Source organism: Alosa alosa, chromosome 5, assembly GCF_017589495.1.
Source record: "Alosa alosa isolate M-15738 ecotype Scorff River chromosome 5, AALO_Geno_1.1, whole genome shotgun sequence".
Lineage (NCBI taxonomy): Eukaryota > Metazoa > Chordata > Actinopteri > Clupeiformes > Clupeidae > Alosa > Alosa alosa.
The window spans coordinates 6,103,843-6,248,021 of record NC_063193.1 but is presented as its reverse complement, the minus strand read 5'-3'; the positions used below and the strand labels follow the sequence as shown (position 1 = coordinate 6,248,021).

The 144,179-nt window shown below is 42.3% G+C and overlaps 4 protein-coding genes and 2 long non-coding RNA genes across 9 annotated transcripts in view; 3 read left to right on the top strand and 3 right to left on the bottom strand.

Annotated features, from left to right (window-relative positions):
• Positions 1–18,025: 18,025 nt before the first annotated feature.
• Positions 18,026–19,406, bottom strand: LOC125294546 (G2/M phase-specific E3 ubiquitin-protein ligase-like). The gene is made up of 4 exons (XM_048243389.1): positions 19,124–19,406; positions 18,685–18,863; positions 18,399–18,571; positions 18,026–18,281 (listed from the first exon to the last, which is right to left on the bottom strand). The coding sequence occupies exons 1-4, from the start codon at positions 19,290–19,292 to the stop codon at positions 18,026–18,028; spliced, it is 777 nt and encodes a 258-aa protein (XP_048099346.1). The 5' UTR covers positions 19,293–19,406.
• A 137-nt stretch (positions 19,407–19,543) lies between these two features.
• Positions 19,544–20,203, bottom strand: LOC125295327. The gene is made up of 3 exons (XR_007193650.1): positions 20,115–20,203; positions 19,834–20,004; positions 19,544–19,659 (listed from the first exon to the last, which is right to left on the bottom strand). It is a non-coding gene; the product is annotated as an uncharacterized LOC125295327 (long non-coding RNA).
• Positions 20,204–42,491: 22,288 nt separating this feature from the next.
• LOC125295084 lies at positions 42,492–45,228 on the top strand. 3 transcript variants are annotated; one of them, XR_007193626.1, is made up of 3 exons: positions 42,492–42,561; positions 43,262–43,347; positions 45,160–45,228. It is a non-coding gene; the product is annotated as an uncharacterized LOC125295084 (long non-coding RNA). The 3 variants fall into 3 exon arrangements; XR_007193627.1 differs by having other exon boundaries at positions 42,512–42,704; XR_007193628.1 differs by having other exon boundaries at positions 42,512–43,072.
• Positions 45,229–51,767: 6,539 nt separating this feature from the next.
• Positions 51,768–74,739, top strand: LOC125294965 (PE-PGRS family protein PE_PGRS26-like). Of its 2 annotated transcripts, XM_048244051.1 has the most exons (5): positions 51,768–52,037; positions 62,373–62,747; positions 62,814–63,541; positions 63,687–63,770; positions 72,706–74,739. In XM_048244051.1, exons 1-5 carry the CDS (start codon positions 51,986–51,988, stop codon positions 72,709–72,711), a joined length of 1,245 nt encoding a protein of 414 aa, XP_048100008.1. In that variant the 5' UTR covers positions 51,768–51,985; the 3' UTR covers positions 72,712–74,739. The 2 variants fall into 2 exon arrangements, with proteins under 2 accessions (XP_048100008.1, XP_048100007.1); XM_048244050.1 differs by having other exon boundaries at positions 51,778–52,037; positions 62,373–63,541.
• Positions 74,740–75,262: 523 nt separating this feature from the next.
• Positions 75,263–119,855, top strand: gfpt1 (glutamine--fructose-6-phosphate transaminase 1). Its single transcript, XM_048243491.1, has 19 exons — positions 75,263–75,426; positions 78,285–78,392; positions 79,111–79,218; positions 79,519–79,644; positions 81,788–81,846; positions 81,970–82,104; positions 82,213–82,274; positions 82,614–82,693; positions 82,985–83,093; positions 83,289–83,452; positions 87,527–87,622; positions 89,911–90,008; positions 90,645–90,765; positions 90,968–91,125; positions 102,574–102,688; positions 104,701–104,828; positions 107,332–107,499; positions 108,036–108,197; positions 117,273–119,855. The coding sequence occupies exons 1-19, from the start codon at positions 75,420–75,422 to the stop codon at positions 117,315–117,317; spliced, it is 2,049 nt and encodes a 682-aa protein (XP_048099448.1). The 5' UTR covers positions 75,263–75,419; the 3' UTR covers positions 117,318–119,855.
• Positions 119,856–132,195: 12,340 nt separating this feature from the next.
• Positions 132,196–144,179, bottom strand: part of antxr1a (ANTXR cell adhesion molecule 1a) — a 33,545-nt gene continuing 21,561 nt past the window's right edge. The window contains exons 14-18 of the mRNA XM_048243345.1: positions 142,660–142,701; positions 140,086–140,184; positions 139,216–139,383; positions 136,688–136,768; positions 132,196–132,708 (exon numbers count right to left, since the gene is read on the bottom strand). Coding sequence (XP_048099302.1) covers positions 132,280–132,708; positions 136,688–136,768; positions 139,216–139,383; positions 140,086–140,184; positions 142,660–142,701 — 819 coding nt within the window. The 3' untranslated portion in view covers positions 132,196–132,279. The remainder of the gene's footprint in view (positions 132,709–136,687; positions 136,769–139,215; positions 139,384–140,085; positions 140,185–142,659; positions 142,702–144,179) is intronic.

Here is a 144,179-nt window from a genome sequence, read left to right as displayed (position 1 = left end):
GCAACATTTCATACAGTTTATGAAGTTGTGCGTCTATGAGCAAAGTAGAACCATGTCTACTTTGCTCATAGACGCACAACTTCATAAACTGGGAAAAGGGTTGTTAACGTTAAACTCAAAATGTATGTGCTACATAATTCAGCATGTCTGCATACATTTTGAGTTTAACGTTAATGTATAATGTTACAAACTAGGGAAGGTTTTTTCCAAATGTTAGCTGATGTGATGCTTGTAACGTTAGCAAAGTCGCTGTTCTTAGCTTCTAGCTTAGCCTACAATGTGCATTTCTTCAGATAACTCATTACGTGATGCATGTAACATGCTCTAAATAGGCAGTGGTTTATTTAACGTAGTCACGTACTTATTATCTGTTTTATTTTCACACACACGGCCGAATTGAACCGGCTTTTGGAGCTGAATACGATGCAATAAAACTAGAGAAATGTTAAAAACGGACCACGTAGCATTTGTTTAGGGTTGTCTAGCAACAGAAATGACTACTTAATTTGTAAAGCAAAACGATCTAGCTCTACATTGCAGAAGAATTAAGGATACTGCTTCTTCATGACTTGTTTAAATGTCATTGTAATTTATTTGACGCATGCTCGCGTTTAAAAGTGTCACGCATAGGCCTAGCTGTCCCCGATGTTACAGCAACTCCTTGTGGAAACAGCAAAGAGTGCACATATCCGATGAGATTTCTAACGAGGAGCAGAAGCTCTCTGCCTCACCAGAGCCTTACTGTTTATGGTAACACTTTATTTTAATGTGCCGCTGTTACAGTGTACTTACCTAATTAGGTACAGTGGTACTTACCTAATTAGGTACAGTGGTAGCAGTATCCTTAATTCTTCTGCAATGTAGCAGCACAGCTGTTACATGTACACTGAAGACAATGAGGCCTTGACTGGAGCTAAGAATGCTTTGCATATCAAATCTATCATGACCAGATTTACCCCATCCAGCAGGTCTCAGGTCAGCTCTTTGCCTCTGATGAAAATTTAGGCAAATTGGCAAAGTTTTGTAAAAGCACTCAGTATTACAATGAATAACAACTATATGTAGGTACCCACAAATACATAATGCAAGTACAATGATAGTACCTGATAGTACATGTTGTTACACAGGTTGTACCACTGTACCTAATTAGGTAGGTACACTGTAACAGCGACACATTAAAATAAAGTGTTACCCTGTTTATTAATAAAACAATGATATAGAATATAAACATCTGGAATCTATTTATTTCATCTTAAAGTTGGCTATAAAGAGCATTAATAGCCTAGAGAAAACGATACAGTTTTCTTTTTCTGCAATGTTCCAGGAAGATAGGCTTACACCCAGAGAAAAGAAAATGTTAAAATGAGAGGAAAGAAAATGTTAAAATGAGAGCTCCTCAATTGTTTCTCCTAGACAATAATGAGATCACAGTGATATAAAAATTAGATTATTGCTTTTGTCTCCCGCTTCTCAGGTTTGTCTCTGGAGCAAAAGAGTTAAGTTATCTCAGTGTAGACTCCCTTTAATATACAAATGAGATCTCATCAATATTTTAAATAATGCTCAGTGTTGTCTAATTTATAGATCTCATATTTTACTCAGGCTGATCCACCAGAGAGCTCTCTCTGTAAACTCATGCAATTCTCATTTCAGATCTTTTTGGTAAATCTCAGATTAGGCTCCATCAGTTCTGTAAAAGAGATCTCTTCACAAGCTTGAACCGTTCTCATTCTAGTCATCTCAGTTTAGTCCTTTTTTGATTTACAAAAGAGATCTCAGCAAAGGCTTATACAATACTCAGACTTGCTTAATTTATATATCTCATATTTTACTCAGGCTTATCCATCAGAGAGCTCTCTAAGTGAATTAATGTAATGCTCATCCAGACCTATTTGTTTTATAAATTAGTCTGATCTGTAAGAGCTCTAGCTGTTGTACAACAATTCTCAAATGATTTTCATTGGCTTATTAGTTTTAATTGCACATATTTTCAAGTTCACATTTGCAAACAGTAGGCCTAACCATGTGATGTGACCACCACACATGACGATGCTCTGACTGACCTCTGAAGTTCGCCTACAAAAAGCTACCATCTATGCCCATATAGGAGATCACCTGTTAAATTCTCGCCAAGAGGGAGACGACGAAATCGAGACGCAGACGTTTTCCTAAACGCACTTTTGTCTTCAACCTTCGAGTAGATATTATAATCAATGGTACGTGAAGGCGTCACAATTTGATTTTTTGTACCCCAGAGCTAACTTTGCGACTTGTTAGCAAGTTAGAGAAACTGCTAGACTCCAGAGGTCTATGATGGTTGGACGACAAACTCGGCGCAGAAGACTCCTACCAGAAAATGCAGTCTAGATTTGGTTTCCAGTGAAACCAAAGCGAAACGGTATGTGGGTATGAAGGATTGTGCAGAACTGTGAGAAAACTCAGAGAAGGTACATTAACATTTTGGTAATTTGCTAACGTTCTTGCATATTTTTAGACTCAATATATCATTGAACAACCTGACGTAGCAGCACATAAAGTTAGCTAGCTAGTTAATGTTAGCTACTTGTAAGTTACATCACTGGCTGTGCTGCTTGTATATAAAGCTAACGTTAGAGAATTTAACGTTGCTAGCTTACTTTGCCTTATACAGCTTTAGTCTGTATGTTTTGAATGGTGTTAAGCCATGCTGTAGCCAAAATGCACAGAATTTTAAAATGTCTTTGGGATGTCAGTCAAGATGACGAAGCTAACGTTATTGCCACTGGTTTAAACTGGTTCCAGCTCAATTCCACTGAAAAGAGGCCGGCAGCTTCTTAAAAAATTGGAAGAGTACGCTAGACCATCAGATCAAATTGCTGAACAAACAGCGTACCAAAATGGTAAGTATATTTTTCCCCACAAAATGTTCTCACTTTTGTTTAACCTGCTATAAATTACAGCATATTGTAACAGGAGTGAAAGGGCATTCTTGTAACCCAGGTAAACTAGGAAGTAGCGTTGCTGCGGTCGAGGGATCGAGAAATAGGCAAGTCAGCATCTGCAGTCATGAATAACTTACCAGTCAATATTTCTTTTGCAATTAATAGAATCTGTAGCATGCAAATCAAACCAGCTATTAGCCTAACTGAAATAAAACCATGATATATCTAGGTATGGTGAAGGGTATGCAGTGTTGGGCAAGTTACTGAAAATTAGTAATTAGTTACAGTTACTAGTTACTTCTTTCAAAAGTAATTGAATTACCTTACCAAATACTGTATATCAAAAGTAATTAGTTACTAGAGAAAGTAACTTTTGAGTTACTTTTAAGTCTACTTTTAAAATGTCAGTATGAACAGTACTGAGTAAACCTAATTTTTAGACCTATTTATTGTAGTTTCAACGGGCCTTCAAATCAATAGCCTTGTGCATGAGTTCTCAAACTTTTTCCGACCACAAAACATTCTACAATGCATGAAGGCCTCCCTGACCTTGTTTTGCGCCACCCTCACCATCTAGGTGGTTTGATAGATATGTACAGTACACTGCCTACTGCTTGCCTTCTACTACTACTACTACTACTACTAGTAGTAGTATGCATGGTGGTGCACTGACACTGAATTTTGCAATATAGTAATAAGTTATTATTATCATTATTATTGCAGTCCTTCTGTAGGCTACATGGAATGAGTTCAATGGGATGTAATGTGAAACAATGTTAAATGGCCTATTTTCAAAGCCGTTATTGTCTGCTCACACACACATACAACCTTAGGTTATCCTCATCCTGCTTTGAACACAGTTGTATTATATAGCATTTTAAGCACCACCAGTTTGGGAAAAGCCTGCGCTGCACAAGTGCTGACCTACCAAAATAAGTTCAAATGCGCATCCGAGGGTTTGGGTTGTCACGCACTATGCAGAATGTTACTCTTCAGCTGATAAGGTGTTCCAGAGAGAAGTTGCATGTTCCGTCGCAGGCAAATGAATCCATAACACCATGGACGTCAATTCTGATGTAAACATACTGTGCAAATAACTCAAGTCGCTGTAGTACGTACGGTAGGCTATTTGGAGGTTTCTTTATCTGGTAAGTGAAATCCGCATTTTCCTCTCGAGTTAAACGTGTGCTTGCTTGTGCCAAGGCTATATATAGGCTACTGTATGTAGGCCTATTGGTGTTGTGGCGTGGCTATGTTGTAAGAATGAGAAATTGATATAACGAGGCTTTTGCGCAATAGGCGAAAAAGAGCAGAAATAAAATATACAACAATGCGCTTTTACTGTAGTGGAGCTTACTAGATGGAAACTAAAGGGAAAAGGCTTTTAAGATGCCCATTTAAATTGTAGCCTAATGCACTCTTGTGTGTTTTATCATATATATATACGAAATAAGGAGGAATGTGAGGAGGCTCCTATTAACTGTAAAGAATGCATCTGCAATCTAAACATGAAACACAATCGCTGGAAACACAGCTAAGGTCGGGAGACGTTAGATTAGAAGCAGAAAATGTGCATCTGTCATCTTGTCTGCAGTCATTCAAGATCAACAGAGTAACGCAAGTAACGAACCCTTTGAAATTTCAGTAATTGTAATGGCGTTACTTGATTTACAAAAAGACTTCGTTACATGCTCGTTACCACTAAAAGTAGTGGAATTACAGTAACACATTACTTTGTAACGCATTACTCCCAACACTGAGGGTATGTGATGTGGGGCTATCTATCTTTTAATTACAAAGGCCAAGGGAACTTTATCAGGATGCATAGTATCCTGAGTCCATTCAATAACTGGCCTTTAAAAATAAAAATCTGCCTGCCTCTATGGGATTTTAACATAGGGGGTTCCTTACTTGTATCCTGTATTTTAAGGAATAACATTTATTAATTTACGATACCTGGTTCATTCACAAAGAATATTGGTGTGTTTAAAGGTTGGATTTTTTCCTCATTTTTTAATTGAGGCATTAAGATCAATTTCCAACAGATGATTTATTGTATTCCTCTGGTTGTCTTAACTTATGCACAGTTGATGGTTTTATAAAGACACCCCTACACCAATAAATAGTTAATGTAGACTGTCACACAATGGTAAGTGGAACATTGGCCACAGCTTGTAACAACTTCATTTTTTACCATTCTTTGCGTAGGGATGTGTACACAAGGATGTGTAACCTTGTGTAACTTGGGAATTACAACAGAAAGGAACACGTTTCAGCTAATCAAAATCAATGACTGGAACTGTCAGTTTCAGAGCTATTATTACCACACTGATAGATTGATTTTGCTTTTTATTTGCAGCCTACGTTATGCACTGTGGAACGCTCTGCGGATGGACAGCTGTGGAATCCGCAAAGGTTAAGAAGGCTTTTGTTACGAGGGCTGGAGGTTGAAGCTGGGGTAATTTTCTCTTATTTTAAATTATTTCCAATTGTGGTGAGCATTATTGGTGGGCTTTTTATAAAGGGTAGGCCTCTATTGCACTAAAATTATTCAACCTTTAAACAGTTAACATCAAACTGTGTAGCTACGAAAGCTACAAAATCACATTGTCATAGAAATGATAGAGGCAAAATTTCCACTAGGTTTTATGAAGATATTTTACAGATGGGCTGAACATACATCAAAAGTTAAAAAAATGACATGGCCAAAATGATTAACTCACCAACAATATTTGTTGTATGGTGTATACCAGGAATCACCAAATGGCGGATCACGACCGAAGTCCGACCGTGACGTGATCCTATCCGACCCAGACCATAATAGCCTAATTTAGATTTTCACGTAAGATTTCAAAGCTGCGCTTAAATGTTTCGTTGGTTAGGATAACAGCATTTACTTCAGGAGCTTCAGGAACCATCATTTCGCTTGCTGCTACTCAGCCAGTGAAATCTGTGAATTCTGATAAAGTCGAGTCAGTGAGTAAAGTAACCTACTATGGGGAAGAGACTGATAGCCTGAAACGAGCGAGGAGAGGAGACGGGACGAGAAACAATCAGATGGATATCTAAGTTAACGATAAGTAAGTTATTTTCAAATCATCGATTGCTCAAAGAGGAGGAAGCTAGACAGCGAGAACAGAGCTTTATATAGCGATACGGGGGCAATACCACGCAAAACTGTCACGTCCGTAACGCCAACTAGGCTAAATATGGATGTGACAGTTTTGGCGCAGAATTGCCCTGGACCTCTTCTATTCTGAGACAGCCGATTTTTAAAAAGCCAATTTGAAGCACCTCTACTAGACAAAGCATATTGAGCAAGCATAGGGTAGGCTAGGCCCATTCAACAGTGAACTGAGACCACAGAATATTTTACGATTTAAGAAGGCAATATGATTGATCCACCACAATCTAGTTAAGCCGACATGCATTCACTGCCCAACAACGTGATGTTCCTGGGTTTCCAGGATTTTGGGTCAACATAAAAAAAACTAAAAAATTAACTGATTAATGGGTTCAAGGAACCAACCTTGTGTCAGCTCAAATTTTATTTTAAGTTCATGTTCTTTAAAATAGCCAAGGCGACTCAGTTTTTCTCCCCAATCACTCTTATCTTGCCTTATTTCTCCTCATTTCGAATGTTGCCTTTTAGGCTACTTATTTTATTTCACATTAAACATTAGGCCTAGGCCTACAATCTTCTTTGAATTTCCCCTTTGGGATCAATAAATCTATCTATCTATCTACAACTAGGCTCCATCCATCCATCCTAATATTATATGTACACAGTGGCGATTCTAGACATTTTTAACAAGGGTGGCACTAGTGAGGCACTGATTCAAGGGTGGCATGAGGCAAAACATCCAGATAAACAGAAACAGGCTCAAGATGTGAAATTAGCACAAATACATTAGGGAAACCAGATGCAAACACCATACTCATAAATTGAAGGACAAAAACACAAATACCTTTTACTCTCACATAAAATGTCTTTGTATTTGAATACAATTTAATACAAACATATTAAAGTTAATTATCTAAGTTGTCTGTCACTGGGCTATGCTGTTCTAAAACAAATTCCATCATGGGGACATTCAAATATAATCAATTTTATTATATTACTGTAAATGAAGATACAAAATATACTCATCCAAGACAATTCCCCCTCTATGGCCATCTATTTTGTAGCTGTTACAATAATTTGACCTGCTTTTTGTCTATTTGTTTATTTTTTTCAAGAAACTTGAGGTTGGTATGAAGGAGTGTATTGTGTATGTGAGCAATTTCATCTTCCTGAATCTCAATATTATGATCACAACAAGTCTGGGCAAATTATTAATTAAATTTTCACGTGGGTAACTTGTTGCAGGGCAACCATAACCGGTTCCATGTCTTCCGATTAGATGATTAATCATCAGTTTCTTGAGAACTTTTAAAGTTCTCAAGAAACTTGAATTTGATATGAAGGAGTGTATTGTGGATGTGTGCAAACATTGTGCACGCTGCACATGGTGCAACTTTCTTGCAGGGCAACCACATAACCGGGTTCCATGTGTTTGAATTGGATGACTTCCATGTGTTTGAATTGATGACTAAAGTTCTCAAGAAACTTATCTCCCTGAATCTCAATATTCTGATCACAACAACTCTGGGCAAATTACAAGTCAGCACCAGTGCTGCATTCATTGTTTTGCACTTTTATAATCACATCACCAAAAGTAGGTTATTGGTTTTTTACAAAATAATTTGGCACTATTTTTAAACTACAAACCTATAAAGTATTTTGATACAAAATATGATGCCATTTTTTTTTCAACTAAATAAAATAAAAATGACAACATACTATTTTGTATTTTACATACATGTATCAGACATACTGCCTATCCCTGGCTGTTGGCTGCAGCAACTCAAGATAGGTAGTACTGATTGTTTTGTGTTTATGTTAATTTTGATCCAATTTGACAGCTTTGCTATGTTGCCCACCCAAAATTTCTACCAGCCCACCCAAATATAGTAGCCTAGCCTAGGTTAGAACCAGCCCTGCCCTGCATGGAGACATATTTTACGATAATAATGGAAAAATGTTAGAAAACTTTAGGTTTGTTAACGGAATCTCCCGACCCTCATTCATCTATTTGCTTTGCAACAGCCCACATTCTGCCTTCAATCCAGCGAGACAAGTGAAATAAATGTTTTTTTTTTAAAGCTGTCATCGCCATAGGCACGATATTTAGGCTACCTCTGTTAAGCCTACACAAAGTTAAGCGATTAAGGAGTATTTCCTGATTGGGGAAACCTTTCGCTCCGCAGTTCAATTGTGCCGCAGGCCAATAAAGGCAAGTGTGTTTGCCACTTACATTTCTGACGCCTGACACTTCACACTGCTGCAAGTGCATCAAGAAAGGTCCCGCCTTACACCATGTTAATGGCCAATCGTAGACTAGATTTGGGGTGGCACCTGGGGTGGCCAATCAAATCTCAAGGGTGGCCTGTGCCACCCGGTGCCACCCTCTGGCTCACCCTCTGTATATATATTATACATACATACATATACATAGCCATAGCCTAAACATTATGATGCTCCGGACCTTTGCTTGAGGAAATTTTCCGTAACGACCTCGCTGAAGATTAATTGAATGGTGTATACTGTATTTTCTGTATTTTGTTTTTGTTCTTGACAATTGTCAGTGTCTCTTGAGTGATCAGAGCTAAATGTTTTGGGCTAATTTAGATGTAATATTGAGTCATTGTCTTTGATTTACCGGATTGACCCTAAAGCACTCCTTGTTTACAAATCACTTAAAGGACAAATCGCATGAATTGATCCATAGCTCTTGTTGGAAATCACTGTGTGCTGTTCATAGGAAAAAAAAATGTGGCACAGCCAATTCTGAGTTATGGACAGGGAAGTATAGCCCAGAGCCGTATAGAAGTACTTTTTGGTATTCCTGACATAATGCAGGGTAGCCGCAAGGGTCTTAAAAGTCTTTAAACGGTCTTAAATGTCATGTTCCTTAATTAAGGTCTGAAGAAGTCTTAAATTCCGTTGCCAAAGTCTTAATTTTTTAACGAAGGTCTTCAATTTTAATTATACTAGCCTGCAAGCAAGGTGAAATGGGGAAAAACTAGCCTGGCGGGGCCATCCTATATCATTGAAATGTATAGTCTGAATCGAGCCATTCACCTTTGCTTAATCCAAGGGGCGGGCAGAGAATTGTCTTTCAAACTGCCTAGGCATGCAATAGGCCAGCGCTACAACCATATCCGTATCCGGTCGGCAAAACGGCAAATACATCCTTCTTCGAAAGGAATGACTTAAGTGCATTGTGTTGCTCAACTTTCAAAGAAAAGCACAAGTCCAACTCCTCCAAAGTTGACGCCAACGCCGATTCAAACAACCACTCTTCGTTTGCCATAGCCACCTTCCTTGTTGTTCACTGTCACAGGACTGTCGCCATCCTGTTAAGCCCGCCTTAAGACTCTCTAACAAAATAGAGTGCTGGATTGGATGACGCCCACGGCGCCAGCCAATAGAAATCCCTATGGTTTGATACTAGACATACAGGCTGAGCAAATTAATTTGCCGCCGCTTAGGGTGCGCCTAGATTTCTAGGCTAGGAAAAAAACAACAACAATGTGAAAATTCAACAGGGGTTGATTAACGCCAGAGATCGCCTAATTTAGTGTTGCACGGTGCACCGATACTACAAAAGTGTCGCAATAGCTATTAGCAGTTGTCACAATACCTAATTTTATTAGTATCAATACTTTTAAGAATGACCGTGTTCTTGTTTGTGTGCACAAGGCATGCTTCTAGTGCCCTCCCCAAGCCTGTGGCTGTGCTCTTTTTTCTCCTCACACACATATGCAGCTGTCGCCCATAAACAGCAGACATGGCTGCTAGTTTAGTTTAAGTGATTCTGTGGTAACACATAATAATAGGCTAATATCAAGTTGATTTGCTCACTTGCACCTCTCAACTTTGTGTTGCTACCTAGGCTATGAGATGTACGTAGGTCTACTATTGGGTTTAATGTCATTTAGAAATAGGTCATTTAAAAATTTGCAAATGACTTTTTTACATCTGGAGAGTAATTATGCAGATTAAAAAAAATACTATATTAACTGTACACTTTATATGAATTGAGGTATGTAAAACATATGTAAGCCATAATTTTCCGTGTGTGTGGAAAGAGTCAAGCAGAAAGGATCATTGGTTGAACATGATATTCAATATTACTGATGATGTCAAGGTGGTCTGGGCCCCCAAATCAAATAAATGTTTTAAGAATTATCGAAGAAGTATCGAAATCGTAATTCTTGATGTGGTATCGGTATCGAAACAATAATTTTGGTATCGTGGCAACTACACTAGTCTAATTTTGGGTTTTCGCACCAGCAGCAATGAATCAACATAATCAGTCGAAAGGAGAGGACAGCACATCATGGGGAAGTGTTGTTTTAGTTGTCATTACGGATTTGATCTGGTGTACAACCGCATAATGGGTGTGATGTAGGTGTGATGTAGGTCTTAATTTTCATGTAAGTGGTCTTAAAAGGTCTTAAAAAAAGTCTTATTTGGGGTGGTCAAACCTGGGGAAACCCTGTAATGGAAATTTGCCATATTGAGTCAGCTTTACTTTCTTGTCCATAACTTGTCTAGGTTATGACACATTTTATTGTTCTTTGTCCTTTGGACAGTGCCTGGTGAGCTCGAACAACAAGGCTTTGAATCAGTTTACACCAGATTTGCCCTTCAATGAGACTGTGTGACTGATCACAGGAGAAATGTTCCTGTTGAAACCCACTATCAGAACTAAACAAGGCAACGCTGCATTTAGTTGGTATGCGTTCTGACTATGGAGCCAGCTCCCAGATGACAAAAAAAATTGCCCAAATTACTTTTTTGATATCAGGACTCTGAACTAAACTATTTTCAGATGCCCTTTTTTTTTTTTACACTGAATAGGCTTAGTCCAACCAAAACAAGGTTTTGCCTAGTGGTAAGCTGGATAGGGGTTTATCCTAGCCTGACAATACAGTTTACTCACTAGATGAGGTGAGGGAATTCAACAAACTTGTTTAAGCTTGACAAATATGTCAATACAATCTGTTTTTCAATTGGGCAACATATAGCAAATGTGAGTGGTAGCGATCACATCCCCCATTCTGTGTTTAAGTGATTAATAAGGTGTGTCTGATCTTTGTGCTGTATCAAAATTCCCACAGTTATGAAAGCAGACAGTCAAACAAATGTCTCTAACAATGTTCTATTTTCTGCTCTTCTCTCCCTCCTCCCTTTGGTTGGTTCCACCACCAGGATAAAAGACGCAGATTGACCAGCCCACGCTTTCATCCACCATTGTACACAGTATGGCACGCTTTGGCACAAGTTCAGTTTGTTTATGTTATTGTTTATTAGTTCATTTCTCCATGTTGTATGATTTATAGATAGACTTAAATTGTCATTGTGCAGTTGGTCCGTACAATGCAATTTGCTTGTACAGCTTTTAAAAATAATACTCACATACACACTCTCACACACAAAAAAATAAAACATAAGAATACACATTATAAAAAGAACATATCAAGGCATTAACATGCTTCCATTGCTTGAAGTCCATTTTAAAGTGCAACTGTGCAAGCTCCCATTGCTTAAAGTCCATTTTTAAAGGACAACTGTTTTGCTTTGTTTTATAAAATAAAAGTTTGAAATGCTATGGAGTGCCCTATTTTTTGACCCTCAAACTGATATCTCAATTGTAACTCCTACTTCTCAACAGTTTCTCATTGCAATGTCTCCTCATTTGCTCTATTATTTCTCCTAAGGAGAAACAAGTTGTAAATGAGACTACACTCAAACATATAAGAGATCTCCTGTATTTCTCCTGCTTCTCAAACTAATATCTCTTATGTGACTCCATCTGCTCTATTATTTCTCCTAAGGAGAAACAAGTTGTAAATGAGACTACACTCAAACATATAAGAGATCTCCTGTATTTCTCCTGCTTCTCAAACTAATATCTCTTATGTGACTCCTACTTGTCTTATTGCTATGTGTCTCATCTTTTGCTTGTTTTATTTCTCCTAAGGCAAAATTAGGAGAAATGATTGTGACAAAAGTAATACTTAAATGATCCTTAAAAGAGAATCACCATTTTGCCTCCTTAGCAACAGAAGGGATACAAATGAGTAGCAAAAGTTTCCTCTGGCCATTTATAGGCTGTCCCTGTTTGATCACAGGTCCAAGAAAACGAGTGGATATAACGTCAATGCATTCTAGTTATGTTTCATGTACTTTATTTCATGTTGAGTTTTGCTTCCCAGCATGCATTCATTTAGTATTTTTGGCTATTATTAGTTTTTAATATTTTGAAACAATATGGTTTGAACAATTTATCTTAAGCTAGCCTAGGCCTACTCTGATGATGTTTTGAACAATATGCTACGGGATATGCCCATTAAAACGTCGTATTAGTTTATTAAGAAAATGACACCGTATATGTGAAAGCAGCACATCCTAGCCCGGTATAAATGTCCATGTCTACTCATCATTAGTGTAATGCATTCGGAGGACGTGATTTCATACATGCGGGAAAATATGAGGTGAGTGAAGTTGATTGTGTAGTTGTAGAATAAGTCCTTAATGCGTGTTCATGTTCCATCTACCTCTCTCCTAGCAATGCTGAGACTTACAGGATGTAATACCATACCAAATTGCGCTACATGTTTTTTTTTTTTACCATTGCGGAAATATAAACGTCGCACGCATAACGTCGCGGTGACCATTACAGGACGTCCTCTCAAAGTCTCGTGGACGTCTTTTAGACTTCCCGAACAGACGTCCGCGGGACGTAAAGGGAACCCTACACAATGTCGAGGAGGTAACGTTCGCCAGGGGACCTTTAGGGGACGTCGCCAGGACTTTATTTTGTTTACTGGGCAGAGATAAGGCGCCAGATAGTCATAGGGGTGCCTAGGAAGCAAATAGCAAGTGCAAATAGCAAGTCACAAGCTCATACGGCAAGTGTGTGCAACCTAACATCAACAGCATGGATAATGTCTGAAAAAAAGATAAACATCTTTCAACAACACCAAAAATCGGCCCTGGCATATTTGGCCCAAGCGGCCCTCAAATTGGTCGGGCACACCTAATTAAATACAGAATCTTTGCATTACCCTTGAATATGTATATTTTCAACTGTCATGGAGCACTGAAAGTGATGTAGGCCGCACATGATCTCCATATTCAAGTAGGCTATACAAGCAATTATTAAAGAAGAGTTTCTGCTTGAATTCAAAGTATCATTTCAAATTATTCAATAGGCTACATTTAAACTATACAATGCTCAATTGACAGCAGCACCAAAACAATACTGAAGCCTATGTGTAAAGGGTAAAAGGCTTAGCCGACAATTGAAAAATAAAAAGATACCCGCACACTGTTTCTATAAGCTCCCAGAGTGGTTTATTAACACAACGTTTCGACCAGGTCTTCGTCAGGTATCAAGAAGATGAGCGGGTGGGTGGAGATATATATAGACAAAGTAGTGGGTAATGCCCCATGTCCACCAATCAGTCTTGTAAGCAAATGGCCTATATGGCCTACATCAGCACACCAAGTGTTACAGTTGCATCAATTCAATCCTTTGTATATGTCTTTATACATCAGACTGAAAAACACACCCAATCCCTCACATCTGTACAAGTGCCACACATTACAAGAAAAAAAAGGAGAAAAAAAGAAACATAAGAAAAAAAGGGAAAAGTTGATATTTCCAAGTCTCCAATGTCTTGTGGCAGACGAAAGGAGAGTAATTGTGCAGTATGGTCAATCTCGCACACTGTAAAGAAACAAATGACAGATTTTTAGAAAATAGTTCTTTTTTACTACATTGGACGTTTCCAGTCTTTACACCAATATCCCACACAATGGTGGTTTAGAAGCGGTGGAGTCAAAAGTCTCCTGCTAGCACACCTAGTGTTGAATGTGTCACTGACCTGACCAGGATTGTACTTACTAGGGGTGTAAAGATTAACCGACACGATATCCGCTTTAACGTGTAAGATACGTATCGATACGCGAAGCCCCAGATCGAAAAAAAAAAAAAAACTGAAATGAACCGGTCGTTATATCGATTTACTTGTTATGAATCGGTGTACAACCTTTTCTGCTCGCTCAGACTCATTTACGTTCCAAGCAGCGCGTTCATCCCACTTCCGGTTTTGAAACTATAGACCCTTTCAACAATAAAAACAAAAACAATGCTTGAACGTTCTATTTGGGCCCCAATCTACTTCCTCTGCATTAAGATAACATATGGAATGTTAAAAAGGAAGTCTTGTGGGGCCAACTATGATGCTGATAATGGAACTCTCTTGAAAGGGTCCATATGTGGCACGGAATTGTGGGTAATGCAGTTCGTTTTTGGTTACATTCATTGCCCAAAGTTGTCAAATGACCTCATTACCCATACATCTATTGCAACTTAACCATGTGACAACTTGCACTCGGTCGGCTTTTGTTTTTCGAAATCCAGCGCGAAATTAAGCACTTATAGCATTCCTAAACAGCAACGACAGTCTGTAGAGTAGCCTTACCTTTGATGAAGGGATTTCCTTAATGTTAAATAATAATTTGGCCCTTGCTGCTAAAACGATGCATAAATTATTAGCCAATGATTTTGTTCATATTCACTCAGACTTGTGGCATTTTAGGTTTCTGCATTAGGTCTACTGTTGGAACAAAATAAGCCCAGAGAGTTCATGGATTTGTAGGCCTATTTTATTCTTGTAGGGTAGGCTAGGCCTATATGAGAAAAGGCCAAGAGTGTCTTAAGCACTGTTTTATTTTATTTCAGTATAATTGTCTTACCTCAACAAGGCTACAGCTCCATGAAAACAATCAGATATAATTCTATAAAATCTGTAAAGTCTATAAAAATGTATTTTTATGTTGTATTTGGCTGCTGTGCTTGACTGAAATGTAGACTATTCTTTTTTCATTTCAATACAGTATATGAAACAAACCTCAGTTTAGATAATCATATTCACACATTTTGTTGCCTAATTGACAACCATGACCATGATAATTGATAATATAAAATGAATGTGCACCTTGAGCAAATTATAAAAAATCTTTCAGAATGCTTTCCATTCTTGAACTGCATCGAATCGCATCGAATCGTACTGAATCGTTTTTTATAAACATGTATCTTTTCTTGTATCGAATCGTGCCCATGTATCTAGATGCGAATCATATAGTCTTTTACATGAGAGATTCACACCCCTAGTACTTACCAACAATTACTTTCTTTTTAAGGACTACTTTTTACAAACAAAGGGTACTGCTATGGGCAGTACAATGGCTCCCAATTACGCCAATCAATACATGGGTTTGTTTGAGAATAATTTTGTCCTTAATCCAGAAGTAAATACATATTTTACTTAATATCCTTCTGGTTTATTGATGACATTTTTTCATCTGGATAGGCACGATAGAGGCTCTGAAACAATTTCACCAGTATCTGAACTCGGTCAGTGAACACCTTAATTTCATTTTAGAATTTAGTCCAGACAAAATCAGCTTTCTGGATGTTATGGTCATCAAACAAGGAAAAACTCTACAGACAGATTTATACAGGAAACCCACTGATAGGAATACTATATTACGTGGGGATAGTTTCCATCCCACTCATCTCATTAAAAGTCTCCCCATCAGTCAATTCCATCGGGTCAGAAGAATCTGCAGTTCTGAGACCAGTTACAAAAAACAAGCTACTGATCTAACTGACAGATTCATAGAGAGGGGTTACAAACAGGAATGGGTTGAAGCTGCTGTTGACCGGTTCAGCGCCATCTCTCAGGATGAGGCTTTACATCCTAAAGCTAGAAGCAAAAACACTAACTCCCCCTTCTGTGTAACCAAATACTCACCGATCGGGTCTGAGCTTAAGAAAATTATCCGTAAACATTGGCACATAGTCGAATCTGACCCAAGACTGGGAAATGTCTTCAAGGAGCCACCTAAGCTGGTTTTCAGACGCCCTCGCAACATAAGGGATCAGGTAGTGAGATCATATACACCTGGGGACAAACGCACTGGTACAATAAACATTCCAGACGGTAACTACAGATGTGGTAGTTGCGCACAGTGCAGCTACACCACCAGATGTAAGACATACACACACCCTCACAGTGGTAAAACCATTAAGGTCCGTGGGGCCATAACCTGCAACACCACGTTTGTTGTATATTTGATCAAATGCCCTTGTGGTCTTGCTTATGTTGGGAAGACGTAGAGCTTTGGCGCTTTGACGCGCATTAGTGAACACCGGAGTAATATCAGGTGTGGGGATGTGAGGAACCCTGTAGCGGCACATTTTAAAGAAGCTGGGCACAATATCAGCACCCTTCGCTATATGGGCATTGAAAAAGTGGAACGGCCACCTAGGGGTGGGGACCATGAACGTCTGCTTTTATAGCGTGAAACATATTATATACATGCCCTCAATACCATGGATCCATTTGGACTGAACGAGGAGTTTGATATAAAACCCTTTTTATAAATGTTTTTTTAAACGTTTATAATTATTTTCTAAAAATCTGTCATTTGTTTCTTTACAGTGTGTGAGATTGACCATACTGCACAATTACTCTCCTTTCGTCTGCCACAAGACATTGGAGACTTGGAAATATCAACTTTTCCCTTTTTTTCTTGTTTCTTTTTTTCAGTCTGATGTATAAAGACATATACAAAGGATTGAATTGATGCAACTGTAACACTTGGTGTGCTGATGTAGGCCATATAGGCCATTTGCTTACAAGACTGATTGGTGTACATGGGGCATTACCCACTACTTTGTCTATATATATCTCCACCCACCCGCTCATCTTCTTGATACCTGACGAAGACCTCTGGTCGAAACATTGTGTTAATAAACCACTCTGGGAGCTTATAGAAACGGTGTGCGGGTATCTTTTTATTTTTCAATTAAAGACTTAAATTACCCAGATTGTTGTAGATATTAATGTAATTTATACCAGTTATCACTGTAGGACAACTGAAACAACACGAAATAAACAGGGCTGGAAATATTTTATTCCTGTAGGCTATACTACCTACCTACATTGCTGGTACATTTTGGAACAGTATAGCTACATGAACTAATTATCTTTAGTGTCTTCCAGTTCCAGTAGCCTATCGTATAGGTTATATATAGCTAGTTGGCTTGTGCATGACTTTACATTTACATTTCCGTCAGTCTACAGTCTTTTAGCCTATGGGTTATCATGATAAATAACCCTTCCAAGATAGAAACCTTATCTACTTTGAGAGACCAACCACCACTCATGCCATCGATGTTGAATTTTGGGTGTCTGACGGAAACTGATCAATCTGACCAACAATTAACGTCGATTTGACACTCTTTTGCTGTCTGGGTTTGCAAATCATTAATTTAGAAAATGTAAGTTGCGCTATTTGTTATTGTAATCACAGCACGGCCTTACTATGTTATCATTACCATATCATTACATTATCGCAATTAATAAGTCATCATAATCATCATCGTCAGCATTGCATGTCACACATAGCCTACCTGCTCCACCAGTGAGTGAGTTCTTATCATGTAGCCTCAATAGGCTCGCACTCTCCACCACCTGCTCACTGTCCCTCTGCTCTGTATGCATGCTTACATCCTCGTTCAAACTCAACGAACTTCAACATGTTACTGACATATGCTAGCCTACTTGCAATATTGTATTTTTGAAGCTTCTACATTGGTGTTAATTTTGCACAATTGTCACTACCGCACCCGTCCGCAATTTTAGTGTAGGCAACTTCGATTAACTTTTGATGCGCTCACAGAATCCTGGCTCTGAGCCAAAATGGGAGGGGTGGGGCCTGACGTGAGCTGTTATTGGATCAGTCCAGTGTCAATAGAAATGTAACCAATGGGCCGCTGATTGTCCTTCCTTTGGGCCGATCGTTGGCCAAAATAATATTTATATAGCCTATTCTATAGGCCCAAAAGGTGCGTCGGCCCACCGGGAAAATGCCCGGTATGCCAGGTGGCCAGTCCGCCCATGGATAGATAAATACTTTATTGATCCCCAAGGGGATCCCCAATTTTCAAGGGTTTACCTTCAATGTCAATTAGCAAATCTCTCCAATAGCATATGTTTTGAGTTTCTAACTCTCCTGCCCAGGTGCCTGGTGGCGAGTATTGGATTTTAAACAGTGTTGATAGGTCAGCAGCCTTCAAAAGACTTGGGTTTTCTACAAACATGTTATAGAATAGATCCGTGTGTTCTCTCATTGCCTCCAGAAGACCAAGGGTGTTGAGGCCAACTTCAAATCTGCACACAAACGCACACACACACACACACACACTTAATGAGCCTTCACAGAAATTCACAGGGGGAAGGAAAAGGAATAACTCTATCTAATAACGACAAGTTAACACAGATACTCACTGTTGCAATGCAACATGTAGTCTGCCCTCAACGAAGTAGTCAACGGCAGCCTGAACCAGGGCATCTCTCTGTCTAAGTGTGGAGATGCTTCTGCATGCTCCCACAATAGCGAGACAGTCCTCTGCCTCTTCTACTGCTGCTTTTGCCTCTTGGACAGTTCTTGCGTCTTTGATCTAAGATAGTTAGCAATGTCATATTAAATAAGGAAAATATTGCCTATGTGCACTAAACATGGTACCAGCAAGTACTTGCTAATTGCCAATTGGTATACTTCAATAGAACTCACCTTCAAAAGCTTCTCCTTGAACGACACGTCGCTCACTTCCTCCAGTGTCGCAGGGGGGGTACGTGTACGACAAAGTTGCCCATACAGTCTGTCAGAGAAAAAACCTGGTGCCACGCCTCCATGAATAACACACACAGAAATCATCCGTGCTATCTGTTGGTATGTTTTTTTTTTCAGGGCTGAAAATAGAAAATACCAAGCTGTAAAGTCCACTATGCATCCACTAACTACCATGACCATGTGAAGTGAAGTCCATTATTGTGCTTACTGATAGTGTTGCCACATTTTTTATATTTATTACTGAGGAATATTTTACAGAACTGCTACTAGTTCTGCATGCTATGCTGGAACACCACTGCTAATTGATAAAAGATGGTCAAAAAGGTGTCCATATAGCACAGGCTTATTTGGAAGTTTTAATAGTGAACATAGCAATTACCAAGAGTGTCGAGGGTGAGACGCTTTTCTGTTTCAGGTCCCTCAAATATGCAGGACTGGTGAATTGACTTTATAAGAATAAGTAGGTATTCTCTGGTGGGTCCACCACCATCCACTGCACCTTCAGCGTTGTCCTCCCCATCCACAAAAATGACATCAAGCCTGGCCATTGGGTTGAAACGTCGGCGTCTGAAAGCTTGTAGTGAACTTTTCAAAAGGTGGACATTTCCTGTATAGTCCTTACAGATATTGATTTGGTTACTCGTTGGGGCAGAACTAAAGACTTTCTCCCGAAGCGAGTTCAGGACGGTGTGGAGACAAAAACAAACACAAAAAAAACAACAACTAAAAAAGACATACAGAATACATTAGGCTTAAAGGCACAAGAAAAAAACAAGTAGTGTAAAGCATATTAATACTCCCACCACACAATATGAAAACATGCCTCTCTTGAAGTAAGGACCCATCATGGCCAAGTGAAGACACAAGTTGTGGGGAACAGGGGACAGGTGGTGGTGTGAAATCCAATGGTACAAACTGCAATCAGAATCAGAATTGTAACAGTCAGTTTTATCAATAAGTTTAATATTTGTGTTGGCATCTTGAGGTTACTCACATGTTAACAAACATTCACATTACACACAGATGAACTCAAGTTACTGACTCCCGAGTTGGCAGCAATATACTGAATGTCTGAACCTCATGTCTCACCTCAGGGTCATCTGAATGAATCCAGTGCACATACAATGTGCATAATCCTGTGATGCCATTCTCCATTAGGGTTCCATCCATAATGCTTTTCAGTCTGTTCAGCGACAAGGCGTCTTGTACATAAAAGTATTCAGAGGCGTCCTCATCCCCTCCAACAAAGTCAAACAAAACCTAAAAAATGACATGAAAAGAAATTAAGCCAAGTACCGTTTAAACCAGGGACATACTGCATTACATTCACAGCCTGTATCACAGTGACGATAAAATAGTCAGAACTTAACCTGGATGAATCAGATAGCTGGAATCGTCTTGTTCTTATACATCCACTTGGGTACTTAAATCTCAAGGGCACACCAAAACCAGCCTCAGGTTTTTGTGCCATCCTTGTCTGCCTCTCATATATGGCCTGGATGGAAAAAAAATTCCCCATTACAGTGGGCAACGCTTTCAAATGACCACTTCAGTTGCGCATTACGAGGCGTGAAGCTGCGTGAAGCTTTAGTACCACTTTCAGCCACTGTGCGTCGCTCTGCCACTGTACATCGCTCTGCCTGCCGCCCCACTCAAAAAGCAGGAGACTTGCCGAGAGTAATCCCAGCCTACGAACTCATTAACAAAATAAATCATGCATAATTAAAATATACCTCGATTTAGGCTACTTGGGTATGTCTTAAGGCTTGACTACACGGTGGTAACGAAAATCGAAATTTGCTGTCTACATTATTGTCAGTGTTGGGGGTAACGCAGCTCCGCAAATCAAAACAGTGGTGTGATAATTGAGCCAGTAGAGAAATAACTGTTCAGAATTAATCTGTAGCCTTGGGTAGGCTTCTGCAGAAAACAATGTTGTTGCCGATTTAATACTGGCGACGTTTTTAACAGGCTACGCAATAGAGGCTTAGACAACTATGACTCACGTTTTGGTTTCGTAAATTAATTTGCCCTACTTCTTGACATTTTTATTTTTCTGTACAATAAACAAATACATCTGCTTTATGCCGCAGAATTACATTCATATTTGGCTGACTTCTGCAGACGCGCAAAAACACACTGCCAGGCCATCCTTAAAAATATTTTAGTTTGCCGTAACCCGACCGACCCTGTCAATTTAGAACCGACCCAAATATTTATTTTTTTCCCCTTTTAGTCTGACCAACCGGTTGTAAACTTGCATTAAGACCGACCGATTTTTTTTTTACTCTAAACAACCAATACAAATAAAATACTATTTATTTTAGTAGGCCTAAGTATTGTGAATATAAATTGCCTACATACAAACGTAGGCTCTCTTAAATAAAACCCTGTGGCGCCATCTCTACACCATTGGTTTACGCATGTCACACTATTGCCTATACGCTTTGTTTCATTCACACAAACATCTCGACTCAACGCTTATTACTTGGCACGAAGCTCTGGAAGAACTGTGCCCAGAGTACACAAAGCACATTTAATAATGTTACAAAGATACTACATCAATCCGTATGTTTCATTAGGCTACTAGGCTATTTGTTTTGCCTTACTCTTGATTCATTTAGGCTAAGCCTTTTTATTCAGTTATTCATCATCTTCTGTCCTTGTGTAGCGACGACGCTCAGACCTGTCACCTGCCACTCATCGTGAGGTGTTTGGAATCATTCCCGCGTTACAATCATCAGCCAATCAAGGTGGTCACTTCAGTCAAGCTCGTGCATGAGTAATAACGTCATCCATAGCAACGAAGACTCACTCTTAGACTGTTAGTCAAAGATTCTAGAGCACTCAGCTCCAGAATCTGTTCAGGAGTTGTCATTTTCCCTTACTAAGAATAGCCTAGGTCTGAAAGGCTTTGTGAATAATTTAATAAGAGAAACTCCTATAGCTAAAATCTTTTATTGCTATTTAGGAGTAGCCTACTCCTAGTGGTAAGATAAAAGGCTTTGTGAATATGGCCCCTGGTGTCTAACCCAATGCATAGTATATATACTTTTTTTTGATCCCGTGAGGGAAATTTGGTCTCTGCATTTAACCCAATCAGTGAATTAGTGAAACACAAACAGCACACAGTGAACACACAGTGAGGTGAAGCACACACTAATCCCGGCGCAGTGAGCTGCCTGCTACAATGGCGGCGCTCGGGGAGCAGTGAGGGGTTAGGTGCCTTGCTCAAGGGCACTTCAGCCGCGGCCCACTGGTCGGGGCTTGAACCGGCAACCCTCCGGTTACAAGTCCAGAGTGCTAACCAGTGGGCCCGGCATAGCCCATTTACACAAAAATAATGGTCGAATATTAGGCTACTGATGATCATTGTTATTTATGCATGTCTCCAACTTTGGGCTTCAGGTTTCACAGTATGTGTAAATTGTCCAATATGAACAGGCCAAATACAAAATAAATGTTACAAATATCGCCTAGATATCTGTAAATATTAATCAACTGACTAAGAGTTTGTCAAAGTAGCCTTAATGATGACAAAATGCTAAGCATGCATGTAGACTATTTGAGTTTCTTAAAGCTGAACTGTGCTTTAATTGTTCAATACATGATTTTATAACAGGCCACATAGAAAATAAATGTTAAATATAGCCTAGATATCTGTAAATATTAATCAGCTGACTAAGAGTTTGTCAAAGTAGCCTTAATGATGACAAAATGCTAAGCATGCATGTAGACTATTTGAGTTTCTTAAAGCTGAACTGTGCTTTAATTGTTCAATACATGATTTTATAACAGGCCACATAGAAAATAAATGTTAAATATAGCCTAGATATCTGTAAATATTAATCAGCTGACTAAGAGTTTGTCAAAGTAGCCTTAATGATGACAAAATGCTAAGCATGCATGTAGACTATTTGAGTTTCTTAAAGCTGAACTGTGCTTTAATTGTTCAATACATGATTTTATAACAGGCCACATAGAAAATAAATGTTAAATATAGCCTAGATATCTGTAAATATTAATCAGCTGACTAAGAGTTTGTCAAAGTAGCCTTAATGATGACAAAATGCTAAGCATGCATGTAGACTATTTGAGTTTCTTAAAGCTGAACTGTGCTTTAATTGTTCAATACATGATTTTATAACAGGCCACATAGAAAATAAATGTTAAATATAGCCTAGATATCTGTAAATATTAATCAACTGACTAAGAGTTTGTCAAAGTAGCCTTAATGATGACAAAATGCTAAGCATGCATGTAGACTATTTGAGTTTCTTAAAGCTGAACTGTGCTTTAATTGTTCAATACATGATTTTATAACAGGCCACATAGAAAATAAATGTTAGATATAGCCTAGATATCTGTAAATATTAATCAGCAACAGGCCAAATACAAAATAAATGTTACAAATATCGCCTAGATATCTGTAAATATTAATCAGCTGACTAAGAGTTTGTCAAAGTAGCCTTAATGATGACAAAATGCTAAGCATGCATGTAGACTATTTGAGTTTCTTAAAGCTGAACTGTGCTTTAATTGTTCAATACATGATTTTATAACAGGCCACATAGAAAATAAATGTTAAATATAGCCTAGATATCTGTAAATATTAAAATCAGGTCTATGATTAACAGTTCTATGTAATATGTCATGTTTGCTATTAGATACGGGTTTTAAGGTGAAAAGTAAGGCATTTGTAGGAGAAACTGGGTGGAGGGGGGTGTATTCATTGTGCCCACCCCAAAGTTCTATTTGCCCCCCCAATCTGAGCAGCCTAGATCCGGGCCTGGGCCCAGTTCCCCGAAAGCATCTTAAGCCTAAGAGCGTCGTAAAGTCCCTCTTACGAACGTCTTAAGATTTGCCGACTGTTTCCCGAAACCATCGTAGCTTAAGAGCGTCGTGAAAACACTTCAGAGATCTGAGTGCTCAAGAGTACTTCGTTACCGGCTAAGAGCGTCTTAACAGTACTTCTCACTGAGGTCACCAACAGGACATACAGAGGAATTACAACTTAGAATATATAATTCAACTTACGTTCCCATTCTTTATTGTGTTTACCTGTGATGAATCAGATTTTAGCGTGCAAAATAGCCTACATTTAATGGTCATAATAATGTGATGAAAAGCGGACAAAAATGCAATCAAGTTATTAAACGAGACGTTGCCAGAATAGTTTGACATTATCTTTGCTAAGTGAAGGCTATATTTAGGCCGATGAGGTAAAAAGCAGAGAAAGCAACATGTGGTTTAGTCTGTAGCCTACTGCATCAAAATCTAAGCCTACACATTTCCTCTCTTTCTTACTTGACTTCTTTCTTATCTTCAAACGTGTTCTTGACACCGCGAAAAATTATTGCATGGTGCAATAATCTAATCTTAAAATAATTACAAATTTTTATGTCTCTGTGTGGTATATAACCTACTTGGGATGCTTACATGCAGATGTCAAAGTGTTTCTATTTTCGTATTGATGTGAATTAATGTGTAGATCCGAAGTTTAAATGGTAGGCCTATAGCTGTGACGTGCAGTCACCTGACATCACCTTCAAATCAGAGGATATTTCAGAACTATTAACAGATTTATAAAATGACCATGTAGGCTATTTTGCACGCTAAAATCTGATTCATCACAGGTAAACACAATAAAGAATGGGAACGTAAATTGGATTATGTACTGTATAAGTTGTAATTCCTCTGTATGTCCTGTTGGTGACCTCAGTGAGAACTGTTAAGACGCTCTTAGCCGGTAACGAGTACTTCTGGAGCACTCGTAGATCTACGAGTGTTTTCACGACGCTCTTAAGCTACGATGGTTTCGGGAAACAGTCGGCAAATCTTAAGACGTTCGTCTTAGGCTTAAGATGCTTTCGGGGAACTGGGCCCAGGTAACTTGTTAAGCCAGTGGTTCTCAAACGTTTTCTTTCATTCCCCACTTTGATCAAGTAGGCATTGACTGATGATAGTGGAGATAACGTGTTAGGCCTTTGCAAGTCAGCATCTCCGACGGTAGTCTACCCTATTAAAAATATTCGATGTCCCAAACGGAGAGCCATACTTTATTGTTTTAACAATCTCTATGCTACTCACCAAAATGTAGGCATGGGAACATGATGAAGTATCCAACTGTCGTGTGTTAAATTATTGTGATTACGAGCCAGTGGTTTTCAAACATTATGCGTGACTCGGACATCTATGCAACAGACTCATCGTCCTCGCATTCGCAAAATGAGGACATACAGACTGCTCAGATAACAGGTGTACCTCCAGTTATGCACGGTTTTAGTCAAGTCATTTAAATTAATCTGTTACTATGCCTATGCCTACGTTTGCAAAAGAGAACAATTTATTCACAATAATGTTACATTTAATTTACATGTTGACAATGAGTAGCCTAGTTTTGGTTGTTGTTGGTGACGTTATTGCATGTTAGTTATTCCTACAATGCAAAATTGCTTCCTCACTGTAGCCGCATAAGATTTCAAAACAGGTGAAATGCCACAAAACCGGTTTGTGAATAGGTCTGTGAGTTAGGAGTCCTCTTGGCTTCTTTTAAGCTGTCACAGCTGGTGGGAAGGTGTGATTTGTTGGGGGCAGGGCCAGATTAACTGGGCACAAATGTCTGATGACCCCCCCTGCCCCCCAGTCAACGTGAATCGGGTGGTCAGTTAATAGGCTATGCCGAAATAGTTTTTAACATTTTGAATATTAGTGTCGGGTGAATTAGGAAATGTTCTCAAAGTAGCCTTATGGCTGAAAGCTGCTTGGGACCCCCCCTGTCAAGCAATATAACCATACAAACGCGCGCACTCATTGTTTCAAAAGGAGTAAATTCGGCTTCGTCAGAACTGAGCTGTGGACGACACGGCACGCCCAATTGAAAATAAATTAACGCAACGCAACACAGACCCCGCTTCTCTCGCGTCAGTCACTGACATGAACAAAACACAAAACCCGCTTCTCTCACGGCAGTCACTGACAGTAGCCTAGAATAAATGCATGGGGAAAAAAACTTCCTCATGACAAAGACATCGTAAAACACTGAAAGTTAATATATGTCACTATAACATACATCTGTCCTTTGTCAAATGTGTTATGTTCCAAGTAGCCTAGTGCGTAATTCTGCTTCATAAAGTTGAACAAGTACATTTGCTTATTTCACAGAAAAATATAAATAGCCAGTTAGGGTCTACAGTGCAGAGTTGGTAAGTTATGGTAGGCCAACTTGGAGTGAACATACAAACAGGGGAAATTCTTTCTCTAGTAGCTGAGTAGCCTCAGGTGTGCACAAAGACATAAGGCCGAACATGCAAGCGCCAATGAATCGTGCTCTCACGACAATCATGCCGTTACACTTAAATAGGTTAACATCACTCTAAGTTCGCCTTCAAGCAAGGAAAAAGATGATTTGAAGACATCTGTTTCGTTGGAAGGGCAAGGGGTAGCAACAGGGCAACACAGAAACAGGCCCGATGGCAGGGCTGTTATGAGAGTATTAAAATATGGGATATTCTACGGGAAAACATTAAAACGGCATGACAGCGGGGGGAAGTTAAAATACGTGAGAAACACTGAAAAAGTTGGCATGCATTGTTTTGGTCCCCGTGCACAGGGATTATTTGTCATATTATTAATCACATATGATTATTTGTGAAATTGTGCAAACAGGCACAACACATTTGAAAAGACTGGTAGCATGCAAGCTCACGGGAAAGATTGATTTAAGAACGTTATCACAGTGTGTGGCTGTGGCGCAAAGCAGTGCGGGCGGAAGACAGCGACAATTGGCAGGGGAGGGTCATGTCTTTTTTAACAATTCTGTCGGAGGGTCATTGAACAATTTCTAGCAGGCAAGGGAGGGTCATGCAACTTTTGACTGAAGCACTCAAAATTCCTCCGGTGGCCCCTTCAATAAATAACAAACAGTCCCTAGATTGCTGCTGGGCTTGATGTCTTGATTCATGTCTGTTAACAACTCATTGCCGTCAAATGCGTAGCCTATCTCGCGGTTGCATCCATTACAAACAAACATGCAATGTGAACGTCTGGGATTGGGAAGAGCACTAAATGCTCTACTGAATAAGCACGAAGTCACACCTTCAAATGAAAAACACTCTTTAATAATCAAAAAAATAAACCGCTAATGAAGTAAACTTGTGACCATCAAAGTACAAGTTTGGACATATTTTGTCCAAATGATGTCTGTCTATCATCGTTGCACTCGGAGAAAACCAGAATGTTTAATTTGTCCTGCATTTCTTCTACGGCTGCAAACGGAATTCACTCGCAGTTAACCAAATATTTGTTTATTAGGGCAGGGCAGGCATATTTCTGGCTATTAAATTATTTCTAAACCAGTCTGCTAAAGTCTGTAGTGAAGTCTGTGTAGGGCTTAACAGGCTCCATTTCTTTTTACGAGACACCCTGCTCACTTGAGCCATCTACCAGTTGGATTGTTGTGGTTGTTGCAGCGTCTCACTGGGAAAATACAAATTAAAGTTGCGTGCTCCCACGCGCGGACCACGAGTGAAGCTGGCCAAGTCGAAGCACTGCCTACTGTACATTAACAATGCAATGTGAATCATAGAAATGGGAAAAGTTCAGTTGTTTCAATGGAATAACTACTGCTTTTGGCTTCTTGGCCCTATATTGTTCAAAGTTATTGCAAGAACAATAGAGTTCCGTCACTTTCACCTCTTGGATCCCAAAGCATTCAGAGTTGTGAATCTGACACATACCCTTCTGCGTCTTTCTTCTTTATCAAGGAGTTCCTTCTGCAGATCATCCTGTAATTAGATGTTTAAACAAGGCAATTAATGCCATTTCATCGTAATCTGTGAGGGCTATGCTGATGTTTTTGAACAGAAGCAATTTCTTCACTCGTGTGCAGCGTTAAGGAAATAGGTCCACAGAATTCCGTATCAACAGGAAGGAGTTTATTCCAGTTGTCCAATGTAGTAATCACCACAGTACATAAAAATAACTGATACTTATTTCTCAAAACTAATATGCCACGCTACGGTAAGAAAACTGTGTTGCTCCGTACTTGAAAAGCCCTCAACTGAAATAACAGCATTAAACAAACAATAACATAGGTGCGTTCTAAGAACGTGGCTGCATGTGGTGTGATGGACTTGTAGTGATAGGCCTATTGTTTAAATAATAATAATAATAATATCATTACAGAATTTAGAACAATATAATTACTTAAGACTAGTTAGCTGGTTATACATGTATTAAAAAATATACAAGATTGGCAAACACCCAATTATATTTACAAAGCTATTTTGGCTCCAACATACCGGCCCCTAATTGTCCTCTTAAATAAGAGACAATTACTAATTTATTGAAGTAAGGAGCCAAAGATCAACAAACTGGGAAAACTAAACAAAATAGACTTTCTAATCTTCGTTGCTTGATTTACCGTTTACCTGGTGTCAGAGGTTACTACCAGCACGACACACCGTAGGAGGGCAGTCTTTACCACTGCCCTCAAATAGTTTTTATCTGGTGTCAGAGGTTACAAGCACATGATACTCTGTAGGAGAACAGTCTTTACCAGTCTCAGGATGGTCTTGATTGGCCATTCATCTTCGGACTTTGTGAGAAAGTCTGTCCATGTATCCAAGTCTTGGTATCCATGAATATGTCAACCTTTAGACCCCTCGACGCGTAGTCAGCTGGGTTTTTGAAAGTGTTGACGTACCTCCACTGTCTTAGACAACTTCAAGATGGTTTCCACACGATTTGCCATAAATGTGCGGAATCTGCTGTTTCTGTTGGCTATGTACTTGAGCACGGTTGTGCTATTTGACCAAAACACAGACTCCTCAAGCTGAAGCTGCAGTTCTGACCTCAGTGTTTTGTCCATGCGCGCTGCCATGGTGGCAGCTACTAGCTCCATGCATGGGATGGTAATCAGCTTGAGCGGTGCTACTCTTGCCTTGGCCATGACAAAGGCACAGTGCACTTTATTGTCTTTGCTCCTCTGTAACAGCCCAGATAGCAAACATACACTGGGACGGAACTGGGCCACACCTACCACAACGTCTGGCACGGATCTGCATAATGGACCTGATCCGGCGTCCAAACGCACATCGGTCCAAAATTGGTCTGGATCCGTTTCACGGATCTGGTGCCAATAAGGGCTAAGACTGGCCCAGTTCCGTATGATAGTCTGTTACTGACGTGTTCCAGATTTGATTATCATATGCAATACGGGTCCGCTTATTGTGTGTGGTACGGACCCGTTTATCAGATATCAGCTGGCTTTATTTGACATGTGAAATGTGATTGGCAATTAATTATCCTGAAAAATCTGTTTGCTACACATTTGCTAACAGGTTCGTTATAGGTTCACCCAGGCTAAAGTTCGTAACGTTTTCCCAACAGCTCAACTAATAAACATAAGCTAGGCTACAAACACAATAGGGGGGTAAAAAAAACTTTACACATAAGTGTCTTATTATTTTTTTTATTCAACAACCTGGCTGTAGAAGTGCAATCCCAGACAAAGTCGTGTTAATTCTCACTGTTCCCATCGATATTCAGGCTGTCCTCCTCAGTCATCTCCATGGTCAATCTGAAACAACACAAAATAAACATTAGCTGCTAGCCATTTATTCCTTTTTGAAAATAGGCTAAGTCACAATTACACTCGTTTTTTTATCATCAGTGATCCTGTTAGAGTTATCACTGTTTTTTTCCAAAATAGGCTAGTTATTGTGATGGCTGTTTTGCTCAAGCTAAGCTAGTAGCCTATATTGCTGGAAAATAATAGTATAACCTTACAGTAAAGTTATCAATTGCTCGGCTGCTTGTTGTTGTCTCTGAATAAACCAACAGAGATAAAAAGCAGATAGCCTACCATGAAAAGTTGGGCTGTGTCCTAGTCCAACCCCAGGCTGGCAAATCATGTCAAAAGATTGATAGTGAGCAAACCAAAGATCCTTGATTAACGTTACGGGGTAGAGGGGTTGTTTCATAGCACTGTTAGATCTGACACAAACAACAATTGACTACTTTTACCACTGCTAGGTAATAATAAAAATAATGAAACAAGCATATGATCAATATTGAGCCAACTATATCTTCTTTTCCAGCCTTACTGTAGAAATGAAGTGGCCATGGGAACAAGGAGGAAGTTGCGCCAAACAGATGCACCGTCATTCTGTATTCTGCCAAATCTTGACTGACGTCACCAGAGGGCCACCACAGAAACCTGAGAAGGTCAGCGTCGTCCTCTGGTACCTTGACCTGATAGAACATGGCCTCTACGTCAGCCATGATCGCCAACTGTTCTTGTCTGAACCTGGTGATGACGCCGAACAGTGAACTGGTCAGGTCCGGCCCCTGTAACAGTTGGACGTTCAGGCTGGTTCCCTGATATGGCACTCCACAGTCAAACACCACTCGGATCTTCAACTTCTGCGGGTGGTACACCCCGTGGTGAGGCAGATACCAAACCTTTCCATCCTTTCGGCTGAGCTCATTGTTGTGGACCTTCACCGCATAGTCTTTGGCAATGATATCATTCATGAATGAGAATAATCAGCTCGGAACTGAGAATTTTTAAAGAATTTCTTTCTTAGACAGAGAGCTCGCTGTTCGGCCACTCTGCGGTTGTTAGGCATCTTGATGTCTTTGTTCTAGAGTTAGTTGTTGAGAGAAGGATGTTGCAAAAGCTCCTTAACATTATGGACAACACCTCACATCCACTGAATGAACTACTGGTCAAACAACAGAGTGTTTTCAGCTGGAGGTTGCTCCAACTGCCCACTGCCATAACTATTTAAAACAACTCCCCTTTGTGGCGTGAGAGAAAATCTTTTGCCGAGAGTCAATGCAGTTTACAACCTCTTTAAGCAGAGACTATTTATTTATTTTATTTATTTTAACTTGTATGTATGTTTATATGTGATATATGTTTATATTATTTATTGCTGCTGTAACACCATAATTTCCCTTTGGGGATGAATAAAGTAATCTATCTATCTAGCTATCTATTGAATGGTAAACTGATGCTATAATGTCCTTGTACTAGTCTGGCAGACTGTGCAACCATTTCCAAGAACTGAAGATCATTTCTCGACATTTCGAACTGGTCATCTGGATATTCTGGAAAGTCGTTCTGAAACTGTTGATTCCACAGTTCAAGTGTTGCCACAGATATTTGGTTGGATGTCACATGCATGAGTCCACGTGTCATTGCATGACTATCGTTTTCTCTGAGAGGTCCGTTGATAATCCAACCAAGCCTAGTTTTTACCGCGTACGGTCCATCATCTTGACTGGGGATTGCCTGCCATGGTTCCATGGCTTTGGGTACATTGGTCCCGTTGAGAAGATCTATCCCAGCTTGAATCTTTGGCAGGAACACTTGACTAAGATGAGGCCATTTAGCCACGTCTTCTTGTAGTGGGATGTTCTGTATGTGTGCAGGTATAGCCGTTTGAGAAAAGACATTGGGTAGTTCCAGGAAATCTTCACTCTCCAGATTACTGACCTCTAGGCCCGACACCAACTGGCTGCTTACAACCATCTCTCCACTCATTGTCTTCAGCAGGATACTTGTATTCCTGCCAGTGACATTGAGTGCAGCCATCAATCTCTCTGTGCAGAATGTGGCAGTACTTCCAGGGTCGAGGAAAGCATAGGTTCGCACCACTTTATTGCCTTTATTAATTTTGACGTGAACTGGAACAATTGCCAAGATTCTGTCAAAGTTACCAGCTCCAGTGGATCCATGGGTCTTTGTGTCAGCGCCAGTACATCCACTGACTACCGACTGGCTTTTGCTGTTCAATGTATCAAAATTATGATTTGCTTCACTGAGCATACCTTTGGTCTTCATTAGGGATCAACCGATATGGATTTTTTAGTGCCGATACCGATTTTTTTCCATCAGCCTTAGCCGATGACCGATACAGGCTGCTTTTCTTGAGCCGATACTGCTTTTGGTCCCTCAATTTACATCATACAAATGACACATAATTACACAAATGATGATAACAAATGTTATAAGTCTCAATTTAAAAAAGGAACATTTATTGAACTTATGGATGGGTGCACTGCATATGGTTAACTGTGCAAGGGTAGAAGGCTTTCATCAACATCCTACAACACAGCCTTGATGATGCATTGCTTGCTGACATATTATAAGACATAATTCAGGTCATCACAAAATGACCCGTCAACACATTTAAATAATTTAAGAAAACAATAAGCCTGAAAAGTAGCTGAAATAAAGTGCTTGATTTGTAATTTAAGACTGCATGGTGTCAATTTTATTTTCTAAAAAGAGCTGCCAGATTTGTCAACCACAGAACATAAATCAGCAGAGGAAAATAACGTGGCGTCAGATGTTTCTGTTCTAAACGGCATCAACGTTTAAAGGTATAAAAACATATCTCTCAAAGTTTTAAAAGCGCTCCTTCAGGTAGCGCAGCACTCTCATATCGCTGTGATGTGTGTGTCCCACTGAGTGAGACAGACCAGACACACACAAACTGTTTGGCAGCTGACGAAAACTCAACTACCATTGAACTGGATTGATAATGATAACGTTAGCAAACAGCTCTAAACACAAGTAAGGCATACACGGTACATTTATGTCTGGTACATGATAAACGTTAACACCAATTAATATTCAACAACGAATAACACGTCTCTCATTATTAAAGCTCTGATATCACTGCGATGGCAACTCCGCCCAGCTCAAAGGGAGAGGGGTAGGGAGGGACACACACACCACACAAGTCCAAAACTCAGCCAGGTGGTCGTTGAATTAAACTCCCACAAATACCACGGAACAACGTCGGCATTAGGCTACTTAATCATATGATTGGCCAGTGTTCGTAACAGCTACCGCTACCGCATACATAGTCTACGGATAGCCTACAACTTAGCTATTTCCAGCTCCCTAAATACAATGGCAAGCAGCTTTATAGACGAGGCATTCAGCATTAAATAAGTATCTATCTATCTATCAATCATTTGCGTTTTCCATTTGGACCCACAAACTTTCAAAGTGTATGGCAATATTTCAGCTCATAAGTCTTGAAAGTTGCTTTGAAAGTTTAAAGTTTACTGCTGTCTTGAAGAGCATGCCTTCAGCACTCTGATAGTAGGAGGAGGGGCACTCTGCACGTGAATTGCAGCATCTCCAGCAACACAGAGCTGCCTGTGGACGCCTGTATGTAAATAATGCGGGGGAAAAACTATCGGCGAACGCAGCCGCTTATCGGCCGATGCCGATACACTTAAAAAACGCAAATATCGGCCCGATATATCGGTCGATCCCTAGTCTTCATATGCAGGACTGTGGGGTGTATCAGTTGACAGTCCTGGCAACTAATTTTTTGCCTGCATTCTTGGCTTGTATGTCCCTGTTTCAAACAGCTGAAGCACAGACCCTTAGACTTTAGAAATTCAATTTTGTCCTTATGAAGGGATCCCTTCATTCGTTTGCAATTATCCATAGTATGATGTTCTCCTTGGCAGAAGAGACAAGGTTTTGAGAAAGCACAGTCTACTCTAACTGGCGTCTCATCATCTTGATCCTTCACTACTGTTGTAGCAGTGGGGAAACCTCTCTGGAAGTCAGTCTTTGCATTCCTGTGTGACCGATCGTTGTCGTGAATTTTAGCTTGACTCTTGGTACTCTCTATTATATTACCAAAAACAGGGTCTAGAGTTTCTCTGGCTTGCTTATTGATGAAATCCACAAGATCACTAAACTTTGCTCTACACTACTCCCGATCAAAGATACTATAGGCTAGGCTTCTCCAACGTTCTCTCAGTTTGTAAGGAAGTTTGATGACGATGGCTCGCATATTTGTTGTGCTGTCAAGCTGGCATTGCGACATCCAGTGAGGTAGAGGCCAAATGTGTGGAGTGCTTCTCCATCTTCAGTGCCTTTTCAATATATGCAACTGATATTTTGTACTCATTTCCATAGTGTTCTTTCAAAAGTCTCCTTGCTTCTTGATAGCCAAGCTCTGATTCCATATGCAGACAACTACGCACAAGATCTCTTGGCTCCCCGCTTGTGTACTGCTCCATATAATATAGCCTGTCTTTACAACTGTCTGTCTTTTCCTCAACACCGTGTTCAAAGGCCCTGATGAACAGCCTATACTCCATAGGATCCCCTTTGAATATAGGAATGGTCTGAGGTGCCTTTGTTGTTTCACCAAGAATTCTGTGATGGCTTGCGTGGAACTAACATACTCTAGTTCTGGCTGTGTGTGTTTCATAGGAGTACTATGCATGTTACAGTCAGTAAGCTTGCGCTCCTCTATACATGACCTGGAGTTGGGAGGAATGGGCTTAGCTTGCCAGTGAATAGGCGGCTCCAAGGGATCAGCGATCTCAATGTAAGAGTTCATTCCATTATGACTAGGGGCTCTGGATGGAGCTTGAGCACTCTCAAATTTATCTAGCATTTAAAATTTTGTGTCTGTTGCTGCTAATGCCGTTTGTAACTCTAATTCTTTCCTTTGTAATATAAACTTAGCTAAAGTAGCTTCAGCTTCTTGTTTAGCTTTATTTTCCTGTTCATCAAGCTGCTGTCTCTGTTTTAAAGTAGAGAATTGTGCTAATAAGGCAGCTCTTTCTAATTCAGCTTTCATGCGTGCAGCTGTGGCAGATGAAGACGTTCTTGAAACAGAGGAAGACACTGTGGACCCTTGCTTACGTGAAGCAACTGACACAACAGACACACTATCGGATGGTTCAACCTCTTCATTATGTTTCACAGACTCCGCAACATGTAGGTGGACCTCTTCCACCGATGCTTTGGCCTTTTCCATGAAATCCATAAAACTGTTTGCCTTGGGCTTAAACCATCTAATTTGATCATCATTCATTTCATCCTCAGATGTCAAGTGAAGCAGAGCTCGGACTGATTTATTAAGCTAGCAAAACTCGTCAAAAAGGTTATTGAACTGAACCGTCATTGACTCAACCACATAGTGAAAAGTGTTCACTATTTCAATACATTTCACTTCTGTAACCCTTGAAGTCATCTTACACTTCATATGTGTAACACATACACTGGTTGCCAGTTAAGTCACGCATCGCCTACAAGATCCTCCTGCTCACCTACAAATCTCTCCATGGACTCTCACCACAATACCTCACAGACCTCCTCCAACCCTACACTCAGTCACGCTCCCTGCGGTCCTCTGACAAGGACCTGCTGGCCACCCCCCGCACCAGGTTGCGGACTTTTGGGGGCAGGGCTTTCTCTGCAAACGCTCCCACACTCTGGAACAATCTACCAATCCATGTCCGCTCTGCCCCGTCCCTGCCCATGTTCAAAAAGCACCTCAAAACATTTATTTTCACCACCTTTGACCCTAACCCCCACCCCAATTGTAAAGCGACTTTGGGCACTGTAATAAATGTGGGTTTTCTTTGTTTTGCAATTAGATATTTGCAATAAATACCAAAGCCTGCAAATTAACACAACCTGTTGTTTGGGCAAATGTAACAATCTTTATTATTAATTCATATGTAAACATTAATATGGATTTAAAATGTGCAGGGGGTTCACGGAAGCAAAGGCAGTAAATAGCAGCAGAGTAACCAGCTTCATTAAATTGTCACTCATTAAAGGTAGACGTTAAATCGCACACCGACACTGGCACACACATCACCCTATAAGAAGGCACTGCAAACTATTTAATCACTCCACTCTGAGAATTACACACACACCCACAACTGTCCAAGAGAAGTTACAATAACTCTGCATACACAACTGCCCCACTAAGCCCGTTATCATCCCCCCAATGCACTCCTAAGAACACATACACACACAAGCACGCGCACACGCACACACATGCAGTAAAATGTTCACTTAACTAGCCGACCGGCGACACCCCCTCCTGGGGTCTGAGTTTGTGGCGCTGATTTCCGAGTTCCCAATGGAGCTGGACAGCGCAGACGTGGAGGGAGGACGTATCGGCTCACCCCACACCACGGAACACCAGACAGCAGACAGACGCGGCTCCCCACTCTACTAAGGCCCCGGCCCTGACTACATACAGGAGGCAGCAAACCTCCCCTCTTAACTCAGGAAGCGAATAACCCGGCTAGGCTACCTGTCTTCGTCGCCGGCAATCCTAAATGACTGCGAACGACACCCTCCCGCATCCAAGAGTGTCGAACAGCAGCCGTCAGGTGATCTCCCCTCTCGCTTCCCCCATTCCCCTTTTGTCAGTTCTGTTTCAGGTAACCCCAATCAGCCTCACCTGTTGCAGTTCATTCAATTAGTCCAAATTCAGTCCCAGCTGATTAACAATCCCCACAGTCCCACAATTCACTCACATCACACTTCCCCTTGAAAAAAAAGGACTCGTCCCCGAGTCACCCCTTGGCCTGATGTTTTTTACTCAGTTTTTTCTACAGTAGACAATGTCTCCCTCAACTTAGACACATAATTGTCCACAGAGGTAAAGGTCTCTTGAGGTCCAACCCCTAACATAACATCAATAGGCAAGACAATTTCCTGTCCAAACAACACTCTGTAGGGAGTGAAAGAGGTGCTAGCATGGACACTGCTTCGATAAGCTAACATAACATAAGGCAAAATTCAATTAGCCCATCGGACTGGGGATGGTAAGGAGATGTCCTAGATTTATGCATGTGCAAAAGTTTACACAATTCTTTAAACAAAGTCGACTCAAAATTACGACCTTGGTCGGAGTGAAGGCTCCGAGGCACCCCAAACCGGCACACCCATTTCTCGGTCAACACTTTGGCCACAGTGGCCGCTTCTTGGTTTGGCAATGGAAAAGCCTTTGTCCACTTAGAGAAATAATCACCAATAACCAGTATATATTGATTCTTCCCCGGTGTCAGTGGTAAAGGACCAAGGATGTCAAGGGCTACTCATTCAAAAGGCCTAGATGTAACTGATGGCTGCAAAGGTGCACACGGTTGCTTGCCCTGAGCCTTGCGGGAACCACAATCAACACATTCCCGCACCCACCCCCTGACATCCTCAAACCAGCCTGGCCAATAGAATCGGTCCTTAACCTTCCCCTGCAGTTTTTGCACCCCCAGATGACCTGCGGTGGAGACACTATGAAGCTGCACCATTGCCCGAGGCAACACCACCTGCACCTGGGAAGCAGCATCTGAGTGAGCAGGCGGAATCCTTACTAATCTAGCCCCCCGTACTTCAAGCTGACCCCAGACAGGAGCATATTTTTGCAGATCGAGATCATCTGGCTTCAATCTACCATCAGCTTGTTTTTTATACTCAATTATCCGGCCCAACTCTCTATCAGCTATTTGTGCCTGAGACAGCTCATCCATTTCTACAGACCCTACACGGGACGGACACTCCTGCACTGCACAGACCTTTGGTTCGACCGCATCAGCCACTGCCTGAGGATTATGTGGATTCGACCGATGCCTTTCCTCAAGGAAAACAGGCAGCCTGGAAAGGGCATCAGCATTGCTATGCAATTTACCTGGGCGATGGACAATCTCATATTGAAAATTAGCAAGCTGCTCGACCCAGCGAGCCAGCTGTCCCTCCAAGCCCTGGAAATTGTGCAACCAGCGTAGTGAGTTATGATCGGTTCGCAATACAAAGGCCTTCCCCAACAAGTAATGTCGAAAATGCTTAGTGAAAGTAACCATACTCAAAAGTTCCTTTTTTGTTGTGGCATATTTGCGTTCCTGCTTTGTAAGAGCTCTACTAGCATACGCCACCACACGCTCCAACCCACCATCCTCTTGGGATAACACTGCCCCAATCCCCACATCACTCGCGTCTGTATCCAAGACGAATGGCTTATTGGGGTCTGGATAAGCCAATACAGGAGCAGTGATTAAGCAAGTTTTTAGTCGATCAAAAGCGCTTTGACAGTTGTCACTCCATCGAAACCGCCTTCCCTTCTCTGTCAACTAGTGCAAAGGGCGAGCAATATCCGCAAATCCTCTCACAAAGCGTCTGTAATATGAAGCTAGCCCAAGGAAACTCTGCACCTCAGTCTGACAAGTGGGAACAGGCCACTCCCTTACTGCCTGCACCTTAGCTGGATCTGGCATTACTCCTTCAGCGGAGATAACATGTCCGAGATAATGAACCTGTGTGGAAAATAGATCACATTTAGATGGCTTGACCTTCAAGTAAGCCTGCCGCAACTTCCCCAGAACACCATCCAGCCGTGTCAGATGCTCATGGAAAGTGCGTCCAAAGACGATTATGTCATCTAAATAAACTAAACAAGTAGTCCACTGCAGATCAGCGAGTACAAGGTCCATCAGACGCTGAAAAGTGCTAGGCGCATTACAAAGGCCAAAACTTAGAACATTGAACTCGAACAACCCCTGGCGTGTGGCAAACGCGGTCTTAGGACCATACTTTGGGTCGACCTCGACCTGCCAATAGCCACTTACTAAATCTATAGTAGAAAACCAACACGCATGGCTTAGGCTATCCAAAGCATCGTCAATTCTGGGAAGGGGATACGCGTCCTTTCTAGTCACTTCATTGAGCTTCCTTTAGTCCACGCAAAATCTCAACCCGCCCCCTTTCTTCTTAACCAACACCACTGGTGCTGCCCACGGGCTACAAGAAGGGCTGATAATACCACCAGCAAGCATTTGCTTCAGATTGTCGGTCACCTCCTGCTGTAAGTGAAGTGGGACTCTGCGCGGGTGCATCTTAACTGGTTTGGAATCACCTGTATCAATCTTGTGTAGGGTCAGATGGGTCGTGCCTAAATCAGCCTCTCCCTGACTAAAGACTGCCATGTTGTTATGAAGCAAATCCCTAACAGCTTCCAACTGTCCAATGCACACTTTCTTCCCCTACACAACTCCCTGACATGTCATGATCCACTTCTACATCAGTAAATAAAGTGCCTACTTTCATTCCACTTTTTAACATTAAGCCATCATTAGTCACATTGATAACTCGAATGGGCAAGACACCTTGCTGGACCCTGCAAATAACTCGAGCTACCAAAATGTCACAATGTTTAGAGATGGAAGGAGAGGGCTCCAACATCCCTTGAGCATAATCTCCCCAACCACTTTGGAGCTGACCCAGAACAATGGCTTCACTGCGAGGGGGCACCACCGTATCGGCCTGAATAACAACCGGTTGCGGCTCCAAAGAGGGATTAAGATATATCAGAGGGAACGTCTGGCCCATTATTTGGCAGTGTTTATTGCGCAGATCAACCACCGCACCATACTGCGATAAAAAGTCAAACCCGAGCAAACTGTCTCTAGAGGGAACATCGGATACTAAAAACTCTGCAACCAGTGCAAGCGAACCAAGTTGACACACAGTCTGCCAGCAACCAAACACATGCACCCCCATTAGCTGCCATAGCCCTACCTTTATACCCTTCCAGGTCACACCCCCCCTTAGTTATAGACAGCCAGAATTGCTTTGGAATAACAGTACGTGAAGCGCCAGTATCTACAAGTACAGGACAATCAAACCCACCTATTTTAGCGTTAAGGTAGCCGGAACCTCCCTTCAAAACATCAAGGGCCATGGTAGATGCAGAAGAGGGGGCGAGCATTTGGCCCTCTGTGCGCGCCCCCTCTAGTTTCCCTGCAGATAAGGACAGTCCCGACGAATGTGGCGATTACACCCACATTCCCAGCATCCCCCATTACGATCTGTACCCCATCTAGAAGATGACACAGGTGGTTTAGATGAACGCAGAAATGGAGTTGACTCTGGTGGTGTTGAAGTGGGGATAGAGCCACTAGGACTGACTACCGCTTTCACAGCAGTTTGCAGCGATTTCACTTCCTGCCGTAGGCCCTCTACAACCCCCAGCAGGGAATCAATTCGCTCATCACTGGCAGACCTTTCCACAACTCCACGTACTCTACAATCAAGTGCCAACGCCCCACCCTCTAGACCCCTAATGAGATCCAGCTCAGCAGCTAGGTTGATAGCATCCTCTAGTGTTGCTGGTTTAGAACTACGCAAGCTCACACGCAAATCCCCATTTCCCACATTCGCAATGAAATGATCCTTGGCCAGTAGATCTTGAGTGGTAATATCGGCAGAGGGATACGCTTTAACAACTAGTCGTCTAAGTGACATGCCAAATTCTCTAATTGTCTCATTGTGTAGTCTCTTACGGGAAGAGAAACTAGCCCGGTTCCAATCAGCACCATCACAGGGATCTAAGCACCTACCCCTAGCATCTCTTAAAGGAACACGCCACCCAATGTCAGTAGTAATATATGTTCTTACCTTAACTTTCACGAGTTGAGTCATACCTCTCCCGTGTCGGTACGTGCACTTAAATGCTCTGGTGCGCGGCTGGACTGTGTTAGCATGTTGCTATGCTAGCGGGCTAGCCGTAGAAGTAATCAAAAACATCCACGTTTTCCCGACTTAAAAACAGTTGCACGAGTAGTTGATAGAAATGTCTACGGCCACGCAACACGAAACGTGGCGATTTTCCAAGCGAATAAACAGGAGAACTACAATGTGTGGCGCAATAGCACTTGGGAGTACTTCGACCTAGCGTAGTAGTATTGTTAACACCTAATTGTAGATCCCATCCACCACAGAGTTTAGAATCCATGCTGGTTCGACCCTCAGCCTCTCCCTCCCCTCTGAGCGAGAGAGAGGCACACACACTAGAGATGCGCTGATGGGCTATTATTTCAACCATAACTGCATAGCAAATTTATCATCCATCAGCACCAAAGTTTTTTGACCAATTTTCAAAACCGCACCCGCCCACCATCCACTGGTTGATTTAATGTAGGCCTAGGCTATATGGGTGATGCAGCGCTGCTGACGTGAGGCTAGAAAGCCCTTGCCTGTTCTAGAAAGACTGATCCAATGCAGCAAATATATTAAAAGGCTAAAGTCATATATTGGCTATGTTGTAGCCTATCCCCTAGAATATCAGCAGCAAACTCAGTCTCTGTCTCGCAAAACAGTCTCCAAATAAAACGCACATCGGCCTGTTGCCTATTCTGCCAGCTTGTGACAATATATCGTCCAAAATGCTTGATTGCATTGCATTCTCCACATTTTTAGCTGAATTTTCATGTACCACATCAGCATTTTTGTTCAGTGAATCTTTTGTAAATTGCTTTACAATTACCGTCGGGCCTATAGGCCTATTGCCTGGCTTGCCTCAGCTTCGGTCACGTCCTTTTACAATTTTATCATTGTAATAGGCTAAAAAACGCAATTTGCCACATAATTTCAACATGCTCCTGGCCTACTAATTAATGCCTATTGTACTTTATTTTTTGCAAAAAGAAAGAAATCCTTGATAAAATAACACTATAGGCTATAAAATTCACATTATAGGCTACTTTACGCACTGTTATGTCAGGGTGACTGACAAGCCTGTTCTGAAGACTCCCATTCATTTTGACTGCACGGGAAGAGAGCGCGTCTTTTTCAGTCAGACAGCGCAATTAATTTTATAGCAGGCCATCGGACAAACTATATATCCTTTCGATATTAAAGAAACTCGACTCCATTCATTCTGAAAGTCCACCGCACAACAGTGCAACGTGCATGTTCACATTTTTAGTAGGCTAACAACCGCCAAACTTGCTTGCTTGCCTTACACATCTAAGTTTTCCGACTATTTCTTACCTTCTTTTTCCGCTGTGGATGTTATTGAGTTTGTAGAAGTTTTAGCTCTTACGTTCTGAACATCTCGCACTGCCATCGCCCGATGTCATTTCTGAGTCATATCACTCTCTGTCTCTCTTTTAAATGCCTATTCCCTGAATGGTAGGCTACAATTACTAAGTGTTTTATATATAGGCTAATATCGAAACAAAATAACCCAGGCAGTTTCATCTAGGATATAACACAGGTTGAAGTCAACGTCAAGTTGGTTCTATTTCGGGAGGTGAATGTGTGTAAACATCTGTAGATGACTCAGAAATGACATCGGAAGACAAGGAGTGAATAGTGGCAAGAGGCAAGCCGAAGGCTGCTGACAAGGTCCCGACGCTATTGTAAAGCAATTTACAAAAGATTCACTGAACAAAAATGCTGATGTGGTACATGAAAAAAAACATGATATATTGTCACAAGCTGGCAGAATAGGCAACAGGCCGATGTGCGTTTTATTTGGAGACTGTTTTGCGAGACAGAGACTGAGTTTGCTGCTGATATTCTAGGGATAGGCTACAACATAGCCAATGTACGACTTTAGACTTTTAATATATTTGCTGCATTGGATCAGTCTTTCTAGAACAGGCAAGGGCTTTCTAGCCTCAAGTCAGCAGCGCTGCATCGCCCATATAGCCTACATTAAAACAACCAGCTGATGGTGGTTTTTGAAAATTGGTCAAAACTTTGGTGCTGATGGATGGCTGATGGATGATAAGTTTTGCTATGCAGTTATGGTTGAAATAATAGCCCATCAGCTTATCTCTATGTGTGTGCCTCTCTCTGGCTCAGGGGAGGGAGAGGCTGAGGGTCGATCCAGCATGGATTCTAAACTCTGTGGTGGATGGGATCTACAATTAGGTGTTAACAATACTACTACGCTGGGTCGGTAAAGTCCCCAGTGCTATTAGCCACACATTGTAGTTCTCCTGTTTAATCGCTTGGAAAATCGCCATGCGTTTCGTGGTTAAGTGGCCGTAGACATTTCCATCAACTACTCGTGCAACTGTATTTAAGTCAGGAAAACGTGGATTTTTTTGATTACTTCTACGGCTAGTTACGGCAAAGCCCGCTAGCATAGCAACATGCTAACACAGTCCAGCCGCGCACCAGAGCGTTTGAGTGCACCTACCGACACGGGTGAGGTATTGACTCAACTCGTGAAAGTTAAGGTAAGAACATATATTACTACTGACATTGGGTGGCGTGTTCCTTTAAACACCTTTCACGTCTTTTCTATCACCAAACCGAGTATGTTCTATCACATCCAATCGACAATTTTGTGGTGCTTTCAATAGTATTGAAGACTGTTTTGGTGAGTTTCACTTTATTTCCTAAAGTAAAAGTGTAGGCTATCTGTAATACTGAGTTCAATGAAGATATTACAGAACATGCTAGCTGCTAACTGTATAAAACCATCACCATTACCCAAATACAGCTCAGTTCTGTAAGTGTTTTTATTTTTTTCTGATGTTTTTATGTTAGAAAGGGAAATGTGTTTAAGATTATTCCCTATCTTTTGACATTTCGTGGATTATTTTACGGTTAAATAACATTATGTTAACTTAGCGTTTTGTGAGACCGTTTGGTGTTGCCATGGCGATACAGTCAGTGGCGAGGGAAATGGCATGTACTAACATTATTTACTGAGTGTTTTATTTACTTTTATGGCCTGTTGTGCAGGTGAGTTTATCAGTTTTCTTTCTATGATACAGACAGTTAGCTGTGCACTTCATCTCTCCCTGAGTGTTGGTGACACGCCCATTTTTGGGCCTGTCCTGTGCTGTGTATGAACATGAACCAGAAAAATAAAGTGTCTAATATCTGTAAGCGTTTGCCTGAAATTTGATCACAAATTCAATCTTATTATAGAAGCTATCATGAAATGGAAGCCAGGGCTGGAAGAGGAGGTGGAGCTCCTAAAACATGCCCCTGCAGCCCACACCAAAAGTTTAAAGGTGAGTTGAAACAAGAGAGGCAAATATCCCTCCAAATCAATTATACGAACATGCCGACTATTAGGGAACAATTATCATATTTTTGTACACCACCTCAAAATGATATGCAGATCCATGCCCTACTTTTTAAGCTTGTTCACAAGACGTGGTTACTCGTCTTCATCTTCAAGCCAAACAATAACCATGGCGGCTTGACGCCATCTACATGACGCTGCTTTTTTTTTTTTTTAAACTGGTTATTATTTTCCCCTGTCATGATTTATGTGCACAATGTATCAGCCTTTTGTGGCCAAGTTTTTTCCTTACCGGTAGGCTAAAGGTGTGAAAGCGGTAAGAGGAAATACACCTGATGGTTTTGTGTAGACATAGCCCAATTCTAGGCGAGACCTCTTTGTGCAACAAGCTACAAAACTCCAAAACAATGAAGCTTATAGCTTACAGTAATGACCGGCGTTCTATACATTATCCCGCTTATTATACGGCTACTTGCCAAAACGAAATAATAAACTCCCCACGATATGACTTTAGCCTACATAACCTAGCCTATTTGTTACCGTTCATCGTGGCATTTGCTGAGAAACAAATAGTTCGCAACACACGCTGCTGAACTTAAATCAAACGTTCTTTAGAACACAGCTGATCAACCGTCTGCTTTCACGTTTGAATGAAGTTCCAGTCCTTGCGTAGTGATATGAAAGACATTAATCAGAAGCACAAAACCCGTTGCCATTGACAGCGGTCATTAAATGCTTTGCCGGTGATTTATGTAGATAGCCTGGCGGGCCATCCTATATCATTGAAATGTATAGTCTGGAATCGAATCATTCACCTGCTTAATCCAAGGGGCGGGCAGAGAATTGTCTTTCAAACTGCCTAGGCATGCAATAGGCCAGCGCTACGACCATATCCGTATCCGGTCGGCAAAACGGCAAATACATCCTTCTTCGAAAGGAATGACTTAAGTGCATTGTGTTGCTCTACTTTCAAAGAAAAGCACAAGTCCAACTCCTCCAAGTTGGACGCCAACGCCGATTCAAACAACCGCTCTTCGATCGCCATAGCCACCTTCGTTGTTGTTCACCGTCGCAGGATGTCGTTATCCTGTTAAGCCCGCCTTAAGACTCTCTAACGAAATAGAGCGCTGTGATTGGAGAACATCCACGGTGTTAAGCCAATAGAAATTCCTATGGTTCGATACTAGACGTACAGGCTGAGCAAATTAATTTGCTGCCGCTAGGGTGCGTCTAGATTTCTAGGCTATTATGTAGATTTAACATAGGCCCGAACGTTGGGAAGGCCCATTCATGTGAATGGAACGTTCTGCAGCACTCTGAAGAGCCGTGTAATAAATGTGCATACCGTATACCGGATCATACCGCGACCATTTCACTCTCACACTCGCGTTATATCAACGCATTTACAATCCTCAATGCTTCTAATGAGCACAGACTGATAACAGTATGAACTAAACTTAACAAAGGAGCAGTATCAATACTTATGGGTAGGTTATCTGAATGTACACAGTTATAATAATAATAATATTAAGACAGAAACACCATCCGCATCTCCAGTCCACTGCTCCGTTATTCCCGCGACTTGGTAGCCTACCGTCGGCGCCGGCATCCTCACACTTGATCTAGGCTACAAGTGCAAAAGGCTGGAAGAAATGACCCAGCAGCAGCAAAAAAAGTCTAGCGTAACCAGCTATTGGCATATCCTATTTAAGTTTTGACTAAATGTAAAATGACTGTTGACTGAATGTAAAATTAATATAAATGCACTCACCTGTTCTCTTTTATTTGTTCTTCACAGGGTCGGATGGAACAGCAGGTGGAAGACCATCCGCAAAATTGAATTTCCACATTATTTTAAATAAAATATGATTTATATTTGTTAGTGTACAGCTGTCTTTTCTTTTGAATAGGCTCAACATTAGCAACAGCCAGTCAAAATGCAGGTAAAATATGAATACAAGGATACAAGGAAGTTTATTGTCACATGCATATAGTTACTGGAAGTAAGAAATGCAGTGAAATTATGTCTGGTGTCAGCCTATTTGTGCAAAGTGGAAATAAAAAGTGCAGTAGAAGAGGGGGTTAGTAGATTAAGTGGCAAGGGCTGCATAAGAAGGTGGGGGAGGATTGGAATTGGGGGGGCACCAACAAGGAGCACCCAAGAGCAACAGGGGCAAGGAAAAACTCCCTTACCAAGGAAGAAACCTTGGGCAGATCCACGGCTAACCCAACTGCCAGGGGTCGTGTGTGTGTTGGGGGGATGACAGGGGGAGATGGGATAATGTGCTGTGTATGTGGGGAGAGGGCAGTGTGCAATACGTGTGTTGGAGAAGCTTCCTCATGAGACAATGTGCTGTGTATTGGGGGGGGCAATGTGCTGTAAGTATGTTGGGGATGTGTGTTGGAGAAGCTTCCTGATTAAATAATGTGCTGTGTATGTAGGGGAGAGGGCAGTGTACTGCAAGTATGGTGAAGGGACGTACTATTGCAAGCAGATTACTGTATGTATGATGTATGTGAGTGATGAAGATGTGTGTGTGGGCGGGAGGGGAGTGTAGCAGTGACTGTGTGTGTGTGAGTGTAGTGTGTGTGTGGGTAGGTGGGGGCAGTGTGCTGTGAGTATGTAGAGGATGTGTGTTGAAGAAGATCCTGAAGACAATGTGCTGTGTATGTAGGGAGGGGGGGGCAGTGTGCAGCAAGTAGAGGAGGCTTACTTGAGCAAGCAGTGTGCTGTATGTATGTGAGGTGATGACAGTGATGATGTAAGTGTGTGTGTTTTTTGTGTGTGTGTTGGGGATGGGGGCAGAAAGGCTAGGCAATCAAGGACATGGGTAGATGGAGGAGAAATCAAAAATAATAAATAAAAAGTTCTATGGAGATGTGATATGTGTGAAGTCAGATATGTGTGTGTGTGTGTGTGTGTGTGTTTTGACGTGTGATGAAATAAGAAAATAAATAAAAGGTCTGTAGCATAGGGTGAGGGATGTAAAAGTGCTAAAAGTCTAGTAGGTGTGTGTGTGTGGGGGGGCATGAGTGCTGAGGAGTGAATGAGTGCAAAGTCAGTATAGTGTGAGTTCAGAGTTGGGAAATGTTTGAGAGTGCTGAGGAGTGAATGTGTGCAAAGTCAGTATAGTGTGAGTTCAGAGTTCGGATGGCCTGGGGATAAAAACTTCTCCTGAGTCTCTCAGTTCTGGCTTTGTGACTACATAGGCGTCTTCTTGATTTCAGCGGTAGGAATAATCCATTGTTAGGATGAGAAGAGTCCTTCAGAATCTTTTGGGCTCTTAGGAGTACTCTTCTGGAATAGATATCTTGTAGAGCAGGGAGTTGAGTTCTTATAGCACGCTCAGCTGAGCCGCACTACTCTCTGCAGAGTACTACAATCTCTAACTGTGGAGTTCCCATACCAGGTGATGATGCTACCAGTTAGAACACTCTCAACCGCTGAAGTGTAGAAGGCCTTCATGATGGATGTAGAAACTTTGAATTTCCTTAGCTGACGAAGGAAGTAGTCGTTGTCTGGACTTCTTCAGAACATATTGAGTGTTAACAGTCCATGTTAGGTCTTCAGTAATGTGGACACCAAGGTATTTAAAACTTGTGACTCTCTCTACAGGTTGCCCGCTGATCATTAGTGGGGTGTAACTGTAGTTCTGCTGCTGCCTTCTGTAATCCACTACCATTTCCTTGGTTTTATTGATATTCAGTGTCAAGCTGTTAGATTGACACCACTGTGCCACCTCATCAACCTGATCCAAGTAGAGCTGTTCATTGTTGTTACTAATCAGGCCCAAGATCACTGTGTCATCTGCAAACTTGATGATGGAGGTATGACTACTGTTGGCTTTGCAGTCATGTGTATAGATGTTGTACAGCAGTGGACTCAAAACACAGCCTTGGGGAGCACCAATGCTGATGGTTAATGAGTCAGATGTCAGACCCCCCACTCTAACCACTTGTGAACGGTTGGTGAGGAAGTCAAATATCCAGTGACACAGGGTGGTGTTCAGTCCTAAGGCCTTCATCTTTGTGACCAAGGTGAGAGGTACTATCGTGTTGAATGCTGAACTAAAGTCAATGAACAGCATCCTCACATAATTCCCATTCCCCTCCTACAGGTGAGTTAATGTGGTGTGCATGAGGTTTGAGATGGCATCCTCTGTAGACCTGTTGGCTTTGTAAGCAAATTGGAGGGGGTCGAAGGAGGCAGGGAGGGATGAGCAGATAATGTTTTTCACAAGCTTCTCAAAACACTTCATCACTGTAGACGTCAGTGCTACTGGGCGGTAGTCATTCAGACATGATGGACTTTTGTTTTTCGGTACTGGAACAATAACAGACTGCTTGAGGCAAGTAGGAACTGTCTCTTGAGCCAATGATGTGTTAAAGATATAAGTGAACACAGGAGCTAACTGAGAAGCGCAGGATTTCAAAACCCTGTTAGAAATTCCATCCGGTCCAGCAGCTTTTCTACAATTAACCCTCCTAAAGGCATTGCTCACATCGACCTCAGAGACACAGAAAGGTGCATCCTCATTTGCTTCACATGCTGCAGCTAGTGCAAGATAGTCTGTGTTTTTCATGTCAAAGCGAGCATAAAAAGCATTAAGTTCCTCAGGGAGGGCTTTACTCACATTCATCATAGGAGGGGACTTTCTTTCAAAGCCAGTGATGGTTCGGAGTCCTTTCCACACTCGTGCTGGATCACCCTCCAAGAAATCAGCTTCAACTCTGTCTCTATGGCGCCGCTTAGCATCTTTAATAGCTCTACGTAAACTATAAGATGCTGCTTTGTAATCAGTCATATCCCCTGAAATAAGCCCAGCATTATAAGTCATGGTGCGTGTCTTTAATGCCGTTCTCACTTCTCTATCCACCCATGGCTTCTGGTTAGGGAAGCTTCGGATCTTTACAGTTGGGATGATGGAATCAGTTAGCATATTGATGTAACTCTGTAATTCTGAAACCAGCATGATCATCTGTGTGGTGGCTTGTGGAACTGTGTGTAGCAGTGATCCAGTGTGTTGTCACCACGTGTAGGGAAGTGAATATAAATTCAGGCATGGACCGGTTCAGATGTAAACTCACCGGGGCAGGTAGAAGGGTCAACAGGAATGTAGACAGCGTTGAATATTACGATCAACAGCTAGATGTTCTAGATGAGGCGAGCAGGACTTTGAGAGAACGGTGACATTTCTAGGATCACACCACTTGCTGTTCGTCATGATGCAAACACCGCCACCTTTCGATTTTCCAGATTCCTCAGTCCTGTCAGAGCGAGCAGCAGAGGAAAAACTCCATCGGAGTGATGGAACAGTCCGGTACAAGTTCAGTTAGCCATGTCTCAGTAAAGCATAGAATGTTACAGTCCCTGATGTCTCTATGAAACTGTATCCTCGCTCTTAGTTCATCCATCTTGTTCACAAGAGACTGGACATTGGCTAGGAGAATGCTAGGCAGTGGAGGCCTATGAGCTTTATTCCTCAATCTGTTACGGGCCCCGGCTCGTTTTCCTCTGTGTTTTTTTCCTTCTGCGCCGAGATGCGTCTCCATGGTTCCCTGATGCATCTCGGAGAATCTCAGTCGGCCAGGTAGAAACGTTGATTAAAACATCCCGAAACAAAAAAGGCAATTCAAATGTGGCTTGTCTAAGCTATCTCAAATTTTGTGCGTGGCAGTCATAAATTGATACTTGTTAGTGTACAGCTGTCTTGAATAAGCTTGGGGTCAACATTAGCAACAGCCACCAGCCAAATGCAGGTATATGAATGTGGCTTGTCTATTTTCAGACAACTAGATTTTGTGGATTCTATAAAGGGCAAATGAGGACTGCACATGCAGAACCGCCTTAACGTGCTGGCGACATTATGGCAACCTTTTTCAAGAAGGTTGCTACAATGTCGCCAGTATGTCTTTTGGTTGCCGCGACGTTGCGGTTACGTACGAGAAACGTTGCCAAGATATGTTGCGGCAACGAAATTGCGTCTTTCACCCACACGTATCGGCAACGTTAGAACTTACGTTGTGGCAACGTTTGGTCATAAAGTTACGTAACTGCGTTAGCTGGGAAGCTAGCTAACGGTAGCCTATCACTGCCACGAACGTTAACATTACTGAACGTATGTTTGTCAGTCTACTGTTAAACAACTCCATGAGGTGGTCATGGTTTCCGAGTGTGTTGCGCTAATATTTTGTCTCATGGGGGATTTTTAATGTTTGTCAACATTATTCACTGATAATGGTTTGTGAAAGTCTTGATACAAAGTTCTGTAAATAGCAGTGATTAATTCACTCTTTTTCTTTCTTTGATTGACAGGGCTGACCCCCAAATGGACCGTGGAATCTAGCTGCCTTCATGGAAGTAACTTTCACATGGTGCTTCTAGAGTAGGCTATCCGTTCAAAAATAAAGTAAACTGTCAAATAAATAATTATGTCGAACTGTTTTATTTCATTGCATGACTATTGTTGTCCATTTTCTCTCAATGCAACCCAAATACTGGGTTTGGAAAACCTGACAACTGGTAATTTTAACTAGCAGCTGTTGATGTAACCCAGTGGTTTGGGTTGAATCTATACCCAATATACTGTGTGAATTTTACTCAACATTTATATAGTTACAACCCAGCACATTGGTTACCTTTACCCAGTCTATTGTGCCATTTTAAAGGAACCATATGTAAGATTGTGGCCAAAACTGGTACTGCAATCACTTTCAAAATACTGAAGAGCGATGTATCCCCTCCCCCTCCTTCCTGACTCGAGGTTGCCAACCCTGATGGCGAAACACGACTGACTTTGTGATTAGTAGATAGGTGGAGGGTGGCGCATCAGGCCAAAACACAACATGACATGACAAAACACAACATCAACATCAGTTGAGGGCTGCAACTTCACTTTTTAAATGACAATATCCTGGCCGGACTACTGTTGTCAGTGATATAAGTATTTGAAATGAACATGATTTCTTAATGTCTAGTGACATATCAGGGCCATTTTATGATTAATTGAAATATTTTTCTTACATACGGTTCCTTTAACTAACGTTGTGTTGATATAACCCAGCGTTTTGGGTTAGAATCATACCCAATCTGCTGGGTTTAATAATGTACCCAGACCATTGGGTTAGGATAACTCAATGTGGTGTTGGTGTTGGTCCAATAGTTGCAGCGCCTGGGTTATATTTGGGTTATTTTTAACCCAACATTTTTTAGAGTGTAGAAAGCCCAGGACTGGTTTAAATCCTACCTTCAAGGGCATTCTTTCAGCATGTCTTGGCATGGACAGGTATCACACTGAAGGGGCCTTCAGGATCAGGGCCCCTACTCACTTCCTTGGGTGTGAGACCATTCGCTCCCATGAATTTGATTATCACTGCTATGCGGACGATACTCAACTTTACCTGTCTTGAGCAAATTGGTATCTCCTAGGACTGGGCACTGGACGCACTAGCCAGTGTCCTAAAACCCCAGAGTGCTGGACTGCTGGACTGCTGGTTCACTGACTAGCATGAGTCCAGGAGGGAGCTAAAGTCATTACGTATTTAAATTAGCTTCATTGTCTTAAGACATTAAATTGTAGATGCAAGGACAGGCATTGCCATTTTATGGGATGCAAAATGTTAAACTACAATAAAACAAAATGGATCTTTTCAGACGCCAACCCGTCCCGAATTGTGCGGGACATCCCGTATTTTGGGTGATTTTGATTTGTCCCGTTTGATCCCGATTTTCAATCACAGCTCATCGGCCTTGTTAACTAGGCTACTGTAAACGCACCTGGAACAAAGTGTCCAGTGCCGCTGCAACCATGCTCCACTGTGCGCACGACACCAAGGGACAGAAGGGGCACCACAATTTAACCAGAGAAGCTTTACTGCAAACTGCTTTTCACTCTTCATATGCGCTATGTATTGGGGTACATATTTTTTGATCACGGGGTAGGCCTAGTACTATAACTGTACCAGAGCCCGTTTAGACATTCTCTGACTGTACCAAATTTCGTGCTTTGTGCAAAAACTGAACGATTGAGGTAAAAATCTGGCCTTAAGGCCCATTCACACCAAGAACGATAACGATAACTATTAGCTGTACTGTGGGAACATGGCTGACCCCGTTTGGCCGGTATGCAAATTAATGGCTAGTTAGGCCTATGGTACCCGAGTATGTAATTAAGTACTCAGCTAGGTGTTTATGATATAGGCTACATTAAATTAAAATGTATAGGCTATAATCTTTCTTAAAAGGTAAACCTAGCCAAAAGAGGTAAACCATGATCATGGGTTATTCGAAGCTACAGGCCACCCAATCATTGATGAATAGAGAGATGTGGGAGAATAAATTATAGCTCTGTCATCAATAACGAAGATAGGGCACAATATTTCCACCGTTAGGTATTTTTTTTATGACGGTTAACATACAGTCTGTATGTTAGGCTACCTACTGTTAAGGGACACGGTGATGTGAACTCCCGCCTTGGTTATCTTGACTCTGACGAACACGTCTTTGGTACCGCGGAAGTGTCATTCATTTACTGGAAATGTTTGCTATCAGGAAGAGTCGCAGCTGCAGAAAATAGCAAGCTCCCCGAGGTCTCCACATTTGGTGCATTCATGAAGGAAGAAGAATGCGTCTTGGGATACTGATTTTTGTGATTTTTTACTTAGGCGTTTGTCTAGGTAAGGCAGATTTTATTGCTCATGAAATCTACACAAAATAGCTTTTCGGTTCAGATGTTTCTGTGTTCAGCTAAGTTGGCGTTAGCTTTAGCTAACAAGGTAGGACGCTTCAGTTTCTTCGCTTTCATGCGCAGAAAATCGAAGGCGCGTTATTAATCTACTATTTGGACTATGTTATCCAAAATGACTATTAACCAGGTAGCCATCTTTAAGAAACCCATAACGTTATAGATAGCTAATGTGTAAACGTCAGCATGAACCCACAGGTGCATGTACTGACGTGTTAAGCATATGGAGAACTAGATTAGGATTTCAAATAACTTGGTGAAAGGAAGGGTATAACGTTATCTGTAACGCTATTCTTAATACGTCTGGTCGCACAACCCATGGTATTGTCACAATTTGCGAATGAGTAGCTTCTACATGATTGATAGTTTTCTAAAAGCCTTTTTTCCTCAACGTGTAACGTCACAGGTAATGTTGTGAGCTTAATGATTGCTGAAAGGAGAAACTGGAATTCTCAGTCCTCAACAAGTTGATTTCTTATCTACAAATATTGAACCTTGAGTACATACCAGCAGTGCTTGAAGTGTGTGTGTGTGTGTGTATCATAGAGTTGCCAACCGTCCGAATTGTCCGGGACATCCCATATGTTTAGTGGAGCGTTTAAAGCTGCAGTTGGCAAGATTCTTTTTATTATTTTCACGGAAACCGACACTATGCTCCGACAGAACAACATAAATCAGCCGGTTTTAGAAAAAACCCCGCACTTCTATCTCCACCTAGAGCCTGTTATTTGTTTTGCAAAAATCCAAAGCTCCCGGTTCTTCTGGTCCAATCAGAGCAGGTGTGAGATCTGACTGTCAATCACAGTCTGCAGTCTGGTGTGCACTGACCACAAACTGATGAGAGGGTGCTTGGTGATAGTGGGGGAGGGGCATGAGAGTTGTAAACATTCAAAATGTTGGTCCCCTCAATCTGTCAGACTTACCAACTGCAGCTTTAAGCTCATATAATGAAAAGTATTGTGCATTTTATGACTAAAGCATGACATTTTGTTCAGTGTTTCTACACACCTTGAAGTTTATTGTTAGATGTGGAGCCACTTCAGATCTGACCTCTGGGGCTAGATATTTGCTGTATAATATACACATCTTTGAGGAGTAAAATATTTGTATCACCCGGAGAGAATAAATACTCTTTTCTGATTGGCTGGTGGGGTGGCTTTTAATTCTGAATAACGGGACACCTATGAAGATCTGGTAAAAAAAAAAGTGTAATCGCCGTTCCATATCAATGCTTATGAATGGTATAACAACGATAGTAGGACGACGGTTGAGCCTAGAGGCAGGCTTCGCAACAATACAATCGAATCAACTGTAAACAAGCTAACTGTCCATGCTATCGCTGTTATAGGGCCAACGAAAGTTGAACAACAAGCTGAACTAGTGAGCTTCTTTTTAAACGGAACTGTGTGTTTCCTTTGCTTTACAGTGGCAACCGGGTGATACGCGGGATAACGGCCTTCGAGGTGTGTCCAGTTATACAGAATTAATAGACTCGGGCGGAGGCAACTCCCCTCGCCCTCGTCTATTAATTCCATATAACAGGACACCTCGGTGGCCGTTATCCCTTACGTACAAGTCATCCCAGAATTCTACTGTGAAGATCTAGAAGTAAAATTAACTGCCATTCAAACTGGTTGCTTGAGTTCATTATGACAGTTTCAAATGGAACATTTAACTGGCAACATTCTAATCACATACAAATGTGATTTATTTTGGTTATGGATTTGGCAGACACTTTTGTCCAAAGCGACATGTAAATACAAAACAATATAATATTTAAAATTGAACAGGGAACAGATTAGAATGTTGGTCAAATATAATAAGGAGAATAGTAATAATAAACAACAATATCGATTCAATCAATAGCCTAATAAAAATAAGCAATGAAAATGAGGTGAAAGGCAATAATAAAACAATAATGTCCATTCAATCAATAATATAAAAACAATGACATGGTAAGACTACATTAAGGAGAATATCAATAATAAACAATAATGTCAAATTAATTAACAGCCTAATGAAAATAAAACAATATTATACAAACCATAACACATAAGCGCTTAAAAAACTAAGTACATGTTGAATAGGAATGTCTTTAGACCCCTCTTAAACGACCCAAAACTACCACAGGAACGGAGAGCACTGGGCAACTCATTCCACCAACATGGAACCACTGAGGAATAGAGTCTTGAATTAGACCTAGTTTTTATGACTGGTCGACATAACAGACGCTCATCAGAAGACCACAGTGGGCGGTTGGGGATGTAAGGCTTGATTTAATTCTGGCTACTATAGGGAGCCAATGGAGAGTAACTAGGAGAGGAGTTACATGTGTCCTCTTTGGCTGATTGAAGACCAGGCATGCTCCAGCATTCTGAATCAGCTGTAATGATCTTATTACACAAGCGGGTAAGCTAGCTAATAGTGAATTACAATAGTCCAGCTTAGAGATAACAATTCCATTTGTTGTTTGTTCCATTTAATGGGCTAAAAAGACACACAAAGTTTAGCGTTTGCAGCCATCTTGAATTTAGTCACGATAAGTCGAGCGACGAGTATGAATGAACAGGTATGATAAGGGATCAGATTCCAAAAATAATTCTGTGGAAATGCATGGATTCCAGTTGCTGCTACTGGAAGAAACTGGAATCCATGCATTTCCACATAATTACTTTTGGAATCTGATCCCTTATCATACCTGTTCATTCTTACTCGTCACTCGACTTATCATCATTGATTGAAAAGATTCTTCGACGGTCGCTTCTTTTCTAATAAATATAATGGGCTACATTCAATATTTCAGGCCACTAGATGGCGGCATTTCACTGCACTTTGGGCCTTTTTTGGATGTAAAAGCAAGCAGTGAAATGGCGTCATCTGGGGACCGTGCAGCGCAATAGCGCCATTAAATATTTAATTTAACAGGAAATTACGGTAGAAATCTTGTTTTTTCTTACTACAGGGTTCCTACACAGTATGGAAAACCAGGAAAAGTATGAAATTTGACTTTAGTAATTTCCAGGTCTGGATAAGTATGGAAAAAACAAACAAGTGTATGGAGAAATATTTGTGTTTCCAGACTATTGCATCCACAGCACTAATCACTTCACTCAGGTCATAATGAACCATTCCTACTGTTGTGTAGCATAACTGTCAGTCCACATCATCAAGATACGATTATATGGGGGTCCTCAGAAAATGTCTCTCCCACAAGGGGACTCTGGAACCAAAACCAAATTGAGAATCCCTAGTTTATGCAAGTGCCCTACAGTATTGTGCACTTGTGTAAAAGTTACCAAGACATGGATACTGCATTACCTGATAAACCATTATTGCAAACAAAAAATACTGTCTAAGACAGTGGTCCCCAAACTACGGCCAGCCACCTCATTTTGGGTGGCCCCCCAAAACATGTCCGTAGTATATAGCATCCGGCCCGCACGGGAGTACAACATCGTCAAACTAAAACCTCCGCAATTTCTCCCATTCATTCTCTATGGCGAGTCTTAACAGTACACATGTAATACTCTTTTTGTCCACCGGTGGTTGTTTTGGCGCTGTTTTGCGTTTGCCATCGAAAACGGAATGAAATGTAGGCCTACCTGCAAACAATGTAAGAGGCCTATGCTGACTGCATCAAGTATTTTAAAAGTTTATCAATTAATTGTTAAAAACTAACTAAATTCTATTCAAGTCATATTTCTGAGACTTTCTAGGATAATTATTTCTATTTTTTTATTCACTCGTTCAAATGTTCATACAAAGAGTTCACAAAGTTCTCATCAGGTGACTGAAAGTTAGAATGGTGGTCATTTCAGACCACTTCAGCACTTCATAAAATTCTCATAGTTTGATAACTTTAAATTATTTGTAGGATATTCACAACTTGAGCTGTGTATGCAAAGACGCAGAATTCAGAGTTCACATACTGAAAATATACTTTTGGGAATCCCTGCTAATACTTTTGGGAATGCAACTGTTTTTTATTATTATTATTTAATTTTACACTGATATGGCATGATGACAATATAAACACAGCTAACAATGGTATTAAATTGCAATAGCCTATGATTAAATGTAATAGAATATTCAACTAGGTAGACTGCTGTTGTTCAAAGCACTAAGCTATTTATGGTTACTGATATACAACTACTCCGAGTCTCTGGCCCCCTCTTGGAGCCAGGCATATTGAGCTGGGCCTCGGAAGAAAAAGTTTGGGGACCACTGGTCTAAGGTGATTTCTGAGGCCCCTGCCAGCAGTGAACTAGTCTTTATCATATGTAGGCTATGCTGTGTTTACGTAGAACTAAAAATGTGAGTGAACCTTGCAACACAGCGCTTCCTCAACGAAACGGTCTCTAGGCTTCTGCAACATAAAATCAGTTATTTAAATAATAAACATTGACTTTGCACTTTCCCCATTGCTGAAATTAGAATAATTACTTGCTCTGTTTTTAGAGTTATACCAAACCAGAAGTGGCCGCAATGTTGAGAATATGTTCAGAAAAATCTACCGAGAAGTTTTGAAATTTGAGTATGGAAATGGAAGATGTGTAGGAACCCTGTTACTAAGTATTTGTGTAATCCCTCTATAGCGCAAGAACTAAACCATGTAGGATGCTTAAATTTTGCATGCTGGTACAGAAATAGTATGTAGCAAAATTGTCACATTTGGTCTGGATGATCCTGCATGATCATAGCTGTCCCTCAAAGTTGATCAAAATGTTATTGGAGTTTTTGGTTGGGCTCTGTTTAGGCCTTCAGAAGACATATTTGTACTCAACATAGGCTCTTGATTTATTTTCCTTACTGAGATTAGTAGAAACACTCACAAAAAGCAATGAACAGAAAATAAATTCCTTCAGGGTCTGAACAGCAGACCTCACAAGTCTGAAAAATCATTTTTGTTCTCATTTTCAGAGCACCCAAACACCTTGTGGGAATAAACAAAGATTTTTTTTATATTTCCTTCTTTATTCTCCATGATCCCTTCTTTTTAAAAACACCAATTTGATTTGTGTTATGCTAATCTTTCTTTTTTTTAAATGTTCCACCCTGAACATGGGCAAAATGCACCATTGTGATCAATAGGTTTTGTATAGAGTTACCACAGGTTACTCTATACCAGTGGTTCTCAACCTTTTTTCAGTGATGTACCCCCTGTGAAATATTTTTTCAGCCAAGTACCCCCTAACCAGTGCAAAGCATTTTTAGTTGAAAAAAAAAGACTTAAAACAGAGCACTGTGCCATCAGTGTCTAATTTATTAAACTTTGGAACTAATAAACACATACAACTTATATTTTCCTGAAATATTTATTAAATAATTGTTTTGTAAGTATTTCTGCATGGATTCTACTTTTTAAATATATGTATATTTTAACCCTTAGTTTTTTTTAGGGCATTTTCCCTACCTTTATTCATAAGGATTTATTCTGGTCATTGTAAGTGGCACACACACATATTATATATTGTTTTTTTCCGGCAGAGTCTAGGCTATCCAGATCTGCCATCATTTCATGTATTAGTACTAGCATTGACTTTATTTAGATTTTTAAAGAATTAAAATATAAAAAGCGTATTATAACCTTTCTGCGCTCCATATCTGGAACACTAACTGATCTGACCTGACTTGACTTGAGTTTACGTGTGTGTGCCTGTCTGCACTCATGATTCTCTACAACTTTTCACTGCGTTGCCATGAACAAAGTAAAGGCAAAAAAGGTGTTTCTTTGTCGAACAAAATTGAGATGCAATGTGAGCCTTGAGTTGAATGCCATGCAGGAATTTGTTAGGATCTCAAAACCGGATTATGAACATTCTTTGCCATAGAGAAACACACAATAGTGTTGGATTATAAACATGCTTTGCCACAAAAACAAAAACGTGAGGTAAGTCGAGCGATAGGAAGTTATTATTTTGCTGTCACTTCGTCTGTTTTATAACCCAGAAGGATGTACTTGGTATCAAATGATGGCTCTGTGTCTCCTCTTTCATCTGACATGCGTGGCATATCTATCCGATCACAGGTCCGTGAGTAATTCAAACGAGAGTAATGGGTGTGCAGTTGGTTTTTGTACGTGACGTTATTATTTTGCAGTCACTTCGTCTGTTTTCATAAGCCAGAAGGATCGACATACTTGGTACCAATGGATAGCCCTGTGTCTCTTTCATCTGATATGCTTGCCATATCTATGCGTAGACTGTAAATATGATGCAATTTGATTTAATTTCATGATTTTTTAATCTTCATACTTTAATGTACAGACAAGTGCGTGGTCTCGTTGGAAAGCCCCACTTCTGCTCTGTCACACAAGAAAGGCTTCTCGCTGCTATGAACAGTTGTGGAGCAATTTAACAGAGAAGAAAGGGTGTGTTTTTTTACGCACTTTGCGTCAATCGGCTTCTAAGGGTTAAAATCTCATGTACCCCCTGGAGTGCCTTCACGTACCCCCAGGGGTATGCATACCCCCATTTGAGAACCACTGCTCTATACAACCACAGGTGGCACTGTGGTAACTCTATATAAAACATAGTAGCCTACAATGAAAAAAAGTAATGCTCTGAGTACTGATTCAGCTGTCTCTGAAAGTTAACTTTTGTTTGCCTTTCTAATATTGTATGTTCACTTTCACGACACTTCCCAATCTGCTAGACTAGGGTATTAAGTCATAGCCCTAGTCCACATGCAGTAAATAGTTTGAGTATTTTTTTTAAGTGGAGTAGAACTACTAGGCCAGATATGTCAAAGTCAAGGAATGAGTTATCTACGGCCCCCGGGATGATATTTGATTAGTATTAGAACGGACCGGCCCGCAGGCCACAGCCACCGGCTGCTGTTTTGCGCATCAATACTCCATTCCCCACAATGCAACGGTAGCCCACGAACACACTGCGGCGCCGCAAGTGGGCCTCGGCTTCATTATTCATCAGTATTCAGTCAGGGCAGATGTCAACTTTCAGCTACCCCCTTCCCCAGTGTTGTGCCTGAACGCGTTCATTGAACGAAAGTCACTTGTTCATATGTATTTTGAGCTTAACGGAACTGAACGCATTGTATTAGGCTACTACTGCCTGATGAACATTACTGTGAACTCGCTTCATTCTGGTGTCTGTGAACGCACGCTTTTCAGTTTAACTTCGTTGAATAGGGTGCCAGATTTCTACAGAGCCTTCCACGCGAAAACCCGCTAAAACACACCGTAAAAAGGCCTTAATATGGCAGCATGCAGGTCACCATTTATCATACTATGGGTCGCACCCCGCAATGTGGACAATGGTCTGCAGAGTGAAATTATTCCCCGGCCATCGCCTGATAATTTGCTGCGCAATTGGTCAAGGAGCCGCTGACAGAAAAAAAAAAACAAACATTTCTGCAATTAGTAGGAAATACTTGTTAATTTGGTGTCATCAAACATAGAGGCATAGAATTAAGTCGGGTATGAGCGCTTATTCAATGCATGCATGTGCACGTTGGTAGCAAAGCTAAGCTTCAACCTATTGGAAGGCTAATTATGAAACAACATTTAATAGAACGACGCGGATTTATGCAACTTCCATAAAAATAGAGCACAGACTATATAAAACACTGTTTGGCATTAAGTATTAAAGTCAGCCAAAAGCTATTAATTAGTCTTAGTTAAAGATAGTTAAAGATCTCCAGATCAGTGATTTACGATGATCTGATCCGGCCATTTACCATTCACACAAGCTGGTATTGTGTCTCCTGCATACTTACATTCAGGCATTCAAATTAAATGCAATTAAATAGCATATAAATATTCTATCAGTGTATGATGCTTGCATGAGGGGAAACATCCCAAAACAACGGCACCCATATAACTGCTGTTGTTTTGAGAAGTATTTCTCATGCAAGCATCATGCAACAATGCAAAAACAATTAAACTATTGTAGGCCTAATTATATTTTACATTAGTAAAGCAGTACTCTGATGTGCATGTTTTCACAAACTTTTGTGAACAATCTTAGCACTTCAAACATTGACTGTTTTGAAGTGCATGTATAGCAATATAGTATAAGAATAATAATAATTGTGATATCATTATGATAATTTAATGGGGGGTGGGAGGAGGGGGTGGGTTCATGTAGGTGGGCCCTATGACCCCAAAGTATGCCTTGACTGGGCCTCAGGTCAAAGAAGTTTGAGAGACTGATGTAGACGACAAAGCAGCAAGGAGGCGTCATATGATCATTTAAACAAGTTTTATGACTAGGTCGGTGAGGATGGGAAAAATCGTACATTTGTGCAAACTTTGCCCGCACTTCAGTCACAGTCATTATTCATTTAATCATTAAATAAAATACAGTACACGTCTTGGTTCAATAGGTTACGTGCAGTCATTTTAATATGTTTTAATAAACATTGAACCAGTCCGGCTCTCGGCTGGTAGCAAATTTGTTTTTTTGGCCCTCTAATGTATTTGACTTTGACATCCCTGTACTAGGCCTACTCTGTATGTCGCTTGTTGATATCTTGTCATGTATGAAACTTTGTATTTAAACTTTGATTCTTTTTAATGTCACAATCGGTTAACGCCATTCAAATGCGCTTGTGGTTGAGCTGTGGGCACGCAATTTGTGTTGTAGAGGGGGCAGGGATGGGCGGTGACATCATTCCACGCAATATAGCAAAGCTATTTTCTGCGCGAAAAATCTGTATTACTGCTTTCTTTGTACATCCAGCCCTGAGTGCTGGCCTTTGCTAGCTTCTTCAAACTTTGCAAACTCAGCTGGGCGATGTTGTTTCAAGTGTGGCACGCGAGTGCATTAACCTGACTCTTGCCAGATGAATTTCGTTCCGCCTAGCTCCACTCACATCCAGTGTTTCCCATACATTGACAAATCTGTGGCGGGGCGCCACAAAATAAAAATCGGCCGCCACAGATGAATATTCTATGTTTAATTTAATTTAATTTAATTTAATTTAATTTAAATATAAGGTCAAATCCTTGCATTGCCATTGAGCTGCGCTTTTTACGCACGCAGCCTTTCCTTGCCCCGCCCTCTCTCGTAGCCCGCTGCCACTCCTCTGCATGTGCAATTAACAAAATATTCACGATTGTCGAAGGATTGTTGTTGCCACATAGAAGCATTGCATAGAAGACGTCTGGCTAAATTGCTATTAAATCCGCTTAGCATCGTGACCATGCTGTGCAAATTTGTTGAAAACTGCTGCATTGAAGTGAACTCTGCTAAGGTCTTATCACAACATAGTAGGCTACATTGACGAGACTAAACTAAGTTAAGTTATGAAATCAAGCAGTATCTCAAAGCTAATGTTAGAATACTGTTTGGATGTCGAATTTAGCATGCTTAGCCTACTTACAGCTGCTTGTCAATTTCGTTGAAGGGCTCATTTTATTGACTCTGACACTGAATGTTTGCAAAATCCCGATGTAAATGGGAAAGTGTTTTCCAAAATTCAAAAGTGCTTGTCCCAAGGAGAAGTACGAACCTTTATTTTAACTATGTAGAAAACGTTATGAATTGCATCCACACATCAGCAGCCTTTCAACTGTGTTACAATTGCAAGGGTTCCCTCAAACGCCTTAAAGTGACAGGCACTCAATTAGACCTATACACTACCAAGACTATCTTAATACCCCCGTTGTCAAAGTCAGCTACCGCCACAAATTGAATCCAATTCTGTGGGAAACACTGACATCCATCTGGGATCTGTCCGTTGGGAGTGATTTCGGCACCAGATTTTATGGTAGAGCCAATCAGGACGCAGGGCGGGAGTTTCATAGATGTGACGTAGCGGACAAGCGACTGGGAGACTGTTTTGATTCAGACAACAATGTCGGCTTGCATCGAGGAAGCAAGCGTCAACATTGATGCTGCTATTTCATCCATGTTGTCCAAATTTACCCAATATTTTGTCTTTAAAAGAACATCAGAGAACGGCTCTGAAGGCTTTTGTTGGAGGGAACGATAAAGATGACGGACAAGTGGCTTATCCAATCATATGCAAGGATTTTTGATAAGGCCCAGTCTTCTGAAACACCTCTCCAATGGAGCGATCCCAGATGGATGAGTGGAGCTAGGCCGAACGAAATTCATCTGGCGAGAGTCAGGTTACGAGTGCATATGACCGGCATAAAATCGACGTGTCTCAGACTGACCGGCCAGTTGCCGGTCATGGCCGATCACGTAAAAATCGGCGAATTCAGGTCACCAGCCGATCAATCGGTGAATCTCTTCCAGTAACACATATTGCCTCAATACCTTTTGACACTCTTTTCCAGGTGATGTTGGTGGACCTGTCCAAGGGGGTGTTGGGTCAAATGAAAAGCCTACCAACACTGAGAAGAAAACTGTGACGACAAAACCTGAACCTGAACCTGAATCAGCAGGTTTTGACAAAAATGGTGCAGATAAGGCTCCACAACATTTCACAGCAGAGAGAGGTAGCGGTAATGCAGCAGGAAAAGTAATCTCCTCTGCAAAGGAAGATGCAGTCACTGGAAAGGATGACCATGCCATGAGTGAAAATGCAGTCACGGAAGACGCAGGAAAGGGTGGCTCCACAGCAAATAGAGAAGCAGCAAAGAATGGTTCCGCAGGAAATGGAGAAGCAAGAAGGAATGGTTTTGCAGGAAAAGCAGAACCAGGAAAGAGTGGTTCAGCAGGAAATGTAGAAGCAGGGGATGGTGGTTCTGCAGGAAAAGCAGAACCAGGAAAGAGTGGTTCAGCAGGAAATGTAGAAGCAGGGGATGGTGGTTCTGCAGGAAAAGCAGAACCAGGAAAGAGTGGTTCAGCAGGAAATGTAGAAGCAGGGGATGGTGGTTCTGCAGGAAAAGCAGAACCAGGAAAGAGTGGTTCAGCAGGAAATGAAGAACCAGGAAAGAGTGGTTCAGCAGGAAATGTAGAAGCAGGGGATGGTGGTTCTGCAGGAAAAGCAGAACCAGGAAAGAGTGGTTCAGCAGGAAATGAAGAAGCAGGGGACGGTGGTTTCACAGGGAAAGGAGAAGCAGGAAAGAGTGTTACAGCAGGAAATGAAGAACCAGGAAAGAGTGGTCCAGAAGGAAATGTAGAAGCAGGGGACGGTAGTTCAACAGGGAAAGCAGGAAAGAGTGGTTCAGCAGGAAATGAAGAAACAAGAAAGAGTGGTCCAGAAGGTAATGGAGAAGAGGGAAAGAGTGGTTCAGCAGGAAGTGGAGAAGCAGGAAAGAGTGGTTCCGAAGGAAATGGAGAAACAGGGGATGGTGGTTCCGCAGGGAAAGGAGAAGCAGGAAACCGTGGTTCAGCAGGAAATGGAGAAGCAGGAAAGACTAAAGGAGAGATACTCTCTATCGACTCCAACAGCTCAGGGAAACATGTAGATGATGCAGAAAGCAGCCATTTCTTTGCTTACCTTGTCTCTACTGCAACACTGGTGGCATTACTCTACATTGGATACCACAACAAACGAAAGGTTCAAGACTTTTAAATAAAATTATTTTCACAATTGCAGTTAATTTTTCCATGTCACACAACAGTGAAACTCTACCTTTATTACCAAATGCATTTTTCTACATTGTTGTCATAAATCTCTTCTATCACCTGCTGTCCTCCCACAGATCATTGCATTTGTAGTAGAGGGAAAGAGATCAAACTCCACACGGAGAACAAAAAGCGGAAAATATCAGAAGCTTGAACAACAGGTAAGTACTTACTCGTTGGGCAATACTTCACTTTGCCCATTTTTCTGTTATACAGTCGCAATGGCTTCAATTAACACGGGTAAACACATTGTGTCTTGTGCAAAAGACAATGTATGAACACAATGTATGTACGTTCTTATTTCTTAAAGCCTTTTTATTAAAGCTTTTTTAAAACTTTTTTTGAAGAGTGCCTTGGACAATCCATTCATTTTTATACCAAAGAGCACCTTCACAAATACTTCAAGTTACCAGTGGTATTACGCCGCAGCCCTCCAAACTCGCTCCAACGTTCTTATTTCTATTTGCATCTACGATTTGTTCTTATTTTGGTACCCATTGACTCCACTGGTGGAATGTTCCACTGTTTTTTTTATATATTTTTATGTTTGCTCTTCTTTTTTGTGCTCTAGGGGACTCTTAGATCAGAGGAAAACATCTAGTTTTCACAATCCACAAATTATTTTTCCAATGCTAGGAAACAGGTTTTACATTTGAGTGTAATATATATATATATATATATATATATATATATATATATATATATATATATATATATATATATATATATATATACACACACACCGTATTTTCCGGACTATAAGTCGCACCGGACTATAAATCGCATTTATTTACAAATGTATTTCACAAAAACCAAAAACAGAGACTATGTAACTGGATTATTGAGGCCAAAAAGATTAATGAAGACGAAGGAGTGAAGGCAGCCAAGAGGAGGGCAGGAAGGTAATTGCAAAGCAAAAGATTCACTGAAAGAAAATGCCATACAATGCAATCAAGCATTTTGGGCGATTTGGAGTCACAAGCTGGCAGCAGATTAACTGCTCATGAGAGAAAATGATGCAATTTGAAAAGGACGTGACCGAAGCAAGCCAGGGATAAGCCTATAGGCCCGATGATAATTGTAAAGCAATTTACAAAAGATTCACTGTACAAAAATGCTGATATGGTCAAGAAAATGTAGCTAAAAATGTGGAGAATGCAATGCAATTAGTGCTGTCAAACTATTAAAAAATTTAATCACGATGAATCGCTGAATTCCTATAGTTAATCACGATTAATTACATATTTTATCGCATGATTCAAATTCTTTTGCATTTCTGAACTTTCCAGGAGTCCATGTTAACAATATAAAGCAATTATTGTGTATCTTGATTAGGATTCAAATGAAAGCAAAGCAAGTTACTTCATTAACTTAACTTTAAGACGTAGGTCTATTTAATTATTTCAAATCAAATTTCAAAAGAAGTGCAGACCTGAGGCAACACAATATAATCTTCAGAAATATAGCTTATAAAGGGCAACAAACATAAAATGCTATATTAATTATCTTTGAGTTCAGTTGAAAATAAGGAACCTTTCGACATGAGTGCACTGCCATTTTATAGGCCTACAGTCTATGGTGCACTGTCACTTGCCACACACATCAGCGCCGAAGTTTTTAACACGCAAACACTGGATGAACAATGGATTTTATGGAGTGGCGTCGACCAAATATAACTGAATCGTGATTTACACGGCGGCAAAGTGCGATGCTGGTGTGCAGAGTTGTATTGAAAAGAATGGAATCTAATGTACAGTTCATGAATGTCGAAAGCAGAGTGCATCGCACTCATGTCGGCATCAGTGTCCACAGCAATTTGAAACACCATTCAGCTGACCGGGTGTTCAGAACTGCGTTGGTGTTTATTGTACGAATCTACTCTTTGGCCGGCTCGTAAGCCCAAACAAGTGTGTGCAGCATGCCTTTACGTAGCCTACTAAAGGCGCATCATCATATAGGCTACAATTAATCTGCATCACGCCCCATTTTAGCGGAAAACAAGTTAACATACATATATATCATTGATTCTAATGGGAAAGACAGATAGCCTAATCACACCTTGACGTTACATCTAGTTATTAATTTGCAGGCCATTCAATAATTTTACTAACACGGCAGTTATAAAGAATTATGTGTAGGCTTATGTAACTTACTCATGTCGAAACGATGTAGGCAACATTACAACCCATTCAGCACGTATAGCTACACTTACCATATCCCATGTAAAACGGTTAGCTTGCTAGCTCGCTAACTGTGGAACTTCAGTATAACAGGCATAGCCAATTATCTCACCTAGTTGTAGGAAAAAGGCTACGTTCATATTACAAGTGATAGAATGAATGTGTGACTTATGTTTAGTTGATGTTATGACATGTAAAGTTAAGCTTGCCGAACTTAGTTATGGTCAGCCACGGGCAGTTTGACTGTGCTTACATTCGTGACACTCCTGTTAGTAGGCTAAACTGGAAAGAGCAAAAAATAGGAACGTAATGGTCACATTAATCCCATAAACACACAGATAACTCTTACACCAACCTTATTTTGTGCCTTTTATTCACATTTGTTTCAAGATGTATAACCCCTTTTTGCTCCCCACTTCTATGCAGCATAGGTTTCCATTATCCAAACAGCTCCCTTTCCCCTAAAAGGGGGCGTGTACATGCAGCACGGTCTAGCTAGATCCAGTGTGGTGTTGTAGTTGTTCTAACGTTTCTAGTTGTTGCAACAGTTGACAACTAGTAAAAAAATTGACGCCATTAAAATAGGTTTACGTTAACGCCGGTAATAATGTGTTTAACTGACAGCACTAAATGCAATCAATCAATTTGGGCGATATGGAGTCACAAGCTGGCAGCAGATTAAATGCTCACGATAGAGAAAAAGACGGTTTTAGTGACCGAAGCTGAGGCAAGCCAGGCGATAGGCCTATAGGCCCGATGGTAATTGTAAAGCAATTTACAAAAGATTCACTGGACAAAAATGCTGATATGGTACATGACAATTTAGCTGAAAATGTGGAGAATGCAATGCAATCAAGCATTTTGGACGATGTGGAGAGACAAGCCGGCAGCAGATTAAATGCTCGAGAAAGAAAAATATGTGGTTTTAAAAGGACGTGCAGACCGAAGCTGCAGCAAGCAGGTGATATTTAGACATTTATTTCACAAAATCCAAGACCAAGAACAGACAGACTATGTAACTGGACACATTAAGGCCAAAAATATTGAGAATTCTACAGGGAATGTTAACAAAGACGAAGGAGTGAATAGTGGCAAGAGGCAAGCCGAAGGCTGCTGACAAGGGCCCGAAGCTAATTTTAAAGCAGTTTACAAAAGATTCACTGAACAAAAATGCTGATGTGGTACATGAAAATTTAGCTAAACATGTGGAGAATGCAATCAAGCATTTTGGATGATATATTGGCACAAGCTGGCAGCAGAACAAATGCTCGGCTGGCCACGTCCGAGAGCGCGAGAGAAAAAAAGATGCACATTTAAAACCAGGGCCTAAATTTCAGCGGGGGATTGCGGGTATTGAGCATAAATTATTACTAAGTATTGAGCATAATAATAAAAGTCCCGCAACTCTAGCCATCATAATGCGAGAAATTCCTACACATTTTACAGCGCTGTCTGACGTTAATCTAATAATGGAGCAGCCTAAATGTGGGACTATTGACTGGACGGACCAACTCTGACTTCAATTGAACCCCATGCAGAGACACACGCGCGCGCAGGACCACTTTGGGGGCGCCTCTCTCTTGTTGCGCTCTCTCTCTCTCTCTCTCTCTCTCTCTCAGCAGGATTTGTCACCGCTGAAGTCAAATTATAGCCTAGGTGCTTCTACATTAACCGCTATCGACAGGAAAGGAAAACAAACGTTTAGCGATCAGGAACCGTCAGGAATTTTGCAAACACAGAAGCATGACAGCCTATAATGCGGGAGAACATGGATGTGTTCTCCATTTTAGGAACGTTATAATCGATTGCGGACGTGAACAGACAGCTACAGACATGGAGCGCATAGTAGGCCTACTTTCGCTTTCTGTGCGCATTCATTACGTAAAAGATAATTAGTAGCAAAACACCGATCAAATATTACATGGCAGTGCGTTTTGTTTTCATGTGTTTTCATGCATGTCTAGATAACGGGTGAGGAATGTTTAGGAGACAGACTATCGTAAATCCTCAAATTATGGCTGGGGTCTTTTATTTAAGTTGCGCAAAGCACCGCACCTTTATTTGGGCCATGGCTTGTAGTCGAGTCAGCTATACGCCTTTATTTCTTGCGTTTTATTGTGATACATAGGCCTACTTTTCGTTTGGAGCGGCATACCGGTAGGCTATCAAAAGCAGATGTTCAATTTGAGATTTCATTTACGTTTGGACTGTTTGATTATATTGCTAAATATCGGGACTGATGACCACTGAAATCTGTGTGGTATTTAATGGTTTACTATTAAGTTTCATGTATGAAAGAGTGTCGGGATTTCCATCCGCTTATTGCGAGATAAAGCATCCGCTTTCATCCATTCATGGAACGTGTGCTGTGCTGCAAGGGAACCCTTATTCCGTATAGCCAAAGAGGTCTAAGATGGCCTAAATTTAGTTATTTTTTAAATTATGCATGATTTACTTTTTTTTAAAAATCGTAGGCTGATGCCTGGCAGCGACAATTGTGTTTAAATGTAGGTTACTGCTTCAGCATCTAGCTCAGAAGGGGGCAGCATGCGACTGTTAGCTTGAGAGCAACCTGTTGGAGACTCATGGTGTAGGACAATGACTTTTCATTGGCAACAATATTAAACCAACCAGACAGGTCATATGCTGGAAAGATTAGGCCTATTTTTGGTCAAAGTTTTCTCCATGGATTCCTGGTCAGAACCGCCATATTCAAAAATGGCACATTTTTACATACTTTTTGCTATGCTATAGGGACATTTCTGCTAAAAACAGTGCCATTTTAGCAAAAAACTGTCCTTTTCTATCAAATACATATTTACAGAGGTTAACTGATGATTTTTAAAACCCTAAGTATTTTCTAACAATTTTAAATCATTAAAAAATTATAATTTTGTCAGATATTTGTCAAATATCAGAAATCCTCAAATTTCCCTCAAACATAAACCTCTTACAGGTTACATGTAAATACAGTTCAAATAAATTGGGTACCTTAAAGGTGCTCTAAGCGATGCTGGGTAACGTCACTTCTGTTGATTTTCAAACAAAACAGAGAGCTTGTTAAAGGAGTTCAGTCTCATACAGAACTACTGAGGTGCCTGAGCCCGGGGAAGGCCTGGCTGACGCGCTAGATGTTATGAGTGCTACGCTCACTTGATTGCCCTGTGCTAAACAAACGCATAAGACAACTGTTGACGCTGAAAATCCAAAGTGGTCCATTTATTCCAATACAACCCTTTGCCCTTCCGGGTCAGACACCTGCCAACAACATTGTATTTGCTACCTTTATACCTAAGACATACGCCACCCAGTGTTAGACAAAGGAACAATAATCTGAACACAACACAGCATTTGGCTCTTACAGAGCTAACTCGCTACTTCCTCCCCCTCCCTTCCATGCTGCTCCCGTGCAATTGAAACTCTCCTAAACGCGCATCTCTTCTGTGATTTGCTGCAACGGTTGGTTAGGTGATGTTTGCAGTAAGTGACATAAAATGTTTTAGCCTAAAAAACGTGTGGCATCGCTTAGAGCACCTTTAACTTAAACAGATTAAAACATATGGCATTTAGACGTTTTCCCAAAAACTCAATATAAATTCAATAATATCCCCAAAATGGGGTATTTTTGGGCTTAAACTATCACAGGAATGGAGAGCACTGGGCTACCCATCAGATAACCGCAGTGAGTGCTTGGGGATGTACAGCTGGATCATAGAATTGAGATAGCTGTATAGCAGATCCAGTAAGTGTCCTATAGGCCAAGGTCTATTATAGGGAGCCAATGTAGAGTAACTAGGAGAGGAGTTACATGTGTCCTCTTTGGCTGATTGAAGACCAGGCATGCTGGAGCATTCTGAATCATTTGCAACCATCTTACTACACAATCAGACAGGCCAGCTAACAGCCAAATACAATAGTCCAGTTTGGAGATAACCATAGCCTGCACAAGAAGTTGTGTGGAATCTTGTATCAGATAAGGTCTGATCTTCCTAATGTTTCAAAGGACAAACCAACATGATTTTGCAATTCAGGCTACATGCTCAAAGAAATGAAGTCGGTCATTATGACGCCAAAGTTACGTGCCAAATTAGTTGGGGTCAGTGAAGAGGAGTCAAACTGGATGTTAATCTGTTGGGGAATAGCTGTTTTAGCTGGAAACACCAAAAGCTCAGTTTTTATAAAACAAATTTAATAAAAAATGTATTAAGTTGAGGGTGTCGGTCTGTCATCCAGACTGAAATATCAGGTATGCAGAAATCTGATGGGGAAACAGTCCTCAGGTGGTAAAGACAGATAAAGTCGTCCGCATAGCAGTGATCGTCAAATCCATGGGAGCGAATGGTCTCACCCAAGGAAGTGGTGTAAATAGTGCTAATACTGATCCTTATGACACACCTGTGGTGAGGTCATGATACTTTGATACAAGACACGCTGAAAGAACGCCCTTTAAGGTAGGATTCAAACCAGTCAAGATCTTTCCCAGAAATTCCCAGTTCTGACAGTGTAGAAAGGAGAATGCCATGGTTTATAGTATCAAAGGCTGCAGGTAAGTCTAGTAGAATTAATACTGATGACTGAGCAGACTCCTGAGTTGAGGTGCTGCTGTTTACGGGTTTGAGTCCGGGCATGTGCAGGGCTGAACCACGCAGGTAACACAAAATAGGTTACATTAGCTACTCTCAATGCTTCAGTCATAGACAGAGCAATTTCAGTAGAATGACCACTCTTGAAACCAGACTGCATACGGTCTAGCAGGTTGTTCTGATACAGGAAGTCATAGACTTGCTTGAAGAACACTTCCTCCAAAGCCAACAAGAAAGGAAGAAGGGAGACCGGTCTGTATTTCTTCATCAATTGTATGAAGTGTACTTTTTTTTAGCAAAGACATAACCCTTGCCTATTTAAAAGAAGAAAGAACTATTCCAGAACTGAGTGGAGTATTAAACATATGCATTACTGCTGGCAGAACAGCAGGTGTGATAGACTGCAGAAGAATAGACGGGACAGGATCCAAAGGGCATGTTGTTGGATGACTTTGCGTAAGCAGTAGAGAAACTTCTTTTTCATCAAGAGGAGAGAAAGTCCAACAATTCACAGGGCAAAGCTCTCCTAATGGGCTCATCAAACTGAACACTTATCCTGTTGTGTTCACGGTCAAACTTTAGAAAACCCATGTGTGTTTCTGGTCAAAAATGACTGGCTATTAGAAATGAATGGGTGAAAAAAAATGATCAGTGTATAAAATTGAGTCCAGGCACATACTTATTGATCAGATGGACTGTATATGTGCTTCTGTACATTAAAACACACACAAACACACCCTCACTCCCCCTCTTTGCTTATATGTCAGCCCCCATTGGAACCTTTCCCCAATAGAATCTTCCCCTTTCTGACTTGCATGAGCTCAGGTCAATGAGGCCTGCAGGCCATAAATAGCAAATGGAAGTTTAAAACTGGTTATATCCAATAGAACACAAGTTGATACAAAGGTCTATCACAACTAGTGTTGTCACGATACCAAAATTAATGTTTCGATACCGATACCAAGTCAAGAATTGCGATTTCGATACTACTTCGATACTTTTTAAAAAATGTATTTGATTTGGGGGCCCCACCACCTTGACATCATCATCAGTAATATTGAATATACTGTAGTGTGATCATTCACACCAGTGGCCAGATTCTGCTTGATTCTCTCCACACAAACACCATGGAAAATGATGGCTTATGTCATATTTCATATATTTTGCATAATTACTAGTAAATATATTTAGCAATTTGAAAACTATTCTAAAACTATAACTATTTTTAAACTATTACACTTAGGCATATCTTTAATGTTGGTGTTCTAGGTCTAATTGAGTGCACATTGGTGATGTGTAGGTGTAATTGAGTGCCTGTCACTTTAAGAGATACGTGAGAGTGATTGGCCTTGTCTCACGGTTTTAGTCTTGTGAATAAAAGTTGCACATAGCGCATAAGGATATGTGGATGCAATTAATTATGTTTTGTATGTCATTAGATGTTCAAAAAATGAAGAAATGAAGAAAATCTTTCTTGTATTGTCGTGCTGGCTGTCGGAATGATCAGCAGTACAAATAAGTTCGCTAAAATATTGATGGGGACAATTTTTTTGTCATCTTAAAATTTTGATTAAGCCAAAAAGTGTGTAAAAATGTGTAATTTTTTAATATGGTGGCCATATTGGATTTTTGGACAAAATCCAACATGCCCCAAGTTTTAATCTGTTCCAATAGGGGTTCTGACCAGGAATCCATGGAGAAAACTTTGACCAAAAAATAGGCCTAATCTTTCCAGCAGATGACCTGTCTAATATAAAATAAGAGCTCTTTTATGAGTTAAATTGAAACAAAATTATACTATCTTTTATTTGTCCCGGGTATGAATTAAGGCTTTTATTGAGGCCCGGCTATGAATAGAATCCCGGCCATAATTTGAGGATTTAGGTATGCACGTGTGTTTCAGGCATCGCGCAAGCACTAATCTCTGGCTGAAAGTGCACAGGACTTGTGCATTTGAGAGCGCTCTCTCGCGGCTGTAGACAGTAATGTTAAATTACATGTTCAATTTTATTTTTCTTTTCATATATAAGTCGCCACAGTCGACCTGTCGCCAGCCAAACTATGAAAAAAAGTGTGACTTATAGTCCGGAAAATACGTATATATATATATATATATATATATATATATATATATAACATGGTAAACATGTAATTAGAGTATCTTTAGAAATAAGCTGATAATACCAGAGTCATTGATTAATTGATTATAATGTTTAGGTCCCATTACTCTCTCCTAAACAATGCGACTTCCTGCATAATTACTGACTGTACCTTTTCGAGAATGTTGTTGCAATGTTTGTATTTTCATGCAATTCAACATTTCTGTCTTTCAGATTTGAAGTATTAGCTCTTGGTGACTGAAATGAGTCCTGCCAGCCATAGGAGTTGTTTATACGACCAATTCTGTAGGTCCAGCAAAGCTGACCAGTACTTTGCCATAGTTGTGGCATCATCCATCAGAAGCTCCAGATAAAGTGGACAGAACTACAATAATGTTGCACTAATGTTACAATTCGTTCACTGTGCAATGAAAGATTTATAGTATTCTAGTTCTGTAACAAATTTCCCTCAAGTGTTGTGTCCAGGTAATTCTTTTTGGCATAGTAGGTGTTGTGTCCAGTTAATTTACGAAGCCTAGGATTAGTAAGAGTTATTTTAAAAGCCATTTAGCATTCTAAAGTTTGATCATTTTGCCTTTGAAAATAAATGTATTAGTGTGTGTAGATATTTTATACGTTATAATAGGTATAATAAGGATGCCTTATATGACATGACATGTTCAGGAATATGAAAGAGAGGTGTATGTATTGAGTGTTTTGCACATTCAGGGGAATGCCTTTTGACCAGAGAAAGAATTAGGTTTGACTCAGGGGGCTTTCGAAGCCGGAGGGATTTGAGAGTGCGTGCGTGTGTGTGTGAGAAAAATGTTTGTTTGAGGCTGCCTCTGCCAAATGAATGTAACAAGAGTGGTTTTAATTGCACGGATGAAATGATTTTGCTGAACTGTGCCCTTCACTATGTATGGAGAGACTCTATCTGATGGAGTATTACCTGCATTGAGGTTTCTTTTCCCCCCAGACACTGTACCTGCCATGGTTTTTGACAGAAGTGCTGCGAGATATCTGAATGCAAATTTCCTCCTTACTGGGGGAAGTTCCTGTTAGATAATTTTGAGAAGACATTTGAAAACCACTAAACTAGGCATTTGCATATGTAATGAAAGCACGCCTGCACAGAAGGTTCAGGGGCACGTTGTTGTACTTCTGTTTTCTTTTGTTTTTTTCGGTTTTGTTCTTTTTTTATGTGCATAATTTTAAGCGTCTGCTTATTTTCTGAAGCTCTTTTCAATTGCAACAATATAGAATAGCATTTTTTTTTGGATGGTGTTCTGTTCACAATCTCCTTTGTTCAGATGTATTCTCTGTGGCATCAGCAGTCTTCTAGTGTCCTTCAGTGCTACAGTTACCTTCCGAAGCAATACAAGTGCCAAGCTACTGCCTGTGGTTACTAGAGTACAGCCAAAATAACATGCACCATTACATCTTCATGTACCAAACAGCATTTCATACATTAATTATTGTTGTTCCTTTAGGAAAATATTGCGATATCACGATCAGTTTCTCTCAGCTGTTTACCTGAAAGAAAGGTAGCTGTGAGTATCCTAAGAGTGTGTGTATTTATTAAATCACAAGAAATCCACAAGCATTTTAGACGCTAAGCCTATTAGTAACTGTTTACAATATAACTGGTTTTAAGTACATGTCAAGTGAAAAAGAAACATTGCTGATTGCAGGTGGTTTTATGCTAGTATTCTGCACAGTTCTGATTGGTCTTTGGTCCAGGAAGTCCAGGTTTCTGCTATGTGTAAAATGTACCTCTTAGTTTCAAGGTAACCTAATGTGCATGATTTAACGTGCTGCCCATTGGAAATGTGGTCTTTATCTCCCAGGTATGATCACTGGAATTGTGCCAAACAGGACTACTGTCTTGAAGGTTTTTGTTTGTTTGTTTGTTTGTTTGTTTGTTTCATTCAAATAGATTCCAAGCAGTGCTAAAATTGAACATAAGAGAGAGACATTGTTGGCGTTGGTGTTGGTGTAAAACTATGAATCCCTTTATCTCTGATGTTTTTTTTTTTTTTTTTTTTTTTACTTATTTTGCACACAAGAGTTTTGACATATTTTTTAGCCGGCACATTGCTTTCTGTATAGCACTGGCTTCTGTCACTTTTAACTTTTTGAATGCTGGACCAGTTTTAAAATCCCACAGGCTAATGGTTTTGTACAAGTCTTGATGCCACAATTTTTCCTCTGAAAAAAAAAAGATAATTCACTCCATAATGAACTGAATAAAGATGTTTTCATGTATGATGTACTTGCTTTATTTGATTGAGGAGATTATTGTTAGTGAAAGTTATAACATTTTAAAAAGAGCTTGAGTTTCACCCTTCATATACTTGTTGGTTAGTCATGGGGTGTCTGAATAATATTTATGAGTTTGTCAGTCCACCTAAAACTGCAACCTGTGTAGGCCTACAATTATATACCTCATCCAGGAAGTAAAACACCAAAGGTTTTAACCACTGTTACAGCCAATATCATGTACCGGATTCCAAAAAATAAAGGATACACAAAGCACACAATACTTTAAATCTAGTGGAATTTGTAATGTGTTATACGTGGTTTTCACAATAACAAAAAGTTCAATCATCTTCAGATTAATAATAATAATTCACCCCCTTGACTTATGAGTCATAGCATAGGAAACTTGTCACAGGTGAATAGTGACACGTAGGCTTGTCATAACTGTAATTGCGGACATGCATCCTGCTGCCACGTCTGAACTATCTTCGTGTGCAGGTAGAGACATTCTCTGGTAGGGCTAAGAATGACAACCGCAGAGCCAATCGTAAAATAAGTATGAGGTGGGACTTGGCTCCCATTTCATAGAATTCGAAGGGAGGCGGGTCGCCGCCTGTGACAGTCTTTTCGAGGAGGAACTACGGTAGACTATCTGTGGCTAAGTTGCTGGAAGCAGACCTGAAAACATGTGTGGTAAGTAACGGCTTACCTTTAAACCACATTTCTTACGAGTATGTCAGTGGGATGTCATTCAATATGCTGTTAAACAAGTAAACACACAGTAGAGACAACGTTTGGAAAATAAGTTTTCCACGGTAAACGTTACTGGAATTGGATAGCTTGTTAGCTATCTCATCTATTTGACGGAGATCTCTGTCATATTGGCTTGTGCTGAGCTAAGTAGCATACAGCCATTGGTATATGAACCTGTACAGGATTGTCATTATGTTCAACTCATTCAAAGCACATTTCCTGGGTATAAACGTCTTCATTCTGTTTGTTTTCTGAGCTCATCTATTTTGATCATAGATGGAGTAGTTAGCAAATGTGAACACTGTTAATTTAACGTTACTCTCTCCTCATAACAGTGGTCGCCTCCTGGCTAGTTAGCAATATCGTACGGACATTTCTTGCACTAACTATGTCCATGTCCTGAGGTATTGGTACATAACTGTTAAGTTGTTAACCGTAGTGTAAATGTGCCTCATTGCGCTAACGATAGGTAGGCCTATCATACTGACTTCTGCTTCATCACCATCCACCATCGCTACCGCTTGCTCCTGATCTGTTGTGAAAGGCTGCGTGCATGAATGCATCAACTGTGGCAAGTTGTCCCTATACATTTTCAAATGGTGATGACCACGAAGACATGGCGTCCCAGCGGCATGCTTATGATTTATTTGCTATCTAGTTAGAAAACAATGACGTTATGTAACGTTATATTGACATTCTGACGTATGTGGACAACTCAAAATAAAGTGCAACAGTAAACTGGCTTGTGGGAAATGCGTGCTGAACCTCACCGGCCGATGTTTTGGATTTCATGATTCTATTAATCGTCTTTGGAAATGTGATTTGATTCTGCCATGGCCGACCCAGGCTGTAGATTAATTATCCTCGCTTCAGTTTCTGTTCGGCACATACATCAGTCAGCCTTGGCAACTGCTAAGGCCACCAGTGCCAATCTTGTGAACTTTTAGTCAAAACTGATAGGCTACACTCACTTGCATTAGGAAAAGAGATTGCCTGATAACCTGCAATGCTGCCTTTCCTCATTGTCACTCAGAGATAGAAGCCAGAAAACTGATATGTTATCATGTCTGATATGTCTTCCCCTTGGCTGGCTAAGTCTATGTTTACTTAGACCAGTGATAGCCCCCTTCTCTTGTCAATTTTCAAGCCATCTTCCCCAACAAAGCTGAGGCTTGTTCACACCCACATTACTTGGATCAGCATGTAGCAGCCCCCCCCCAACCTCCAACTCTTCCCAGGCTCCCTGTGCCCAGCTGCTCTGAAAGAGGTCTCTGTTGTATCAGCAAGGAGCACCACTCGTCATATTCACCTCCTCGTAGCACCTCATTGCAAGACCACAGTTCTGTATAGTATTGATAGTCATAAACAACCCACCCCCAGCCCCATCTATTATTTCTCAATAGGCCTATGGCCTCAATAAGGCTCTGAAGAAAATGCTGGGTTGGGTAGTTGTTGCTGTCACAGGAACTGAGTCTGGTCACTTCTAAACAACACATACCTCTCAGTGGGAGTTGTCCAGATGTCCCACTGGAAATGTTCTTTTACTGATATTGTAGGCTAGTTATGAAACTGAAAATAGACCCCACCACTCACATAGGCCTACATGCATGCATGCCTTTTCACAGTCAGAGGCATGCACACGTATGCTGCCTTGTCAGCATTTCCAAATAATTGCAGTGATGGGAGAAGAGTTTCCACACTTCCTCTCGTATTTGTGTTTTGAAAGTAACACCCGATCTGATTGTGACAAACTCTTTTCAGATGTAAAACTATATTTGTCTCACAGACTGCCCAGTCAGGAATGGTAGGGCACCCCCAAAAAAACACACACACACACACACACACACACACACACACACACTCTCTCTCTCTTTGCATAGCATAAAGAACTTATTCAGGTCTCACAGCTCTAGGCATAAACAACTCTTGGTTTGTTGTCTGTGTGTGTGTGTGAGAGAGAGAAAGAGAGTGTGCCTGTGTGTTTTTATAGGCCAGTTCCACTACCCTCTTACAGAGATGTGAGACGTGTCTCTAAGTGTGGTGTGGGGTATGGCACAGACAGACTGACTGAGTCACAATCTGAGCTTAGGCGTCTCCCTTGAAAGCTGTGAGCCTGGAACCTGATATGCTATCGTGTCGGTGGTCAGGTTTTGTTTTAGAGATGGAACAGTTTAGGGGAAAAACAGATTGACCCTTTACAGAGTCACATAGCATTCTTACGTGATGTTCTTTCTACTATACCGGTCTCTGCTTTACTCCTCTATTGGAAACTGAATGTGTATTGTTCATATTACTCATTCTCTCCTGTGTGGTCAGACACCCCTTTAATTGAATTTGAGCATGAATGAATCATGATGGTAGATGTTTCAGTAGTCAAAATGGGGACATAAAAAATGGTGAATGGGAAGCAGAATGGCCCGTTTTTACTGACATCAAGATTTCTTTTCTTCTGGTTGTTCTTTGAGTCATCTTAAAAAAACTGGTCATGTCATTTCTGTCATTTAAAAGACTTTGCTGAAAGGCATAACAGCTGTAAGGCACACCTGGTATTCAGCACTGCATTCCCTCAGTGGTTATTACCTTGCCCTAGCCTAGCTCTCAAACAGCCAAGTAAACTTAGAGGGCTACTTGTAATGCGTCTTATTATCTTAATTATCTTAGCAAATTTGTAATGTTTGCTTTACTGCAAAATTTATAAGGGGAAGTCATATGTTGGTTTTTATGTAAAATATCAAAATATTAAAGATTTTAATGATGATATTAGTGATTTACTCATTAGTCGTGTGTGTGTGTTTCAGGAATCTTTGCCTACCTGAACTACCACGTGCCCCGCACACGGCGGGAGATCCTGGAGATCCTCCTGAAGGGGCTGCAGCGACTGGAGTACCGCGGCTACGACTCCGCAGGTGCGTGAACAGAGCGCGGAGCCTCTCTTTCATCATGACCTCATGACCCCGCCAGACTGGGCCTTGCTCTGGCCTGCGGTGATGCAGCCATCAAGTCCTACCCCAGCTACCAATGAGCACAGTGTAGTTAGATGGACAGATACCTCATTGATCTCAAAGAATATTTAGAAATTAAGGCAGAAGTAGCTTATACAGACAAAAAAAAACACATACAAATAACGAAAATACAATTGTATAATGCTATAGTGTAGTAATAGTCTAGTGCAATGTTGGTGTGGTGTACTGAAATTCAGCTGCATTGCGACTTTAACTTAACAAATATAAGACTTCTTACATGAGTTGAATCATGTTCAATAGACTGAACATGATTGTCACCAGGTCCAAGCACATGACCTGACTGAGCTCAATTGATGGATTGTACTGATCTAACGGTTGTCAAGCCTGCTTCCTTACCAACTCTCTGCATTCCTGAAGTCAAAGCTCGTCAGTGGCACTTTGATGTAGCTGGACACAGCTGCTTTGAGACAGGTGTGTTTGGTTGGAGCAGAGATAGGGTGTTCATTCTTGAAGAGGGGCAATACTGGAACTGGATTGAGCACTTTTGGCCAAAACAACGTGATGGCCAAGTGTCCCTGGATCACTCCTCCAGCCCTGCTAGACTGAGGCACTGTAGAGGTGCCGTTTGGCTGATTCCTCTGCTGCTTCTCCTCTTTTGCAGGCGTGGGCATCGATGGAGGGAACAGCAAGGACTGGGAAACGAACGCCAGGTCTATTCAGCTGATCAAACAGAGGGGCAAAGTCAAGGCACTGGATGAAGAGATTCACAGTAAGAGCAAATATATGAAGTAAATTGTTTGAAGTTTGAAGATTTATGAACGTGGAACCATTTTGATCCCCTCTTAAGCAAGTTGTCAGTTTTTCTCTGACCTAAAGGTGGTTTGCATAGACGCTATAGGCACACTCCCAGTGACACGTATTGCTTCACTTTACTGTCTATCCTAAGTAAACAAGGAACTCTTTGACGTCCTCTTTCGTGTGAGTCCTCATTGTTCCACTAATGGCCTCTGTTAGTGTTTGCATCTCTCACACACAAACTAACCTGAACCACATTATTTGTCATCTGCAGAACAGCAGGACATTGACCTGGATGTGGAGTTTGACGTTCACCTTGGCATTGCCCACACTCGCTGGGCCACCCATGGAGAACCCAACCCTGTCAACAGCCACCCACACAGATCAGACAAGAAGAACGGTCAGTCTGTCCATCTGTCTCTCAGTCTGTCAGAGGGTTATAAAGGATTTTTTTCCCCTGATGCTTTTTTATTTTTATTTTTTTACCATGAAACGGGCATAGATTCTGACATGACATCAGTTTTACATACTCTAATGCTGACATATTGGAACAGGAATCATCAAGTCTTTTGTCAACATTTGGTGATGCTAGTCCATGTTGTACTTAACAGACTCTCCAAAATCGCTTTCCTTTTATAGATAGATACTTTATTGATCCCCTAGGGGAAATTCAAGATGCTCGGTACACTTGCTACACTGCCCTATATCTGCCCTAGACACCGCTCTACAGTAACTTGAAAGTGATTGCAGTACCAGTTTTGGCCACAATCTTACATACTGTTCCTGAACAAAAGGTTGCTTGAAACAAAAGCTTCACACTACAGTACATGGACAATGTTAAAAGGATTAGAACTTGTTACAAAAGCAGGTGAAACCAGTTTTCGACATACACTTGCATTTCCTGCTTTGTGGCATACCGAAAGGTTTTTTATTGTATTTAAAAACAGCAGCATCAAAAAGCATGTGTCCCCGGGTTAACTGCAGCTGCCCCCTGTATTTGCAAGTATTACCACTTTGAATGCTGCGCTGTTTTCGGAAGCTTTGGCCCAGAGTTTCAGCAATCTTGATCTTTGTTGACGATTATTGTAGAGCATATTCTATGTTCTAGCTATGGACACATACTAAGGCTCGTTTGAAAGGTGAGAATTTAAGCTCTCAGTGTGTACAAACCGTTTATTTCTACATGCCTCTATTCCTGAGAAATCCCAAGCTAAACAGTGGCAAGTTTTCATCAAAATCCCTGTTTTTTTCTAGAAATGGATATATAGCTTATTTTATGAAATATGCGCTGTTTGAGCCTGTCACTCTTCTGGGTCAAAGGACTTGTGTAAGATAAATATAGTTTTTCTGTTGACAAAACCACCTTTCTACTGCTGTCGGTCTCCATAATTCTTCCTCCTCTTGGTCGGTAACATCTGTGTCACTATCACCGACATATTCGGCACTCTTGCAAGGACGTGCCCTCTTGCAATTGTCTACAGAGGGCCGCTCAGACAATAGCTGAAGTGCCGTTCGGTTAGGTGCCATCAAAATGATTCTGGAAAAGTTATGTTAAGGTAAACCAGTGGTCCCCAAACTACGGCCCGCCACCTCATTTTAGGTGGCCCCCCAAAACATGTCCGTGGTATATAGGATCCGGCCCGCACGGGAGTACGACATTGTCAAACTATAACCTCCGATTTCCCCCATTCATTCTCTATGGCGGGTCTTAACAGTACACATGTAATACTCTTTTTGTCCGCTGGTGGTTGTTTTGGCGCTGTTTCGCGTTTGCCATCGAAAACAGAATGAAATGTATAGTAGGCCTACCTGCAAACAATGTAAGAGGCCTCTGCTGACTGCATCAGTGCTCAAAATATTCTAAAAATGTATCAATTAATTGTTAATAACTAACTAACTTCTATTCAAGTCATAATTCTGGAACTTTCTGGTATAATTATTTATACTTTTTATTCACTCGTTCAAATGTTCATACAGAGTTCACAAAGTTCTCATCAGGTGAGTGAAAGTTAGAATGGTGGTCATTTCAGATGTTTCTGCCACCACTTCATAAAACTCATAGTTTGAGAACTTTAAATTATTTGTAGGATATTGCTTGTTCACAACTTGAGCTGTGTAAGCAAAGTTCAGAGTTCAAAATATACTTTTGGGACTCCCTGCTTATAGTTTTGAGAATGCTATTATTAGTATTATTTCATTTGAGCTACATTTTACACTGATATGGCATGATGGCAATATAAACACAGATAACAATGGTATTAAATTGCAATAGCCTATAGATTAAATGTAATGGAATATTCAACTAAGATAGACTGCCTTTGTTCACAGCGCTAAGCTATTTATGGTTACTGATATACTCCGAGTCTCTGGCCCTCTCTTAGAGCCAGGCATAGTGAGCTGGCCCTCGGAAGAAAAAGTTTGGGGACCACTGAGGTAAACTGTAAAGGGTGCTTTTAAGGTTTGTGTGGAATTTTGCTGTTTGCTATTTTGTAGATGTTTGTTTGTTGTCACTCCCTATGACTATGATCCTCTTCACCTAACAGAATTCATTGTCATTCACAACGGAATCATCACCAACTACAAGGACCTGAAAAAGTTTTTGGTAAGGACTGGTAGCTATAGATGCCCAGATGTAGGAATGGATGCCATGCAACATTAAAAGAACACAGTTTTGAAGTCAGTAAGTGTGTTCAATGTCTCTGTGTTTTTGTTTTTATTTTTTCAGGAGAGCAAAGGGTATGAATTTGAGTCGGAAACGGACACCGAGACCATCGCCAAGCTGGTGAAGTACATGTACGACAACCGTGAGAGCGATGACATCAGCTTCACCACGCTGGTGGAGCAGGTCACCCAGCAGCTGGTGAGAGTCTGCCGGGGGGTCGCCATGTGAGAGGTCGTCAGTCACAAGAGTCAGAGATTCTCTGAGAACTCTCACTTGTACTGATCTATTTGTTTGTTTGTTTGTCAGGAAGGAGCTTTCGCCCTGGTCTTCAAAAGCGTGCACTACCCTGGAGAGGCAGTAAGCACCCGGTATGGCGCAGTACTTCTCAATCCTTCACCCTCTCTCTGCCCACCTTCACTCCGGTTGCACGTTGATGTGGCCGTTTGAAAACCGAGATCAAGAGTGGAAGTAGATAGGGAGAGGAGTTGTTATAGCCAAAACAGCAAGTTTGCAGTGATGCTGGCTTAGCAAGCATGTGTAACAGCTTTTTCCTGTCTGTTCAGCAAGTTAACTCCTGTCAAAGGGGTTTTGATTCTGTCTTCCTGTCGACTGCCATTTCGTTGATGTTCTCCTCACTCTCTCTCTCGGTGTGTGTGTGTGTGTGTGTGTGTGTGTGTGTGTGTGTGTGTGTGTGTGCGCGCATCCAGGAGGGGAGGGCCCTTGCTGATCGGAGTGCGGAGTGACCACAAACTCTCCACTGACCACATTCCCATCCTGTATCGCTCGAGTAGGTCCACCGTCATCTCTCTCTCTCTCTCTCTTCCTGTCTCTCTCTCTCTCTTCCTGCATCTCTCTCTCTCTCTTCCTGTCTCTCTTCCTGTCTCTCTCTCTCTCTCTCTCTCTCTCTCTCTCTCTTCCTGCCTCACTCCATGGCAGTCAGTCAGTCTGTCTGTCTGCTTGTGGTTTCTTCTTCCCCATGCCCCTCTGCTTCTTTCTCACACAAAAGCATTTGTAATGCGTCGGTGAGCAGAACCTTCCCTGACACAACTGGTGTTTTTTTTGTTTTGTTTTTTTTCAGCTGGCAAGGACAAGAAGGGCTGCACCAGCCTGCCCAGGCTGGACCAAGACACCTGCCTGTTCCCTGTGGAGGAGAAGGCCGTGGAGTACTACTTCGCCTCTGATGCCAGGTGGGCAGTGTTTACACTCGTCTGGACACTTGTCTGCCAGTTTGTAAATCATGTTCCAGATGTTTTTTGCAGATGTTAGCAGGCAGTTAGGTCATAAAGCGCACGTCGTCCAGACTCGGACCAGTCCAGACTCGAAATGTCTCCTGAGAAACTGACCCGAGTGTTCATTTTGTTGTTGTTCTGCTGTCGTTGCAGTGCGGTGATTGAGCACACCAACCGCGTGATCTTCCTGGAGGACGATGACGTTGCGGCCGTGTCGGAGGGACGCCTGTCCATCCACAGGATCAAGCGCACGGCTGGAGACCACCCAGCACGCGCCATCCAGACCCTGCAGATGGAGCTGCAGCAGATCATGAAGGGTGGGCATTCATCTGTACACACACACACACACACATACACACACATACACACAAACACTTAACACATACACACACACACACTTATCACATACACTTAACACACACACATACACTTAACACACACACATACACATAACACACACACACACACACACACACATATACATACATACATACATACATACATACATACATACACACTCAAGCTCACAAAGACTCAAACACTCCCAGGCACACTCATTTTCACTCGCCTATACTCAAACACACACATACTTACACACACACACACAGTTACGTCTCTAAAACATTGAGGTGAAACTGCTGGTTAGTTCAAAAGCTCTCCATCTCAGCAGACCTCCTGCTTTCAGCCATGAAGTAGGTTTGAGTTATTGTTCTAAGTCCCAAATGTTTTGTTAGATATTTCAGTGAGACCAGGCTGTTTGGGTTTTCTTAGACACTCTCAAAATACACATGAAGGATACAGTCTACATCTTATGAGCCTTATTTTACTTTTTATTTGAATTTTTTCAACTGGGGTAACAGAAAAAACTGAAACTGAAACTAAGGGTCTGACTGGGTCATTACTGAAATGACAGAATTGGTGTTTGACAGAAAGTTTTTTTAGGCTACTCTGAACCTAATCTCTTGCATGTTCATCGTCTCTTGGCCCTGAGAGCAGATGTATGTGGTGTCTACTGTATGTACTGTCTATAACGTAGACAGTCTCTGCTTGGAGAGTGCCTGACCCCTCTTTGGCCCTGTATGGCAGACAAACAGGGCATCACACTGGCGGAATCCCTCTGTACTTGTGACGTACCTCCTGAGGGCGCGCACTGGACATAAAAGCTCTGCACTCAAGTCTGACCCTCCATCCTGAGCTGTCTCGAAAGCTGCCAGGCTAAGAGGCTGGTTGACAAATGTGGAAGAGAGGGTCTTCGGAAGGAAGGAGGGATTCAGCCATAGAGTGACCCCACTGCCTCCAGGATGCCACTGCAGGCAATCCCCGCTGACTGAAAGTGCTAGGCGGGAGAACACCAGGCTGATCAATAGATAATGCTGTAGCCACCGGCGAGTGCACCCTGGCTCTGCCAGACTAGACTGCCGTACTGCTGCCTAGGCTTCGTCTTGGAAGCTAGAGCTAGCTTAATACAGCTGTAAACAATAACAATTTCTGCAAAGGTGTTTAACTTAAACAATCTATAAATTATGTTGGCTTTGTCTCCTCTCCGGAGCGAATATCACGCTGCCAATATGAAACATACATACACACAACTTAATTTAAATGGCGCACTTTGCCATGACTCGCCTGTAACAGGCAACTGAAAAAAAAAACAATGTCTACGGCGTGAAACACCGTCCGGCGACACCCGTTGACACCCGTTGACACCCGTTGACACCCGTTGACACGGGTAAATCACCAACAAGGCGTAATAAACGTATAACTTACCTTAGATGAACCGGAGAGCTAGCCATTGAAAACATCCGCCCGTGAGTCTGCGGCGAGAACCACCGCCTCGTAGAACTCGACGCTCCCCGAGCGAGGCCACTCAGACGCGAAGCAAAGTATCAATGAATGGCTTTACTGGTTTGAAGAATTATAACATAGACTAATGTAGTCTCTAGGAGGGTGAACCAGTTGGTCACAGCTCCAACCTCTGTGGGTAATGAAACTTCAGCGTGTTAGTCCAACTGCAATCCTGCTTCAATCGCGAGAAGATTCAAGAGGTCACTTCCTGGGTCGACCTCTCTTTTGTGCTGGTGCACATCGATAACGTCACCCAGGTCACAGGTTACTTTGTTGTTACTAGTTGTTCTGCTCTTCCGGGTAGACACACAGGGTGCTGTGCTGCCCCCAGGAACAGGGCGTACACTGGGCTGATAATGCCAAGGCCAGATGCTTCATTCCCATCTATAGGCTCTTTAAAAGTTCTGAGAAATCATCTCGTAGAAGACCAAACAGCAACAGCAACTTTTTTTCAATTTTTTAGGTCAGGGTCGTGTGAGCATATCATCCTTTCACTGCCCTTTCCCATAGTATTTCAACTTTATCTCTCAGACCTTGAATTTGCGGCGACTAGCACACAGGTTCTATGAGAGGTGTGATTTATTTGTACCTCTTAAAAGCAAGGACTGTAGCACAAAAAAGTGGCAACAACACTCTCAAGGTTACAGATGTTGCAATTGGTAATCTCATGTCATGCCATAAGTCATTGTGGAGTTTATATCTCCATCAGTAAGTTTAACAATGTGGAACAGAAGAATGAAATCTTAGGAGGTTGGAATATGGAAAGAATTTGGTTGATGTCTAATTTGGTTTGATTTTAGTTATTGTTACAGCATTATACACACAGGCACACACACACACACACACACACTCTCTCTCTCTCTCTCTCTCTCTCTCTATCTCTATCTCTATCTCTATCTTTCTCTCTTATCTCTCTCTTACAGACACACACACACACTCTCTTACCCTCTCTCTCTCTCTCTCTATCTCTATCTCTATCTTTCTCTCTTATCTCTCTCTTACAGACACACACACACACACTCTCTTACCCTCTCTCTCTCTCTCATTATCTTTCTCTCTTATCTCTCTCTCACAGACACACACACAATCACCATCACCAAAGGGTCTTAAGGCTCTATTGCTATGTTTTCAGAGACCCCTTAGCCGTCTACCCGGTAATTACCCTACCCTGTCATTAAGCCTGGAGTTACCGGTAGTCTTGTCAAGCACCGTTGACACATGGCTGCCACAACCACTTTAATTGTATTGGGGTGGTAGGCTTTGATGGAACGCGGTTGGGGAGGTGTTTAGGGGTAGGGTGGGTGGTGAGGAGATCGGGTTAAGATGGGGCGGGGGGGGCAGAGGCCTGGTTCCTGTTGTGCCCCCAGGATACCCATGAGCATCAAAGCCATCCTCTCAGACTCCCTGGCCCCCTGGTGAACCACATGACCGGCTACTCTCTCACTCTGTCAGCAGAAAGAAGTGTGTGCCTGACCGACACGGTTTGACTCCTTGCTGTTTGTCTTCGACTCTCCCATAGGCACACACTGTCTGTCTTTCTTTTTAAACCGAGCGTGAATAGTTGGCATTTAATAGGATTTGGAGTTCTCTCAAATTTCCTGCTTTGGCAGGGATGTCGAAATCATAATAATCGAGTTTATAACAGCTCAAACCTCAAAGGGACGTTATGCATGAACCACCACAAGAGGGCAGTACACTACAACAGATTGAGCTTCCTTTGCCTTGCTTTGCTTTTTGCGCCCCTTGTTCCAACTGCTATTATGAGACCAATTGAGAAATAACCCAATTTTCCTGACCTAAATTGCTGTTACTTAACACTGTGCAACAGTTCTATCCCACGACTTGCTTTCTCTCTCGCATGTGTGTCTCTCTCTCTCTCTCTCTCTCTCTCTCTCTCTCTCTCGCTAAACGGCAGCGGAGGAGCATGATGAGGACTCTCTTTTGTTTGTCAGTTCGCTTAGAATGTAAGCGTGACGCAAGCCTTCAAGCTACCAGCGGTGGCCTGCCATGAAGAGGCTTGTGTTTTTGAAATGTGTCCCACTCCCTACTCTGCTCCCTGATTTTGTTTTTGTTAAGTGTGCAGCGTTTTAAGATGCCTTTTGGCTCGGCCATTCCTCGGGTTGGCATCTAACATGTCTCCTGCACAAATCTCAGAAATGGATTGTATCAAGTTTTTATGCAAACAAATCTCTTATACAGGGTCATCAAGTGCAACCTTGAAAGCAAAGCAAATAAATGCCGTAGTTTGGAAGAAGCAGTGCATTACGTTTGTTTATTGCTGGTGCACATTTGGAAGAGCACCAATGATTGGGTTCCCATTGGCTGAAGTAGTTGAAGAAACAGAACACTTGTTTTTGTTTTTTAATTGGTTCAGATTCAGAGTGGGACATTCAGACTGAAATGAGATCCTTCACAGACTAGTGAATCAATGGCACGAATGTGAAATGTGATGGTTAATTATTTATGTTTTATGTATAGCATTAGTTTGACATCACTGGTCATGATCCTTTGTGTTCAATTGTCCAACCCATTGTTTACCCACTCCACAGGTAACTACAGCTCCTTCATGCAGAAGGAGATCTTTGAGCAGCCCGAGTCAGTGGTTAACACCATGAGAGGAAGAGTGAACTTTGATGACAATACGGGTAAGATGGATGAATGAAAGTTGTGTGGATAACATCACTTAGAGCTGTGTGTAGTGCAGGGGTCCCCAACCTTTTATGTACCATGGACCGGTTTGATTCCTTTTTTTTTTTCACGGACCGGCGGGGCTGGGATTCGAGGGTTCCATGTTCCATATGTGTTGTGCATGCATTACTTGAAAGAGCTAGCTCCAGTTATGTATGAACAGTGAAGGTAACAATCTCTTGTGAAAAACGTGAACTTGAAGAAGTGAAAATTGAACAATATGAACTATGAATATTGAACAACTTGAAGCTACATCTATAAGTGGGAACATGCTTAACAAAATATGGGAACAAAACATGGGAACTAAACTTGCATTACGAATATAATCAGTGGGAGCCCTGCTTGTTTCCCTGCAACAAGAAGCTTCCATCTGGGGGTGATGGAAGACAGTGACACCCTCAGTGTGTTTGAAATGTCCAGTCGATTGCGCAATTTGGTCTTAGTTGCAGTCATTGCCAAAAACCCGGCCTCGCATAGATAGTGGTGGGGTAACGTTTTCAGCGGGCTTTTACGGCTATCTCGGGATATTCTGCTTTGTTTTTGATCCAAAAACCCGCCAGAGAGGTTTCCTTATACACACTCTTAAGACCACCGTCATTTGCAATTTCGATCAACTGCTCTTCCTCCTGCGCTGACAAGTTAGGACTATTCGGGATATTGACAAATGGGTTGCGGACCCACTCATTGGTTTGCCGTGGATCTTTGTTTGGAGGATGGGAAGTAACACTCAAACTCATTTGAAAGCGCAACAAGGTGATCGTGCACCAGTTGCGAGAGAAAGGGCCCTGCCTCAGTCTCTCCCAAAACCCCCACTACTGTTTGGAACATATCAAATACACCCCGGTCCACTCGTCGTCCCCACAAATCAAGCTTGGCTTTAAATGCAGCGACTTTATCTGCCAGTTTAAAGACAGTCGTCATTCTCCCCTGGAGTGACAGGTTGAGGTCATTAAGCAACCCGAATATGTCACACAGGTAAGCGAGTTTTGACACCCAGTCCTCATCATAAAATGTACAGCTAACGGTGACTTTTTTTTCTGTAAGAAATCTCTGCAGCGGCTCTCGCAACTCAAACACTCTGGCCAGTGACCTGCTAAAGATGCTTGTTTTTTGTTGCTCATTCTAGCAGTTTAGCTAACTTCGTGTGACACTACTGTTCGCCAAGAACTGATCAAGTGAAGTGAGCTGACCTGAGGCTGCGCAGCACTGAAGGCAATATGTAAAAGTGTTGAAGGTGGGACAGACAGACGTAAGAAAATAGACCTTGCAAAATGCAAACATGCGTGCAATCAAACAACTGCATATAGGCCTAAGCCATGTAAAAACGTGACATTATTGCGAATTTAGTTTAGTTTGCATGCATTTTTTTAAACTCATGTCGTAGGCTACGGCCCGGTTAGGAATGTCCTGCGGCCCGGTGGTTGGGGACCGCTGGTGTAGTGGACCTTCACAACACACTCATTTCAATCTCATCCAGAGTTTACAGCTTGTTGTGCCAGCAAATATTACACATAAAATGAATTAAGTCAATTTTGGATAGACTTTAGTGAGAGGAAACGAAGAAAGCAAGGATTTGCCAAACTGCAGAGTTCTAACCAGGCAAAGGCACATGTTCCAGCTGATGCCCCTGTCACAAGCCGTCCAAGCTTACCATTCAACATTATACTCAACTGGCCTTAACCCAGACACTAGTCCCCAAGGTCAGCTGTAAGCTTGGATTTTATGGCTGTACAGGCACTGCATAAACATGGCTGTACGGGCACTGCATAAACTGTGTATACAATTGAGCAATTTGTCCATGTGAAAGCTGGACTCCGGGAAGTTGAGCACAGTAATTGTTTTAAACTCGCCTGCCGTAACTAGAATCCATGAGGTGCTCTTGGCAAGGGCAGCATATGGAATGGGTTTATAACATGTTTGAGTATATAAACTTGGACTACACAGCTCTTGCTCATCAATCTCATATGCTCTCAGCAGATGACTTAAAGATTGGCCTCATTAAACATTAAACTGATGGAAAAACATCTCTTTTTCTCTCCCTCTCTCTGTGTGCGTGTGTCTGTGTGCGTGTGTGTCTGTGTGCGTGTGTGTCTGTGTGCGTGTGGGTCTGTGTGCGTGTGGGTCTGTGTGCGTGTGGGTCTGTGTGCGTGTGTGTCTGTGTGCGTATGGGTCTGTGTGTTTGTCTGTGTGTGTGCGTGCGTGTGTGCGCGCGTATGTGCCTGTGTCCATACACACCCCTGATCAGTAACACTGGGTGGACTGAAGGACCACATCAAAGAGGTCCAGAGATGCAGACGCCTCATCCTCATTGCCTGCGGGACGAGCTACCATGCTGGAGTGGCTGTAAGTACCCCCCCTTCTCTGTCTCTCCTCAGTCTCACCACCCCCTTCCAACTCAAATAGCTGACTGACCCAAAAACCGCTTTTGGCGTATTGAAGTTGGACCTCTATCCATGGAGCACGATGACAGGCTCTTGACAGATTTATACGTCATCTGGAAAGCTTTTACCACCCTCGTCATACCCAGTGTCGAATGTGTCATCCATTGCCGTCAGTTGTGTTAGTTTGATGTTTGAGATGTGGTTGATGATTGAGCTGTAGTTGAAGTCTCCAATTGATGAGGGATTCAATAATCTTAAGTTTGCATATCTATGTGTTTTATGATGGGATCCCACAGACTGACGCACTTAAACTGACTTCTCTTTAGTCATGTTAACACTTCAGTATTTGTTGTCAAACATTTTGTTTTTTTGTCAAAATTGCAACAGTGTCACATGTAAACAATGCCACCAACATGTTTAACAGTCAGACAGAATGCATAGAATGCACAGATGCATAGGGAAATGCTGAGTCTTTACCATGCCTCTCTTCATGGTTTCATATTGTGTATGTAATATGAGATCCCTGCCAGTGAAAGGTTTGCCTTGCTATGCTCCGCAGCAGTGATGCATTATGGGATGTTTCTGTCTTTGCACATAGACTCGACAGGTGCTGGAGGAGCTGACTGAACTTCCTGTCATGGTGGAGTTGGCTAGTGACTTTTTGGACAGGAACACGCCTGTTTTCAGAGACGATGTGTGCTTCTTCATCAGCCAATCAGGTAACAGAAGACAGACCAGTTAGGCTCCAATGATAAACGTTTTACTCCGTATGTTTTCCACAGCATGTATTGCTACATAGTAATGCCCAATAATATTTATTCCTCAGCAGTTACTATGCCATAGCATTAGTAGTACTGGTACTCACATTAGTATCACTCCATAGTGAATCATGCCTGACTCCTTGCCATACTTTCCTACCAGGTGAGACCGCAGACAGCCTGATGGCCCTCAGGTACTGTAAGGAGCGCGGCGCCTTGACCGTGGGCATCACCAACACAGTGGGCAGTTCCATCTCCAGGGAGACGGACTGCGGCGTCCATATCAACGCTGGACCGGAGATCGGAGTGGCCAGCACCAAGGTGAGACAGCGGGAGAACACCATAGAAACACAACAGTGTGGTGCGATGTGGCAACTTGGTGTAATACTTTGTTCCTTTTAAGTCAACTCAAAGAAAGTGGTAAACCTCCTCTAAAAGATCTCTTTGGCTCTGTTTTGTTCGGAGAATGAAACCGTTGACCTCTGATAATAAGAGGTTTTCCCATTCCCTCTGGGTTACCTCACCCAGGTCTCCCACTAAACCACGCACTTGAAATCCACCTGTGTTGGATGCAGGTAATCTCATGGAATGTGGTGCGAAGAAACACTGCTAGATGCCTCACTAGAGGCTGTGAGACTGTGTGTTCTAGCTCAGTGCAGTTCTACTCTTTCCAGTGCGGGTCTCGGGTCTCGGCCCTCCGCCAAGCATCTTCAGTAAGGAGCAACCTTTCCACAGAAAATGGTGCAATGTTATAATGTTACCCTGACCCACGTCTACAGAGAAATTTGTGGCTTTGTTTTGTGTTGAGCGCACTTGATGTTTGACTTGTTGACTCTTCAGTGATCCTCAAGCACATTCCTAATCTAATCTAATTACAGTGCATGAAAATGCACTGTACTGTTCTTCCTAGGCAACAACAACAACTTCTTATTATTATTCCGCTTACCACTTTTTCCGTACGCAATTTCTCTTGAACAGTTTAACTTAGAAACTTCATTCAAACTTTGTAACGTAGGTATTCAAACGGACCAAGCTGCTATGTCTTTTCAACTTTGAAACTTTTATACTTTTTAAGCTTTTTAAAACTTTTTAAAAATCCCCATAGACTTAACATTGCCGATTATGACATCATAATACAGCCATTAAGCAATTAGAATCCTATGGCAGGTGGGTCAATTAAGACTACACATCCTATTCAACTGTTTCAAAATAAAAGTCCTCACTACAATAATCTACTGTTAAACAATGTAACCCATTAAACTACTGAACTTTTTACATTCAACATTTAAACGGTCTACTTTAAAACTATCTATCTATTAAACTAGCTGTCTATCAACAACTTTTAAACTATCTACATTCAACTTTTAAACTTTTAAACTATATAGATTCAACTTTTAAACAGTCTACTTTTATTATGACCGCCGCGCAGCGAAGCGGCGGTCATATAGGTTTAGTCAGATTTTTTTTTATTTTTTTTTTTTTCGCATGCCCAAATTTCCGTCAATGATTCCCGGGACACTGAAAGACCGGGGTACACGAAACTTGGTGGACATGTAACCCCACATGGATAGCATGGAACCATCGTTTTCGTTTTGATCTGTAGCTCCCCCGCTGAATTGGACCCCCGAAGGAGGGTAGGGCAGACACAGTTTTCTGTGAATATCTCAAAACCGCAGGGTTTAGGAGGACCATTTTTTTTTATGTTGATCTCAAGGGGCCATGTCAACCCATTCCATAACCACTCATTTCATGTATAAAGCGCCACCTAGTTAAACACAAAAAGAAAAAAAATTAGGTGTTGTAATTGAAGGTATCTGTGACCTAACATAGTCAAAACTGCACGAAAAATGGAAGTGTAGGATCATTATGACACCCTCTGTATGCACGCCAAGTTTTGTGGAATTCCGTTCATGGGGGCCACACAATAAATTCATTTATGTTACTATACACCAACTGGCCTGTAGGTGGCGGAGACAGTTTTCTGTGAATATCTCGAGAACCGTGAGGGCCTAGGAGGTCCACCTTTTTTTGTATGTTGGTCTTAAGGGGGCATGTCAACCCATCCCATTACCACTTATTTCATGTATAAGCCACCTAGTTAAAAATTAAAAAAGCAAAAAATTAGGTGTTTTCATCTCAATATCTCTGGCTGACAAGGTCAAAACTGCACGAAATTAAAAGTGTAGGATCATTATGACACCCTCTGAATGCATGCCAAGTTTTGTGTACTTTCGTTCATGGAGGGCCTTACAATAAAATAATTTATGTGTACATTTAGTGACGTACACCAACAAGGATTCCCCGGACACTGAAAGACCGGGTACACAAAACTTGGTGGGCATGTACCCCCACATGGATAGCATGGAACCGTCATTTTTTAGTTTTCATCTGCAGCCCCCCGCTGGACTGGACCCCCGAAGGAGGGTAGGGCAGACACAGTTCTCTGTGAATCTTTTATGGTATGTTGGTCTCAAGGGCCCACATCAACCTGGCTCATAATCACTCATTTGTGATTTGCCCCGGTAAAAATGAAAATCAGTAGGATTAAAAAGAAAGCCAAAATAAATATTCATCATCATCATCATGGCTGCATTTTCAGTATTGGCGAAGAAGTAGTCGTTTGTCCACTAGATGGCGCATCGTTGCAGTGAGAGGCGTAATTTTGTTGGAAGTTAAAAGTGGGTTGGAAAAAACAATGGACGCTTCATACAAGGACTGTAATTTACCGCAGCGAACATCTAATAAGGATAGGGGCGATGTTCACATGAAGTGTAATTCCCATTTCTTCTTGAAGCGAAATAAATCTGAGGATGTTTATCGGACATGCTTGGTTTTTACTGCAGGCACGTTAATCTTGTAATATCAATAAGGACCTAATGTTACCGTTAAGCGTTGGTTGAGTGATGGAGGCATTTGATTGATTGCATTTGTAGAAAACTATAAATGCGGTTATACCAAGCAAATGTATAGCAGCACTGTTTGTATCTTTCGACTGTCATTTATTGCACGTGCTACAAAATCATTCTGTGCAATGGAAGATTTACCAACGTTACACCGGTCTGATACAGTTTTGCCTATACATGCGTGAGACTGAGACGCCTGTTTATTTTGTTTTAAGTGCGTGCAGGGTGTGAGAGGGGAATCGATGTGCTTTGATTGCAGCTTGGTAGTTGTAGTCTGTGAAATTAAAAAGCACGTGTGTGTGAAGTATCCAAACAATGACACCTTCATTTCATTATGGCTGCTTTAGCAAAACACCTTAAGTTACTGTGTAGTGGGTCCCATTTAGAAGTGGCTACTTCATTCGCGCTTTCCTTGATTCATGGAGCTGCGTGAATGTTATTACAACTTTTCGCCACGATATGACAGTTTAAGTCCGCTTGATACTGTAAGGCGTAAGCCATTGGTTTCCAAAGGAGATTTTATTTGTGTCGCCAGCATAGCCTATTGACAATTTATGTTGTAAATAGGCCTACCTTATAATCCTACCTGTAGTTTATGGAAGCTAACAGCTTTCTATTAGGATCTAGTTTGTTAGTTACCGTTTTGTCATAACTCCCTGATGCATTTTTGCATTTAGAATAGCCAGAGCGTGTATATCTCAATCGGAAAATTAAACAATATCGGGTGCCTATGGACTAGGCTGGGTGAACCCAGCCTGATCTGCCCGCTATTTATTTTTTGATTTCTTAAAAGATTGAGCTTGGTCTGATGAAAGCCAGACTAGCCATGGACCTCAGTTAAACAATGCAAGGGAACATGAATCAGCCTATATTTGCACTAACAATACCGGACAAAAGCTCTTCAACTTTGGCCCGTTAAAATGTGTATGAACAGTCTAGCGACGCATTTCATCAAGGCCCATTTGGACATGTCAGTTATTTGCACCACTGGTTAGATGTAAAACAGCATTTCGTTTCAGACTAGGCTACTGTTACTTAATTTGTGCATTAACAATAACGTTTCAGACTACTGTTACTTAATTTGTGCATTGACAATAAAGTATTACATGAACTAAAGATTACTAAAATCGTATGTAGAAGAAGAAACATTCACAAAAAATCCATCCATCCAAAAATGACCTTTGTTTTTGATAGCTGTTGAAAATGGCATGGAACTGACAGAGATGTTTTTGTTTAAAAATAAAAATAAAAAATAAAATAAATAAATAAATAACATTATGCTGATACCTTTTGCTTTTCCCAAATACAATGTAGCCTACAGGTGTAAGTGACCTTTCATCAATCCAGTTGCAATGGATGAACTGTGATGAACTGCCCTACTTGTGATTGTTTAGAGATTTTAAAGGTTTTATAACAATTCTACATCTTCTTTGGCTATTCTACAATCTATTCACCTTTTCAGCACCAGTAGGGTACTTTCTGTGCAGCCGCACACACACACTCAGGCATGCCAAACAAGCATACACAAAAGTTTCAAGAGTGGGGGATGGAGTAAAATATGGAGACAAATTGAAGTGTGATTTATTTTCGCGGAACGGATGTACAGGACTGAGCGGCGGTCATATTTTGTACCGCTATGCGGTACATCTAGTTATTAAACTATCTATTAAACTAGCTGTCTATCAACAACTTTTAACTTGTCATCAACTATGTCAACACTTGTCATCAACTATGACTCCTACCTACTGTAGTTAGTTAGCATGTTAGCATTTTTAGCAAAACTGCTAAAAATTATTAGCTAGGTTAGCCAGAGACTTTCTAATGTGGAGACACAGCACTCAAAAAATACTCCATAGAAATGCATGGGCTAGTTTGTCACGCCAATATGGCCGTTGTCTACACATATCCCACCCCTTCCTCGGCAAAACGTCGACGTGAATACATTGAGCCAATCATGTGGTGTGATGTGGATACATTGAGCCAATCTTATGGTGTGTTGTGAAGACATCGTGCCAATCATGTGTTGTGATCTCGCCGCTGGAGCAAGATTGGTGTTGTGAAGCCTTGCGCACGCGCAGTTCGACCCAAAGACTGTGCCCGATGAGTGCCCATAAATCGTTGGTATATGGCCACCGAGTGGAGGGACTTGCCTAAAAGGACTTTGGGTTAGCTAAGTCACATGGTTAGCGTAGTTAGCATGTTAGTAAGCATCGTTAACATAACAACTAAAAATGATTAGCTAGGTTAGCTAAGTCACATGGTTAGCATAGTTAGCGTGTTAATATTGTTAGCATTTTAGTTAGCATAGTTAGCATAACTATTAAAAATGATTAGCTAAGTCACATGGTTAGCATAGTTAGCATGTTAACATTGTTAACATGTTAGTTAGCATAGTTAGCATATCTATTAAAAATGATTAGCTAGGTTAGCTAAGTCACATGGTTAACATAGTTAGCATGTTAGCATTGCTAGCATAGTTAGCATGTTTAGCAAAACTGTTAGAAAACGTTAGTTAAGTTAGCAAAGTAGCATGGTTAGCATAGTTGACATTGCTAGCATAGTTAGCATGTTTAGCAAAACTGCTAGAAAACGTTAGTTAAGTTAGCAAAGTAGCATGGTTGGCATAGTTGGCATTGTTAGCATAGTTAACATGTTTAGCAAAACTGCTAGAAAACGTTAGTTAAGTTAGCAAAGTAGCATGGTTAGCATAGTTAACATTGCTAGCATGTTTAGCAAAACTGCTGGAAAACGTTAGCTAAGTTAGCGAAGTAGCATGGTTAGCATTGCTAGCACTGCTATAAAACATTAGCTAAGTAGCATGGTTAGCATAGTTAAAAATCTTAGCATAACTGCTAGCAAACATTAGAGCCATTCCAACTTTCAGTTATATCAAATATCTACCTATACACAGCTATTAAACTATTTGAATATCAACATTCATTAAACTTCCAGTCTGTCAACAACTTTTAAACTATTTACCTTCAACTTTTAAACGGTCTACTTTTAAACTATTAAACTAGCTGTCTATCAACAACTTTTAAACTATCTACTGTCTATCAACAACTTTTAAACTATTTACCTTCAACTTTTAAACGGTCTACTTTTAAACTATTAAACTAGCTGTCTATCAACAACTTTTAAACTATCTACTGTCTATCAACAACTTTTAAACTATCTACATTCAGCTTTTAAACAGTCTACTTTTAAACTATCAACTTTTATTAAGCTATGCAACCACCATGTCTATCCTAGCATCACCGTAGTAACCATCTCTGTATTATCTGTTTTAACTATACATGATATTTTACATCACAACTTTAGCATTTTCATGCACTGGTAATTCCTTGGAATTGCATTTCTAGTTTGAATTTGGCACCCATTTACCAGTGAAGTGGGTATTTTCTGATAGCCTGTCATTCCCTGGAACTTCTCCAGGCTGGAGTTTCCCCCGTCATCATTCCATCTAATACATCAAATTAATGGGCGGTTAATTCCAAGGAACTGATGTTTTGTAAGACCGGAGGAGTTGTGTCTTAAGCACAGATGTTTGTACGTGAGGAGAAGCAATTCATCAGGAAAACTTGTGGTCATTAGAGGTTCTCCCACAGGCTGTTGTCCAGTGCTCCATAATAGGCCTGTATCAATGTCTGCCTTTGCCCCGTGAAGTGGTTAGTGCATAGGGGGAGGGGGTTTGTCCGGGGTTGGTGGAGTTCAGACTCTTACCCTAATTATCATCAGTGTGACGAAATGCTGAAGCAATTTCCAGAGCATCCTCAATGTCGGTAAGACATGCCAGTTGGCCCCGGGGGTTGAGGTTTTGAGGTGCAGGGAAGGAAGGCAGGGATTTTTTTTTTTTTTTTTTTGGGAGGGGGTCATTTGGCGATATTATTTGGAAGAGATTGAACATTTCCAAAGCTTTTATACAATAGCAATGCATCTGGGTCTAATTCTCATCAGGGGATATATTACACCATGTATAGCACCTCTATAAAATCACATAACTCAAGCTATAATAATTGAATTCATTGTGTGTGTTTATTTAGCTTTCAGTTTGCCTTTGTTTTTTGGAGGCGGGTGGGGGGAGGTGCACTACAATGCATCATTGTTCTCTGGTACCAGAGCTGCTCATGTAAAGTCTGCTGGTTTAAAGATACTGCTGACAATGGGAGATTCTAGAAGCCTTACATCACACTGCGTCTGGGTCTGGACTCAGTCACTGCTCCTCACACAGCACACACAACACCCATACGCTTCTTGCATTCATCCATCTCCGGGGTAAATTGCCTGCAGCCGGAGAGTTGTTAGTAAATCAGTCGGTTAATTGTCCTGCCCATCCACCCCCACTAAGGTTGACACTCGCTGTAGCAGGAGGACAGTCGTACAGCTGGAACTGTGATTCCGTGTGGAGCCATCGGAGCATTTTCTCATCTTCCCTCCACCCCACCCCCTTGTTAAGAAGATGTATGAATCCATCTTATCAATCACCTCCACCTCCCTCCCTGTGATTTTGATTATTTGGGAGTGGCCAGATTTGCTTTGGAGAGGTTGCCAGGGCTTGAGAAGAAGGAGGGGGGGGGGGGTGTAAGGGGCAGCTAAAGATCTCCGCTTTTGCACAAAGTTATTCTGCAGATGCGCTTACACATATAGATCTACAGTGCAGGAAAGGACGTCACCGTAGCACTCAAAGGAAATGAAAGTTTAGGCCTTTAATGTGCTCTATGCTCAGCACCCACTATGGGGAGTTTTTTGTGATTTTAAAAGACTACTGCCAAGAGCTGGCCAGATTAAGTAGTAAATTAAGTATAATTCACAAAAATATAATACCACAACAGTTGGGCAACAACATGTGTATGTTATTTATGTTTGCTTAAAAGAAGCTTTTATCCAAAGCAAAACAACATACAAGAGCAATGTCTTTCATGCCATGTGCTTGAGTTTGCTGGAGGATGAGTCTGTGGACATGAGTGTCTTATGTGCCGCCTAAACCACAGTGTGGTAAAGGGGGTGAGTGGGGGGTGGTGGTGTGTGTGTGTGGGGGGTGGAGTGTTGGGTTGGGGCGCAGCAGCAGAGGATTAGGGGAGTCCAAGGGCCTTGCTCCCTCTGGCTGGAGCTCAGAGTTTGGCAGGGTGACCACTGGGTGTGGGGCAGTTTGAGAGTGGGGTGGGGGAAGGAAAGGTGACCGAGAGAGGGGGAGGGAAAGTGACAGAGAGTAAGAGAGAGGGAGAGGGAAAGCGAGGGGGGGGAGAGAGGGAGAGGGGGGGGGGGGGTTGAAAGAGAGCTCTCCGGCCTGCCCAGCAGTCGTACAGGCGCCATGTTTTACTGCCTCTCTGGCACACAAACACATTCTGCTCTGCACCTCTGTCATTCTGTCTCTCTCTCTCTTTCTCTTTCTCTCTCTTTTTCTGTCTCTCTCTCTCTCTCTCTCTCTCTCTCTCTGTGTGTGTGTCGTGCACAATTGTTTTTAACTACACTTGCTCTAACATATACTGTATATTTAAGTGTATGAGTGTGCATGTGTGACTGTGTTTTTTGAGTGGAAATGTTTGTATAGAGAGTATATGAGTTCATGCGTCTGTGTGTGAAACAGATTCTGTGTGTGTGTGTGTGTGTGTGTGATGGAGAGCACGGGAGCGTGGGTGTGTGCCTGCTGGCGTCCACGCCGGTGCTCAGCTCAGCACATCTTTCAGTGTTGTCAGGGGGACCCGCTGAAAGCACAGCACAACAGCCCCTCTGGCCGCCCTGCCGTCGTCATCGCTGGAACACCCAGGGGCCTACAGGCTGCAGGCAGGAAATGAGCCGGGGCCGTGCCACCAGGCGTCTCCCCTCCTCCTCCTCCTCCTCCTCCTCCGTGCGCCACCCTACAACATCTATCTTTGGCCAGGGAGCACATAGAGAGAGAGAGAGAGCACGAGTCAGATGAGCTCACAGTCACATGGACGCATTCCACTCTCTCCCTGCTGTTTTCCATCCCATTCATCAATCCGTGTATTGCTGAAGGAAGGTGCCTTAATGACCCCTGTAGGGTGGGGTATCCTCCCCCCATCTTCATACAACTTTCACTGTTTTCCTCTCCCTCTCTCCATATCATCTCTCTCTATCATCTCTCTCTCTCCCCATCTCTCTCTCCATCTCTCTCTCTCCCCGTCTCTCTCTCTCCCTCTCTCCCCTCTGTCCTCCACATGCTCTACTGAGGTTTGAGACCCTGTCGTTCACTCTTCCGTGGTCTTTTTCTCTCTCTCTGCCTGCAGCGAGTAGTGAGGCATGTTCATGTCCAGGCGAGAGAGAAATCAGCCTCAGATAAAGTTGTGTTTTTGGTGCTGCGTGCAGATGGCTAACCAGAGGAGTGGAGAGAAGTCAATGTCATTTGATCTCTCACTCACTGATTGTGTGTTTGTGTGCGTGCATGTGTTTTACATGCACTGTGCAGCATCATCATGCTGTTGTGTGTGTGCGTGTGTGCGTGCGTGTGTGTGTGTGTGTGTGCGCGTGCGCGTGTGTGTTTTGCATGCACTGTGTAGCATCATCATGTTTTGTGTGTGTGTGTATGTTTGGCATGTGCTAATGATTGTATGTGTGCGTGCGTGTGTGAGTTTATTACCATGCCGCTGGGGAATAAGCTTGAACCCAGTTTGGCTGTTTGTTTGTGTGGGGAGCGAAAACTCAGATCTGGTTCAGTGAGTGCGTCACCCGGCTCTGCGGCTCTGAGGGGAGGCTGCTCTGTTCTAGTCCGCTCCGCTCTGCTCAGCTCTGAGGCGGAGGAGCTGACGGAGAGTAGACGTCACATCTGGGTCCATCCTTCACTGTCCGTCAGCATCCAGCCATCACTCTCTGTCTGATGTGAAACAGTGGGGACTTCTGGAAACTCAGTGGCCTCATTGTTGTGGGGTATAGTGTGTGTGTGTATGCATGAGCATGTGTATGCATGTGTGTGTATTTGTGTCCATGCATAAGCGTGTGTTTGTGTGTGTGTGTGTGTGACCTGATTTAAATGGGATAAGTGTGTGTGGTGATGAAGATGGATGTGCCAGCGTGCGTTTGTGTTGACATGATGAATGCCCCACACAGTTGGCACCCCACAGCCCCTGTCCACATGTTACAGCACGCCGCCTCCCCCAGCCATTTACAAGCACTGATCAATGGGCTTCCCCAAAACCCAATGGGCCTACAGGGCTTTGAAGAGCGCCTTCAGCACGCAAACCACAGGCTCTGGAGGGGAGTGTGGGTAATGCAATGCCGTGGTCATGCTTTACAATGAGGCAGACAGTGGTGGGGGACTCGCAATCTCCCTAGAGGCTGCCCGTTTGAGCCCAGTTAAATGGAGATGAGTTGAGTGAAATGGCTGCTGTCATGCCTGTCACGGGACGGTACGCGTTGCTACGTGTGCGTGAGGCCCGGCAGACCTGGCTTGCTCTCGCTAGTCTCGCAGGGTTAGGCGTGTGTGTTCTGCACAGCGCAACAAGAGCACACAGTGGTGAGACAGTGGAGACAACAGTGGGGCACTCGTGGCCTACTGATTAGGGCATTGGGCTTGGAACCGAAGGGTTGCCGGTTCGATCCCCGACCAGTGGGAATGGCTAAAGTGCCCTTGAGCAAGGCAGCTAACCCCTCTCTGCTCCCCGAGCGCCGCTGTAACAACTGCTCTGGGTTAGTGTGTGCTTCACCTCACTGGAAAAGAACATTCTAGAACATTCCAAACTCAACTCGACACCCAAATCTCACCCTGCCCACGTTCAGACTGATATCCTGTTGTCACAAGCACGCGTGTTGTAATCTCTGTCTGGGACCTGTCTCTAGGACTTGGCAAGCCTATTTGAGCAGCGTTATTAAACACAGTATATTTCAGCTGGCCAGTGCCCTGCTGTGCAGAATGAAACGGTCTGGTGGAGACCCCAGCTCTCGCTGTGCAGCTGTTGGGCCAGGCCTCATGCTGCCCTGACACACCGCTCCCAAAACCCCCTCTACACACACACACACACACACACACCACATCTCTCACACACACCACATCTCTCACAGGGGGTGTTGTGAATTTGAGAAGTTTTTTTTGGGTGGCGGCTGATATGAGGTGCGGTCGGGGTGGGATGGGGTGGGTTGTGTAGATTTGGACAAGCATTAAAGTCTTTTTATTTTACTGAAATGGACACCACTATAGACAACCTATAGCGGTTGATGGACGAGGGGTTGTGTGTGTGTGTGTGTGTGTGTGTGTCTCTGTGTAGGGTGTGTGTGTATGTATGTCTGTGTAGGGTGTGTGTGTCTGTGTAGGAGTGTGTGCGTGTGTGTGGAGGGCAGGGTGAGTTGGACGAGTGTGGCGGCACTGCGGCGGCTTTCTAGAGTTTACTGAGCGGTGCGGCGCAGTTTACTGAGCGGCCGTGGGGATCTGACCGAGGGAGAGGCCAGCGCTGAGGCGGAGTGCAGTGCCGTCATCTTTGGCTGTGTGCGGAGCGAGCAGTGAGCGCCGCACAGCGCGGACCGGCCCGGTGCTAAAACCCAAGCGGCCAGGCGCTTTTTCTTTTTCTCTCCGGGTGGGGAGCCAGAGTGGGTGTGGACGGCCATTACGCATCTCTCTCTCTCTCTCTCTCTCTCTCTCTCTCTCTCTCTCTCTCTCTCTCTCTCTCTCTCTCTCTCTCTCTCTCTCTCTCTATATATCTCTCTATATAATATCTCTCTCTCTCTTTCTTTCTTTTCTTTCTTTCTCTCTCTCTCTCTCTCTCTCTCTCTCTCTCTCTCTCTCTCTCTCTCGGCAACACTAGAGCAGGAACCTGGGGAGCACCTGTGAGCTCATGGTCATTTGTGGTGGGGTATCTGGCGACTGGTTAAACTCTCTCTCTCTCTCTCTCTCTCTGTGTTTTGTGTTCTCTTGCAGGCGTACACCAGTCAGTTTGTGGCCCTCATCATGTTTGCTCTGATGATGTGTGCTGACAGGATCTCCATGCAGCCACGCAGGAGAGAGATCATCCAGGGCCTGAGAGTCCTGCCAGGTACAGTACTCTTGTAACACAGACACACACACATACTGTAAGTGGAAGCAAGCCTTCACTCTTCCCCTCTCTCTCTCTCCCTCACTCTCTCTCTCTTTCTCTCTGTCTGGAAGAGATGACCTTTTCAATCAGTTCCGCTCACACAAACTTAAACATAGCAGCTGAGATTTTTTTTCTCCCCCATATGAGTCGTGTCGCGCGTCCTCATAGTCAGGCGCGCCCGCTCTTAACCCTTAAGCTGTGACGGGAATGTTGGAAATTGAACGTTCTGAAGAATATCTGGGTTCATTAAGTTCAACATGGAACTTTCCATTGTTGCAGAATAGAATCTTCTGCCGGAATGTTCAAAACTCTCCTGCTGAAGGTGTTGCATGGAAACACAACCCAGTCGCACAGCATGCAGGCTTCACTCTCTGGTCCTACAGGGCTATAGTGGGAGAGCCCACTACGAGGTCACTAGACACCCGATGTGACCGCCGCTGCAGTGTGGACAGTAAGGTCAGACAGAGGTCAGCTAGCGGTGATGCTGTTAGAGGTGGAAGCTCTCCAAGCATGCACTTGGCACGGGGATGGCAAAGTTCAGGTTCATGAAAGGAAAAGTCCTGCTGAGCGCCCACACTGTGGCCTTCCACGTGTTAAGGAAGCTGTGGCTTCCATTACTGGTACCTAATAGTTCGAGTTTCGATAATACTGTACTGCTGCTTTGCAAATCCGGATTGCAGCAACGTAACACTTTTTTCAATGATTAACTTGTTTGAGCACCTTTTTCCGAGGCATGCTAAGGGATTGAAACTGCGACTAATACCTGCATCTTTCAGTGGCTGTTGTGCACAGCAGCAAGTGCTGTTTTGATTGGCTAACGTCACAGCGGGGCTCTCTGATTGGCTAGCCGTATGCCTGGACACAGGCTGATCTTGCTCACTTGGCTCCCGCTCCTCTGCGAGGGCCGTAGCGGGGCGCCGCCGTGTTTACAGAGGCGGGGCGGGCGACGGGAGGGAGGGTGGGAGTAGCCCTCGCGCTCTGCTGCTTGGCCGCCGGTCCTGGAACGATCCGCAGGACCGCAAGTGTCCGACGGGGTGGCCACCCCCCTTCGCCTCCCTCTCTCTCTGTCTCTCCATCTCTTTTTCTCCCTCTCTCTTGGCCTTTGTCTCTCTCTCTCTCTCTCTCTCTCTCTCTCTCCCCTTCTCTCTCACACTGTCTGTCTGTCTCTTTCTTTCTTTCTTTCTTTCTTTCTTTCTCTCTCACTGTCTGTCTCTCTCCATCTGTCTGTCTCTTTCTTTCTTTCTCTCTCTTTCTTTCTGTCTGTCTCTCTCTCTTTCCCTCTCTGACTCTGCGGAGCTGAGACAATGTGAATGAGGTCAGGAATGTTTGGCTGGCTGTTCCTTTCTGCACTAGCCGCCACCTCCTCTTCCTCTTCCTCCTCCTCTTTCTCCTCCTCTGCCTCCCTCCATGACTTCCAGCAAGTCCCGAGTCTGAGCGCAGCCCCTCGAGCCCCAAACCCCCACGCCCAGTCTTTTCACAGCTGGCCTCTGCTGCAGTTCCCCATCCCCCACCTGTTCCAGCCCCATCCCGTCCCAGAGCAGTCTGCGGAGCAGGTCAGGTCTCTGACCGTGAGAGTGACCATCTCTTGGTGCTTAACTTGAGGGTTTAACTGAAGCCTCTGATTGGGGCTGTTCACTCGGTGAGCTCAGAGGCGTTGGCCTGGGTTCTGTTGTGCTGACCTCAGATGACCCACAAGTGTAATGAGTGCAGCCTTGTTTCCCGCTTCCTTGTTTTTATGCCAAATTGATGTGTTGGTTCTCTTTGTGTTTAGGTCTTGACTTTGTGTTTGCTTTTGTTCCATTATCATAATGTGGTTGTTGGATGTGTGTGTGTGTGTGCACATGCATAGGCATGTGTTTGTTTTGATTCTGTCTAATATCGCTCCTGGCCTGTCATTGTATATGTCTGTATGTGTATGTTTCTCATTGTTGACAAGCGTTCATCTCTGCTGTGTTGTGTCCTGTCCTCAGACCTGATTAAAGAGGTGCTGAGTCTGGATGATGAAATCCAGCGGCTGGCTACGGAGCTCTACCAGCAGAAGAGTGTCCTTATCATGGGCAGAGGCTACCACTACGCCACCTGCCTGGAGGGAGCTCTGGTCAGTCAGCTTAAAACACACACACACACACACACACACACACACACACACACACACACACACACACACACACACATACAGTTGTGTCCATATGTGTAGTGGTCAGCTTGACTTCAAGAATGGAATTACTCTTAATTAGGTCTTTCTGAGTATTCTTTGTAGCTTTTAGCATTCTTTAATGCTTTGCTTTATTTACCTTGCATGTGTTTTTACTCACACAGACAAAGTGAGGATATACAGAAACTGACCTAATTATTGTGGTACTTGTGACATGTTTTCTCAAATCAAAAACCTCATCGTTTGTCATATTTTCACCTTTAACGTCCTCTATTGCGCATGATTTGATATGATCTTAATTTCCTCATATGAAACAGATGTGGTCATGTCAAATTCCACCGCCTTTGTTTTTAACTCCACCCAAGTGTTGAGCCAGCTGATTCCTCTAATTGGTTTAGTTCTTTAGGACTCATATTAATTAGTTCAGCCAGATGGTTAAGATGAGAAACTGTAATCTCCACCTTTCTTATAAAATTTGATTTCAGCCCACAGCATGTATGGCTATGAGAGATAAATAATGTCATTAAGAGCATTGTTTTATTATGGTTGTTATTAAGTCTCTGAACTGAGATTTAAGGCCTCTTAGCCAGGACTGTGTGTGTGTGTGTGTGTGTGTGTGTGTGTGTGTGTGTGTGTGTGTGTGTGTGTGTGTGTGTGTGTGTGTGTGTGTGTGTGTGTGTGATCAGTGTGGGGATTCCCCTAGAGGCCATGTGTTCGGAAATAGAACAGTAATAAAACCTTAAACTTTTTCTGAGAGCTTACATAAAAAAATAAATGAATAAAAGCTCATTTTAGTTGCCAGTGCCACCTACATCCACATAATACATCCACATAATAACCAACTGTTATGATATGCACTGTAGTCACAGCACCAGTGTAGCTATTGGGGCTTAATTAGATGCTATCTGAAATGCCAGGGCCTTTTCAGAGTTTCCCAGCGGCGGCGGTATCAGCGTCTCGTATTCCGCACCAGACTCGTTTACCTCAGAGAGCAGCCTTCACTCGTCCATGCCAATCATTAATGAGACGGGCGTAATGGGGTTTACTTTGGACGCCACCTGTTTGCGCTGGTTCGGATTACTGGCCGGTACCGCTGCCATTGTTTCTCCCCACGTCCATCTTTCCCCCTCACACCAGCTTTCCCCCTCACACCAGCTTTCCTCTCCTCTATGGTGCGCCATTACTCTCCCCCCTCCCCACACTCTGCTCGCTCGCTCTCTTTTCTTCAATGTTAAGACCTTTTCTTTTTCTCTTCTCATCTTTGTTTTCACACTGTCTCCCTTTCACAAGTCAGAACTGTCCCATTTTTTTCTTTTCTCTATCCATTCCGCTCCTCTGTCCTTATTCTCTCTCTCTCTCTCTCTCTCTCTCTCTCTCTCTCTCTCTCTCTCTCTGTCTCTCTGTCTCTGTCTGTCTGTCTGTCTGTCTCTTTGTCTGTCTCTCTCACTCTCTCTCTCACACACACACACACACACACACACACACACACACACACACACACACACACACACACACACAAACTCTCTTAATCAAACACATACACACACACCACCTGACACTAATGGTAAAGCTGAGTGTCTCCAGTTGGCTTCATGCAGCCCAGTACCACTTTGAAGAGTAATGCATAATTGCCCCCATTTTCCCTAAAGCTGTTAGGGAGGGGAGGTGGTGGTGGGTTGGGAGGGTGCTTTCCATCACGCAAAGCGCTCCACTAAAGTCTTGAGCCTCACAGGCTGGAATGCACAGCCAGCCGAGGTGTTTTTGATCACGGTAGTAAATTAGTGCGCAGCGGCTATACAGGCGCCCTGATTGCAACCATACCCCCGCACTCATGCAAACGGATCCAGGCCCATGGCTGCCTGTCGGCCCGACGGCCAGCCTGTAGTGATGAAGGGGCGCAACAGGGGGGTGGGGGGGGGGGGGGGGGGTCAGTGATGGAGTCACATGACTGCAGAAGTCAGACAGCAGCAACAACAGAGAGGTCCATCACTGCTCCTGTCTCCGTGTGCTCCAGAGCTCCTCAGGAAACCAAATGACCGTGCAAAGGAATCGGCCATTTTTAGGCCTGACTCATTGTAAAAAAATATCTCAGTACACTTAAACAACTTTGCTGCTTGAAGTATGCCATGTAAGTGCAGCACATGGCAACAAGTCCCTCTGCTCTCTGATCAGAATTATGGTACCCAAACTCACATTCGCTATCTGCTGGTTTGCATCATGGTGAACTCACAAATGCACACTGACATACAGGGTTGAAAGATTACACCCCTTTTACCTGCTGCCATAAATGCAGAGTGTGTTTGTCTAGCAGTGTTAAGAGTACTGCTTATAATTCTATTGTGGAATGGCTTAATACTATATATGGACCTTGTTTACCTTGTTTACCTTCTCTTGGAATACAAGTAAAAGAATTTAAATGTTTGGTTGGTTGTTTGTTTGTGTACAGAAAATCAAGGAGATCACGTATATGCACTCTGAGGGCATCCTGGCTGGTGAGCTGAAGCATGGACCTCTAGCACTGGTGGACAAGCTGATGCCCGTCATCATGATCATCATGAGGGACCACACGTACAACAAGTGCCAGAACGCCTTGCAGCAGGTGGTGGCACGACAGGTGAGGGCCACAGGACATCTTCTAGAAGCTTCCACTACTTTGAGAAAACGGAGGCTCGGGGTCCTCTCTCTTCTTGCCTTTTTCTGTCTCTTTGTCTTTCTTTCTTCTCGCGCACACACTCTCATATTAATGTCAAAGCAAGCTTGGCAGGTATACTTAATGACTTCTATTTTTTTCTCCCTCCTAATCTCTCTCTCTTTCTGTCTGTCATTTGTTCTCTCCCACCCCCCTCTCTCCTGTATGAATGCCAAGCCAATCCTGGCATGGCACGCTGGGAAGGCCACATTGTGTTTGTAATGGCACTGTGCATTTCTGCACTATGTTTCTTTTACACACCAATAACATTTGAAAAAGTTATGTGGCTGTGTCATACTTCAGGCATCTGAGCAACAGTTTAAATCCAAACTGGTGTCCATTTCTCAATTCTGCCACATAGACAAACCCTGACTCTCTCCTCCCCTCTCCTCTCCTCCTTGTGCTCTGTTTTTTTTTTTTTTTTTTTTCACTGATGTGTATTGTGTTTTTGTCCTGCTCAGGGCCGGCCTATCGTCATCTGTGACAAGGACGACTACGAGACCATCAAGAACTCAAGCCGCACCATCAAGGTTCCGCACTGCGTGGACTGCCTGCAGGGCATCCTCAGCGTCATTCCCCTGCAGCTGCTGTCCTTCCACCTGGCCGTGCTCAGGGGATATGACGTAAGTAACCTCAAGTCCACACACACACACACACACACACACACACACACACACACACACACACCTGAGCACTATACCATTAGAGGTCGAAAACTCTGGCTAAGTCCTACCATGTATTGTGTGCACTTAACAGAGATTGTTTCACTAGTTATCTAATCTACCTGGCTGCTGGTTTGGAGGAATATGTGGTATTTATCCAGCTCTCTAAGAACACTGGATTGAATATGTATGGTTTCAAAAGTGACCTGGATAAGACTATAAACTTTAGTTATTGGGTTAGCTTCAACTAGTTGGCAGCAGCTAGCCACCTTAAACTCGATATGAGGTGAGTTTGGTGAAGCTTTAGGGACCAGCCTTCCTTTTAATGAGCTTTGAATTAACTTCAGTTGGTTAGCAGGCTCCTAGGATTATATGATGGTGAAAAGAAGAGGATTGTGCTGCTCAATGCAAAAACAAAAAAGCTTATTTTTAGTCAGGGTGGTGAAGCTCTGCAGATTAGCTTGGCTGTGTGTGGGTAACAGACTGCATGTTCTCAATATGATTTTGATTAATTAAAACTGATGAGGCCTCTGATGATTGCAACATGTCTGCATTTTTATGGACAACAATTAAGTTATTGAATGATATATTGACCATATGTTGGCCAATTCCTTCACACACCAGGTAATTACTTCCCTGGGTTATCGTAAACACACGTCACAGATTCTTTAGTGCTCATGGGCTAAGTGCCTGCAATAAATGTGCACCTTTCAGATTACGTAAATGCTCCTAAGCGATGTCTAGACCTGCGGCTGGTGAATAACTGATTGTGAAAGCTGCTTGTGCATTAGCAATAATGCGTTCACCAGTCTAAAACTATTTTGTTTTTTCTTTAAACTCCATAAGCAGCGACATCGAGAAGTTTCAGTCAAAACTGAACAATACTGTTTAAACCATTTTTGTCTTGTGTTATTTACAGTGTTGGGCAAGTTACTGAAAATTAGTAATTAGTTACAGTTACTAGTTACTTATTTTAAAAGTAATTGAATTACATTACCAGTTACTGTATATCAAAAGTAATTAGTTACTAAGGAAAGTAACTTTTAAGTTACTTTTATGTCTGCTTTTTAAATGTAAATATCAGGGCTCCGAAAACCCAAAATGAACGGAATTTTACGAGGAGCGGAAACGGAAACGAAAACAAAATGGTCTTTAACTGTTACGGAACAGAAACGTTATTCTGAAATCCACAAAACCGGTTAATAACGGTTTTTTTTTCGTTCTCTATATATTTTTATAAAATTTCACAAAAGCATATCCTAAGTGTTCTACTCGTTTGATTTGATTTCTGCAGTTTGAAAAAAAAAAAAAAAAGAATAAATGGACCTTTGGTCCAAATGTGTATATTTTGGTCCAAATTTGTATATTTTGTCTTGCTGTTGTAATGTAACCTATCCGTCTGCCACTTCCGATCTTAGGCCAGCTCGTAGCGTAGGCTACTGAAACTGTTTTGGAAATTGTTTGTATACCCTATGCGTAATAGCCTATTTTGCCTGTCCGCCTTGTCGCTTTTAAAGTCGGGATTTGAAATGTTTTACAAATTATAGCCTATTCTATGTAGAAGAGTTAAACGGGAAATCTGAGATAGGCCTTGTCAGCAACAGACAGGTTTGTTTTTAAACAGGGTTGGAATTATAGCGCAAGCCTTTGAAGATCTCCATATGGATAAAACTTAGGCTACAACCAGGTAAGGAGTTTAGCATGTATCCAGAAATATTTTTGATAAGAAATTATTTATAGGCATAGGTTAGGCCTACAGTAAGTCTGTAAGCTATGGGATGGATAGCCCATCTGAATGTTTTTTGATGCCGCCTGTGATTTATTATTTTTGGGCATAGCTACGGTATAGGCTAAATCAAGGGGAAATAATGAGTATGTCTATTCTAAGGTAAAGTCCACAAAATAGACTTGATAGGCCCGCCAAACACTGCGGAACTTTAAGAACGAGCGATATTTTTCGTTCCGAACCGGTTCAGGACCGATATGTTGGTGGCGGAACGCATGCAAGAACGAAAACGTTAAACATAGGCCTACCTGAACCATTCGGAACGGAACGTTTGAAAAATAATTTCGTTTTCAAGCCCTGGTAAATATGAACAGTACTGAACAGAAACACAATACACATATTTTTCAGACCTATTTATTGTAACCAACAGGGCAACAGGCCTTCAAATCAAGCAGTTGTACATTTCCTTTAAATACTTGAAACAAAATAACTGTCTCAGTCATTTGACAGTGTTTTTTTTTTTACCACATTAGGCCCAATTAAATAAAAGTGATTGGCCTACCGTATTAACACTAATTAAAAGAGAAAACAAAGGTGCCTTGAGGTGCTGCATATAATTGAATATAGTATAAGTATATATGAATATATATGTGATTTAACAAAAGGTTAAAATGGTTTAACAAACATGCCTCATAAGGCAAAGCTAAATAGAGATGAGATTCTTAAAGGAACACGCCACCCAATGTCAGTAGTAATATATGTTCTTACCTTAACTTTCACGAGTTGAGTCATACCTCTCCCGTGTCGGTACGTGCACTCAAACACTCTGGTCTTGGGCTGGACTGTGTTAGCATGTTGCTATGCTAGCGGCTTTGCCGTAACTAACCGTAGAAGTAATCAAAACATCCACGTTTTCCCCGACTTAAAATACAGTTGCACGTGTAGTTGATAGAAATGTCACGGCCCGCGCAACATGAAACGTCGATTTTCCCAAGCGAATAAACAGGAGCACTACAATGTGTGCCGCAATAGCACTTGGGAGTACTGACCTAAGCGTAGTAGTATTGTTAACACCTAATTGTAGATCCTATCCACCACAGAGTTTAGAATCCATGCTGGATCGACCCTCAGCCTCTCCCTCCCCTCTGAGCGAGAGAGAGGCGCACACACACTAGAGATGCGCTGATGGGCTATTATTTCAACCATAACTGCATAGCAAAACTTATCATCCATCAGCCATCCATCAGCACAAAAGTTCTTTGACCAATTTTCAAAACCGCACCCGCCCACCATCCACTGGTTGTTTTAATGTAGGCTATATGGGTGATGCAGCGCTGCTGACGTGAGGCTAGAAAGCCCTTGCCTGTTCTAGAAAGACTGATCCAATGCAGCAAATATATTAAAAGGCTAAAGTCGTACATTGGCTATGTTGTAGCCTATCCCTAGAATATCAGCAGCAAACTCAGTCTCTGTCTCGCAAAACAGTCTCCAAATAAAACGCACATCGGCCTGTTGCCTATTCTGCCAGCTTGTGACAATATATCGTCCAAAATGCTTGATTGCATTGCATTCTCCACATTTTTAGCTAAATTTTCATGTACCACATCAGCATTTTTGTTCAGTGAATCTTTCCGACACGGGAGAGGTATGACTCAACTCGTGAAAGTTAAGGTAAGAACATATATTACTATTGACATTGGGTGGCGTGTTCCTTTTAACAAACGTAAAAATGGGCTAACAAGTCTCATCTCTCACCTCTGACCAGTACCCACAACATTGCTAGCTCTCAAACCAGTTATTGTACCTGAAGAGGAGAAGCTTCTCAAACTTTTGATCTGAGAGCCTATAGACCCTTTCAACAATAAAAACAAAAACAATGCTTGAACGTTCTAGTTGGGCCCCAATCTACTTCCTCTGCATTAAGATAACATATGGAATGTTAAAAAGGAAGTCTTGTGGGGCCAACTATGATGCTGATAATGGAACTCTCTTGAAAGGGTCCATTCCTCTTTGTAGAGAGAATCAGGTTCCCAAGGCTAAAGAGTCTTTCCACCGGGGCACTGGTTGGAGTAGCTGCATTATATTTAAGTGATACTCTCCTTATTATGGGAAACTGACTCAGAGCGTCCATCCCTGTGGCTCCTGATTTAAAGTAATCAGCTACTTCATTTTCAACAGAGACATAGGCGTCCTCACTCTCATCAAAGCTAAAGAATTCATCCTCTTTGGTAGATGGCCGGCGCTGTGTTGTTGGGGTTTCCCCTGGGTGCTCATCCTGCTCTGGGACATATTTTCTGCCTTCTGCTACTAGACATGCTTTTACCAGGTCCTTCCTCTCTTGGTCACGCAGCCAACGTAACTTGAACTTGGGCAGGGTCACAGCAGCCAGTAGAGCATCTTTATCCTCAAGAACACGTGCAAATCGTGTTTTGATTGCCTGAAATACATGACACAAAAGACATAACAAGTTTTAAAAACAAGTGTATTATACAATAAGCATACTGTATTTGGCATAGCATAAATCTAACTACGGCCCCAACTGTGGCGCAACTGGCTGGAGCACCTGCACTGTACGCCGGCGACCCGCTTCCCACTTCCTTCCTGTCATTCTCCACTGTCCTCTCATTAAAGGCATAAAAAAAAACAAAAAATATAATAATACATAAATCTAACTACAGAGCAGTCTTGACCTGCACTTATAAATACTTCACATTATCTAGACACAAATAAATGCAACTGATTTTATTCAATTCGGCCACAGGTATCTCAGAAATTCGAGCTACCGCATCATAGAACGAATTCCACCTGGTGGTGCAAGGTACAAGCAGCTTCTTAGCAATAACGTCGTTGACAATCTCCGAAGCCACCGTTGACCGACTTGCCTTGTTCCACAGCCCTGCGCATTTTGTGGTAGCATTTCTGTAGATAGATTTCGTTTCCGGCTTTGACATTAGCCACTTATCGACATCAGTGCATGAGATGAGCTTCAATGTGTGCGATGCGCATCTGTGATGCGGGGGTAAAACCACGTCATTGAACTCGACAGCATTATCTAGCACATCCCCAATGTTTGTAAAAGTCGCCTCATCCTCCTCCAAATGATCTTCAGTGTGGCTCAGGTGGCTGGTACATTTGAAACGCCTTGACAAAATTAGAACCATTGTCAGTAACAGTTGCTGTCACTTTGAGAGATAGGCCATAGGATGAGTGGATGTTGTCTATTTCGGTTACAATAATGTCATACGTATGTCGGCCCTTGAATCTCTGGCATGCCAGGGCTGATTTTCCACGTAGCATATTGTTCGGATTAATCCAATGTGCAGTTACACCTAGAAAGCTTTTATTGTAAGCAGTCCAGATGTCTGCTGTGGTGGAGACATGTTGTAAACCCTCAAATGTTTTTTTTAGCTCAACCTGCATTTTCGCATATTCTCTGTCTAAATAGCTGGAAAACGTCTTCCTGCACATTTGTCCCGAGCCTCTATTTATCACGGGTATTTTGCTTATTAGTTGCCTGAAGGCAACTGACTCGACAGTTGACAGAGGATGCATGTCATCGACAAAATACCTCGCAATCAATTTATTTAGCTCTGCCTGGCTTATCGGCTGCACTGCAGACCGTGGCCTAAAGTCAAGCTTTGGTTGTTTGCATGGAGTGGCGCCTTCAACATCTGTAGGGCTGTCTTTCGCTACTAGCTTTGTCGAAGCGTGTGATGGGGATGTGGATAAGTTCTAGATGTGGATAAGTTCTTTACACCTGCACATAATTTACAACTCACCACTACATTTTTGTCTTTAATTTCGACGAGCGAAAAGTAATGTCCATACTTCCAGGAGAGAAAGCTCGTTCTATCCGCACTCTTAGCCATTGTGTAGTTGAATGCTCATTGATTGATTCGATTGGTGTATCATTGCGCCACCAAGGTCCTGCAACGTTAAATCAGAAGCAGCAAAGTAGGCCTATTTTGTCTTCTTGTCTGCAAGTGTTAATATTTCACAAAAGAGAGTTACAAACTCATTTAAATTTCAGTAATTGTAACTGCGTTACTTGATTTTACTGCTAAACTTGCTTGTTACTGCTAAACTTGCTTGTTACTGCTAAAAGTAGTGGAATTACAGTAACGCGTTACTCCCAACACTGGTTATTTAGTCTTTTGACTGACATTTGAGCTGGTCTTACATATTCAAGTCTTATCAAACTTAACCAGAGTCTAATTCTTTGACCCTAAGCAGTGGCCTTCTTGATACATAGTCCCAAGCCACATTGGAAATATGCACTGAATCCCTGATAAAGAAGATGCCTGAAGTCCTTAATGCTGAGCATACAGTGGGCGTTCCTTTCAAATGGTGTGAAGCTGCGTGAAGCTTTAGTACCACTTTCAAAAAAAAGCTACCATTGAACATAATTGTTGCCGAGAGGAATCCCAGCCTACGAATTCAATAACAAAATAAATCATGCATAATTAAACATTACCTCGATTTAGGCTACTTGGGTATGGCTTAAGGCTTGACTACATGTTGGTAACGAAAATCGAAATCTGCTTTTGATAGCCTACCGGTGCCGCTCCACAAAACGAAAAAATATCTTAATTTGCTGTCTACATTATTGTCAGTGTTGCGGGTAACGCAACTACGCAAATCAAAACAGTGTCTTGTGTGATAATTGAGCCAGTAGAGAAATAACTGTTCAGAATTAATCTGTAGCCTTGGGTAGGCTTCTGCAGAAAACAATGTTGTTGGCGATTTAATACTATCTGGCAACATTTTTAACAGGCTACGCAATAGAGGCTTAGACAACTATGACCCACGTTTTGGTTTCGTAAATTAATTTGCCCTACTTCTTGACTGCAATGTAGTCAATTGACTGAATTAGCAATCTGTTTATTTTATTTTATGAAGCCTATACAGTAGATCACCTGCCAACGGAGGTTAATATGCTCTATATTTTGTCCAAATGATGTCTGTCTATCATCGTTGCACTCGGAGAAAACCAGAATGTTTCATTTGTCCTGCGTTTCTTCTACAGCTGCAAACGGGATTCACTCGCAGTTAACCAAATATTTCTCTATTAGGGCAGGGCAGGCATATTTCTGGCTATTAAATTATTTCTAAACCAGTCTGCTAAAGTCTGTAGTGAAGTCTGTGTAGGGTTTTCCAGGCTCCATTTCTTTTTACGAGACACCCTGCTCACTTGAGACATCTGCCGGTTGTTTGGGTTGTTGCAGCGTCACTGAAAAAATACAAATTAAAGTTGCGTGATCCCGTGCACGGACCGCGAGGGAAGCTGGCCAAATCGAAGCACTGCCCACTGAATGGTGCTCTCTCAGAAACTTCACAGCTAACGTGTTTCATCAGCCAGAGCACTCTAGAAGACCAGACTGGCCAAAGACACTCCCATCCTGTCCACATAGTACTCAGACTTCTGGTGTGTGTCAGAAGGTTGTGGAAAGAGAGACTATTTACGAATGTTGGAAATTGAACGTATTAAAGAATATCTGGGTTCATTGAATTCAACATAGAATTTTAGAACCTTACATTGTTGCGGAATAGAATCTTCTGTTCGAATGTTCAAAACTCCCCTGCTGAAGGGTTGTTGAAACTTATATTACCTGTTTTCAGACATGTCGTCCGCAATATATGCGAATCTTGTCCGACCCTTTGGGGTGATTCATATATGATGCTTACAGGCGGGCATAATGCGGACATTATGTGTGAACGACATAGACCAGGGGTGGGCAAACTGCGGCCCGCGGGTGTTGTGTGGCCCGCCGGCCAATTTTCAAAACCCAATGTGGCCCTTGAGGCAAAAAGTTTGCCCACCCCTGACATAGACGCACATGAACAGAATCTCTCTCAACAGAAGGTTGGACGTGGTTGAACACGCACATGAACAGAATCTCAGCATGTTCTTCGCTTCATTACAGGTTTCCTGTAATCCTTAAAAAGTCGCGGATCCTTAAAAAGTCTGTCTTTCGGTTTTTAAGGCCTAAAAAAGTCTTAAATTGTCTGGAATGTCTTGAATTTTCGAAAAGGAGGTATTAAATTTGTGTAGGCTATGGGACCGCCAGCGAGTGCAAGAGCGAGAGCGAGTGAAAAGGTCAACACCTTTTTGTGTATTTTTTAAACGCAATTGTGTAAGTGACTATAAGGCTACTGGAGGAAGTGTAGTGGTTGCAGATGTGAAGGTGTTTTTCACGGGTGTCATTAAAGGTGTGAAGGTGAAAGGTGTAGAAATATGCCTGACGTTTTCGTGGAGTAGCCGAGGCTTGAGATATGCAGGTACACGAGCAGTAGAGTGAGAGGGAGAAAGAGTAACGGCTCATACACAGTTGCGTGGGTTGCAGTGCTGGAGACTCATCCCGTTCACTTTACATGGGCTTACGTCATCCGTTGCCGAACTGAATTGTGGGTTCGTTGCGTCGCGTTGCTCCCGTCGCTCGCGTTGAGAAGTCCAGCTGTTGCTGCACCGACTGACGGCACCAGCAAATCAAATTACGAACAAGCAAAAAACGGTTATACCTTAAGTCATTTGCATAGTTACCGTCGGGAACACCCACTGGCATGCATTGACTGAACGCAACATAGGGTGGCCATACGTTCAGATTTAGGCCGGACATACGGATTTTAAAAGCCCTGTCCGGCGCTGCCTCAAGCCGGACGCTCATTTGTTCTCCTTTTTGGAGTTGCGCTGGGCTTCTAAAATCTTTGCTCGGACGCAGCATTGTTTCACAAACTATGGACACGAAGACTGCTGGTCAAATTATGCGCAGTGCTTCTGTCACTCGTTTGATAATTTGCTGCGCAATTAATGAAGGAACCACGAACTGACAGAAAAATAAAACAAACATTTTCGCAATCAGGAGGAAATACAGGCTAAGATGATCTGTTTGCATCTCTCCAGCGTGTGTTGCTGGCCTAGCCTAAGTAAATATCCGTCTAAGTTATAATAGCCTACCAGTAATATCTGTCTGCAGCTTGCTTGCCAGCCTTTCCCAGTACTTCGCAAAAGTTGTGAAATATCGCCGACTGGCTACATAAAAAAAAAAAAACGCATCTGTAAATATGTTTATAATACGCGTGTGCTTGAGATGAAACCAGCCGTTTTTCAGCAGGAATATGCGAGGAGGACCTATCTCCTTAATTAATGGGGTGGTTTTACTTTTCCCATACATTTTTTTTTAAAACCCGTCTAGTTTAGCTTGAAGACATGCATTGGATCACTAAAGCATCTCCAAAGAAGGAACAACACTGGAACTTTAGTAGCATTGTTTGGTGACATGTTTTCCCCCTTTTCTGTCCTCTTTCTCCAGGTGGACTTCCCAAGGAACCTGGCCAAATCTGTAACCGTGGAGTGAAGACGCCCCCCTTCCTCTCCACAGAGCCCCAGAGTGTGACTGTTCACCTCAAACACACACACACACACACACACACACACACACACACCTGTGCAGGAACCGATCTCACACTCAGCTGACATGAAGAGTGATGAGGAAATCAAGTCAACACGTATAAGCATTGATGAAGAAATCAAGTCAACACATATAAGCATGTGTTGTTTAGTCTGACAGGTCTTTTTAAATGGAATTATTACTTTCATATTCAAGGACTTATACAAAGCTGTTTTTTCCTCCCTTAGATTATTGTACATGACTGTTTGTTTTTGTCAATTATGTTCCTTTCTTTTTTTTAAGTGTCAGTGGTGGCAGGGTATGGGTATGCACTTGGTTGGCATGTAGCTGCTTTCGTCCTGGGATAACTGGACTTCTGACCTTTTAAACTCTGCTCCGGGGCCTGCTTTATCCAGATGTATTTTTCTCCGGAACTGTCTGTGGTTACAGAATGAGTCCACATTAGATAGTCACTAATGTCGCAGTCAGGAGTTCAGCCAGAACTCTTGGCGTTTCTCTCTTGAGCAGAGGGGGTTGGTGTTTGGATGTTACTAGGGGGATATTTTCACAAATGAATAGATGTAATTGTTGATTACAGGACAGTAAGGGGATTATTCTCTGTTGCTAAGTGGTAATAATGTAAGAAGTATGTGTACTCTGATGGTTGCTCTGTTACTTAGCCATGCTAGAATGATGTAAACATGAGGTGGTGAAGATGCGCTCGCCATCTTTTATATTGATTTAAGTGTAGTAGATCTGTAAACAAGACATCAGGCTGCTACAAGCTCAGTTATTATCCAAAAATGGATATTACCCACAGTCCTAACATGTCTGTTTGTATGTGTGTCGTCTGAATGCATTCCAGAGTGTGATGGGAAATGTTCCCACACAAGAAGGACATTTTTGCCAACTCTAACTGTGTGTGCTGATAGATCTGCCAGTGACCTTGTATAAAACAATCCTGCCTACAGAGTACATGCTGTTATTTTGATTTTATTATTTTCAAGTAGTACAGAAGAGGCTAATGCAGGCTTGTCACTATTCAAGGGTATTGATGAGGGAGAGGAGAGTGTATGTTAAAATAGACGCCCAAAAGAGACCAGGGATCTGTGCAATGTATAGTTCTATACATGAAGTGCAAACACTTGAGACTCCACTACAGTGATGAGGGCCATGGTCTGCGGAGAAAATTTGTGTGAGAGACTCTTGCCAACATGAAACTGGGTCACCGAATCAAGAGAGAAATTTTTGGCCCGGTGATCGAGGCCAGTAATCTGAGACACAAGTCAGTCATTTCTGATTAGCGGATAGACAACCTTGTTGGTTCAGAGGAGTATGGTCTTTATTTGCTGCTTTTCGTAGTGATGATTTTTTCTGTTACAATATCAGAACCTGGTACACATTTGCGTACATCATGTGCTTGGCTGTGAAAATCAGGGTTTTTTCATTCATTATTAGGGCCTGATTAAGTTAGTTTGAGTCGGTGTTGACTATTATTGCTTGGTTGTCTACGTTTGCATAGTTTGATAGCTCTGTTACGATTTTCTTTCTTTAAATAGTTATTTATTGATTTTTGTGTTGCTTTTTAGTTTGTGGTGTTGCATGCTTTGTCTTGTGTATGCCTCGTTACTGAAGCGGCCCTGGTCATTATGGGTGGGGTCTTATGTTTACAGTAGAACAGCCAACAGCAAGTGAATAACCACATCTAATGAAGTTTGTTACTGACATTGTTTTGCCCACACAAGTTTACCCATACCGTGCCACTCATTTACATTGTCTTACCATGGGACCATTGCTTTATGTTTTGTTGTTTCTTTTTGAGTTTTCTTTTTTTATATATATATAAATACTACAAAATATTTAGATTTTTTTTTTTAATTATTTTGAAATATGTTTTTAATCAATTGCTTGTGTGCTCTGAAATGATCTTTGGATGCCGATGTGAATGTTACGTACTTATCCCCACTCATAACCATGCGTTAGAAACAGGTCAGTGAGAAACAAACCAAAAAAAGGAACAGTGTACATCCCAGTATGTTACTTAACCAAAGGTATTGTATTAAAGGCAGGGTTGATTTTGAAGGGGCTCCATTTTTTTGCAAAAGTAAAGTATACAGTGTAGTGTGTAAAACTGATTATTTTGTGACTGGTAGCAATCTGATACATGCACAATCCATGATTTCCATTACAACTCATTCCTTTTTTTTTTTTTTTTGACTTGTCACTTGAAAATGCTTTTATATGTAGTCTTATCACAAATGTAGCTGCACTGATTGCGTTAATCATAATGTTACTCTTCACTTTACTGGTCAAGAGTGAGAACGGCAATTAAGATGGGAGTAGAGATTCATTTACTGGCTATGAGTGTGTCTTTCATGTGTGATAGATTTTTAGTGGGTATGTCATGTAATTATGTGAGCCCTTTACAGCAACAGCCACCATGCCGTGGTTGGGTATGAGGACCTATTTATGATTACAACTGATGCAATAAAAAGTTATACTCAAGAGTGCGAGTCTGAAAACATTTTATTAGCTGTATAGCAACTCATTCTCTCTAAACCACCTCGTCTATTTAGTTGACCTATTGAAAACAGTCCTCGAATTAATTATTGCTGTGGATTCTGCCCACTACGGCCAGTGGCTTGTGGTCGTGGTTGATGTTTCACTATCAGAGCCGATTTTGTTTTTATTTTTTATTGATAGAAATGTGATTTTGATAAAAATGACAAAACTCCATGAATACATATGAACACAAATTAAGAGAATGGCAGACATCTTTTAAAATATCAAACATTCATTTAAAAAAATACTTTAGGTCTAATTTGATTTACAGGGTAATTATAAAATGAAATTGAATCATAAAAAAAACAACTGAATCATGGCTCAAGACCTACTTAAAAAAAGTCTACACAAATGTGCTAAAGGTCTAAACATTTTTAAATTGAACTCACAACACTATACACTTTATTTTTTATATGTAAGTTAGTAAGTATTAATATGTTAACATTAATAAGACTCAGCCTTCTATGAGTGTTGTGGACCTCCCATCAGTTCAGTGCCATGTTTCACCCTCTTTGGAACGCATAGAGCCCAAATGGAGAGGATGATTGTCCTGGCATAGCTGCTCAGTATCCACAGGAAAACAAGTACTGGCTTAATGCATCCACCGAGAGCCAAAATGGCCGCCCACATTGACAGACAGCACTGACCAAACACTGGAAGCGCTCCCAGCGCGCACTTTCTCAGTTTCCTTATAACTCCTTGTAACTGGAGCAAAGATGGATGACCGTGTCTTTCCTGTACCATCGTCACGGAGGTCTGGTTAGTCAGACATAGGGGTATTGAGTTCATTTGTTCCATACTACTTAGCTTCGGCTTTTTGGCAACAGACAGCATGCACCACATCCATCAGTTCAGCACCAGCATGGCAGAGAGAAAAGGCCCTTTCACACTGGCAAAATCGCCACGATTTTATGTACCAGAATCGCGGAACGACTGTCCCTTTCACATAGACCGAGGCGGAACGGCGGGACAAAGTGTCTCGCCAAATTTACTACCAAGCCTCCTAGACATTTTGCGAGTTTTTTCATTAAGCCACCAGTGTGAATGGGTCAAAGGCGGAAGGGGAATCAGGGCGGGCATTTCAATGCTATGTCCAGCCCACCACAGGAGATTGCAAATAAATCTAACTGATCAAAAGCAGCAATAGCAGAGACAGCACATAATGTCAACCTATAAATTCAAAGTCTCCAGTCATTCAATGCCTGCTAGAGTTGACTGTAGCTTGGAATGCAATCAATTGCCATAATAGGCTATCCTAAAATCCAGCGATAAAACAAAGCATGAACTCATGAGCGTCTGTCTGCCCTATATGTATATCCTCTGATTGTAATGCTTACAGATATCTAGGCGATATTTGTAATATTTATTTTGTATTTGGCCTGTAATAAAATCATGAACAATTTAAACACATTAGGAACCGCAAAGTTGGAGACATGCATAAAGACATTGCTGCAAATTTAAAACCGGATTACTCTGGAATGGCTAAATGTGCAGGGGAATGCTTTACACCTTTATGTTCGGTAAGGTCTGCTGTTTATTCTGATATTTGGTTTGTCATGTGTTGAGGGAAAGTTCTAGCCTGGCGGGCCATCCTATATCATTGAAATGTATAGTCTGGAATCGAACCATTTACCTCGCTTAATCCAAGGAGCGGGCAGAGAATTGTCTTTCAAACTGCCTAGGCATGCAATAGGCCAGCCAGCTACGACCATATCCGTATCCGGTTGGCAAAACGGCAAATACATCCTTCTTCGAAAGGAATTACTTAAGTGCATTGTGTTGCTCAACTTTCAAAGAAAAGCACAAGTCCAACTCCTCCAAAGTTGACGCCAACGGCGATTCAAACAACCGCTCTTCGTTAGCCATAGCCACCTTCCTTGTTGTTCACCGTCACAGGACTGTCGGTATCCTGTTAAGCCCGCCTTAAGACTCTCTAACAAAATAGAGCGCTGTGATTGGTTGAGGTCCACGGCGTCAGCCAATAGAAATCCCTATGGTTTGATCCTAGACGTACAGGCTGAGCAAATTAATTTGCCGCCGCTAGGGTGCGTCTAGATTTCTAGGCTAGGAAAGTTCGCGAAGTATTCCACCAAGATGAATGGGTAGGGAGATGGGCGCAAAAAATATGATTAAATTAAAGTTACTTTTCTCGCGAACCGTTTACCACAACTAACCACTAACATCGTTTAAAGGCTGAGAAAAAGCTCTTTCGTGTGATACATGTGATATCTGTGATGAATAGGCTACTTCACAAGTAGTTCAGCAAATTTGGGTGGGACAGAAATACCTTTACAGAGCATGATGTACTGCTTTAAATGCATTATCGCTTCACTATCCAACACGCGAACAAGAAAGAAAAGAAAAAAAGAAACCAATGTGTTTATGTCGCGATTTCCGATAGGCCCACCGCCAGCTCCAGCCTCGAACCGCCCGGCGCGGAGTCACTGCCCAGGCCAGCGTCGTCTTCTCCGCAAACGCTTCTTCAGGCCCCTCTTCCGGCAAGATCTCCTCCCATGGCAGCAGGCAGGTCCAGACGACAGCTCCTCTCCTCTGGCGGCAGTAACGATAGAAGGCCTCAAGCTCTTTAGCAGCCCTTACAGGAGCTCTCTCTGGATCCTTTTGCGTGGGCCTCCACCCAGTGGTATGGTCTTCAATTTCCAGCTTCTCTCGCTGAGCGGAGGCCATGTTCGAAAGTCGCTTCTGACACCAATGTAACGATTTGATAGCGACACACACAGCTGTCCAATCAAAAAGTTTACTATCTGAGAACGAGAGCAGGGACACAGACATACCAAGACACCATTACATGGGAAACACAAGGGAAGTCAATAAAACAAGCACGATACACAAACAGGGTAGTCACATACAATACACCGGGTAAAATACACGAGGTACAACGTAAAGAAAGACTACACAAGCTAACACATACATGACATGGTAAACGCAATTACACTCACTAAAACCGACATTACACAAACCAGCATTCACACACATTGCATTCTGGGAGGCTAGCACTCAGTCCAAAAGACAGCGACGTTACAGTATCCTTATGTTGAGATGTCCATTCTCTTTGCCCTAGGCTATCATTTGTGCGTGAAGCATGTTTCAATTAAGACAGTACACAAGCTATTTTTATTGTTGTAATATTGAATGATTTCATGAATAAATTGTATGCACAGTACATTGTACGGCCAACGCAAGGGGCAACTCTTCTCTTCAATTTCCCTTCCAAATTAGGCTACGTTTTATTGTCTGAAGACATCTATCGCAAGAATTTAACATTCTAACAGCAACAGCAAAGCAAATGCAAGCTGACCAAAGTGCAGTCGGTTCTCCCGCCATGGTTTTTGAAATCACACACCTGCTGTATCTAAAGGCCCACGCACATAAGGCCTACGACTCTCACTCTACACGCCCCCTGTTGCACGTCACAATATAAGTAAGGGATAATGGACGACACGGTGGTCTGTTCACAGAAGTTAATGCACGGTCAAGGTTGTAAAACGGCCCCGACGCGAAGCGGCAAGTTAATGCCTCGTAGTGCATTAACTTCTGTGAACAGAGTGGAGTCCATTATCTCGCTTATTCCACTGTTTCCAAACGTTTTAATTGCTAAAACTGTCTTGTTTGTAGAACTAATTTCTTCCGACACATATTAACTAATATCTCAACTCACAAGACAAACTGCCGTTACTAGTTCTAAATGGATGGTTGCTACGGCCAAAGGCCAGTCGTTAGTTCTATCTCTCCCGTTGTCAAGCGGGCGTATCCAAAGATTCTGATGAACTTTAGCTTTGAAACATCGCTTTTACTTAGCCTGCTGTCATCCATCTAGCTAAAAGCCACCTCCGTCATATGCTACAATGTTGCAATGTTCTGAACGTCTGCATTTTACAGCTCGGATGCAACGTGACAGTTCATTTAAACTTCACAACGAGTTCGGCTAATTAATATATAAGTGTGATACGGCCAAAAAAATGGATTTACTTCATAGGTGTGCAGATAACATACGGTTAATGGTCGTTCTAAATTACGTAGGACAATGGGAAATTCAACCAAGCAGTGGAATAATTTACTATAGCTGATCCTGCCTCCTGGCTCCCCAAAATGCCGCATCATGTGAACAGATCAGCAGGCCGGCAAATTTTCACCTCGCTTTCAGACACAAAAAGACGGCAAAAAGACGTCCCCTCTTTCCGCAAATTTAGCGTGATCTGTGTGAAAAGGCCTAAACTGTATGGTGCCTCTGGTGATGACCACAGAGGCCTCCTGCATGTCTGCACAACACTGGCACAGAGCAATCATGGCCCGCAGCGTGGACGTCGAAAGGCTACACAAGGCCGACGCGGCGCTGCAGTCGGGGCCGAAGCATTCTTTACAGACGAGCGGAGCTTTGAACATCTGACTGAGATGTCTTCTCGGTGCGGTCATAGCACCCCGCGGATGTCTGCTGTTTTTGATGTCCAGAGGCGTTAGCAGCACAGAAGATTTACATCCCCCTCAGACAAAAGAGAGGCTATAACATGTGCACTGGAGAGGAGATCAAACAGTGAAGATCCTCTTCCTTCCAGACAGAAAACACAGGCAGTCAGGATAAAGATCCGTCTGCAGGCCGTGTTGACAGTGGCCGAGCGGGACCACATTGATGCAGTTATCGGCCGGTCATCAGTGCTTTGGTGTCACAGAAAACGTCCCTTGTGAATAAAATAAAGGAACATTCTGGTCTGTGAGCTAGGTTATAGGCCTAAGCAGCCAAAAGCAGCATATAGGACCATTGATTGGCCTCATTTGTTGAACCCCCACCTCCTCAATAGGTTAGCCAATAAGACACTCTCCTGATGATTTCACTTAATTGTATGACATTTCTGCCAGGAGACACAAGTGAATGTAATTGGGAAATTAGTAATCGTCGGAACTTAGTAATTGTCATTTCTCCTCTCATTTGCTTTAGTGAATGTGAATATTGGGGAGACATGACTTGCACTCTTGCAAAATCTTGCATCAGAATATCTGCAGAAACCCTAGTCTCTCTTTTTGTTTAAGTCTGGATCTTCAGTCCTTAAGGAAACTTTAAGGATATTTTGTGGGTGTTCTTGTGGAACATTTGACAGATGATTTAAGAGAACTCTTAATAAGTGGATATATTCTCCCAATCCAAGGTGAAAAATATGAGGCGATAAAACTAACAGTTAGAGAGAAGACCAAAACAAGGCAACAGAGTATTTTCTTTCCCTCCCATGGCGGTTTACTCTTATCAGCTGAAATTAATGTTTACTCAAACCCCCCTGATCCAATGAAACTGATCAAATGGATCCAAATGCCAGAGATGAATGGGTGGACTAGACTTGTTTTTTAGCACTTGGCCTGGTTTAAGCAGGACACCGCTAGGTTGTCATAGCATCTGTGTAATAAAGACCTATTTTCATAGGCAGCTGGAGGTGTATGCTCTCTGCACTGGAAGAGAGGAAAATGAGAATTGTGGCCAGGCCTTGGTTTTGTGCCCTTACTGGGTGTTTTCAACAGAATCTGGTCTCTCAGTGGAGGATGGTTGACTTTTATTGCGTTGGAGATTGCTTCACAGTAACTCTTTTATTTCAGAAAAAGTGAGATAATCAGAGACTTGAAGAAATAATCAAAATGCCGTCAACTAGAACCCACTAAATAAACATTAGTATTGTTTGTTGACAAAGGCTTTATGATGGTTATTTTGATTACTTCTGTGTAAGGGGTGTTAGCTTTGAAAAGAGTGCACGCCTGATCCCTTCAAGTGTCTTTCCTCAGTGCATTCGCTCTAGTATCACTTTCTGGTTAATGTTGCACCATAAAGTTTATAGTCCTGTATCAACATTTGGCACAAAATGTGATGACCTCTCTCTCTGTGGTGGCATGCATGCATCTCACTTCTCTGTTTCCTCACAGCTCCCCGATGGCTCTCTTAGTGCTTGGAGTCTCATATTTAACCCCCAAGGGTTTGCTGGCTTCCAATTCGTAAGTTTGAGGAGTCCTCTGGAAGGCAATAAACACAAGCTGCTCTCTGTTGTACCCCACTTAGAGAAAACAACTTCTCCCTTAAGATGTCAAAAATACAAGCAGGGATCGGTTTTAAGGTCCCATTTCTCATTGACTCATCACAGTTTAGCCCTGTTTAGCATGCCAGGGCTGAAAAGCCTCTGAGGCTTTGTGCACTTCTCCAGCACAGAACCACTTGACATGGAAAGATGTTCTTCTGCCCCACCAAAGGTATTCACCAAAAAATATTTTCCCTGACTCGGGGAGCCAAATCAGAAACCAAACCACTTGTGGTGCTCATGAATAACGAAGCAAATGAGATTTGTTGGCATCTCTATCGTGTGGGTGTGATGATGACCGAACTATTGGATAGTGGAAAAATCTCCCACCTACCCTTCCACCCTCACCCCACCCTCTTTCTCTCTCTCTCTCTCTCTCTGGCATTTTTCATCTCTTTCTGGCAGCGCTGTGAGTTTTGAATAGCTGGCTGTGTTGCCACTGATGTGTCGATTATTTTATTGGCCAGAGAGAAAAGTAGGTCAGCAACAGAGAGGACTGCATGCGGCCCACAGCAATCTCTCTCCTGGTTGCTGAGAGGTATTTCCTCCTCCTGCAAGGTGACTCGGTCAGTTAGAGCCTGTCCATTGCTGCGCTGCATCAGTGAGATTCACAGTCCACTGTGAGCAAACTCAGCTCAATGCACGTATCCACATAAATGTGATTGCAGGCCTATGGCAGGGGAAAAAAATAGGTCCCCTGGGAATTGTACAGCAATTGTTTTTCCCGACAGCACTTTAGCTTTGAGTAGCGCAAGACTTTATTTTTCTGCATGACTGCACCATTGAGGTATGCGTGCGCACGCAGAGGAGACGTCTTCGTTAATGCCTTTTGTGTCACCAGAAAGTAGATTTCTCTCCAGCTCGTTCACTCAAAAGATGGTGACGTCTGTTTTCTTTCCCCCTTTATGTCAGCAAATTGGGTCAAACCGAAACATGCATGCAGGCAGTTTGGTAAATCAAGTCCAGTGGGTCTCCGCTGAGCGGAGGAGTGGCGAGAGCAGATGGGGGTTTTGAGCTCTTGGCTCCGGTTGCCGCAGCAACAGGCTGCAGGCAGGGTCTACAGAAACCGAGCTCGCCCAGAGGAAAGGCAGCGGACCCGGCGATGAAGGTGCGGAGAAGATTGATGAGGCCTCGGCTACCTGACAACGGCTCTCCGCAGCGCTCCTGACACTCAGGGAGTCCAGACGGTTGGTCGAGCGCAAACTCCTGCCAGTTAAAACATTTCTCATGTTTGGCGCTATATTGGAGGAAATGCGCAGATGCGGGGTGACCCCTACAGCTGTGCTTCCTATTCCTGGGGCTCAGTTGAAATGGAAAATTCAGAGGTTTAGTGAAGGTTTAGGCAGAGACTCACCACCCCTCACCCTCTTCAGCTATCTGATTTCATGAGTTGACTAGTGTCTCCTGGCTCTTGAATAGTGGTGAGCTGATGAGCAAATCCACACTGTTGATATGAACCCCAGGAGACTGACCATCTGGACATGGACAGTATGCCTCAACTATGCAGACAGTATATACGGCAGCCTTCCCCCACTGCCTGTGCAAGCTGACTGGATGTGTGTGTGTGTGTGTGTGTGTGTGTGTGTGTGTGTGTGTGTGTGTGTGTGTGTGTGTGTGTGTGTGTGTGTGTGAGAGAGAGAGAGAGAGAGAAAGTAAGAGAGAGAGCTGAATTGTGGACTGTATGTCTAGCTCAAATAATTCCATCAGGCAGAGAAATCATCTCCACGGGACTGCTTTTCCCATTGCATCCAAATATTTGAGGTATCCAGTGAAATGAACCAGATAGAACCACCTCATACCTTGTGTGAGGTTAATTGCACAGAGATATTGCAGAGGCATATCATATGTCCTTATTTCTCTTAAGCAAAAACTTTCAATTATGTCATGTACAATTCGTTCTGGCATTCTTGCTTTTCTCTAGCCTGTCTACATTTACTGAGGATTGGATGGACTCTAATATTTTCCGAGATAGCTCATTCTTATTGTGCATGTGACATAATTCAACACAAGGCCCATCTGGATGCTGTTAGCTCGGCCATTCTCTTTCCCCCAGCACACTGGAGAAGTGGACTGGTCTTTCTACTCGGATGAAATGTCAAACTCACTCAGGAGGACGCCCTTTTGGCTTTGCACCCCCTGGACTTGTCCCCATTGAACTCAGCCTACCACGTTCTCTCTCTCTCTCTCTCTCTCTCTCTCTCTCTCTCTCTCTTTCTCTCTCTCTCTCTCTCCAGTTTGTTAAAGAAGCTAAGACGTCATTTTGAGCATCTGCATTTGCAGAACTGGAGAAATAAATATATAAACAGAACCAAGTCAGGCAGCTGTGTTGTGAGAAAGAAAATGTGAGTGAAATGTGTTGCTACAACGCTGGAGCCAGAGGAGTCTTACCTTTTGCAACTGACTTATTTTTTTTGTCAGTATAACTAAATGGAGTGGCAAATCAAGCCTTAATGGTTGGTGAAAACGCTCTCTTCCAAAAACGTGTTTGTCAGGAGGAAAATGTGTTAATGTAATTTGGATCTGCCACTGAGCATTTCGCTGGTGCTGGACTGGGAACTGGGGAACAAGGTGGGGCCTAATGCAAGGCATGAGATTACTGACAAGCTCAAAGGCCGGTTGAAATTGAAGTCCCATGTGCTAAGTTTACAAAAAAAGTTAATTCTCTTTTTTTGTACCTCCTCCCAAGAATGACATCTGTACATGATTTGTGAATATTACATATATTACATATAATATTACAAAAAAATAATAAAAATGATCACCGTATAGGCTACTGACCGTACACCGCATTTCAAGAGAAATAACTCTACATGAAGCTGACAAAATGAACAGCTTCACTTACCCTCAAAGCCGACATCCCTCTCTGCACTGAGGGCATGTATCATGTCAGTACATATACGCACACAAGGTGGCGGTGTGAGGGAGATCTCTCCCAACCGCGGGCAGAGAGGGGGAGAGAAAATGGAGCGCTGAGAAACGCAGTACTCCTGGTGACAGGTGTGAGAGGTCTGCGCCCCTGATCCTCCGCAGAAGCCCAGCTCCTGATGGCGTCATCCAAATAGGAAACGTGTTGGAGCACCTAGCAGGCCTCCAGCTGCACGGACACATGGGGGACTTTAATGAGACGGTTCAAACATGTCGCGGAGGAAATGTGGCCTATTTTCACTTCCCACAATCCCGCAGTGTCAAGCTCCAAATGTTGATGTTGGTTTAGCCGGTATAAAGTGACAGACGGATGGCGATGCGTGGTCTGGAGGTTGGAGCAGAGGGGGACCAAGGGCTGCACTCATATTCTTTGGCCAATGGAATGGTTACAGTCCCTCTCAAAGCTATCGTTGGGACTGATAGAGCAAAGCAGAGAAGACCTCGCTCCAGTTCACTCCATATTTGGCAAAGGCAGCAGAGTCAAAGCAAAACCACACTCTTTAAACGAATGTGTTGGAAACAACGCAAACTGTGCTGTCCCTATCTGGACACAGAGATGTGTTAAAAACAACACAAGTTATGTTGATGTCAACACAAGTTGTGTTATTTTCAACGCATACTGTATAGCGAATAACAAAAGCAATGTTATCTGCTGTGTTAAAAACAACGCAAGTTGTGTCGTTTTCAACACATTCGTTTTAAGAGTGCATGTAGATTTACATTTATTCATTTGGCAGACGTGTTACATACAGAAATTACACTTCGAAGTTCTTGTGCTCCTAGTGGTCTATTCTCACGCGCCCACACACACACACACACACACACTCTCACATAAACACATGCAAACACACACACAAATAAAATGTGCGTTTATTTAAAAATCTTTTCCATCTTGATCGTCATGTAACCTTTGGAAGCAGGGCTGTCTACATCTCAGTGCAGTTTAACAACATCTCCCAGGGAGCAGCAAGCCAGCTTTCCATGCATGTGTCTCCTGCTCTGCCTGCCCGACTGGAGGATTTATCTCCCTCTGTCATTGAGGTGGAAGACACCGAACAACCGGTATCAGACTGTGAATGTGTGTGTGTGTGTGTATGTGCGTCAGCAGGGTTGTCTTCTAGAATCAGGCTATAGTGGAGAATGCCACCATCTTTTTAGGATCTTAGACAATCTGGATAACCCAGTTTACCCTGATTGGTCAGATGCTCTGAGGAAGACAGAAGGCAGTATGAAGTTCCCCATCATACAGCCATAGTAATCCAAATTCAACTTATTTCTCATTTCTGATCCTGTATTAGTGCTTTTACACCCCCCAAGAAATTTTTGACACTAATAGACCACTAAAGTTCACCTTCAAAAAAGCTACCATCTTTGCCCATATAGGACATTCGGTATCTTGAGATTTTCCCTGGGGGAAAATAACATGGGGATTTTGAATTATCGCACCTGATAGACTTGCAGAGACGAAGGAATGCAAATATTTAGCTCTATGCGCTTTTGTCCTCTGTCTTCGAGTGGATACTGAGATCTCCGGTACGATAAGACGGCACACTTTGATTTTTGCTACCCAAGACCTAATTTTCAATGCAACTTGCCATAGGCAGTTAGCTTCAATTAACACTCGGATCTCCTTATATGGGCAAAGATGGCAGCTTCGGGTACTTTTTGTAGGCAAACTTCAGAGGTCTATAGTTTTATGAAACAGCCATAAAGCAAAGTCATCATATTATTAAAACCATTTCAACGTGTGTGTGTGTGTGTGTGTGTGTGTGAGGGAGGTGCCATTCCATCATGTGCAATGAGTCAAATTCATGTGATTCCTTTAAGCCATGTTGACCGGCCTCATTGAGCACAACAGTGGTGCCAATTGCGAGGGGAAAAAAGATAATTAAGCACAGGGGCAAAATTGGGTTTAAACATTGATTCTGCTACACAGTGGTGTCAAATATATACGACATATCAAAATACTGTGTGCCAACATTGTGAAATCTGTTCGATTATGGGGCACAAGTACCCCAGAGCGTGTTCAAACACAAACTCAGATGCGATGCACATGCTTGGTGTAACTAATTGTACAATCATTGACTGGAGAAGTTAAAAACAAAATCAACCACACAAATTAAAACAAATAATGTGAAACAACAATGGAGAGACATAAAAAGAGTATGATATATTTATACAAACACATATTTATAAAAAATGTATAAAAATGCTCTAGGAATGCTAAAAACGGACACTTACTCATGCACTTGTTACATTTAGTCTGTGAGAAAATGATGTGCTTAAACCTGAATTATAGTCTTCAAGTGACCCTTCAACATCCCTGCATCAAACTGCCTCCATATTAGATGAGGCCCCCTATGTTGCCTTCTCTCTTTCCTTTGTTATTTATCTACTTGTTTGGCATTTTATTACCCAACAATCTGTTCCTATCCAAATTTGCATCAAGCTGTTATTTAATATTGACATAATAATATCATCATATCCATGTGTTGGTAAATGCAAGTTCAAGAATGGGTAGGAATTAATTTTCTTCTCTTTTCTGACAAGTGTGTCCCAAGTTTCAGGTTGGAAATATCAGACACAACCAGAAAAATGTCTCTTCAAAACAAATATGGTCTACTTTGACGTACATGAACATTATTCATTAATTTTTTCCAGTTTTTTTCTTTTCTGGTCTTTAGAATTGACTTGTGCAAGAAAGTAACTCATATACATTACACATACATTAAATCATAATTTCAGCTTGTTGTGTATAGTGGAAAGTGTATCCCTAAGTGAAAGTTCACTGTCCATTACACTTTTCACCAAAACCATTTCAAGACATTTTGCTCTTTACAAGCAAATTTTACATGTGCATCCCACAAACAGTAAACCTCAAAACACCTTCTCTAAGTACTCATTCTCAAGAACCTCAAGTCTTTAAATGTTTTAGCAGATGGCAATGAGTGGGTGAACTGTTGTCCATCCTTTCAATCTCTTTGAATGACCATTGCACATGCTTCATGGAAACAACCAGGTGAAGCTGACTGAGTGCATTGTTTATGTGCAGATATGCAGATGTGTCCACAGGGGTGGTGCTACAATGGGACTATAGCAGAATGTGTGGTCATTATCAGAAAAGTCACCTAAGAAAGCAGACGTTGCAGTGTGGATGGTGGTTGTTTTCTTTGGTTGAGGCCTTGGGGATAGGATGTATTTCTCTGTGATTCTGTCCCAATAGAGATATGGAAGGTGATTTCATTAGTGCGTGGCCACATGAACACGTGTAGAGCAGTCTGAGAGGGGGCGTTTGAATGTCCTGTCCCGCCTCACGCTCCACGGATCAGCTCCAGGAAGCAGAGCCTCTGCACACACCAATCACAACAGCCGCCCTACGGAGAGGGGCGTGGCGGTGGACGGTCGGGAGGCGGGGCTCTTCCGGGGGGAGGGGCTTGTGGGAGTGGAGGCAGGGATCCGGTAGGCGACGCAGGAGGAGAGGGGGGAGCCACGGGCAGGGGGTAGTAGAGCGTGGTGGGAGGCAGGGCCCTGGTTGGTGGTGGGGTGTAGGGGGGTGGAGTGAATGGAAGTGGGGTGGTGGGAGGGGAGGGGGTAGAGCAGGGAGGGGGGGTGGTGGGCAGAGGCGGGAGGGTGGAGGAGGGCGAGGCTGGAGGACTGTGGGGTGGAGGGGGCAGCAGGGTCTGGAGCGGAGGTGGTGGACTGCCTCCTGGCGGAGGGGTGTAGATGGGCGTGGGGTGGTTCCTGTAGGCTGGGTAGCGGGGCGGAGGGTTGGACTTGACCCGAGTGAAGTTCATACAGCGACCCTGGAGAGAAAGGACAACATGACCAGAGAGTGAGGAAAACCCACCTAACATTATGGAATAAAATGAGCGTGACTCAGCATGAAATACACAAAAGCATATTCGTCAGCACACAGCATAAGTGAGTAAATGTGATAAATCATAGCATACACAGTTGTTAAATTGTGGTGAAATCAGTTGAATACAATTTGAAGTTAGGGTTAGGGTAACCCTAGGATGTAAGCCACCTAATCTGCATTACGAGGGAACATGGCCAGATAGGCCACCAAGAGTACAGGAAGCAATTCATTTTTGTCAAAATCACAATGTTGCTGCATTGATGATCACTTCACCCGAGAGAAATTAAGAACTATTTAGTGGAACAATGCAGGTGAATTCTCAACCCACATAAAAACATCTCCTGTTATATACAGCCACATATTAACAAACTAATTGCTTTAGCAGTTGTTCGGAGAGGGCTGTTTTTATAGTGCACATTCTCTAGTGTTTGCTGCTTCCAAGACACACAACTCACAACCCACATTATTTATACTGTGGTGAGAATACAATAACACGTTTGACATGATTACATTAATTTACTGCTTAGAACTTCATGCATGCCATTTTAAAGATCGGTGCATCCATAACAAAAAAAGAGATCTCTGATTTATGCTTCTCAGTCTAAAGTGATATCCCTGGTTCATCTTATTCTCTTACTGACTTCTGCAGGCCAAATGTTTCAGTCTAACTTATTTTGGGTGAAGAAAACACAAGAGAACAAGGTCAGGTCAGTGACCTGTTGGTTCCTGTGAAATATATATTGGTTCCGGGTCATGCAACTGTATCTCTAGAGGAAACGCGGAAGGTTTAGAAGATCTGAAGCAAAGAGTCACATCATTTACTCTGTTGCTGATTCAGTGCCTCACGTGGCTGTTGCTATATGGAGGAAACTATTAAAGACATGGGTGTACTTGAGCTCTTAATTGCAACCAGAGGAGCCTTGTTTACCCACAATGCTTGAGGGGAAGTGACAGTCAAGGGCTGTCCAGAGCTCCTGTAGTTAATGAACAGTTTTATGAAAACAAGGCTTTGCTCCTACACTGCATTACCTCATTCCAGAGTTGGTCTGCTGATCTATGAAACAAAATACAATGTTTCTGCTTAAGTCTCACGCCTAATACAGTATTTTCTGTCTATTTTCTATCTGATATAAGGCTAGAAAAAGGACTCTAGGACTCTAAGCAGAATTGAAGGCAATGCTGACTTGTGGAGCTCCTGGGAGCGAAGCCAGCAGTCCATTATATGCTCGTCCATTTTCCGACCGCCAGGCCATATTGCAACTCTCTACTTCACGATCACATTCTTTTCATTGCGCTTTGACTGTTGCATAATCCTAGTCTTTTTCATATCCCTTTGTGCTTAGGGTGCTTTGTCTCTGCATTTGTTGCATAATCCTTGTCTCTTCAATATCCTTTTGTGCTCTCCGCATTTGTTGTAATAAAGCCCACCCGCACCTCTTGTCTTCTCATCTTTGCAGTGTCACTAGGTTGTGAACATATAACTAATGGGCTAAGTAGGAGGCAGAGCCAGGAAACTTATTAAGCCTCGACGAAGTTTACTTCACCATGGCTTTGATGTTCCCAGGCATCCCACTGATCCCCCCGCGGAAGACGCCACAGTCCCCCTTTCCCCATCCTTAGGCCCGCCTGAGCGTCACCACATCTACACTTACAGAAATGTTTGTTTGTGGCGGGGACAATTAGTCTTTGTAACAGGGGGGACTATGTCTTGGTACATAACTCGCAAAGCAACCTCAAAGAAACTGGGTCAGATTCTGGAGCTGAATGTTTTTGTTTCTGGCTTTCGTCCAAAGCAATGGACGTGGTCCCTGCGAGGGAGTTGCTGACTGGGCACTTACTGTGAGGAATCCACATGGGCCCTTGTGCAATAACAAAAAAAAATTATCAGGATTTAACCCCTAGTAGGGAAGGACGTGAGGGATCAAAGTCAGATGGAGCTTTAACCCCCACAGTACAGGAAATCCTCTGTGTTTTAGTTCCTACCCTCGGTCTATCACCACAACTGGCTAACACCAGTCCAGTATATGCCCCACCAACAACCCCCTCCCTCTCCAAAAGAAAGACGGACGGGGTCACACTAATGCTTCCTAGTCTCATGCAAAATGAGGGGGGTGGGGGTGTTGCATCCAGCTTTTTATGTGACTACTTTTCCAGACGTGGCCGGGTCTCAGCCTTTGGCAGGCCGACTCATCAAGACTCACCACGCACTTACCCAGCATCCTCTGTCTGAATTGACTTTATTGCAAACATCTGCGTTGTTTGCGCTGCATTTTATCTGGCCTCAAAACTCGACTTGACGAAAGGGCCTCTTCCCACTCACCACCACCCAAAGCCAAGGCTAGTCCAGGGCAAGGCTAGCAGTGGAGCCAAGGCTAGTCCAGGGCAAGGCTAGCAGTGGAGCCAAGCCAAACTCTGGCTTTTTTCAGTTGAAAGAGAGAGGGGCGCAGTTATTAACATTTCTATACTGCATTTTCAGAGTCATAAATGACAACACCCTTTGTACCCCCCCAATAAGATTAAATGTTAACAATCTTTGTTTAGTTTACATGAAACCTCTTAAAGCGCGAGCGTGTTTAAAAAGTCCTCATTCTGTCGCTGGGAGGGATTCTCTGTGGAGAGGGCTTCATGTGCTCTGTGTTCTCTGTCCAAGTCCAGACTGATTTCCATCATGAAATCCTGGCTGCAGCTTTATGAAAGCTTCAGAATATCTCACGACTCCTTCGGTTGTTTAGATTCTGGTCAAATATTACTCGGTGTCCTGTGGTTTTAATACTATTCAGATAACTTCAGTGAGACATTCTAGTGCAAGCTGTGGTCTATCCTCTTTGTCTGCTATTGCTTCCCCCCTTTAACCCTAAAATAAAGCACAGCACGCACAATAGACATAACAACTGCATGTATGCAGAAACAAATCACATGAAAAGACTTGTCTGGATGACGTCTGTGTTGCCAGCAACCCCTCCATGGAAATGTTTTGTGACCACGTTGCCTATGGATATGGGGTGGTGCGTCGCCCAGCAGCATCCACCCAAAAGGTCAGACATCTCATATTTTTCTCGTGGAAAAACATTGAGTCACGATGTGTTCATTCAATTAGAGGCCAGAGAGCGAACCCATGGGCCATGCTTCATTTCACCCCGTATGAGCGACAGGTCCCGAAGCCAGCCTGACCTCACACAGCTGTAAGGTCAAACACATGCATGCCGCCATCCATGCTTAAAATGTGCCATGTTTGGATTGCTTAAGTAATGGCTGCACGCACGGGGGAAACATGTTTCCTGATAGAGCATGTTGGCCGCAGAGAAGAGGGGCTGGTAGGCTACACAACAACAGGTGGGATTTCCATCTCTGCGCTGTTTTTGTTTTTCCTAGAGAGAGAGGCGGTGAGTTGGGTAAGATGTAATGGTTCCAGTTGGAGGCTTGGAGGATTCATGTCATGGGTCTCAGATGGACAGTTACTTGCAGGATGCTAGCGCAGTGGGGGTGTCGGTTTTAAGCGGTATTTATACTGTTGAGCACGTTTCAACTTCGAAAACGACAAGTCAGTCATTCCCTATGAGGAGTCGCAGACCGCATGCTAACAGATCCGAGAGAGTGTGTTGCGAATCCGACAAATGTCTGCATGCATTAAAAACGTGTCCAGCAGATCCAAACCGACAGACCAAATGGAAGACTTCATTGATATGGTGTATGCTGTAAGCAGCCATTATAGTCCTGTCAAATTCAACATTACCTGCTGATATTGGCAGATTTTCTATACTAGATTGAAAGGTAGAGGTAGATTAGATAGGTAGATTAGATAGGCTACTACCTTTTAATTTTGTTAATGGCCCACTGTGCCTCTGAAAGGTTACAGGGTTATTTTATTTAGACGATTATTTTACCACAGTAACAGGGTTATTTTGGTCAGATATGAGTCTTACTTTGTCTCCTGGTTGTGGTCTCATGACTGATACACGGTCATAGCCTTTCCTCAGGAGAACCCACAGAGCGTCCAGCTTGCCCTACAAAAAAGGAAAAAAAGGATGTAGAGACATGTTTTGACAAACTGTATCTCCATCATCCTCAACCTGTTTCAATCATCTGTTGCTTCTAAGCTCACAACCTTAATACAGCAAGCTTACCATTATCGCATAACCTTTTTACGAACATTAGGAAAACATTCAGAATGAGAAACCACTGAGCCATGTGTTTGTCTGTTCACTAATGGGGCTGCATCTGAAGTTCCAACAGAAAAAGTGATGCCACTTGAAACCCTGAAGCTCTGGGCCCAGTACCAGAGAGAACTGCACACGTTAGCATTCGATGGATCAGCATCAGTAATGACTGCATGCATTCACTTTCACTTTTTTGCATTATGTCATTGGCTTAGTTTTGTATTGAACTGGTCTAACTGTAACTATACAGCCTGTATACACAGATGTTATCTGAGGGAGGCATAACCTCCTCAATCCTCAATCCTCTTCAGCCGCAGGCTGCTTTCAAACATTACGCTGTTTGTACATATCCACCTTTCTGTGATGGACTTCTTTAACCTCTCTTTGAAAATAGAAAAACCCTCGCAGACAGTGCCAGATTAAAATCATATCTTGGCCATCTGCTGTGTGGTCATTCCCATCTCTTTCCAAAGCCTTTGCGTTCTTTACTGTAATCCAATTTAACAATGAAACATCTGACCTTCATTTCACAATCCCGTATGTTCAAAGTGTAATTTGGAAACAAATAAGTAAATGAAAAAATAGAAGCTAATGTTAGTTCACTGTGGCCAATAAAGGGTAGAAACCTCTTTTTTCCGCCATCATCATCATTGTTTTGAAGATGATGAGGAAGAGCCCCCGAGCCCCATGACCAAAAATGTGTTGCCTCTGCAACCCTACTCTCCCGCAGGTCAGTCCAAAACATGCCTGTTTTCTAGTAGCGTTCCCCAGCTGACTGAGTCAGAGTGTAAGCATACAGAGCACAATGCATTAACCGTTAGTCCTTAGCTGAGAAGAGCATATCTCAGAGAGCCCAACACTAGATTACACACACACACACACACACACACACACACACACACACACACAGCCTTACGTCGTCTCGCTAATGTACCAAGTCTCGGCCGGTACAGCTTGGTACCAGCAGGTATGCAGAGGTCATCACTGGAGCACAGGTTGTGGTTAGATAAACTGATGTGTGTTGTGACATGTTTTGATTTTAAACATATGTGAGCTTGTGTGTCTTTTTGAAACAAGTCAGAATGGGACGCAATCTTTTTCTGTTAAAATGTGTTGTTGTTACTTAACTATTCTACTCTGCAGCTTGCAGAGAAGAAAAATAAATTTCTTAGCTTTACACATGATCAATATGTCAGTATCCAATGATATCCCAGTGCTTTATCCCCCCTGGTGGAGTTAAATGACTTAATTTGGGCCTGCTTGTGTTCATTTTCACTCTGTTTTCACCTTCAGGCCACACAACAGGATGTAGCTGTGTGTTTTGGATTGTGGAGACTTGAATAACGATGGCTATGAATTCTCATTTCCTATGATAAATCGGTTTGTAAAACACTCATTGCAAATGCAAGTACTATTCATCTTCATTGTATCCACAGCCATAAGCTGTTTCAGCACACGTATTGGATGGGGTTTGAGGCCTCCATTGTATTTCACCATAAATTTAACAGCATGACTAGCTATTGCAGAACAATGATCTGTCACAAAGCCAAGGAATGTTTTATACATTTAGCTCCAGTGGTAATAAGATGATTTCCTGGAATGGATCAAGCATTAAACATCTCTATTAGAACAGACAGCCAGTCTGTCTTCTAAATGAAGTGTGTCTGGCAAAACTCTACTCTGGATCGGCTGTCTTGCAGGGGGCTTATCTCAAACATGAATATGCCCTAAGCATACATTTTTAGAAGACCTTTCATCTGATGGCTACACACAGTGCACTACACTAGGGAGTTGGATTGGGGGGTGGTGTGTGTGTGTGTGTGTGTGTGTGTGTGTGTGTGTGTGTGTGTGTGTGTGTGTGTGTGTGTGTGTGTGTGTGTGTGTGTGTGTGTGTGTGTGTGCTCTCCATATCAGCTATAATACTGTAGGCAACTTTTCTGCTTTTCTGAGTGGCACAGGCAATGTTTTCTGTACCCATGAGTGTCAACATCACCATTTCACTGCTGCAAACATCCATTGAATCAATCCAAACATTGAATCCCTTCTGTGAGAAATATGATTGGTGGGTTCAAATAAAGAATTCAAATGTTGGGGGTGCCATGAGATGTTTGTGATAATGAAACCACAGGCATTACTTAAGAAAGCAGAAACTGAATGCATCTATTTCATAGAATTCTGTAGACTGCGTTTGCCAGAAAAAAAAATGTCAAAAATGTGTAGTGCATCACACAAGAATGACCATCAGACCCATCATGGGACTGCTGATTGAAAAAGGTGCTCTGTAGATACCCTACCTTGATGGGAGAGTACCACTTGCGTGGGCCATGCGGCTTCCTCATGCCGTTGTTCAGCATGCGCGTAGGCGGCAGCTCAAACTCCTGCTCCGGCATCTTGACCCGGGCGTTTTTGGCCTTCTCCAGTTTGGCCCCCTCCTCTGTGGAGCCCTTCTCTCCCCAGCGCACCTGGGGGAGCACAGGACAGACACAGACAAAGAGAGAGGGAGATAGAGGGAGACATCAGAGAAAGAACAAAAGAAAGAAAGAAAGAAAGAAAGAAAGAACACAGAGATACAGACAAAAGAGAGAGATAGACACCAGAGAAAGAACAAAAGAAAGAAAGAACACAGAGGGATACAGACAAAAGAGATAGACACCAGACAAAAGAGAAAGAAAGAAAAGAACACAGAGGGAGACAAAAGAGGGAGAGAGAGGGGAGATTGGAGAGGTAGACACAAGAGAAAGAGAAAAAAGAAAGGGACAGATGTAAGTTTTCAGGGGGAAACGATGTGACCGTTAAACGCAACTAAGCAGATAGTTCTGGAGCTCCAGATGAGCCTCTGCACACTGTACAGCTGGTCAGAGGCCAAGTCTGTAAATTCCAGCCGTGTCTCTTAGTCTTATCGTGTCCTAATGGAAAACAGCTTGGACTCACAGTGGGGACATAACAGTCACTGCACTTAACGTCCACTAGAGTACAACAAAGAGTCTGGCAGCGAATACTATTCTGTATGTGTGTCATCTGGTTAATGCTTAACATTGGTTCTGTCTGTACTGCTATGTGAAAGTCTTAAATAACACAGCACTTCTTGAACACTGTGTTGGACAAATAAATGTGACAAATGATGTTTGTCTGTCTGTAGAGTATTAAATTGCTAGATGTCAGACCTCCATCCGTTTGATTCCACCCACTCCTCGGCCACCGTAGTATGAGGCGTCCACTGTCGGCCACTTCTTCTTAGGTATTCCATCCTCATCCTCCTCGTCCTTGGGTGGAAAAGAGACAGTTGTCCTTTACATTACTGAGTATGTGACTGGTAGAGCATTTTCCCTAAAAGATCTTTTGTATTTTTAATCACCAAAGGTGTAAAAAAAAATGACCCAGTTATCTCGACATGTCATATAAAACTGTGAAAAGAAATTTCCTTAAGGGGACAATAAACTAACAAACTAAACTAAAAAAAACATATAAAAAAGGATTTGTTTTGGATGTGTACTCTTGGATGTTACCCTTAGGGGGTCAGGGGTGAGGGAATAAGTCAGGACAGGGGGCAAAAAGAGGCCAGAGGACAATTTCTCTTAAGCAATGAACCCCCCCCCCCCCCCCCCCTCACTGAGCTCTTCCATGATCCCATAAAGTCACTCATAAGTTGTAGAAAGAAATGACAAAATAATGACAAAGACAGCACACATCTGTGTTTATGAGTGAAATAGGCATCCCTGAATCCAAACCTTGTGACTTGTTTTCTCCAGGGGCATATGGACCTACCTATTTCCCTCTTGAAACAACATCAACCCGTGTCTCTCTGTTTGCTATTGTTGCTTGCCTCTTTTAATGGCACATATACACTTCCATTTCAACTTTGGATATAAGTTTAAGCCGCGCAGTGAGTCTGCAATCTAGCCATGGCATATGCAAGAGGAAAAAAAGTGTGCTCCATCTCCTATCCCTTAGAGTGCTTTATGTCTTATAAACACAGTTGGCCTCTTTTATGACCTAAATTTTCCATTCTAAAGAAGTTCAACCCCCCCCCTCACCGCCCTCTGCAGTTCCCGAAAGTGTACCACGTCTCGTATGGCATGCATCGGATCTCAGGAAATGACATAAACCCGGCCAACACTGTCTGACACACTCAGGATTCAGGCTGTCGGTGGATCCGGCCTGATAGTCCAGACTAATCTAATCTATTACCGCACAACAGTCAGACGCTGTCATGCGAGACGGTGATGTAAGGCACCCTGCGCTCAGAGGGGGTTTCAATGTGTTTCAAGACTTTAATTCTCAGAACTAATTTATGTTCAAAGCCCACATGATAATGAGATTTTAAAGTTGAGTTTAAACCAGGCTATGAACTGCCGCCAGTCTTGAGCAATATCTTGCGCAAAGCAGCGTGTAAGACTGCTATCTCAACACAACGACAATTTAAACAGAGATTGACAACCCATCCAGCATTTTTCTACAATAATCCGTCTATAAATATTATTTTATAAGTGAAATAATTCAGATTTTCAGTGACATGATTTAATGGCTGAGTAATTGAACTGAATGGGGTGAATGAAATATGGAGAGGGCTTTGTATGGAGATTATATGTTTCATATGAGACTGTGTTGAAGTTATGTTAAGCTGCATACACTGCTTTGGCCTTTTGGCCAACTTCCCTCAGCCTGTGGGGAAACATAAAACACCCACCAACAAACAAAGAAAAGAAACAGTGCATAGTTTGACATGGAGTATATTTCAGTGTTGCAAAGACAATAGGGGTAGGCTGGGGCACAAGTCTAAAGTGCTACAGCAATCCTAATAGTGATGAATTGCTTTGTACTTATATAGTTATCAAAAGTGGTGTGCTGGCTTTATTGAGTTAGACACAACCACTCAACCAGACAAATACACATTCATACACAAATACATGATTCTTTAATTACTGACTTCCCTAGAAGAGAAGACCCAAACACACACACATTAACAAATAAATGATTCTTTCATTTACTGACTTCCCTAGAAGAGAAGACCCCCCCACACACACACATAAACAAATAAATGATTCTTTCATTTACTGACTTGCCTAGAAGAGAAGACCCATTTACACCGTGTCAGGGGGCCAGATGGTTATTCAGAAAACTTCAATTGAAAATAGGCCATTTGATTTTGTTACCACTGCATCATTGAGTGATGAAAATTAGATGATGGCATCTTGGATTTGGCTGAGTCAAAGTAATAAAAGATGTCATCTAATGACTTAACTAAATGTTACTGTGCAGTAAAATAAGCATGTTAACAAACTACTATTTATAATATAAAATTAAAAATTAGTCACTCAAAAAATATTCAGATGTAGTGAAGGGAAAGCGCAGTGGGCCTGAAACCCAGTTCTGTGAGGTACCAAACCTGCAGCCTGACCTCACCAGGCTCATTGGTATTGCAGAGTGCATACTGCACCCCATCACAGTGCATACCTTATACCATGATTGTGCCTCAACAGAATTCCACCATACCTATTATTATAAGATACTATAAGTATGTGGGGCCCATAAAATAACATGACTCCTCTGCATCTGTTTGCATGAGAGTTTGCATGCCTGTGGATACATCTGAGGTGGAATACTTGATCCTAAGAGTGGATTATTATTGATATTCAGATAGTGTGCTTTTTGTTTGAACCAAATTTCTCCTGTAAAGTTTTGTTGATGTGGATATTTACATGAAAAAAAAACAAATACAATTCATATGTGCATCTTACCGAGCTATCTTCGACTACTGGTGGTGGAGGCTCACGGATAATCTAGAAAGAGAGAGAGAGAGAGAGAGAGAGAGAGAGGCAGAGAGGTTAAGGATGAAGTTGGGGGATTTAAAGTCTCTCACGTGTGCTCAAGTTCACACTCCTGCTGCTGGTATGTCAAAACTAATCCTTTCCTCCTCAGCGCAGTTTCAAATGCCCTTTTCATTAGCATGTCACCCAGTCAGTGAGTAATGTGTTCAATGTGTGTGCCAAAGCAAGGATACTTAAAAACACATGACGGAGGAATTGGCCCACTTTTTTTTGTGCTCCTCTTTTGCACTATTTACAAGCAGCGTGAAATGACCTAGAAATCTGCTGTCCAGATTCCATAACTTAGGGAAGGTCGGGGGGGGGGGGGTAGGGAGGAGGGTGAGGGTGGTTGGTTGGTTGGGTGGGGGGGGGGGGGGGAGGTGGTTCATGGAGTATGGAGGAAAGGGTCTCAGGACACAAAAAACATGCGAGTACCATGAGGAGTCACATGCCTGAACCCCCAGAGAGAAGAGAGTGTGTTTTCAAGGAGCTAATTTTGGAGGAAGAAAAAAAGAGAAGTCTCCCACCAAAGCAGAGAGCACAAACATCTGAGAACACCCCACAGGAATGGGATTTGTCCTCTGCTGTTGTTTTTGAGAGAGATTGCGGGTCAGGATGATGTTATTAATTGAGTTAGAGTTCAGACAACGCAGTTTGACTTATTGTGGAGCACCACCGTTATGCAACGTGCAGCTAAACCCAGAATGTAAAGTGGGCTAGCGAGGCCGGATTTTTCCTTTGAGCATTTCCAAAAGCTGAAACACTAGCTGCCTTCCCATGGCAACCTTCTCTTACTTTCCGAAACACTTCTGGGCAAAACTATCGACTGGAAATGATTGTATATGGCTAAGATCTTTCCCCAGTTTCAGCCTCAAGGCTTGTAAAAATACAGCTTTATGAAGCCTTAGCTTTTTTGCCTGGGGCATCTGATATTGAAAAAGAGCTCTGAAAGACAAACACCATAAATGTGGTCTGACAGATGATATTTGACTTTAAAAGATTAACAATAACAGTGACACCTGTCCAGCATACTTGCGTAATCTCCCGCCAAAGGTCGGAGAATGTGTGCTAAGGTGACTAACAGCATGATTTCAGCTCCGAACCCTCTCCCTCTGTGTGAACTCACTGTCCCTCTCGTTGGTCTCCATCGCCCTGTCGCAGGACCTCCAGATGAACTCTGACTCAGTTTTAGAGTCCACTGGTCCAACATTACCCGCCTCATTACACACTTGGACACATGGCCCTATTTCAATTATAAGATGACTCTTGAGTAAGAGTGGTCAGTCACTAATGTGCATCTGAGACTATGAAGTGATTTTAAGACAAAAGTGTATGCTAGATACAGGAGATTGGTAATAGATATACTGAATAGAGACTAAAGTCTTGACCCAGAGTTATTCCCTTGGTGTTTCATCGGAAGGAGGATTTAATGCCCTTGAGAAGCGTGAGAG

Coding starts and splice junctions, on each gene's coding strand:
- LOC125294965 (XM_048244050.1), top strand. CDS start 51,986: ATGCGTCTTGGGATACTGATTTTTGTGATTTTTTACTTAGGCGTTTGT. Junction 52,038..62,372: donor TTACTTAGGCGTTTGTCTAG/GTAAGGCAGATT, acceptor ACTCTTTTCCAG/GTGATGTTGGTGGACCTGTC. Junction 63,542..63,686: donor GATACCACAACAAACGAAAG/GTTCAAGACTTT, acceptor GTCCTCCCACAG/ATCATTGCATTTGTAGTAGA.
- LOC125294546 (XM_048243389.1), bottom strand. CDS start 19,292: ATGGCCAGGCTTGATGTCATTTTTGTGGATGGGGAGGACAACGCTGAA. Junction 18,572..18,684: donor TCAAGGAGAAGCTTTTGAAG/GTGAGTTCTATT, acceptor TAACTATCTTAG/ATCAAAGACGCAAGAACTGT. Junction 18,282..18,398: donor CTACATGTTGCATTGCAACA/GTGAGTATCTGT, acceptor GTTTGTGTGCAG/ATTTGAAGTTGGCCTCAACA.
- gfpt1 (XM_048243491.1), top strand. Junction 81,847..81,969: donor AGGACCTGAAAAAGTTTTTG/GTAAGGACTGGT, acceptor TTATTTTTTCAG/GAGAGCAAAGGGTATGAATT. Junction 82,105..82,212: donor AGCAGGTCACCCAGCAGCTG/GTGAGAGTCTGC, acceptor TTTGTTTGTCAG/GAAGGAGCTTTCGCCCTGGT.